General features: G+C 39.6%; 1 protein-coding gene, 2 long non-coding RNA genes and 1 other non-coding gene across 8 annotated transcripts; 2 read left to right on the top strand and 2 right to left on the bottom strand.

Annotated features, from left to right (window-relative positions):
* Positions 1-19739: 19739 nt before the first annotated feature.
* On the top strand, positions 19740-24572 carry LOC104147172 (uncharacterized). Its single transcript, XR_011139588.1, has 3 exons — positions 19740-19987; positions 21206-21510; positions 22952-24572. It is a non-coding gene; the product is annotated as an uncharacterized lncRNA (long non-coding RNA).
* On the bottom strand, positions 22845-35488 carry LOC104147171 (uncharacterized). Its single transcript, XR_694860.2, has 4 exons — positions 35401-35488; positions 33602-33682; positions 29208-29402; positions 22845-23798 (listed from the first exon to the last, which is right to left on the bottom strand). It is a non-coding gene; the product is annotated as an uncharacterized lncRNA (long non-coding RNA).
* Positions 35489-35954: 466 nt separating this feature from the next.
* Positions 35955-37650, bottom strand: LOC104147173 (uncharacterized). Of its 2 annotated transcripts, none has more exons than XR_011139586.1 (2): positions 37480-37650; positions 35955-36552 (listed from the first exon to the last, which is right to left on the bottom strand). It is a non-coding gene; the product is annotated as an uncharacterized protein (transcript). The 2 variants fall into 2 exon arrangements; XR_011139587.1 differs by lacking the exon at positions 37480-37650 and adding an exon at positions 37298-37468.
* On the top strand, positions 37591-104087 carry WAC (WW domain containing adaptor with coiled-coil). Of its 4 annotated transcripts, none has more exons than XM_068934483.1 (14): positions 37591-37791; positions 38601-38637; positions 40070-40265; positions 66702-66808; positions 67632-67747; positions 68155-68267; positions 69843-70151; positions 80408-80653; positions 82926-83048; positions 84065-84213; positions 88777-88895; positions 96268-96454; positions 99665-99792; positions 102619-104087. In XM_068934483.1, the coding sequence occupies exons 1-14, from the start codon at positions 37775-37777 to the stop codon at positions 102686-102688; spliced, it is 1917 nt and encodes a 638-aa protein (XP_068790584.1). In that variant the 5' UTR covers positions 37591-37774; the 3' UTR covers positions 102689-104087. The 4 variants fall into 4 exon arrangements, with proteins under 4 accessions (XP_068790584.1, XP_068790582.1, XP_068790583.1 ...); XM_068934481.1 differs by lacking the exon at positions 37591-37791 and adding an exon at positions 37834-38431; XM_068934482.1 differs by lacking the exon at positions 37591-37791 and adding an exon at positions 38030-38431 and having other exon boundaries at positions 96271-96454.
* The last annotated feature ends 17809 nt before the right edge of the window (positions 104088-121896 follow it).

The raw sequence follows: 121896 nt of genomic DNA, 5'->3' as shown, positions 1-121896 counted from the left end.
TGAATAAATATTAAAACATGTTGAACATTGTCTTTACTTGTTTCAGATTGATTTCCTAAGGAAACAGGGCTTATGATGTCTTAATGTCCATGAATAATATGTTTATGAGACTCCCTTTTCAATGTTTTTTTTTAATCACCAATAGGATAATTTTAACTTTCTTCTGATGTTATATTTAAAATATCTCAAATTACATCACTTTTCTGAGTCCTCTGTCCTTCAACTCGTTTACTTTTTGCTGTCTGTAGAGTTCTTAGTATTCTTCTATGAGACCAGCTTGCCAATCTAGTGTATGAGTATTTCTTTTCAAGATCCAACTATTGCAAAAGTATGTATGTCATGCAGACAACCGTATTCAGATCTGACCCTTTCATTCCTCTAGAGGCTTAATGAGCTTGCCATGGATGTTTTTGCTGTGCATAATGTACTTTGAATATTCATACAAACAATTTTGATTAATACTGAACTCAGCTTTTTCCCTTCACCAAATAGCTCTTTTTCTTCTTCCTGTCTTACAGTTTGCCTTATTGCAAACCTCTTTGATATCTCTTCTACCATTCATGGCACCAACTTCTCACTTATGAAGTAGCAACTAAATGAAGTTGATTATGCCAAAATACAACAATTTGCTCTCATACCTATTTCAAGTTTGAATTCTACCTATTAAATTGACTTTTCAAATTCTATTTCACTTTTTCACTTTGAATTCTTTCCTGGATGTCTTCCTCATGATCTTCCTTCCAAGGCATACCAAATAAATTGTTCCATAGTTTGTACATTCTTTCATCCAATTTCATGATACTGATGTGTAGATAAACTTGTCCACTCATCAAGTTACAGTCTAATTTGCTGAACTTTGAAATATGTCTGTTGATGCCTCTCTATCCAGAACTTCAGAAGTTCTGCTGCAGCCTTGTCTGACCTGAAGCTTTCCTGTTCTGAACTGTTAATTATATTAATTATTAACACTACTTCAGGTTTTAATGGTGGCAGTTCTCGTCTGTCCTAACCGTATCATGTAATAGTTTCTCATACAATTCCTCACTGTATGGTCAGTGTCTGGCCGTCCCTTGTTTTTCATATCAGAGCCTCACACGTTAATGATTTATTAATTCTATTTTGCTGTTAAAACACTTTCGTCGATGGTATCCAGAGATCAAACATCTCCTCAGAGTTTTGCTGCCACCTCCTGACCCCTGGCAAAAGATACCTACTGGGATCTTTTATATGTTCTTTAATACTGCTTAACGAAACCTTCTGCCTCCACCATTGGACACTACTGGATCAAAGTCAAACATATTCTTTATGCTTCTTAGTATTGATATTGTATTTTAATATAATGCATAGAGTGGAGAAAAACACATACATTGAAACTAAGAGAATCAAAAATGAGTGGTAGCATTTCCAAACAAAGGTGTACTTATGTGTTAAATGCTCATAATTTTCTTTCAAGAAAACTTGAGAATTTATGGAGGAGTTGTGAAATAATTAAAAACATGATGAATGTGAAGTTTAGGATGTATCATCCCTAATTAGGCTTCCACGTTGTTTTGCTGAACTCCTGGGAGGGTGAGCTGTTTGCTGCACAAGACAGTTAAAATGTCACTGCTTTCTTTATCTTTCCTGGCAGTTCCCGAAAACTATTATTATTAATGAATTAGGATGTGGCTGCAAGCCAAGACTGTGCTGTTTCATGAGCGTGATCCTGCATGTACATTTTGTTCTGCTCTCAGGATAAGGAGAACTCTGATTTTCAGACATCAGCTTCCAAGGCTGGGGAGTTTGATCCATCAGACACATGTAGGTTTTTGAATGGCAGATGGAAAAAGTATGAAGGGGAATAAAATTTGGTTGGATAAGTGGCTATCTTCTCATTTTAATTTGCTCTCTGTTTGCCTGATCTCATTTCCTGAAGTTTTCTCCCCTAAACTCTGTCCAATCCCCCCTTGCAGCCTGGAGGCAGAGTGCAGAATACCTGTGCAAACCTGAGCAAAGGCAGTGAGCAGAACCCACTGCTCCTTTCCCTTTGGGCAGTGACTAACTATAGAATAGAAAACAGATCTCCCTTTGGTATTATCTTAAATTACGATCATAGACAGCTGACAATACTGAAAGTAACCTTTAGGGAATGCATTATAAAACAGGCAGCTGTTCAGGTACAGGCATGCCACCAAGATAACAAGGAAAATACAACTGTAATCTCACAAAAGCACATCACTTAATAAAGAAGAGGGAGCCAAGTACATTTTTTCACACACTGGGACACAATTACGGCATGTTATCAGACTAAAACATCTCCAATAAATCAGTGATATTATGCTAACAGGAAAATGGAATAACTGATGTTGATGCTAAGTGCCCCTAGCAAACAGCCTGTTCCGGAGGAAGGAGGTTTGCTTTGGAGCTAACACAGCTCTCCGGGTTCGCAAGTGTTGCTATGTATGTGGCTGCGAATTGGGCAGTATCAGCAGGAAGATGGTAATCCAGAACAGGCAAAAGTTCATCAGCTCTTTGAATGTCTCTGTAAGTTACAGTAGCCAAAAGGCCTGAGATGCGCCAGGTTTGTGCATTTGGTGAATAGTGAGAGGTTAAAATTGATCTGTAGGCTGAAAAATGAGCACCTATTACGGGAAAGGTGCTCTTTATCGATCCAGCTGTTTTCAGTCATTATTAAGCATTCAAATTGCTAAATTTTCCTAATGTTTGCCAGGGCTATCTGACAAAGACTGAGAACCATGTAACGCTCCAGGTATCAGAAAAGACATCAGAAATTAATACCAACTCTCTTGCAAGATCTACACTTCTCTACAATTTTCCTCCAAAGTCTACACTTACCTCTTACACCTATCAAGGTGGAGTCAAGCCTACCCTTAAAATGAGGATTGTACCCAGCTGTGTGGCACTTAGTCTGTACCAAAGGGCCACTACAGCACAAGCTGTAGAGCTGCTGGATGTGTGCCAGATGCCTTAGCACAGGTTCCTGTGCTCATTCTTTGGATCCAGATGACTTGAGCATGGCAAGTGCCTTGCAGGTAGTTGTGTGATAGTCTCAGTTTTAACTCTCCCTAAGTACAAACAGAGAGGCTTTGAAAGCTCAAGCTGCAGCAGAGCTAACATCTCGGAAGAAGCAGATTACGGATGTGTTTTGCATAAATCTGGCAAAGCTGTTCTTCCCTCCCTTGTGAAGAAGATATAGCATCTCAGACTTCCTCCACTGTGCTTGAGCACAAGCTCCAACCTGTGAGAGGTGATTTAGATGGAATTGGACTGGGTGCCACTGAAAATCAGCAGAAACGGGGGCTGTAAACCTAACCAGAACTGGTGAATGGCATATCCCTTCCCCGTCCTCACACTCCTTTCATACCAGCTCTTCAGAGGGATGAAGTAGTCAAGTCCTCCTTTTACAACTGGGGGATTAGTACCGTCTCAACATTACAGAGAGAAGGGCAAGGGGCTGCAAAGCAGAGCTGTAATTTTATCTGTGAGTGGTGATCTTCCCAAGTCAGCGATTTTACCACTCTGTTCTGTTTACCGCTGAGTTCTTCCGTCTAGACTGGGTTCTTCAGTTCTATTTTCAGTTAGCTCATCTGGGGTGAATTGCAAGCAGGCTGGCTGAGCTTTGCTGCCAGCCGCAACGAGCCAGCCAATCTGGTGCAAAATCTCGTTATCAATCTTTTATTTTCAACTCAGTTAAACTCCAGTACTTTTCAAGTCTGGCAAAAGTGCTATTTTGTCTTTATAGAAGAACAGTCTCTTCTGCCTGGAGAGCACCTTTATCCCCATTTCACTCTTTTTTTTCTTTCTTCTTTCTTTTTTTTTTTTTTTTTTGCATGCACATATAAGGGAGGGGAGTGGGAAGAAGGAACAGCCTCCCTAAGAGACAAACATCCATTTCTCTTCGTAAGCTGGAAACTCATTTAAATCTGCTTGCTGGGAATGAGCCCTTCAGCCAATTCCCAACACATGCACAAGGTAGGGTGAGCAGCTCTGCTGAGTTTTTAAAGGGCCCATACAGCCTGTTTCGCAGGGTTTGACATTTCCCATGCAAGACCCAGGCTTCAGCTGCCTATGCCGAGCTACACTGATTCAGACTGGAATAGTCTGTACAGATTGTCTGCGTCATGCGGGTGTTTTCCTTGTTCATAGCAAATATCAACCAAAGCATTCAGTCATTTCTGAGATTAACGTCAAGGAAAAATATATTGTTTTTCAACAGGAAAAATTCGAACTTCTCTGTGGAAAATTTTTGCTTTGAAATTGAGCAAGGAAGCTTTGGTCAGATGCCTTTTACTGCTCCAAAGAGAATCTACTCTCATTTGGCCAAATTTTAGGATTTTTTTAAATCACAGTTTACACAAACCCTTGCTACTGCTAAGGGTTAAGAATGTCCCAGGGCAAGACTATGCCTCTCACAGTTACAGGCCTGTTGTTTGTGCATCGTCCCCACAGTTCAAATAAGGTTCCCCATTCCCTCACAGCTCCTAGACTGTGCGCACACTGTCCTTACAAAGCGGCTACACATGCTGCAGTCCAGGATTACATGATGGAGACAGAATTTCCCAATAATGGTTGTTTCCAGCTGCTACAAGCTGAGGGGAGCCAAGCAAAGAACTGAGAGCGGGGACACTTTCCTGCACTCTCAGTGACCTCTCCGCTGGCATCTAGGCGATGCGAAGGACGAAGCTCTCTGATTCAGAGGCAGACAGAACGAGAGCCAAATCTAAGGCATTGCTGTGAAGGAGCAGAGGAATACACTGGAAATCAGAGTCTGTGGGATGACAACTGGGACTGGCAGAGAAGGCAGAGATTCAGGATTGACAGGGCAAGAATACTTTTGAAGTCAGCAAAGGAGACAGTGAACGACAGACTGAAGAATCAGAACAAAGACACTACGGCTGTACACTAAATGGATGGTAGAAGTGAACGTAGGAAGGAGGAAACAAATTGCCCAAGAAGCTGGGGTACAAGTGAAGAAGCTGGGGTACAAGCGAAGAAACTGATAAAGAAGGTGCGGTAAGAGGGAAGACATACTGAGAAGCAGTCCCAGGCAAGAGAGACTGGCACTGAAACCAGCGGAGGTAGGTAGCACTGGCAACTGTATGGAGTGACCAGAATTAGATGGGAGATGGCCAGGCAAAAGAGGCAGGAAGGAGCTCAAAGTCCCTGGGTGAAAACACTGAGAATGTAGGTTAGACTAGGAGTTCAAACAGGGAGGTTGTTTTCAATGAAGGTCAGTGAACAAAACAAGTGAGGCAACAGGTTCGACATAACAGAAGTAGCTAAATGGTCATCTTCTTAATGTCAAAGGCCTCTAAGCATTCACTTTGAGAGGACAAGAGGGAGTGCAGGACAAGAGCAACCATGGGGCCTGAACACAGACCCACCACAAGCACACAAGGCTGGCTGCTGCGGCACCGCCAGGCACGATCAGCCTTGGTCTGGGGGCTGTGTCCCACCGGCTCGACTGCCTCTCACAGTGACGTGGGAGCCCACAGTGGGAAGGTCTGCTGATGCCGGAGATCCTGGAAGTGCCATTCTCTCTGTCCTGGAGAGTTGATGAAGTCACCAGCTATGCGTGCATCTTTTCTAGGGTCCTTTTGCGCTCTCGCTTACTGCTCTGTTTGCCACAACTTGGTGGTCAGGCTGCTGGCTGCATGCTGATGCCTGATATCAGCAGGTGGAGTGGTTTTGGCTATCACCGATAGCTATATGGCTTTTATTGATTTTAATCTAACGATAATAATAATCGTAGCAAGATGAAAATGGTGAAATCTGCTGTGGATGAAATCTGTCATGGGCCACAGCACTCGTCAAATGAGTCGCAAATGACTATTATACTTAGCACTGGCTTCTTTGGTAAGCTTTTGTGCTTATTTTGGACATAGTTCCTGATCTTCCTCCTCTGACCAACGAGCATGACCATCACATGCTCCTCTGTGACTGCTCAAGCTAGGCTGATCCTCTTACCCTGGATTGTGTTTGACGAAAACTCCAGCTGTCTCCAGATTTTCTGTGTGCAGAACCATGTTAACCCATAAAGTCTAGGGCATAGCTCAGACTAATCTTCATTTCTTTCTGTAGAGACAAGCTAGTCACGTCACTGTTTGGGTTCCCACCAGTCTTTCAGTAGTTACTGGCGTTTAAGATCAACCAGATACCATCAGCATTTAGGAATCACCTTTATATGGTGCTTGGTAGACCGCTAACAAGTATATTCAATAAGGCTGGTGCTAGCTCAGAGCATTATGGCAGTCATTCTGGATGCTTTCAGGGTGAGTTTGTGTCTCACAGCTCCATGGAAACATTTATCTCAGAGTAACAGCTCAGTTGCCCTAGATACCACTTGAGGAAGGATGACTGAGGTCTTGACCAGTGGACCAGTATGGCACATAGTGCCATAGGTTACCCTGAGGTGAAGTCAGCTGCAGTCTTCTTTTTCTCTTCCATTTTCAACATAGGGAATGTAATTGCATTGATATTCCACTCTGACAGGTAATCTGTCAGAATATCACTCACAAGTCCTACCAGGGCACACCAGGGATGGTGCCTGTCCTTCTGCTTGGAGAGCCAGCTCGAGGGATGTGTAACTGCAGCTCAGGAGAGCACTAGGCAGTACTTGTTGAAGTGGCACCTTTGCCTGCCCTCATTAGCTGTTGCCTTATTCTGGGAGTCCAGCTCTGCGGTATGAAACAGGGCATGAAGATGGACAGTCAGTGCTAATGTTTCTTTTTCTGCTTTCTGTAGCAATTACAGTGATATATTGTCAAACCTGCATATAAAGCAGTTTAAAAAGTTTAAACGTTTTTTTAAAAGTTTTTTAGAAGTAAAAAAAAAAGTTTAAAAGCTTAAAAGTTTTAAAATATTCACTAATTTCAGTCTGTGATGTTTAGGATCTGTTTTTTCTTGGTAGTATCTGAGGTTAAATATCACTTTATATGTTTAAAGAACAGTTCCTGCATATCTCAGTTGCAGCTCTCTAAGTGTCTCTGCAACGCAAATCCTAGATTATCAAGTCAGGCACCCAGAATGAGGGATATTAAATTACAGACTAATACAATAAGAGTTGCAGGAACTCTCAGGCAGAGGCAGGGCAGACTCCCGTTCTCCAGGGACACCCTTTTGCTGTCTTAATTGTAAAACAATCCTGTTTCTTCATGCAGTCGCCTGTGTCATTCACTATTCATTTTCCAGTTTCAGTAGCAAGAGGAGCAAGGATCTGGCAGACAACAGATTGTTTTCATTCAGAAATTGATTCATACCCGCAGCAGGACTGAAAAACTAACATGCAATTTTGTAAGGAAAAACTATGTTAAAAGGTAAAAACAGAATTGTCTTTAGCTTTCCCAAGTGTTAATGATTGATTGTGTAACATTAATATTATTCCTTGAATATATACATATATATCTTTTTCTGAATACAAATACATATACATGCTCTACCTGTGTGTCAGTTCATGTTTTATTCTTCCCAGTGGCTGTTGAGACTAAATTACAGTAGATAGGAAAAAGAAAAACATTGTGCTAATTTGGACTAGCCTATGCAGGCAGCTGGAACCTATGGGCATCACCACTTCCATTTAGAGTGAGGAAGTCTGGCAGAAAGAGCTAAGGGACCTTTTTGCAGAGAAACTACTAGAAACAGCTGTGTTGGGATAAGCATAAGACTTTGCTTATGCTGTTTAACAAGAAGGGTTATGGTCACCTTATATAAGGCTTCTGCAGCAGTAAAATATGATTTGTTTTATAAAAAATGATTTAAAGGTAGACTTCAACTAAGTCAACTAGATTTTTCTTCAACTAGATAACTCATGTGTAATTCTGGAAATGCCAAACCTGATGTTGTAGCAAATAACGTGATGGTTGCAGTTAATGAACAAGATCAGAGAGAGAGAAGGTAGAACTGTCTTGTTCCAGGTTGTTTCCTCTGTGCATTTAACAGCACTTTGCATACAGTCAGTGTCATGGTTTGCAGATCGCCTTTGCTATATTCTGTTCAAGGTAGCATCTCTGTGAGCTCCTACTTTCTGCATTCATCTGTTGGGAGCGCAAATCCACTCTCCGTTCTGGGGCACTTGCCAGACATGCAGCATCAGAACTGTAACTGAATAATTATCAAGTAGACAAATAAAATTCAAAAACACTAGGGGAAAACTTGTGGACCAAGTATGCTGCTTACTAAACCTGTTTCTCCTTCTAGGCATCAACAAACTGATGAAAAAAATTTCTTCTCTAAAAATGAAAAACAAAACCAGTCTCTGTCTGCTATGTAATGTTTTTTCCTTCAGAATCAGCTTGGCAGAATCCCTTTAATGTGCAACACTGTGAACTTAAAAGAAATCTCATTATCAGCCTTCCTAGCCTTAAGCACTTCATCAAGTATTCCATGACTGCTAGCTTGCAGATGCTGCAGTTAAGGTGTTGGGTGGTAAGGTTTTGTCTGTGTTCCCTTAAGGCCTTTTCTTGTTTTCATAAATGACTATAAATATCTTACCCCTGAGAGAGGACATGAAAGTAATCACATAGATGTTAATTAGAGTCCTTTTTTTTTTTCAAAAACTGGAGTCACAAAGCATAACTTTTAATTACCCATTTTTGTCTTGGGAATAATAATTTCTTCTTCAGACGTATATCAGCATGATCAGAAATATGTGTAATTTCTTTTCCTGAATTCTTGATTTCCCTTGGCCAACTTTTAATAAATAAGGAAACATTTACGCCTGAATCAAAGAGCTATGCACCCTTGAGTAAAAGTTACAGTTCCTCTGTTATGGGTCTAAGCACTATACATCTATCACATATTGTTCACAGAGATCCTCAAGACAGAGATCAAAAACTTAGAGATAGAGTTAAGTTCATTTCAGTTCATTTTTAAACTTCTAAATTAAAGATAGGTAACTTAACCTCAGAGCGGTCATAGCCAATTGAGGCGGATGAGTAACTCTTTCTTTTTATCTCTCCCCTCCATTCCAAAGTGCAACAAAAGCTATATCACTTAATTTAAACTGCATCCAGATGATATAATGCTCATTTCTTATAGTCAGAGATTAAGGAGTAGACTGAGACATTTTTGCAAAATCCAAGAAACTAGCTTTAGACTGACAAGTGTGGCTATTTTGAGTAGGCGACTTTCATCAAAGCAGAAGCTAATAATAATACATTGATGCTACAAACAGCTACAAATTCCTTAAATATACGGTTTTTGGATAGAGGATCCGTCGCAGCCAGGATTCACCGGTTGCATTACTTTGGGTTTCAGACCTACCTTCTATCTGTTTCGTTCCAGTCACCATGGAGAAAATTCTCGCTGAGCACAGCAAAACTTGTAAGGGTGGCGCTCCACAGCTGCAGAGTCTCCGTTGTGTTGAAGCCTTTGAAATAACTGTGTGGAGGAGCAGGATTTTAGAGACTTCTGAAGGTATCCTGAAGACTGACGTGCTTGGGTTAAGCAAATTCCATTTTTCAGTACATCCAAAATATTATAAGATTTTCTAGTGTCTCATTTCCTTTCTTTTTCCCTTCATTCCAGTTTCTCTTCTTTTTGTTGTGTTCCTAAAGAGTCAAGGCTTATATGTCTGTCTATCCTTCCATTAATTCTGGGATTTGTTAGCCAGTTTCAGTCAGAGTTGACAAATGTCTCAAAGATAAGTTTCAGGTTTGTGTTTGTGCAAGCAGAAGGCTTTCACCAAAAGAAAGAAACCAAAATTGGTGACCTCACACCAAAAGGCTGCAGGAGCTCAACTGCTGCCAGATATCAGGGAATCAATTCAGAGAACCGATATCTGTGAACACGCAAACCCCAAGAAAAGCTTCCCTCAGAACTTTGCATGGATAGAAACTCGTTGGGATGGGGAGTCATGATGCAGATCCTTGGTACAGATAGTTGTGATACGGCCGTTTCTTTGTCCAGTATAAAGGCAAGGATGGATCAGTAATGATATATGTTCCTCGCCTTTCCTTTCCATCCTGTGCTATCCCAAGCACACCCCTGAATTTCATTCCTTCCTCCAAGTTACCTTCCACAAATTTATGGAACCTCATTTGAATTTAGTGTATTTGCCATCTAAACCAGCAACTCAACTACCTCATGCCTCCTAAACTGGAAAAAAACTGTCCTGTGGTCCTATGCTATAGCCATGTCTCTTTCACACTTACTCTCATTACCTTTTCCAGCCCATATTCTTATCAGGAATACATTAATCTGAATTAGTGGCATACCCACCCTATGACCATAAGTTGGCTAATGTTCTTACCTTAAATTTACTTTTTACTATTCCCCATAAATATTCTAGAATTGCTTGCTTTCCTAAGATTTACATCTTTATAGAAATATAACTCTACATTACGACGAGTAGCTTTTGGGCTCCTTAAGGTACAATGTTTTCGATGTCATAAATCCTGAAAGAAGAATATTCACAGCAATATTGCAGTGTTAGAAATTACTATTAAAAATTCCAGACTGCCACAGACTGCCACAGATTATGGATTAGTCTGAAGAAAGAACTGCATCCTGGCAGCGTAGTCTTGGTGAATGCTATAAAAGTTATACAGTTTTAAGCTGCTTTAGCGATCACAGAATAAACTGCTGGGTTCAGAGGGAGATCTGGTAGTCGTTCATTGCACGTAATATTTGCTGCATTTCTCCTTGTTTTCTAATTTTGCAAATTATGTAGATCAGATCCAGAATTCTGCAAATGTTTTGATTAATATCTGGATGATTGTGGAATTCCTGACTAACCTGTCATGTATGTCTGTCTTTGGGAAAGGCCAGCCATATAAAGGTGTCTCTGTGAGTTTTTGGATTTTCAAGGCATTAAGCAACAATATCTCCTACCTGTGAAGAAAGAGCAAGAACACTGGTAGTGGCCATATTTAGATACAAAGTCCTATTTTTCTTCAAGATAAGAGACAATCAATCATGTACATTTCCCAACTCTTCTTATTTTTTATATGGCTATACCGTGAAAGTCCCATGGCTGAAAATGAGCTTGAACTGCACATTCTGCCACTTTCAGAACTGTGTAAGCCTGAGGGCGCTGTCAGTGGCCACTTAAATTTTATCCCTCAGCAAGCCAAACTGCTATCTTATCTTGCAGCATGCATGTCAGTCACTGAGTCCGGTACAGCGGCCACAGACCCGCAGATCCAGTTCTCCCGGGAGAGGTCTCTCTTGCCCTATCCCAGGCTTACACCAGCCCTGCTATTTTACCATCTTTGGCTTCTTGTCTTAGCCTTCTTCGCTGGACCCATGCACCCTGCCCAGACAGCTCTAAGTTCCCCTTCTGAGCTGCTACCCAGTCTTTTCCACCATCACTCTTGGTCCCAATACTCTACCCCGTCCGTCTCTCACTTCTGTATCCCTAGCTACTTGTTGGCTTTGTCCAGTCTGTTCTAGCTTCTCCTGTGGTCTTTCTCACATTCTTTGTTTCCCACTTTCCCTTGTAAGTCAGCCTCCACGGACCACGCTTCCACTGGTATCCAAGACTGCTTTCCTCTCAAGGTCACTATTCCATCTCACTGTACCTCTAACTGGCTCTGTTCTTTGGTCTCTAGCTTTCTGTCAGATCTGTCGGACAAAGTTACAGGCGTCCCTCTAACACTCTAGTCCCCAGTCCTTGTCCCTTGTCCAGTATGTGTACTTATCCATCATCTGATCTCATCTTCTGTCCATCCAGTGGCACGTAGTCCCCCAGTCCCCCAGTTTCCTTCCATGACTCTTAGTCCTTGCCCCTTTATCTCTAATTTCTTCTGTTCTCTCACCTCTCCTAGCATGTCCCTGTCCCAGATGACTAGTTCTTCTGTATTGCCTGTGATCAGCAACAGGGTCTAAAGGAGCAGAGGAGAAACTAGCTGAAGAAAAACATCTTGGTCAGCCCCAGACAAGGGCAGAGTCACTAAAGCCAAGATTGAAATACAAATATTTGAAATACGAAGCTCTGAAGCTCTATCAAGTGCAGATAGATCTTTCTCCAGCCTGTAATTCAGACAGATTGGGGTGGGTTGTCAGAGTGGCTAAAGCAGTCTTCCTGCCACATTTCAAGCTGTACCTCCAATGTGCTTTCTAAAGAAAAGTTTGCCATTTTTTTTATATGATGGAAACAGTGTATTTTTTCTTATTACTTGTTGAAGCAGCAAAACCATTTTGGCTGAAGTTTTCATATACACACAGCCTGAGGCAGATTCTTGACACATGCACCCACACATGCACCCCCATATGTCACACGTATCCAGCCCTAGGCAGACACCTGCCATGGAAAATGTTATTGCTGGTGGTTCAAGTTGGATAATGTCATAAGCAATGGAAAATGGGGTCTAACAGTGGGAATTATCAGGCAGCATTTAACAGGTGAATTTTCCCAGTACCACCCCAAATTAAGTCTCCGCTGAAAAGCTTTTAAAAGATTCAACAAACTTATTTGTCCTTTGCAGCAATTTTCCTTTTGAAAACCTTGTCATGCACTTGTTCATATAAAATAATGATTTGCGGAAGCAGAGGAAGTTAAAATCCCACCCATCCTTTTCTCTCCTGGCTTATTTATTTTCCATGTGAGATTAATGAGTTTCCTGCAACAGGGCTAGATCCGCTCACACATTGTGCCGATAAGTTAATATTTATTTCCTTTTCGAAAGGCTAGCAGACACCTTTGCGTTCCCTGCTTTTTAAAAGCAGTGATCAGCGTACAATATGTCAAATGACGCTAGAATCACACACCTCCAGTTATAAAATGCTACTTTTACATTGTTAAGCCACTTGGTAAAGCAGGCTGAACTGTACTGTTGAGTGCCAACATGGAAGTTTAATTAATTTGGATAAATTTATTTTACCAGCAGATACTTTGGAAAGAAGGTATATGCTTCTGTAAAGGATTTTCTTCAGCTTAGGGCCTGTCTCCTGTCAGGCTTGACTATATTACGTTTCTTGACCAAACTGCTCCCACAAGAGCCTGCATTTCTGTGCGCACTGAAACTGATGAAGCCTGGCTTCCTACGGATTTCTGTCCCGCATTCCCCTAACACTCCCAGTTCCTTCCTGCGTCCCAATGCCATCCAGCCTGTCTGGCTCTCCCATCCCTCAGGCAGCCCGGGGGTGTCCCCGGTTTTGGAGGATGGGGGCACATGGCTCCTGGCGAAGCCACCTCCCAAGCAGGCATCGGGACGAGCAGCGATTGCTTTGCCCTCTGTGCAGGGCAAGAGCTCAGTCTCTCTCCTTTATTCAGCTGCTAAGTTTCGCAAAACTTTTTGCAACTTCCTACTTGTTAGCCTTGCTCTGAAACTTGCCAGTAAGTTAAAAAATTACCCATGGTAGGAGAGGAGAAGTGACAGACAGACAGTGGGAATATAAACACCACATTTCCTAGGGAAACCACATTAAAAAGGAGCTCCTTATTGCCAGGGCATTGTGTGAAAGAATTATATCTGAGAAATGCTGCCTGTGACTTGGTTCAAGAGTCTGCGTAGATGGGTATTTACAGTTATTTAACCTCTCCTTCCAGTGTCAGCCTCAATGCATCAGTAATGCACCAGCTTCTTTCCGTCTCTCTCTGGTCAAGTCCCCCTTAATGACCTAGAGAAAAATCCTTTCTTCTGAATATTTCTTCTGATTATATTATTTCAAAATTTCTGTTTTAAAAAGTAAACTGGAAAAGCAGGGTGAAAAAAGTTACAGCTGCCTAAGGCCCCTGATTTCCAGATTCCCTTCTCTTACAAGAGGGACCCTGGAGTAATCCTGCTGCAGCCGGGGGAGCCGTGCCAGTGTAAATGCGAGAAGCACTGTCCAGCCATGTGTGCAAATTCCATCAGAGATTTACGCACCTTTGGAAACCACAGAGCTGAAAATTCATTCCCTTTTCACTCATCTGCCAAGATCGAAGTTCAGTAATTCTTACTTTTACCATAATAAATAATGAAATAGCTAAAACAGGGCAGGGAAGGCTTTGATTAGGCATTTGATATCAAGCACAAGAAAAACACTGAATTTTGTGCTCAGGAACTGGCAACTAAGAGAAGTAGGAATGTCCTGGTTCAAACATATCTGTATTTAAAAAAAAACGGAAAAAGCTTATTTCCTATGCATTTACAGGTAACACAATAACACCTGCACTTCAGTAAGGGAGCTGTCACAGATACAGCTTTCATTATCTACCATCACTGCCACAGATCACTTTTCATCACTGCCACAGATAAAGAACAAATAAGGCTTTGACACAGCTCTAAAGCAACATTTCCCTTATCCAGTACCCCAGATTCGGTTAGAATGAATTTTTCAAGACATGTGCTAACTGCAATTGAGAATTTCAGAGCAAATAACAGGCTGGATGTGTTATGACTGCATTACCTACATCCCTTGTATTTTAGAAGTGTGTGTTTTGAACAGTATGACTAGGGAATGATGCATTAATGAGCCTCATAGAGAGAATTTTCAAAGGGTTGCCGGGATCTCAGCTCTTCTACTCCCTTGTGAGCAACGGGAATTATAGCAGCAGCACTTTGCACCTCTCTGCAGCACTCTTCTCCTCCCCCAGAAACAACAGGCAGGAAGAAGTTACAAAAGAAGGTCAGCTAATTTCCCACTTGTGATTTTAAAAGAAAATAAAACACAGATGATTGCAGAAGTTCAGAGAGAGGACTGCAAAGTCTTTCTGTGTGCGCTGAGGGCCCCAGGAGGGGCACAGTCTGACAGACCTGAGAGCTTCATGAAGTCAGCCTCTGTCTAAAAAAGATTAAAGTCCATTAGTGCCCTCCTTTTCTCTTTTCAAACTCATCAGTAGCACGTGATTGAGGATTAATGGAGCAGCTCAGGAATGCTGCTACAAGAAAAGTACAGGCTGCTACAGCATTTCTCATTACAAAATAAGTATATTTTTACCTAGGAAGACACCATCCAAATTCTGGAGGTTCGTCAGTGACACATGAGGGAGGTTATAGACATTCTCCCATAATAAGCCAGTTTGACTATTCATCCTACCCTTGCTTGCAGTCTTGTTTGAAATAAATTCTCAGGCATTTTATTTTTAAGATTTGAGAGCTGCAAATGAAAACCAGCTTGATCTAGAAACTCTGCTTTTTGATATAAAATTTGTCCTCAGCCAATGCTGAGGCCTTTCAGTAGCCTGAAATTTTTGGTTTAACAGTTCTCAAAACTGAGATCTCATGGACTTTACACACTGAAGTGCTGCAGTAATAGAACTGCAGAGCCTACAAGGAACAAAAGGGGGACATGGTCAGTAAAAAATGAACTCCTTAGATCAGCTGTTTGTGAACTTTGCAGTAAAAAGATGGTTTAGACTCTACATCCTCTTTTCTGAAGAGTTTCTAAATTCTTCATATAATACCGGTCAATCTTTTCTAATTTTTCTTTAAACAGGGCGCTTGCTTTGTGTACTATCGGACAAGCCCACAGCTGGTCGCCAAAGGCTGCAGAGATAATATCGTATATATTTTAATGGGACTAGGCCCCATACCTCTTTTCCTTTGAGATTACACTCCCAGCTAAGTGCCTAACTTCTGGACTACAGCTTCAGGCTGCATTATATTTCTTCTCCTTCTAGCCTTGGACTTGCAGTGACCTGGCTTTGAAAACAGAGATGGACATTGTTTCCTTCCACATCATGTTGTAGCCTACTGACTTACTTTCATGGGAACCACTGATATAAACCCTTTCAGGTGAGAAGGGAATTTAAGTGGTCTCCTCTTTCCTGAGCAAGAGCCTGACCTGATGGGCTGTTACGTGAAGGGAAGATGCACCTTGATGTGCTTTGAAATGGAAGTGGCCACTGCTCCTGCTACCTTAGATGGGAAGAAGACACAGGGCCACTCTGTTCAGCAAGGTGGCTGCACCTCTGGGCAAGCGTGGCAGTAGAAATTTAGATACAGATGGTGTTTGGGCATCTACAAACTCAGGTACATAAACAGGGCTTTTCTGTGATTGTTTTCCTGGGCTGAGGCATCACAAGTTCTCCCAAGATTTGTTTCAGGCATGTAGAGCTTTTTGTTGGACCTCTCCCACCGCAGTTGTATTGCACTCCAAATAGGGAGCCTGATGGTCCTCTCTGCCACCACAGGCAAAAATGAGTAGTTCTAGCCTCAACCACGACAGGTCCTGCCTCTGTTATCCCCTAAGGTGTGCAGAAGCTAGAGCTGGACACCCTGCGTGGCATGTCCACTTTAGTTTTGATGATAGTGGTGCAGGTAGCAGCTCCTATCACCAAACTAACTGACCCAAAGAGAACTAAATATTCATTTCCTCTGGAACAGTCTCTCCAGAGGAAATGGAGATGTTCACAGGGAACAAGGGCCAAGAAGGCCCCTTTGCCCCTGAAAAGATGCACCTGAAAGACCCTTGTGGGAGTGGAAAGTAATTGCAAAGACAACAGCCCCACTTCTGCGTGGGGTTCCTGGCAGCAGAAATGTCCCCGGGCCCTCTGAGTGCTGACCTTGGATTCTTATGCCTTTGTGTCCCCTTACAGGCAAGAAGGAAAAGGAATTTTCAAATGAGAATTTATGAAATTTCACCTCCTATCTAGATCTGTGGCAAAGTTTACCAGGTTTCATGCAAGGAAATAGCACATTGGCAGACCTTATCTTATAGTCAGTAGGCAAAAGTATTCATAAAGGTATATAATGAAATTATTATGGTGTGGAGACTGACAGGTTTATAGCTGGAAAACATTTGCAAGCAAGAGCTAAAGGAGGACTTGAGCTTGAAACATGAAGTTGATTTGGCATTCCCTGTGCCCTCAGGTCTCCATAGAATTGTTCTGTATTTGCAATCATAGTTTCAGCCCACAAGAATAAAAAAGAAAAAAGGAAAGCTAAGGTGGAAACTATGCAAGTGGAAAGGACATTATCTTTGTACAGACGTGGCCATGAAAACAGAAAAACATAACATTTCCTCTTCCTTTCAGTTGTTGCTACTTCAGAGATGCTTCTTTCAACTGCAGAGGTACAACACTATTAAAGAGATTTGAAATTTGGTAATTGCCACTATCCCTTGAAGATCGTTTCCTCTAGTTTCACAGTTAAGAAATAAATTAAAGACTCTTATTTGCCATGAGCTAACATTAGTCACGAGCTGACATTTGTCATAAACGGTCTGGAGCACCATAAAAAGTGGTTCCAGCTACACACTGAGCTACAGGAATCTTTGTGATCAGCCAGGGAAGAAGAGCAGTCCTGGCAGGTTATTGAAACCAGTATCTGGTGAGTTTTTTTACCCCTTCCCTTCCTTGATGAGGTGCAGAGTATCATACCATGACCTGCTCTGGGAAGAAAAGTCCCATTGTTGTTTCCCTAATGGCTATGCTCATCATCAAAACATTGTCAGAAGCCGGCCACATCCTCAAAACAAACTCCTAATTTGTGAAAGAGAAAACGAAACACGAGCGGAATTTACCCTTTTGAAAAGAAAATAGGAGTTTACACAAAGTAGGAGGTAACTGGGGCTTGGCTAATAATACATGGCCCTTATGCAGGTTCCTATAAAATAATGTATTTTGCTTCTGGTGCAATGTACATTTGCAGCGTAAACACACCACTGAACAAAATGTGCTGGGCAACTTTGCCAATGGGGAATCTGGTTTTCATGCTTAGAGAGAAGAGAGAAACAAAGAAAGAAAGAAAGAAACAAACGAACACCTCTTTCTCTTTCCTAGCTGCTGTAATATTTTTTTCCTGGGAAAAAATACTTAGGGAACCAAGAGAAAATGAGCTATGCAAATGCTATGGGCAAATGCTGGCCACTTCCACTTCCTCTTTGAACTCCTGTTGCTATTTTGCCTAACTGCTGCTTTTATTTCCTCATGACAGCTTCTGATGGCGCACGTGCTTACCTTAACTAGAAGGTAAATATCAGAAATGAAACTGCCTATCTCAAGGTTCACTTCTATACCAAAAGTGTTTCAGATTTATTCTGAGATGAGACACAGTGAGATCTGACCCCACAAGAGATGAGGTCCCATGACAAGGATGCATTTGGTCCCATGACAGAGGAGAAGTTAAGGGACTGTGCTACTGCTGGGAAGTCTGCAAACTACCCAGGCTGTCTGAACAGGGGCCCCACGACATAGCACAGTCCTTTCCCCAGAGCCGGGCACTCCATTACTCCATCCACCAGATATTGTTGTCAGAGTGTCCAGTTAAGTGTATTTCTTAATGTGGTGAGTATGGGGTTTACCTCTTGAGGGATCTGCCCCTGCCTTCACTGGCTGTAAGTTGTAGGTTATGTTCTTACAACCATTCTTACACCAGTGGTTTCCTGCATCAGAGAAAGAAAGGGAAGATGCTGTTGGTCTGATGGACCAGCTCTACTGGTACACTGTTCTCTCTCCTACCCATCCGGCTTACTGCATTGCATCCTTTGACTTGCCATTAGTTGCCATTAGTAAGGACTTGAGGTGGTGCCACACAGCTCTCTAAGGATGTCAGAGAACATGTCACTGAGGATGATGGCAAGCTAGCTGGGTTGTTTGTTTTATTTCTTTAAAGGCAGAGATAACAAATTCCTCTGTGGACAGAACAAGAATAGACAAAACAGAACAGGTGGAAAAATTTCAAATGCAAGAAAGTTCTAGGCCTGTACAAAAAGACCATCCTTTGAGCAATACACACAAGATACTGAAGACAGGTTGCCTGCAGATATAAAGACCTGGATTGAATCCTAAATCAGTCAGCTAGGGGAGCAAAAGGGTAACTGACCTAACCAAGGAGCAGCTGGTTAAAAGATTGCCTAAACATGCAGGTAGGCATCCATCAGACGTTCCCAGGAATTAGGGACTGAATTCATTAACCCACTTCCTGGTCCTTCAGGATCAGGGTCTTGAGCCAAATGGCACATGCAGTAGTACAGGCACTGAGCTGCAAATGCTGAATATTTAAAATGTGTTTGCCCTAATCCCAGCAGCAGCAAGGAAGGTATCGAATCTGAGAGGCCAGAGAAATCTCAGGCTGCAAAGGAACCTGCAGAGCATCTGAGGAGGCACTGCAGGCTCTGTTAGTGGGGAGTGCTTTGTGCAGAGTCATGATATCTGCCTGCAAGGTTGCCATTTGCTTGTTATACACCTTGTTAAATCAAGTGTGTAATGCAGGAGAGCATAACTTGGTCCACTGTGAGCAAGAATTTCACTTTTTAGTTTGAGACCTTTCTGAAAATGGACTACTTCTAGTTGTTTATTTTCCTCTGAGTTCCTTCCCAGGCTTATTTGCAGTTTCTGATAGGCAAGCAGTGACAGTCACAGCTCTGCCATAAGAATATTTCTCTTACTTCTTAACAGGTGGTCACAGGCATGTTAACATCTAAACGTCATCTTATATGTGTTTTTACGTTGTAATAGATCTAAATAAAAGAGCAGTGATTTTTATTTTGCAGCACTCAGTTTTAATGAGGGACGCGTCACAATTACAGATATACAGCACACGCTGTCGTAGCACGTTTTTAAGAACGAAAGCAAATGAAACAGGACTTCCTCCTCTCTCTCCCCCCCCCCCCCCCGGCACCTGAATGCATAATTACAATAGCTCCGTATGGGTGGGGATAGTTTCATGATTTTTTTTTTTGGTGACAGCAGCGTGTGCCGAACGGCTCTCTGGAGGCACCAGCGCTGCCCTTCGGCGGCAGAGGGAACGCGCCTGGGAGCCGCTCTGCCCGCCGCCGCGGGGCCGCGGCGCTGGGCGGCGCTGGGCAGCGCGGGGCTGGGCGGCGCTGGGCAGCGCGGGGCTGGGCGGCGCTGGGCAGCGCGGGGCTGGGCGGCGCGGCGCGGCGCGGCCCGCCAGCACCGCCCGCAGGCAGCGCAGCGCCGCGGCGGCCCGCTGCCCCCGCCCCGGTGTCCTGCGCGCTTTGCTGCTGCCTCCGTGCGTTTAATCCACAAGATTAACGCGACTGGCGGGAGCGGCTGCGAAGGGCGCAAGAGCCCCCGGTTCTTTGCAAGAAGGGCCTAGATAAGGACAGAAGGACAGGCCTCGACGGACAAAGCGTAGTCTTGCCACCGTCAACTGGGGTTAGTTATGTCACGTCATGAATGCACATTTTTTTCCTACCAAAATGTATTGAAAGTTCATTTACTGAAAGATTTTCCTTGCAGAGCACATAACTTCATGGTTTCTGTTACAAATGTACATTTTTTTAATTAAACGCTGGAGGCAGCAGAAACATAGCAAGTGACAAAATAAGATGCTTAATATCCTTGCTTGATTGCAGATAAGCTATAAATCAGATTGCCTCTCGTTAGTGAAGCAGAAACGGTGGGGATAAGTGAGCGCCTGAATATAACAAAACAGCTAAAATTGCTGCTTTCTCTAGAGCAAATGTAGCCTTTTGGGAGAGTGCAAGAAATCCCATCTGTGTTTCTGAAACTCTGAAGTTAATTTATAGCAGGCATCTCTGTATTTACTGTAAAGGGACATTTCTGTGTTGCAAAACAACATGTTGCAATGATGAAAAATAATCTAAATCCTCTCATCCAATTAAATCCAAGAGGTTTTCTACCTGCAAAAGTTCTGTTTAAGGTTTTCTTTTGCATCAGGCTTCAAACCTGACTCTGCTTTTTAAAGTGAGTTTCATTACACATATTAACAGCTGTTCACACAGGAAGCTGAGACAGGAAGCTAGGAAGTTTTGACTTTTATAACAAAAGTATATGTGTATGTAATATGTGTAGGTATATGTAATTTATAATTCTTTGCAGTTCATGTTAAATGTGAGGTGGACTCAAACTGGAATCAAAATTGGAACATGATTCTGAGATGATGAAAATGAATATATGATTTGATACAGAATATCTGATGGGAAGCCAGGGGAACACAATACTTGAGTTCAGTTTACAGCAGCTAAGCATCCCTGCTTCAAATTATGACTGGAACCAGGCCAGAAAACACAGACGAAAATGTGGATGCGAATTTCCCCAAAGTTCAGTGTGCAGTTTGGGTCCATCACAAAGATAAGTTGGGAACTAGATTTGAGTCTAAACTTTTTTGAAGTGTAGAAAGTCTCCAGTCAAATGTTACTCTGTAAAAATGTGAAAAGGCAGGCAGCACAGGCAAGGCTGAGGCATTGTGATGCTGTTGTTTTACATTTGACTGTAAAGAAGTAATATGTCTGTTTTTTCTTGTAATACTTGGCCTTTTAATTGACTGAGAGCTTCTCCTGACATCAAATGCTCTGCTGGTATCGAAAATCCCCTTGAAGAGCTGTTACCTCCTTTTGCCCTCAAACGCAGACAACAACTGTGTTATGAGAATGCAGAAAACGTGGAGTCATTCAGGCAACTGAGGACGCGAAAACAAAGCAGCGAGGCAGGGCCGGCGCAGAGGAACCACAAAGCAGGGCACTGTCGCTGCTCAAGAGTTCAGGGCGGAAAAATGTTTCGGGAATGCGTATGCGATTAACCCGCCTGTGCTCACTGTTGGCCGGCGCTGATCGATAACGCTGCAGCAGAGGCTCCCAGTGACGGCAAGCAAAACAAAACATGCATTCACGGGAGCAGCGCCATTCGAGAGCACGCACTTCCCAGTTAAAATGAAGGTCAGTCATAAATTACAGCTCTGATTCCCTCGAGATTTCACTCGCTTGCTCTGTTTTGGCAGTTTAAGACTCCTTTGATATTTGAGCGAGGCCTTTCCCTTAGCACATCTGATCTTGATTACAGTTTATGGCACTGGTAATTCTTTACCTCCCTAAGGCAGCAGTTTTGAGAAGAGAGAGGCAAGCTTAGCAAGTACTGTATGGCTCTTCAAGAGCGAGGCACATTGTACAGTATTTTAACCATTTCTCCATTTTATAACCATGTCTCTTCCACCTTGATCAGCCTTGCACACAGCAGCACTAATACTGAGCTCCTCCTGCAGCAGCACCCCATGTCCATCAGTGAAATCACTGTGTCTGGAAGCAGAAAAAAATCAGGTCGTGTATTTTGGTATCTAAACACCGAGTTCTGAACAAGCCAAACATAAAGCCGTGGCTTGGGTAGGTAATTTTAGATGCTTTCTGTTTCCTGGTGAACACAGAGTAATGAGGTATCAGTAACTAGCAGAGTTTTCCTTCTGGCGGCACAGCGTCCCATCTAGGCCTCGGAGGTCACAGTCACCACTTCTGTCCCACTTTACAAAACGAGCGTTCTTGCTCGACTTCTGGGATGCAACTTTCTAAAAAGAGGGTACATTTCCAAATGAATCAACTTTGTGCCAGTCAGAAGCGCCAACATGCTAATCCAAGAATACACCGAGGCTTTGCGCAAGGCCATGGGATGGGTGAAACTGGGCCTTGTACTGCTTTCCCATATATGCAAAAGACAGAGGCAAACGCGTTACCCAGCCAAGAGTACACTGTTGGCAGCATTTCGTACAGTGTGAAGGCGGCAGAAAAAGTTGGATACTGATATGCTTTTGTGACATTTTAAGGCTATGGGTGGTGTGAAGCATTTTGTTACAGAGTTAATTATCATTGCCATAAGATTCTTCACGTCAATTTATAGCATATACTTCATTCCTTTATTTCTTTCACTTCTCTGGTTGGGTTACACAGTGAGTTTCTCAGCTTTGTTGGTGCCTTTCAGAGAGTTTGCCGGAGCTTTTACAATGTAGAGGGCTACTGAATATGAATACTTTTGAAACTCTGGCATGGTTAGTCTGCCATGAACAAAAAGTATTCATTATCGAATTGGGGGGAGGTTACTTACAAAATGGTTCAATTGCCTTTCAGGCACTACAGATGCCATCCCGTTATCAAAGATGTGATGGGTACGACTCTTTTTGTAAAGGTGACGATAAACATCACAGTGGGCAGTGTAGGCAGCTGAGAACTTTTGAAAGGTTAGCGCTTTGATTCTGGTGCCTAGCAGAAAGACAACAGACAGAATTGCCAGTAATCTTATATTAAGAGTTTGCTTGTCTAAAACATTTTTAAAAGTATAAAAGCATTTTTAAATATGTTTACATGTATTTTAAATGTATCTTCTGGAGTGCAGTAGAACTTCCCCAATACACACTGTATTTTGCCATGAAGACACGAAGGAAAAGAACAATGAATAAACTCATAACATTTTCCCGGAAAGAAGGAAATTTCAGTAACTCCTCATATATAATTTTTTCTAAAAGCAATGCAAAACCTGCATGGTGCAGGAGAGGAACAAAGCAGTACCAGCTCTCACTAGGCCAGTGACACACTGAACCTGCTCAAGGAGCATTTTATAAGCAAAAACTCAACCCTAGGAAACGCTGAGAGAGATCCAAGAGGGAATTTTTCTCTTTGCTTCACTATTATTACTTTTAGACCTTCAGTATTACCTTGGAACGAACAACTTGTGGGGAACACCACATGAAGAGAGAAGTGGTTTATTCCTGTAATGCTTCCATACGTTTTCACGGTGCTCCTGAGAAGCAAAGATGAATAGTGACTGGTGCGAGGCTCTCCGGCCTGCGCGGCTAGCCGGGAGCGGGGAGGCCCAGCTCGCTCCGCGCGGCCGCAGCCGGGGCCGCTGCCCAGGCTCCAGTGGCAAATGCTGCACAGGGTGAGCGCTCCTTCGGCTTTCTCTCGTAAATCAGCCTCATTTTTCTAATGGAGAGAGCTGTGTCCTTCTGCTTCAAGTCATCCTGGTTTACAGAGACAAGGAAGTAAATCAGAAAGAACAATGCCGGCTTCCCCTGCGCCACAGACAAAGGGGCAGCAAACAATAGGCCGGATTCTGCTCTCTGCTACGGCTCCAGGAGGAAAGCAGGATGGCGCGGCACAGGGCAGCCTTACTTGGCACAAGGCACAGTTACTCCAGATCAGAAAGTGACAAAGCTGGAATCAGAGTCTGGTCTAAGCAGCATCTGCTGAAGTAAAAAGCAAGATGAAATACAGGGTAAAGTCACATTACGTTCAAGATTCTACAGGAATGTTGCTAAAGACAGAAAAAGATGGGGATAAAAGACTTTGCAACGCCCGTTTAAGCAACTAATGGTTTATATGCCCTTTAAATGCAATCCTGACCTGAGCTGTGACAGTAGGTTCAAGTCCTAGTTTTATGCCTCTGGATTATTTTTAGAGTGAGAAGACAGATAGATTTTTGTTTCTCAGTTAAAACTCCTAAAAACTTGGCCCTGAAAATGATGCATTCTAGTTCCTTCTCTTCTTCAGTATTAGTTGCAGTCTTTTTGCAGCCATGAACACTAGAAACTTGTTCTTCTGTTATGAAAATTACAGTTTTCATTTACGACATGAATCCGGGAACTAAGGCTTTAAGCAAACCATGAAATACCATGAGACTTACTATGAAATTGTAAGAGCCAGCTACGTGCAGCCCTATGCATTGTTTTGTGTATTTTCATCATATTCCCTCCTATGATCCCCTCTCTGTGATGACTGAAATGAATCATCCACGTCTAGATCTCATGTTTTGATGCCTGCAAACCTCCTTGCCATTGTTTGTGCCAAATTAAAAACAGCTGTCAAGAATAATTCTGGAATGGCATAAAAAATTATCTGTATTTTGCTGATGAGGATTTTATGTTATTGTGATAATGTATTCTTTGTGTTCGGTACTAAATTTATATGTTTTTCAGTTAAAAGAAATTAAAAAGCAAGACAATTTTGGCAGTTCTTGTGACATCCTCCTCTCAGGAAAATTCTTCTCCCTCTCTCCAGATGTTCTCAGAAACTTCTCCGTTCTTTTCCAACATCAGTTTTACACAGATCTCTTTATCCAGTATATTTAATTCTATCTTTACTCTCCAGTAAAGCTCCAGTTTGAGAAGCTATTCCATTTCTAAATCTTCTCTTCAGTCTCCAGATAAGCGTTGCGATCACCTTTTTGGCCTTTTGGACTCTGAAGGAAGCTCCCTACATATTCAAGAAACCTTCTCTTCAGTCGTCTTCCCATATTTCACCACATTGGGAGATCACCTAGACCCCCCCCCCCTTGACACCCAAAGGGGCCCTGCCTCTTTCTCTCAGTGCTCCCATGCTCCGTCCCCAGCCGAGCTCTCTGCCGGCAGGAGCAGGAACACATCCGGCTCCTGGGCACGCACTCCCTGGGAGCTGGGGGCCCATCCCGAGGCATCCCGCAGGGGCTGCCAGCGTCCACCAGCCCAGGAGCCCCAGAGCACCTCCAGACCAGACCGTGCTCCTCCACTGCTGGGTCACAGCAGGGCTGCGCTGGAAGGAGCTGCCCTGCCACAGCTGAGTGACCCACTGCTGCTGCAGGAAGGGCGTAATGGTGCCAGAGGTGCCAAGAGAGTCACGTAAAGAGAAGGAATTGTGCACTACTGCATTTATAACCATGGGTTACAAGGGTGCCTTTTTTAAAGCCATCATAACAGCGCTTTTTTGGCTGACGCATAATGCGGGGTGGAATTTGCAGCAAGATATCGAGTATGAGCAGCATTCAAAAAAGCATGCAGTAGGCCAAACACAAAGTGTTAGACTAAGTTATCTTAAAAAATCTAGAATTATTTTATTTGCCTTTTATTTTTGAGCCTTGTAGGTTTACGTCTTTTTGTTTTCTACTTTCCCTTTACAAAGAACCGAAATATAACTTTAAGGGGGTGGAGCAGCAAAGACAATATCTTGATTTCAGGAGCTGGGCCTTTCAGAAATGCGCGAACAATCTTGCAACCTATAGTAAAGTCCAGAGAGTTGGAGAACAGCGCACGAGACTCACTAGTTTTCAGTGAGCCTTGCGGTATAAGAGTCACACTTGGGCATTTATTAAATTCTTAATATTACCTTAAAAATCATCATTCCAGAATGTTAAAATTAATTTTGTTAACTTCTTTGCTCCATAGATGTTTCACTACTGCTACCATGCAGGAAACAGCACTAGAACCAGGTGTTACAGATGCAGAAATTCAGCAGTTTGCAGTTCAGTAACGCTGCACAACTATTTTATTCTCTGTTGTTGTCAGGGGTTTTGCTCGTGTTGATGACACTATTTTAACTACAAATTAATGTGCGAGCTCCTGATGTAATAGAATCAAAGAGCATAGGTAGCATCAAATCAAATAGCTTAAGCAGCATATTGGATAGATTCACACACATATATATTTACTTTTATTTACACTTCATCCAAAGCAGAAACATAGAAGACACTGCCAAGTCCTTCTGACTGCCTTGGAGAAGGTTGGTTTTTTTACAGCATGTCTAGTCTTCATTTATTTAAATCTTAAAGCTGCTCTCTACCAACATCCACCAGATGGCAGCTTGCGCCACGATCTGTGCGGAAAGTCCGGCTCATCCCTAAGAAGTGGGAAGGAGGCGTCTGGGGAACGGAGGCCGAGCTGCGCTCTGCAAGCACTTTACTTAGCATCTCTCCTGACGCGTGAATTCAGAACGTAGCTAAAAACTTGCAGGAACGGGAGAAAAGCGTTTCTAAAAGCACAAAGGTAACAATGCATTCGTGGCCCGAGACCTCTAGACTGCCACAGACCTCCCTTTTCAACAGTAAAACTATTGCAAAGTTAACAAGCAGCCACCTCCTGCCTTATTTGGATTCAACTGTTTTTTCTTAAAGGTTTTCTTTCAGGTTTTGGGCCAAAGCAAGGGCACATGCAGCCCTGATGATAGGAAAGAGCACAGGGCGACCGGAGTTTTGGGGGACGCAGGAGCAAGGCTGCTTCAACCAGGAACGCTCCACATCCAGTGTTCCACTAGCCAAAATAAAAGATATTTGAGAACCCTGTAAAACATTTGGCAGTGTGTTTCCCACCAAATAATCAAATGCATAAGTTATTCAAAATAAAAGCTTTCATGCAAGGCAATAAGGGAAGATATTGGATTTAAGTCCACAGAAGTAAATCCACACCTCATTGTGTTCGGTAGGCGTTGACTTCACCAACATCTGAAACTATAAAATATATACATTGGCAACATATGAGTTAAAAGGGCCATCTTAATGTCTGAGAACCAAGCTTTGTTCTAGCTACACCAGTGTAATAAGGCACAGTCTTTTACTAAGCCTGTGAGAAAACAGATACAGATAAATTTCATAGCTATATCAGTACACTTCATTATCAAGCTCTTCTGAAGTAAGAACTGTGTTTTAAAATAAAGATATCTAAGGCAGAATTCTTGTTTAGGACAGGCAATATTTACAATCAAGAAACTGCACACAGGAGTGCAGCTACTGGCAAAATAATTGGTCCAAAATGACAAGAAAACACAGCATTTTGTTGCTTCCCCTTCACCTTTAATGGCTGCTGGCTTTTAAAATTTGCATGATGAAATTAGCCTTCTGAAGGCAAAAAAATAGAGCTCCCATGCGGCAGCTTTGCCTGCTTCCCATGTGGAATTGTTTTTTCTTGGGGCAGATTATTCCATATATTACTATTCATACCTTTAAAGGTAAAGAGAATTCTTTCCCTGCTCAGTCCCATGATGATAAAGGAAGGAGGGAATAAAAAAAAAAAAGTATATTTTAAAAGCATTCCCTCCCTTGCTGCTTTTACAAGAAAGCCTGCTCAATTCAGATCAAGGCAGGTAGTTTTGTCCTTTTGTGTTTTCTCTCCTGTTTGATGGAGGTGAGTACCAGACACTGCCCTGCCCCATATTCTTTCCCTACAATATCAGAAATCTGCCTCTCCCTTGTCAGAGTCCAAATGATGCATGCTAATAAAAGAAAATAGAATTCTCTCTGCTTTGGGGGAGGCAGGTTGTCACCAAGATCTTGCTATCAGTTAATAAAAATAAACCCATACGCGATCAGCAGGATTTTAGCTAGTTTGAGAAAAACTGAGCAACTGTCCTCTTTCAAAAACTGTTTGCATTTGCTCAACATAGACAGTGCAAAAATTAATTGTTCCTTAAAATGTTATAAAATTCTATGCAGAAAGTGTTGGTACCCAGAGATTTCACAGCGTGCCAACATTTAATTGCCTCTCTTTCCCCTCTGCTGATGAAGGCATCTGCAGTGCTTACCTCTAGGGCACCTTACTGGGTAATACCTTTGTAAAACAGAGCAGGATTACAAAGAAAACTGCAGAACACATATGATGCCTTAATGTAACTTTTTGTAAGTAACCTTGCTGCGAATATACTCCTGCCCTCTCTTAGTATGCATTGATTATTTTGCAATACAGGTCATACTCAGAGCTTTGAAGATCTGCATAGCTGACCTACAATGGCTTCCTCAATGAGATCACTGATCTGCAAGCTCCAGCATTATACCCTTTATCCTCTTTTAAAATTCAAGTTATAGTCTTTTCCGAGACCAGGTACAGTCATTTCTGAAACAAATTCAAGTCATTCTGATACTATCGCTATACTAGTGATACTATTTAAATCACAGCATCGCATACAGACCTTATTTATTTGCAGAAAACTGCAGACAACCACTGAATTTGCTGAGATAAGGATTTTCTCATTGACAGAGGGAACTTCTATTTTTTTTAATCTTCACAGTAGATCAGGGAGATGAAAAGTAACAGTCTATCAGTCTTTACTGTACAGCTAGATGACCTTCACCTGCCATTAATAAAAGTGGAAGCAAGGTGAACAATGAGATACGTCCGTGTCTCTAACCTAAAATCTAGTCTTTTTAGGATGTGTTCTTCATAGCATGCAACTCCTCTCAGACCAAACGTCCATTCCTTCCTCTACCATCGGACATTCTTCTGTTGAACCATAACTTTTTGTGGCACTATCAAACTGAGTGAACTCTGTTTATCTTTGCTTGCAAAGTCTTCCAAGTGTGCCAGAATAAGCCTGGACAGTACGAAGATACTGGAAATTATCTCTGACCCACCAAGTGGCAGAAGAGTAGCTTACTGGTCAGCAGCTTAAGATAACTGAAAACATCGTAAGCAAGGGGCTAGGAAACGAGATTACTGCAGGAAGAAGTAGTAAGATAACACTTAGCAAAAGCTACTGCAGCAGGAAGAGGCCAACAGTGGTATAAATGCAAGTTTAAATAGTAGCAAGGGTGCGTCAGGGATACTGAAAGGCAGAAGGTGCACAGTCTAACACAAGTTCTTAATGACCCACTTGTTAAAGCTGTCCTTTCTAATGGCAAACAGTATTGAAACACTAGATAGTTTTCTACCAAGAACAATCTACACTTCTAAATTAATATAATTTTTATTTTTTTATTATCGTGATATGCACCTTATATTTATGCGCACATTATATTTATACACACAGATATAAATATATAAATAAATACTGCAGTCAGGTGTCACCTGTTCTGTATAAAACTTCTCCCTATAGAAGAGCTCCACCTACCTATCTCACTCCAGTTCTCCACTTACCGTGCTGTTTGAATACCATTAGCCCAAAGCAGGAGCCATGCAGTCTGTTGCTGTGGTATACGGTCAGATATGGACCAAAATCCAGATCATCAACTGTATTTAAACACCAAAGAGCCTTGATGTCTAGAAATCCTTTTGAGGATCTTGGTGCAAGTACCTGGTGGTCTTTATTTGCAGGAAAGTCTCTGTGTATAACTGACAGTTTAAAAAAAAAAAAAAACCCACAACTGTTACAATAACATAGACCAATAAGAAATCTGATAAAAGTGAGACAAACAACCTGGTCTTTGAAGACAAGTTATCTGAACAAGGTTCGACTTTTGGAAGGTAATTAATCCAACACTATCACTAAAAGAGCTTTCCGCTTTTGTGACCCATCTCCTATAGGACACAGCCAGTTCCCAAACACCTGTGAGTACAGGCTTGGAGAAAGCAGCTCTGGAAAGTGCTGGTAGCTGTTCCAGGTACTGTGCAAGGAGGGGAGAAACGAGTAATACTGTAAGTACCATCACGATGCTGCATGAAATGTGTTTAATAGCAAAAAATGTGCATCTACTCAGTTATTTCTATCCCTTCCCCCAACACACAGGTTGAGAATGCCTAATCCATGACAAATGCCAAATGAGACATGAAGTCCTGGGAAGCAGTCCAGTCAGAGCCCTGAGCTGAAGTTGAGAAAACAAAGCCTGCATTCCCAGATCTGCCCCTGATTTTGGGTAGACTGCTACCGAGCGGCACAGTCTATCAAAGGGATAAAGATAATAACATTCTCTGTAAGGTACTTTGTTGATTGGAAACACTATTTTTGTTTATTTATTCATATGCTTGGTATTTTTAAAGAATTTTTAAAATAAAAAAAAAGAATGGCATAAAACCAAATTTTTTTTCATTTAAACTGCTGCCCTAGAGGTAGCTTCTTCCTGACATTCCGAAGAAAACCTGTACGTTCACATGAGGGATGTGAACGTGTATGCAGAGTGCCAAAGCAAAATGCCATGGGAGGACTCAATGGAATATATCATTTAAACAAATGCAAAAGTAGATTAATGACAGCATTATAATGCATTTTTTCCAAATCACACAAGCAACACTTGTTGCAACTCATTTGAACTAACAAGTGGATTCATGAAACTTCCAACAGGACTGAAGAATTAGACACAGCATCCTCCCCGACCGCTAACATGAAGTATCCATTCCTTTTATGCTAGCCAACAGCTCTTGCTGAAGGACTAATATTTAATAAAAAGTACCTTGCGTTCGTCAACAGCACCAAGTAATCCCACTTATTATTGCAGGAAAAACAGCACAAATCTCTATTTAACAGAATCTATTAACAACCAACTGCATAAAGAGGCATCCAAAGAATTCCTCCTACTTTTTTGTTTTTAAACATCTTACTCTTAGATTATGATTCAACTCTTGAATACTAACTACATAAAAAAGGCATCATGGGAGTCTTTAATTACTGCATTGATTTTCAGCTCAGGTGGTCTCCAGACAGACACATGTAGCTTGTCCCCCCCCGATGACCTTTTCAAAATTACTATAATATGATAAGGTTTTTTTGTCCTCTTTCAAAATCATATTTTTGTAAGATTAAACTACAACACCTAGCTACTTTTCACAAAAATCCCATAAGCTAGAGCTATGAATGACCAAATAATATATAGTTCCCTCTTCTGCAAGTCTGAACCTCTCCATCTTGTTATATTAATAGCCAACTTGCAAGTAAGTCGTGCCACCTGCACACATCTGGATTTTAGTAAAGCTAGATATTGAATGAAACTATCTCAAAAAAAAAAAAATTGAGAAAGACAACAACCAAGGATCACCCTGAGGCAACCAAAATTAAAGTCAGATGTATAAAGCAGTGAGGGGCAAAGAATAAAATAGCCCATTTGCAGATTAAAAAAAAAAAAAAACAGGTAGATCAATCACCTGAGAAGGAGCCACAGTGCCTGACCCCTACCTGCACAATCATCAGCAATTACTGACAAAGCAATTGGAACACAGACTGAACCAATGGCTAATTTGTCCTTCCCCTAGTAAGGAGGAGGAAAAATCTACATCTGTACTTAAATACACACACATATTTAAGCTAAATGAACTCGTTGATTTTAGGAAAACTTAAATAATCATCTAATAAAAAAACATCAAAGCAATCAAAGTTAAAGCATTTATTAATACATCCTCTTCGCTCATTAATGAAAAATGAAATAAAATCCCGGTTTTTCTCTGCTCCCCTGAGAGAAAAAGAAACCCTTATTAAAAGAAAAAAAACAACCTCACCTGCCCAAAAACTGTTGCATCTGCCTCAGACATAAAAACCCATTAGTCCAGGATGTACTCCAAGCTAAGAATAACCTCAGCAATTTGCACAAGCCCTATCTTCTAACTCAAATTTTTTCCTAACAAGTAAAACCTTCTAACGAGTATTAGATATCTGATAAGAGGGTCTTCTGAACTGGACTCATCCACATGAGGAATTAAATGTGGATAGTTGATCCTTTTACTATCAGCTTTTTGAATGTTTTTGCTCCAGAATAAGTGTGTCTTGTCCCAACTCAGCTTAATCCACTTAATTCATCTGGAATAAAACACACTTATACTACAGCAACAGCTAGGTGGAACGGACGTATTTAATTCTGGAACTGTAATCTAAGACCCAGTCATCTGGATTTAGATTACATGATGCTTCATCATTTGAATGGCCAACCCTTTTGGTGTCTGAAATTGTACCTAGTCTGAGGGAACAAGTCTCTTGCATTTGCCAAGTTCACAGCCAAAAACCTGACATTCTTGTCTAAATTCCTCCAAGGTTTAATATGACATACATGCTGAATGCATCCAATACACCGACAGTATTTTGGGTTCTTTACAAAACACAGTTGTTTACTGATTCCTTTTCTGCAGAGAGCTGCTGGGGTAAGTAAACAATGATAACATGCCCTGTGTGAACTTGGCAGCGCGCGTACCTGGCAAACAGTTGACTCCTGTCTTTTTTTCTCACTTTATGAGGATTCAAAGTTGCAACTCTCTCCTCACAAAACGCTGCTCCATTTGGGTCCTGTGCTATTCTAGACAGAGTGCTCTGCATCCCCTCCTGTTGGAACTGACCACAACATAGCTGAGAAACTGGCAAGTTTTTGGGGTCAGAAGAAGTTCAGAAAGAAACCAAAAAGTAGGTTGCCTCAGTAGCTTGTTAGTGTAATTAAAGGACAGGGGAGAGTCCTCGCTTCTGGTCAACCTCAGATGATTTCCAAAATTTGGTTGGGCAGCAGAAGCTGTGGGCAGAGGCTCAACAAGCGCACTTGAAGCCAAACCTGAAATTAAGAGGAGGCCCACCGTGATTCTTATCACACACCCTTGTGATCTGCTCTTCCCACACAAGAGCTCCAAATCCATGTTCTCTCCTGATTCTCCACCCCACAAATTAGGACCTATCACAGGCCATCCACCTCTGTCACTGTATATGCATGAGCAGAAGCTGCAAGTGGAGGTACCTGAACTAACTAGCAAGCACCTCTGCAGAAAGTTATGGATTGTGACTACTTGTATGCAGGAATTTACCCAGTGGTTCACATAACCACCTCCACACAGAAAAATCACTTTCAACATACCACTCAAGAGCAGGGTTTTTTTTGTATCCACCATGTAACTCCATCATACAGAACAAACTTAAGTTTACTTGGCAGGAGTCAGCACTCAAGTATTTTGAAAAGCCGGTTGATCACTCGAGTTACATGCCCTATGTACATATTTGTTTGATATTGTCAGTCGGAAACTAGGTGCAAGTGCCACAATGTTATTTCAGGAAATGAGTCTGGTGCTCTGGATGCATCTCACTGGGGCTTTGAATCAAATGCAGATGCTTTGCAAACCAGTACGAGTTTCTAAAAAATGTGTCTCCTCAAATTCTGAATAAGCTAGAAGACACTTAGCACTTTGGTAACCTGAACTTGTCATTATGGCTTCTAGCTTGCAAATGCTCAAGTAATTTATTGGATCTAATCCTCAGTTATGTACAAAAAACAATATAGAAGATCTAGCCGGGAATAAATGAGATGCTTAAATTTATAACCTGTCTTACTTCAGATAAACTTTCCTTTGCAGGCCAGCCCTACAGAGTCACAGTAAGCTCCAGTTTATCACTTCTGCTCTAGCAATGTCTGTGTATTCATTTTTTTTTTTCTAAATATTCTATTCTAAACAAACTGAAGCTGTTCAAGAAAAGCTATTTATGTGAGGAGGTATATTACTTGAAAAAAATTACAGAAAGCTATGCATTAAAAAAGGCTTACCACTTGAATAATGATACAATAAATTCATTTGTGCCAATGCAGAATATTATGGCAAGAACTATTTTTGAGTAACAACTCGGTAGACGCACTTACCTCATGAGTGCCACACTCAGGAGTTATTCTACAAATAGCAAGCCGTAGAGATATACTGTGTATTGCTCTCCGTTTGTGAATCTGAGTTTAAATAGAAATTTTACAGACTGTGATTACTGCATGGAATTTTGACACCAGCTTTCTATTTGAAACCTGGGAAGCCCAGTGTGCTTAGATGACTAGACAGTCATTTTCCCTTGTTTTTGTAACTTAGAAAAGATGAAATATCTGAAGTCATTTAGTTTCGACATTGTAATAGCTTGATTTAGAGGCAATAAAGGTTGTAAAGTAGACTTCAACTTAAAAGGCTTAACACCACTTTAACTACCTAAACAGAGCAAGAGGATGCCCTATTCATACTATATGATTATTCTAAAACAAACCTGTAACTATTGTCTAATAGAGATGGACAATACAAGAATAAAACTGTATTGTGAACTCCCTATAACCGAAGTTTCCATGATACAAGTTCTTTTTCAGTAAGACAATTTTAAGCTCCCTTTCAGATAAGATGAAACAGCTTACACATTCAACTGTAAAACAAAAAGTCCTTGCTATTTAGATAGTATGTTTTCCTAAGACTTCCTATTTTGATGGTAGTTATGACTATAATCAGACTGAGTAAGGAGAAAATACCTCAATACATCCAGTCAAATCACCTTTTTTGCTATGAAAGAACAACATTTTTGCTTTTGTTTTTACTTCAATGCGAGTCATTGAAGACACTGAAGTAAAATTTGTTTTTATCTCAATATCGTGAATACAGCAGTGTTGCAACAATAGCAGTAACCCTGGCTTCACCTAATTTTATCACTTCAGCATTACTGAAGGTAAGGCAGGGGAAATGTTATACAGGTAAGTTGTTGATTAGCCCAGTCTCGCTCATCCCTCATGTTAAGTTTATTCAAAAGTTATAGCACGGCAATCAGAAGAACATAACATTTGCTTCACATAATTGGCGAAGAGCTATTACTGTCAGAAACTATTCATATACACATACCCTTTGCACTTGCACTTGAGAGATGCACAAGTTTGTTAAGATTAGATTTGCCCTTCTTTAAATTTAGTGACTAGCTATGGAATAAAGATTTAGGACTAGTAGTCAAATTTTTAAGTTAGTTTTGCTTAAAAACAAAGTTACTGCTGTAGTACCTGAACGAATAGGGCAAAATATATGCACATATACACACCAACACACAGAGAGGTTAAGTGCTAGAAATAGAAAACAAGATTAAATTGGGATTTCTGCCATGCTGTTACCTCCTCCCCAATCTCTAAATGAGATTTTATTTTAACCACACCTGTAAGAACACCTGACAGCTGCAGAACCCGTTCTAATCTCATTTTCTACTTTAGTTTGTATTTATTTCTCTCCATTTCGTGTTACTATTCTTGACAACCTTACTATAAACTTTTAGTATATCAGGACAGTGCTAAAGTGCACTAGAAATAAGGTTTCTAGCAGTTCTAGTATTGGCTTTTAGCTCTAATTATCTTCTTCGGCTTTATATTTAACACAATATTTTGATTAAATTCTACTATTTGTAAGATCATCTAGAGCTATTGAAATATTCATAGTCATCTTTTGATCATCTGTAAGTGGGTTAATTGGTCCCAGCTTACACAGTATAGATGCCTGCAGCACTGTACCCTGGAAGTAGAAAGCATGCACTTATGCCAAAACCAGTTTTTCACCATGACACAATTCTCTTCTAAAGAGGGTTCTGAATATACTTTCAGAAGATGAATTAATCTATATACAGTCTTATATCCTAAGATGTCCTGTGTTACTTTCTCACCTTACTGCTCCATTATTCCAGCTAATAGGAGTTGATTGTAAAGAGGGGCTTGCCTCTGTGCATGTGCCAAATGGAGAACACGCTCCTAAAGGAAGGAGATAAATAGTTTGTTTCTATTTGGCTCCTAACAGTTCAAAATAAATAGCAATACTTGTGCAGGGAAAACAAGTAGTATCTGATCTACACAGATCCACTAGTTTTACAGTGAGTTTCTTTCTAAACAGGTAAGTAAGGAAAAGAAGGACAAAAGGATGGGGTAAGATTCCACAACGGAGCAATATGCATGGCTTTGGGTAAAAGAACTAAGGGGAAGAAGGAAAAAAAAAAAAAAAAAAAAGCATTCTCTCCAGGTTTAAAGTATTATTCAACCAAACAGAAATTCAATGGTAACCAAAGTCTGATTAGTAAAAGTGTTTTCCTGCCATCTTCAGAAGAGCTGTGAGAACAGCTCACACCAAAACTGACAGCCTGACAGCCTCACACCTGCCTCAGCTACCTATTTGCAGTATAGTTTGTAGTGATTTAAGTAACTACATAGGGTTTTTTTTAAAGCAAAACAAAAACTTTATTTCATCTAGGCTCTACAGAATTTCTGATATATTAAAAAAAACAAGAAAAACATATAGAAAAGTTGGAAGAGAGCCCCTTTCCGCTTATACTGTTGTCGGAGGCTTCTGTGGCTAACCACATTTCTCACCTAGTGGAATTTCAGAACTATGGAGTCCAAACATTTGACAGTTTCAGGTTACATGGCTTTTCAGTTCTGGCGAACTCTTTAAGCTTCCCACTTCCTTCTTCAGGACATTAAGTAAAGTTCTAGAACTATCCAAAATCTTCATGTAAGCAGCTTCAGTTTCAGCAAGAATTTTGTCAAGCTCGTTCCGTGAGGCTACCTTTTGGGCTAGGTTTTCACATACGCACTCCAGTTTCTCACTCAGGACTTGGATTTCATGCTGGAGTTTATTTTTTTCTTCTTCCGCTTGCTGGATTTGTTTGTTCAGCTCTTCTTTTTGCATACATAAGTCTTCAATGCATTTCACTAGCTCATTATTGTAACCCTGCAGAGCAGCTCCCTGCTGAGTCATCCTCCACAGCTCTCCCTGAGCTCTACCACTGGTCCCTGAAGTCTCCTCTCAGCAACAGCCTTCTGCACTGTAATTAAAAAAAACAGAAACAAAAATTGTGTAGCAGAGTTGTCATCAATCCTACACTAGCATAGACGTAGCCATAAGGAAAAACGCTCTGTTTTAAGCTTAATATACCAGTTCTGAGGTGTCCCACGTTTCTTCCCTTCCCAAGAAGGGGAGCAGGGCAAAATTGAGGGTCCACAAATTTACCTTCACTGCAAATTGATCCTTCACTCCGTGATGGCAACGCTCTACTGTGGATAACAAGCTACATTTACTGTATTTAAATAAGGTCTTAATACCGTTCTGAATATATGATGCTTTGTACCTCAAACGTTGGGTGTTTGGTCAGAAATTGCCGGGTGACCCTTTCCCGGGAGAGGGGGCTCAGCAGTGACCACCGGCCCCCTCCAGAAGCCTCTGTGAGAGGGCACCGTCTCCTCAAGCCCAGCACGAGGCATCCGCTTCGCCCCAACTACCTAGGGGCTGCCCGGAGCAAACCCCTCTGGCGCCGCTGGGGCCTCTGGGGCGCCCGGATGGTGATTTTATACCTCTGCCGAAACGCAGAGGCTCCGCTCGCTGCCGGGAGGCGGCCAGGCACCCCCCCCGCGGCGGCGACGGCCTCGCCGCGCTCCCCCGGGGGCCGGGAGCGAGGCCCCGTCCCCGCGTGTCGCACAAAACCGGCTCCGCCACGGCAGCCGGGCCGCGCGGGAGGCGCCCCGACCCGCGCCGCCATCGCCTCCCCAGGGACATTTTAACATCCTCTTTACCGCCGAGCGCTTCCTCGCAGAAGGCGAAACGTACACAAAATGGCTCCTGACTATACATCAAATCCCTGGGCGGAAGGGGAGGAGGGGGGAGGTAAGAGGAGACCTTCCCTTTCCTATCTCGTAGCCGGGCGTTGCCCCCTCCCCCGCGCCGGTTCTCTCGCAATTCCCCCTATTGCCCCCACCTGCCTGGCGTTCCCGCCCCGTCGGTTGCCACCGAGGAGGCCGGCTGCCCTGCGGGGGCCCGGCTCCCTCGCAGCCCGGCCCGCCCGCCTCTCCCAGGGGCACGGCCCGCCGGACGGCGCGGGCTCCGCTCCCCGCCGCCAACCAGCCGGCCGCGCCCCGCCAACGGCTGCTCGGCCGGCCGCTGCGAGCGGGGGCAGGGCGGCGGCGGCCGCGCGGGTCACGGAAATACCCGAGCATTTCCGAAAGCGGCGTCACCCTGACGGGAGCGTGAAAACCTCTCTACGGAAATAACCGATGTTTTCCGAAGACAGGTAGCGTTGGCGAGAGAAGGACGAGGCGGGCCGGCCGGCGGCAAGGGGGAGGGGAGAGAGTTACGGAAGGAGCCGATGTTTGCCGAAGGGGGAGACTGAAGGGCGTTGGGCTCGGCGAAGGCAGCCGATGTTTCCCGAAGGCAGAGTCGCCCGAGAGCAAAGGGGACAGAGGGGACGGCGCGCGTCGGAAAGAGCCGAAAAGAGCCGACGTTAACCGAGCGCGGCGTCGCCCGAGTTTCCCGGATGTAGTTGGAGGAGCGGCGGCGGCGGCGGCGGCGGGCGCAGCGGGGGGAGGAGGCGGCGGCAGCGGCGGCAGCAACGGCGGCGGCGGCGGAGTCCGTGCTCCCGGAGTGTCTCAGCGCGCGCGGGGCCGAGTTGCTGGCGTCTCCCCTTTCGCCGTGTGCGGAGGAGATGGGCCCGTGAGCGCTGCTCCCAGCCGAGCCGCCTGAGCCGCCCCCTCCCTCCCTTCCCCCCTCCCTGCCCCCGGTCGGCGGCGAGGCGGAGCGCTGCCTCCCCCTCCTCCCCCCTCGGCGCCTGTGGCCCGGCCGCGGCCGTCCCCTCCTGGTCCCCTCACACTCACACACACAGGCCGGGCATTGATGGTAATGTATGCGAGGAAACAGCAGAGACTCAGTGATGGGTAAATCCCTTCCTCCTCCTCCTCCCCCGGCCCCTTGCCCCGCGGGGTCTCCCCCTCCCCTCCGCCATGTTTGGGCCCCCTTCCCTGGCGGCCGGTAACGGTTGTTCGCTAACGTCTCTCTCTCTGTCTCTCTCTCTCTCTCTCTCTCTTTCTCTCGCTTTCTCTTTAGCTGTCACGACCGCAGGGGGGACTCGCAGCCCTACCAGGTACCTAAAGCGCCGGCCGCTAGGCCCAGGAGGAGGAGCAGGGGAGGGGAAGGGAGGGGGCAGCTACTCCAGCGTAGGCTTCGGCCGCCGCCGCAGGCCGCGGTGCAACAGCCTCCTCGGCCCCGTCCCTCAGCGCCTCTTCGGGCCCGGGGGAGCCGGGGGAGGCGGCGGCGGCTGCGTGCGCAGAGGACGGGGCTGCGGCTCCCGTCTGGGGCCTGTGGGGCCTGGGCGAGGAGGAGAGGCCTAGTACAGCCCGTGTACGGCCTGGGCCTAGGAGTCGGGGAGGGCTGGCTAGGAGGGGCGGGAGAGCGAGTCGGGGTCACTTGCAGTAAGTGGAGATCCAGGGGGAGGTGAGTGTTTTCCTTTTAAAAACAAAAGGCATCTTGTTCTTCCCCCGCCCCCCTCCCCAAGTCCTCTCTTCTCCCCAAAACTGCTGCTGTGGATTGTAACCTGAGCAGGGCATGATTTTAGACGCTGAATAACGGGGGTTGCCAGTAAGGCCTAATTTCTGCAGTTGCCAGCTGCTAGCTATGGTCAGAAACCACTATCAAATCCTTGAACTGCTGAGACGAGCCTTAATTTCTGTAAGGGATGCTACGTTCCTCTGCTTTGCCTACTGAGAAATTTAGTTCTGAGGGTGTGAATCTGGGGAATGCTTGCATATTGTGGTATTGCTCTCCTTAGGGCAAATAACTGAGCTGTTGTTTTATTACACTTCTGTGTATTTGTATCACTGAAATGTAACCTGACAGTCGAAGGCAGCTGTCAGTGACAGTTCACGTAAATGTAAACAGTTGCCACTCAGAAGTTCACGCTGCAAAATCACGCAGGTCAAAGACGTGCAGAATGTGTCATTTTTGGTAAATATTTCCAAATTAACTTTCATATTCCATGTTGTGGGTCCCCAGAATTCTAGGTTTGTTGTTACTTCTGTTACGGAGATGCTTGTACTGAAGTAAAGCTTGCAGAAGTTCCAGGTAGAGGTGAAGTTAAGTTGCCTCAGTTGCAAGATGGAGGACGTATATTCAAAGTTTACACTGATTCAATATAACTTTTTGCTCATCGTTTTAATGCTAACTAGAGATTTCTGCTTCTTCCACAAATGTCAGAAATGCTGTGGCCCATTTGCTGCTGAAAGTATGTAGTCTGCCAGTGAAAAGATAAATAAGTTAGATTTATCTTAACAGCAAATGTGATACTGGATATCATAGTGGGAGAAAATGGTTTGAATTCTAATGACAGAACTTGTTGCTTTCATGTAGGTAATTAAAACCAGAAAGGCTAATGATGATTATTGAAATGGGAAATGAAAATTAATTAACTTTAAAATGTATTCTGGAAAGAGAATTTAAAATTTAAAAATATCACTTTAAGATCTCTTCTGTAACTTTAAGTCGAATATAAATGCCTATTCTCTTGTTGTGTGTTACAGGCTCTTAAATACTCATCCAAGGGTCACCCCAGTGGTGGTGATCACCGTCATGACAAGATGCGAGACACCACAGATCCTTCACCACCAAATAAAATGTTGCGGCGATCTGATAGCCCTGAAAACAAATACGGTGACAACACAGGGCACGCTAAAGCAAAAAGTGTGCATACTCACAGAGTTAGAGAGAGGGATGGTGGTGAGTTATCTTTAATTAACCTTTATTTAAGCGATTGCTAATTTCTCAGAAATATTACAAATTAGCAGTTATCACTGACATGAGGAGAGCTGTATACTCAGTGGTGTGCCTGATGCTTGGAAGACTACACTGAAACCAAAATGGCAGTTCCTTTGGAAATAATCATTTAATTTTCTTATTTTTACAGGTGTGGTAGTTTTTGTTAAGGCCACAAAGATTAAATAAACTTATCTTTTTTTTTTTTTTTTTTTTAACTGGTATGTCTGAGTTAGGTTTAATTTAGATATGCTGCTGCAATATTCAGTAATATAAAATAGTATTCTAGGTTTACCACTGACAAATGTTTGCTATTTTAAAAACTATATTCTAGTGCTATTATTTTTAATAATTCTGTGTATTGTAATGATATACTGTGTAGTTGAGCACTTTATAGACTAAACTCCACAAAAATGGAAACAAGCTGCTGCTTTTTCTAGCTGCTGTGTAGAACTTAACAATCAGAAAATAACAATCCAAGTTAGCGCTTACTGGAGTCTTTCTCGGCAGGAGCTTGGAAGGGAAATGTTCACAGTTAAGTCAGCTAGCTTGTTGTATTTTTACAGGATATTATAGATAGTATTAATATGCCCAGTGATTTCTTAACTGATGTTAGAACAGGAAAGGGTAGGGTTTTCTTTTTAATTAAAAATGGTAACGGTTCCTGTTTAAAAAAATCCTAAATACTGACTGAATTTTGAAACCTGTTTTAAATTTTCTAAGTACTGTATTTTGTCTTTGTATGGGGTCAAGTAGAGAATTTAAAGATGGAGCTTTAAATAAGAGCTTCCTTGATGTTCTGTGTAAAGTTAACAACTTGTGATGTAAAGATACGTTTGTTACTGCATTATTGTTATTTGTAATAATAGATAGTTAAAGTAAAATACAGAAAACATTTTAAAGTACCTTTTAGGAAATGCTAGCTCCACACCACAAAAATTTGTGGCATTCAAGTGTATTTGTAGTTCCTACTTGTTTTTCCTTCTTTAAATTAATACAGAAATATCTGTAGATCACTAATAACGCGATGCTATTGTGTAAAAGGATGCTAAAAGCATGCATCTTGGGTTAGTACACTGTTTTTTCTTATATTTGATCATACTTGAAAGTGTAGTAATATCAGATTTAAATACACGGTCAAGGCCAGTAGGCTGTTGTTCTGTGCTGCTTCTCAAGACATATATCATAATTTCATATTTTTGTGCTCTCTTTTCTTTCCTGTTCACTTGTCCAAAGATACTAATCCTGCATACTCTTGTCATTGTGCTTAGTTTTGCTACAATTAGTAATTCCTTTGATTTCAGTGGAGCTGCGGTTAGTGGAGCTATGCATATATGAAAACATCTGGAGGATAAGGAGAATGTTTATGTTTTTGACTATTGAAATTCTTTTCAAGATAGGAAAGCTGTTCTGAAGTTATCACTGAGTCCAGCTGTATTTAATAACTGGTGAATGTCCTGATGTATGGATGTGTACAGTAGTGATGGAAGTAAATAAGTGAATTAGTCATAGCTTTGTAAGTGGAAGGAACACTATTCTACTATTACTTCTACTTTCCCAGGCTTTTAGCCCAGTGGAGAATTTACTTTATTCTGATCTGAAAGCGGTCATATGTGCATTTTATTTTAGTACGGTGAGAGAAGAAAGTAGTCCTACACAGTGAGTTTGAGGGAAACTACTAACTTAAATAAGTGAACATCTGCACTGTGTAATGGAATGAAGAAGTACTTTTTTTTTGTATTGTTAATAAAATAGGTTTGGCCCCAATTTACTCTGAATAACCAAAGTTGCGTTAAATCCTGTATATTGCATACAGGAAACCAAAGCTGAGCTGATTGGAGCAGGAACATGTCAGCTTTGTGTTTCAAAGTAGTTATGTGCAAGTTTCAGCTCATTGCATCTTATTTTCTATATCTTGACAAGATTTACTGAGTCTTTCTGTTAGTATGAATTGAAGGTAGGTGTTAGAAAAAAGTTGGTATGCTGTGGGTATTACGAACACTTATATATTGGTAACAGCCAAAGAACATAATTTTACTGTGTCCTCTGTCTACTTGAATTTCACTGGAGTACTGTTTATTGCTACAGAATTCCCATAGTTTTACAAATAAGGACGTGCAGGGAATAGAGGTAATTTTACATTTTTCATTTCATGGCCCCCCAAAAAAGCTAATTTTGTTTAAATGAATAGATACATACCACACACACATCGTTGTGAAAAGTCTTCATTAAAGTCCTAATAGTAATTGGCTTTGATGCTACTGTAGTTTTCCTTTTTTTTTTTTTTTTTTTTTAACTACTTGAGTGATCTGTTGTTCTGCATTGTCTTAATTCTGGGAAAAAAGTTGTTTTTTTTAATTGCTTTGCATTTCACTATTATAAAATTAGTGGTGCTTGATTTGAAACTACTGCAAAGGAACTGTTGCTTTCCTATGATTTAGCTGAACTTAAAACAAATGCTATTGAAAAATCTCCAGTGTTATTCCTCCCGCCCCCAATTCCCTTAAAGCCCCAAAGAAACAACCTCATTTTCTCTCATCCCTCAGAAAACAAAAAAATCCCCAATATATGGAGTCTTACTGCTGAACGTGAAGTTAAATTAGCCTGATCGTCTCCCTTTCAAGTCAGTGTTTAAAAAGTCAGTCCTGTTTTTCTCTTTCTGATTTTTACTCCTAATTGAAATGGAAGATTTCACTGGTGTAGCATACTGGTGCTTGGGATTAATCTAGTCATGACTGGTTCCATTTTTTGCAGTAAAGACAAAATGGGGTAAATGTCATTTGAAGGTTTATATAAATGTGTATAAAATGTAATACCTGTAGTTATATTGGTTTAAAATGAGTAACTTGGAAGTGATAGAGCCTCCTACTGTGAATACTTTTACTTCCTGTGCAAAGGTATTTGTCGTTATAGCTTATTTCTGGAATACTCATGTCAGAATCTTTTGTGCTTATAGAACTGCATCCAGGGTAGGAAGTTTTACTGCTTTCAATTAAGTTTTTAAAGTGTGTGTGATACAGTGCAAACAAAGCATTTGTCAAAGTTGCTTACTACATAATTTCTCTGGAAAACATGTGAAGAAGATACTTTCTCTGGGGAGACTTCCAAATTTACTTTGGGCTAAACAGTAGAGTACTTTTAAGTTTTTGTAACGTTCTGGTTTCCGAAGAGTACCGTACATCAAACATATCAAAGTGCTGAAATAATTTTGTACTTGCATTTGGGTCCCTGTGCGCTGTGTCTCAATCTGCAAGAGTTTAAAACATAATGACTAGCTACCCCCCTCAGTGTGTCTGTTACTTGTAGGTCAGTTCCTATAGGCAAATGTGGAGTTTGAAGAGATTCGGGGTCTTATGAGACCAACTGAAGTGTGAAGTTCCGTAACAGTTACAAATAGGGACTTGGACCTACCATTGTTTACAGAGAAGAGAACTTCGAAGGGCCTTGTAGATGTGTAGGAGTATTTCCATTAAAGAAAAAGGAAAAGTACAAAGATTTAGCATTATTGTGCCTGAGGATGAACAGACTGAGAGGGTAGATGATTCTAGTAGCTCTCTGCAAAGGAATGAGTGAGATGATGTTGGTGTAAAAGAATGATAGACAGGAAAGAGGAGTCAAGGAAGTCAAATAGGGTATCTTTGGGAATGTTGTGAGGGAGGTATTAATGTTATTTGGCAGCAAAACTTGCAAGGTACAGCCTGTTGTTTAAAAAAAAGGAGTATATGGGGCGGGGGCGGAAAGGCTGTCTGTTGCTGCTTATGTGTATGGGGCAGAGTGACCAAGAGATAATAGAAAAGAGGGGGGGGGGAAAAAGGAGCTCAGTGAAAAGAGTTTGGAGTTCAGTATTGCCACATGTACTCAGTTATTTGTTATTGTGAAGAAGATACTGAGTATTTTGCTACGTTTATGCTTAAGAGACTTTGAAAATGTGTATTTGCATCATGTCATGATCTTAATGAATTTTTTAAAATAACAATTGGGAAGCATTAATATACACAGCATGAAATTTTGAGCTGGATTGTAGGCTATGCATGCTATTTTCTGGAAATTTGGTTATATTTTGGAATCTAAATATCATGAGTTATAATCAAACTTCAATGAATGTAAATTTCTTCTTCATATATGTGTTTCTTTTTTCCTTTTTTTTTTTTAAATTGGCAATTACGAATGCTGTCAATAACCACTCTGCCATTCGTGATACAGTTCTAACATTCAAAATCCTACTGCCCCATCGAATCCTGAATGGAGCATTTTACATCATGCATTTCCAGGCTTACCGAATTGCTTCTGTGCTGGAACGTTGGCTTGCTTTGTTTCCAGTGGTTCCTGGAAGAGTTCAGAATCCGCATTTTAAAAAGCACACAGAACAGCTGGAAAGAAGCAGGCAGCTTTGCTTTCCTGTCCTGGAGACCCTCATAGTAGAGAAGGACAAGAAGCTAATTGCTGGTTAAATTTGTGTGATCATTGACCAGCAGTCAGAAGTAAACAGGTCACTAGGGCAGGTACAAGAGAATTGAAGCTGTCTGGCAGCGTGCATAGGAAAGAGGAAATTACAGGGCAGGTGATAAAAAGGAAGCCTGAGAATAGTTAAAGCGTAGTGAGGGGTTGAGGATGCTAGCCACTTGACCATCATTACGTGCTGTAATTATTAAAGTAATTATTTGTAACTATGAAAACAGTTTCTTCACCTTCACTGTGCTGTCAAAGCTAAGAAGATAGACGTCTGTGATCACCAATGAGAGAGTATATTGTCCAGGAAACATGCTTTGAAAGAAATTTTTTTTCTCAACATCCAAATATTTTTTTAAAAAAAACACTCTCCTAGCTCTTTGAATATTGGTGGTTTAAAAGTAAATGATGGATGGCTCTGAAGGAGATGGTTTTTTTCTTTTTTTTGGCAGAAAAATACGGTTGCTTCCAGGAGCAGTCAACTCTGAAAAGCTTTTCTGTGGATTAAAAAAAAACAAAAAAAAAATTGGAAAGAGAGGATTTCTGTGGATATCTAAGTTTAAATAAAAGCTTTCTTTGAAGTCATTACTTGTACTACTACATTCAGTTTTAGGGGAGAGGTTAATTTTAACAAGAGTTTACTTTAAGTGTTTAGGAGCTGTAGATAGAACATAACTTAAAATTTGTTCTGTACCTTTGGCAACGCTTCTGAGGTTAGTTTTTGGTGGATCAGTTGTATTGCCATTCATATTTATACTCTGCTGTGAGGTTCTCTAATAGAAAAATATTGGAAGGTATATACTCATAAAATCAGAGTAAAGAATATAAGCTGTATATATACTCTTTTTTTTTAGTTTTGAATTTAATAATCAGAATGTTAATATTCAAATTTGCTTTTGAAATGTAGTTGGGAAGCTGTGCTTATAAAAACACAGGATGGAAGTTAGTTTTTTTTTTTAATGTTACTTGTATTATGAAAGAATTGTGATAGTAATATGACGATATTAAATGCTGATTCTTTAAGAAATGCATTTATGGGTGTGGGAGGGTGTGTGTGTGTTGGTGAGGTCCTCTCTCTTTCCTTTAACCCTGGTATCTGATCTAGGTGGGGAGAGCAGAGAAAATTTATGAATGGGAGACTATCCAGAGTGGAAGCTGCAGTGCATGACAACAAGTTACGCTGTTCTTTCTTAGCCTACTGCTGTAACCGGTTCCTAAAATCCATTGACGTTAGGATTTTGATATAGAGAACTTCTGGGATTTCATTGCTGTTCTGCTTTATGGCTTATTGCTAGTATATGAGCTGATCTATTTACAGATCTCTATTTTAAGGTTGCCTTTTGTAGTGGATCTCTTTAAAGGAACATGTATCTTTGAATGTTGAAAAAAATGCATAAACTTAGTTCTTGGATTGTAAGTGTAATATGTTTAGATAATTTCAGTAGCTAGATCTGGTAGGCTTTTCTATGTAAGCTTAGTTTACATTTTGGAAAAGGGAAAAATACTGGCTATGAACAAGGTTTGTCCAATTTACTTTCTTTTAGTACATAAAAAGTATTCCCTTGTGATTAGTTTAGTTAGCATCATGCTTTCTTAATGTGTGCTTCCAGCCTTTGAGTTTGCAGAAATGGATTATACAGGCTATTGCCTGAGCTTTTAAACATGTATTTTTAGGTTGCTCTTCTGAAAATTAAAAGAAGCAATGAGTACTGGTGATTTCTGAAGAGCTGCCTGATGCTGTACCATAGTTAAGATACCAATTCTGAAGTTAGATAATTTTTTTTTTTTCTCCACTCCGGAATTAATGTGTGCTGTCTAAGGGGCCCTGATTAAAATTAGTTCTTTAACTGCCATTTGGGAGATGGTTGTTTTCTATGAAGAGATATGTTGTTTATTGCCATTTATGTTTTCCCCTGCTGTTTTTTTCCACTCTGTAGGAAGTATTGAGTTAATCAGTTATTAAAATTGTGCAGACCTGTGAGAAAAAGCTCTATCTCTTTGTTTTTGACAGATGTTGGGGTTAAGAGAGAAGTTGATTTATTTAAGTGCTATTTGCCCACTACAAGGCATCTTCTAGTTCGATATACTGTAATAGCTTTGTTGTGGAAAACAGTAATTACCGGTACTCAACTTCTAGCGTTAACTACGTTAGTTTATTAAGTCAAACTTTTATACAAGTTTTGTAGGCTGTTTCAGGCGGGAAAACCTTCACATTTAAAGTAGAGAGAAATTGTTTCTTACATACCTCTTTAGTGAGGAAAAAAGTGTATGGATGTTGAATGGATGTGGATGGACGGATGTGTGTGGACGTTCTCAGCGCTATTACTTTTAAAAAACTGCTTTACCAGCAATTGGTTGTAATGTAAAAATAAATACTTTCTGGACTTAAATGTAACATTTGAAGAGAGAGAAGTGTTTTTTTTGTGTTGAGCAAGACTGATACCCTATTAGTGTTTTCTCTTGAATCACGAAGGGTCATAAAACTTTGTTGTACTTGACTACATAAAGTGTTCTCTGGTGTAACTTCAGTATTACAAGATTCTCTTTCCTCTCTGGAAGACCTGTAGTAGACTGTCTAGCTTTTTACGATAAAACTACCTTACAAGAAGCATCTAGGTTGACTAGGTGTTCCTGTTTATCAACAAAGTTTTCTTTTTGAAAGTACTAATGATACAGAGAATTCTTGCCTATGTTTTGGCATGAACCTGTGTTTCTTCAGTATTTGTCACTATGGAAAAAATACTAAACAGAACAGTTGTGGCTTGCCAAATTTTTGCTAAGTATTTTATCTCTTTTCTGAAATCTGAGCTTTCTGAAGTTGTATTGTTGTTGTTATTATTACCTGAAGCACAGGTAATAATATTAGGATTATGATATATACTATACTTCATTAGATTTTTTTTTTTGTTTGAATTTATTTCTTCAGAGAAGAGTATTTTGAAATTCATCCATCTGTAGTAAGTGGAAAATCTGCATTAATGAATACATAAGTTATATTGCATCAATTGCGACAAAGTGCAAGCTTCTAAAATAAATTGCTAATTCTGTAAATTTTGTAAACTTTTAAAATCATTCATAGGCATCTCTTGAATCTGAAATCCATTTAAACTCTTCTGCTGCTGCAGAAAGTTTTTCTCAGAACTTCAACAGGGAACAAAAATTCTGAAGAGCAGAACTGAAATTCACCAAAATTTGCTCATCGGTTTTAAAAAAAAAAAAAAAAAAAGTACAGAATTTCTCTGTAGCTAGTAGAAAGACGCGTGTCTCATGAGAAATGCTGTTGAGGGAAGATCACCTGCAAATGAGAGCTTGGTGGATAAGATACTGGTAACCCCCCAGGGTCTTGCAACAGGCTAGCAGCTCTGAAAGAGGAAAATAAGATACACTTTTGCATTCACCCCTTTCCTCTTGGAAAGCAGTTAATTTTTCTTCCTACGTGCAAGCTGGTGAGGTTGAGATGCATGTTTAAAGGCACAAATTACAGTTGCCTGCTGACTTGAGACTAATACAAAAAGTATCCTTGAATTCTGCTCCAACAGTCTAATGTCCAGTTGGAAAGGCGGTCTTCTAAATTGCTCAAAAGGAACCTAGATTTTTGAGCAGATGGCTGACAGCAAATCTCGCTATTCATTCTTTCTTTTTATCAGATGGTTTAAGAGATGTCTGGTGAGCCTTTGAGGCCTTGATTTGTGATTCCAAGTGTGCAGGAATGTTATATTGTGTTTGCAATGAATGGGAAATGAGATACCTAAACACCTTTGTTGGTTAGGCCCACTATTTCTTGGGGGTAGCCTGTCTTCCTTACTGTGACTGTTGTAATGAGAAGAATTGCAGAGGAAATGTGTATAATGGTGAAATGTTGTAATTTTTCAGCACCACTTTTAAAACATACCTACTTTTGCTTCTACAGCAAAGAGGATAAAACATTAATTCCTGGTTTTGTTACGTTTTGCAATGTCACTGAAAAATTACTTTATAACAAGGGCAAAGCACTCTGACATAGGAGCAGTTAAGTTTCCAGAGCTAAAAAGTTTTCAGAGTCTGAGGTGCAGCAGAGGTCTTCTGGAGGTCTTTTTTTCTGTCTCACTGTTGATATAAATTTCCTATTGCATATCAACCAACTTCTGTGACCTGCTATCTCAAGTATATATGAAGTTGGTAATTATTATCCACTGAATGGAATGTTTTGAGATCTTTAAATACAGAACGTTATTTACACTGTATGTTGCGTGGATCAAATGCTGGTAAATGATAAATTCTGAAATTTGTCATTATCAGGGGAATGTATTTTTTTAGCGTGCATCGATGTGTTCTTGGAACGAAGTAGTAACCTTCTATGAGAAAGAAATCTTAGACTCATTCATAAATTATCGTTGATTTAAAGTTGTGGCAAATAATAAAAACTATTCAATAGTACAGCGTTACTTAAGTTACACAAAAGCAAAAATACTGATTTCTGTACAGGTGCATGTGAAAGTACAAGGAGGAGATTACAGGAAGGAGTATAAGACTTTAGAGGAAGGAGAAACTGTGCACAACAATGACTCTTAAAACAGACATGAAATTCCTGATGCACTATTCAGAGCATAAAATCTGAGTGTAGTGTTAGCCAGAAAGAATATACGACCAGAGGAATATCAAAAAGGACTAGATAGAGATTACCTCTTAGGATGAATATTACAGCTGCTGGAATAAAGTCTCTGGTTTGATTCTTACCGTTCAGAAGGGATGTAAAGCTGGAGATTTCCAGAGAAGAGGCAAGAAAATGACTACAGTTGAAACTTGTGCCTTAGGAAGAGAGACTTGAAGAACTCTCTGTAGAGTTGGAAAGAAAACATTAGGGGTTATTTGATTAATAATACCAGGGAAAATAAATTGCATAGGTAAGAGTTCTTGAAAGGTGCAGCAACATCCAGTGGCTGGAAGCTGAACATAAACATTCAGGAAATAGGAATTTGGCACAATTTTTAATGTTGTTAGTAACAATTGGAGTAATTTATTATGATTATTTTTCCAGGACTGGAAATTTTAAAACTGGATGACTTAACAAAAAACAATTGTCTAAGGTGATTTGTTTCGTTCAGAAGGTTGAACTAATTGATAAAACATCCATTGATAATACAGTAATGTGACTATTTCTAATTTAGATGTTTGAGATTAGTGATCTGTTCAAATTGAAAGGGATTTAGAATTGTTAATTATCTTTAATGGCGCTCCTGTGGTGTGTTTTTTTGGGGGCACAAATATGGGAAATAGGATATAAATACAGAATTTTCTTTATGTATTTTTTTTTAATTTTTTCAGTCTTAGCTCGCAGTATATGAAAGATTATGATCCTGTAAATGCGTTTGGTATTGCATTGTGGAATTTTTAGTCTCTGAGAATATGTTCTTTTGAGCACTGTTTTGGGGTCAGGTAAAACTTTACCAGATCTGTCAGCAGCAGAATTAAGTATTTACAGCTGCCTGTTGAATTGATATAGTTTTTGTGCCCTTTATCAGTGCGTACTTGCTTTTTAGGAGCAGCTGTCCTAAAAACATTGATAGCATTGATGATAATCTAGAGATCTGATCTCTGGTAAGATCTTGCTGGGTAAATTGATTAGCATTTATCTGCACTTCAGTGCAATTTATACAAGATTTAGTACGTAAAATGTTATTTCTTCAAAGATGGTTTCACACTTCAGTGAATGTACAGTTCTAGTTTGTTTCATGAATGGGTATATTTACCGGATTTGGTTTTCGTTTGAGTTAGGTATAACTGTACAGCTTCACCTAGCTGCATGTGACAACATATGTAAAGTTCTTTTTAAATTACTTGTTTTTTGTGCCAGAAGAACTTGTTACGGAAAGATTGTCATCCTTTTTAAAGAAAGATTCATAACGTCCTTCCCCTTCTCGTTCTCCCCAACCTCCTAGTATACGTCCCCCCCCCAGCATACGTTTGATTTCAAAGTTTGGTAATATTTAATCTGGAGGGTGATTGATAGGTTCTGTAGATAAGCACTCTTTATGTGGAATAGAGAAGTGTGCTACTCCTTAAACTCGTCACGTAGAGATTATGCTTTTGCAGGATTAACTAAAGTGAATTTAGTGAATAATTGGAGTTAAAAATTTTCTCTTAAAAGTATGAGGTTATATTTACAAGCTCGTTTTAGGTTTATCTAATTCTGGTGTTTCCATTTCCAGTTCCCTTGTTTGAAATACAGCTAGGCTTTTACTTTGTCAAGTTTAAGTGTGCCGAGAATTAAAACAGATTGTAATTTTTATTGAATTGCAATACAAAAGTTTCAGTCGCTACAAATGGTTATTATGTCTTGCAGAACTTCTTGAAGATGCTTGGTTTAGGCAGAAAAGAACTTGTAACTTTCATTAAATGAAACTTTCCTTTAAACAGTCATCTTTCTTTGCCAGGACAGCTTTCAGAATGTGTAAGATGACAAACTGAAAGTATATGATCAGGTATCCTAATGAAACTGTTGTTGTCCCCCCCCCCCCCCCCAGTCTCTAGATGATTTCTGCTGAATTACATACCTGGATATTTTTCCTGTTATTTATTGTTACCATAAAGGAAACAGAAAAACTGATTGGATGTAGGAAGAGTGCTTGATAGTGACAGCTGGTTCCTTACTGTCCATTTTTCTCTGATTCCTGTCCTTAGCTTTAGCTTTGGCTGTGAGTCTGAGAAACAGATCTGGGCTTAGAAACTAAGATGGATACAGGATGAAATGAGAAGCAGGATAACTAGGTTACTCCTGTTTATTTTAAGATTTAAATAAAACTGATTTAAATAAGCCAATATTGAACTGAAATAGTTCACATATCTTTTTTGCAATAACTTTGTGAGTATTTTAAACAATAGAAAAATTGGTCACAACTGAACTAGTACAGCTTATTGTGGAGAAAATACAAAGGCTTTTTTAAGAAATGTGCAGTAAAGTTGTATTTTCTTAGTTTTGTAAAAAAAAAAAAAAAAGAAAAAAGAAAAAAGACAACAGCTGGATATTATGTAAATATACAAAATGATAGAATATTTTGACCTTTCATTAGAAAAATTTTGCTGTTTTTGATCAGTTTGTACCTTCTGTGGTTTTAGGAGATGGTGATTGAAGGCTTATGATTTTGTGACTTAGGAACTTCCTACTGTAAAATGAATATCACAGGATCACAGAATGGTTTAGGTTGGAAGGGACCTCTGGAGATCATCTAGCCCAACCTCCCTGCTTAAGCAGGGTCCTCTAGAGCATAATTCCCAGGATCAGTATATTTTTTGTTGTTGGTCTGATTCATTTGACAACCTGAAATTCCTTCTTAATATTTTGGTCAATAGAGAGCAGAGATAGCTGCCCGAGGTGTAAACAGAAGCTGGCTCCTCTGTGTCTCCTCATGGGCAGGTGCTTAAAGCCCCATATGTTGTCAAGGTTACGCGGAAAGAGTAGAATTTGGAGGCACATCTTCTACCTAATCGTTGTATTTTTTAATCCCAAATACTAGAAACTCACTCTTCATTGTTTTAAAAAGAAAAAAGTTTGGCATTACTGGAGTACAGTAGCATCCTGAGTTTACTACGTTACCTACTTAGAATTGTACCAAGAGGAGTGTACTTCAAAACTAACGTTGTCATTATGCCATACAGTTATTCTATCTGAGAAGCAGCCAGCCGGAGAAAAGGTTATGAAAAGGAAAACTATTATGAACGTGCTAGTTTTTCTGCAGAAACAGAACACAAACAGCTAATACATAAAAATGTTTGTTTAAGAGAATGCTATTTAGTAAAAATTCAAACCATTTCTGACCGACTCTTAGTGAGATGAGAGCTTTACATGTATTCTGTAACTAGACTTAAAGATTTGTGAAAATTTAAATGATTTTGCTTTTGAGAGTAGTGCTCTTAAATCTACTTATTCAAGGAATCTTGAGGATCAGTCTTTTTTAAAGGAAAATATAATTTAAAAAAATCCATAATAATGGTCATGTTAATATTAGACTATATTGGATTCAAACTGAGCTGTTGTGATGAATTGCCAGCGTTGGAGCTTTTTTGCAGAAAATTCCTCAGCATAGTTAAACTTTTCAAAAAATTCCTCGTTTCTGCCTTGAAGCCTGTTACACCTGTAGGGGTTACTGTAGGGGTTTCAGTATCACTAGTACGAGTAAAACAACAAAAGTTGTTTTTTTTTTTTAAGAAACATTTTATATTTCTATGATATATTTAGGAAAATACAAGGCATGTCAAGCTTTCTAAAAATATTTCAAGAAGCTCTGTTTACAGCTCAATCCCAGTTATACAGATTAGTTGTGGAATCTCCCATGGTTTCCTAAATATCTTAAATACCACTTGGTTTTATATCCTCTGCACCATCAGTCTTTCCCACTGTTTTTCTCTCCATAGAAAGGTAGATTTGTTACTGAGTTTGTCAGAGTAACAGAATTATAAAATATTCATATCTAACAGTAGTGAAAACAAGGAAGGGAAATCTGTGATCTGTCCTGCTCATCTCTTTTACTGTTGTGTTTCAAATACACTATTTGCTCACAGATGTGAAGAAACAAAAATACTTTTATGAAGGAAAATAATTATAAATAATGTATGTCTGTGCCTCAACTCTTCTGTACAAATTAGATGATGCCGCTTTACCTATTTTTTTCCTATGTGTTTTCTTTTTCATATACTTATATTCTGGATTATGGTGTGTTTTCACATGTCAGGTGTCACCCTTGAAAGGCATCAGCAGGAGTTCAGATATCTTTTGGTTAAGTAGTATGTTGCTCGTTCAGGCACCTGGAGGTGACAGGTTAACGCAGACCTCATTTTCAGATCCTTTCACTTCTTTGGAAAGAATGCTGTTTACACTTTGTTTAATATGAAAAATAGTACTGTGCTATTCAAATTCAAGTGGCGTAAAATTCACTTTTTTTTTTACTAGCAAAACACTGTTCTAATGATTGCGGCGTATTCTGCCCAGTCCTTATAGAAGTGTTTGCTTAGCTAAAGAAATAAAATGAGACAACTAGAATGACAACTGAAATATTTTCAGTTGGTAAATGTTACTTTAGCTTTTATGGAGAGGTTTGTTTTCCTCTATTAAGAAACATCTGGGAGCTGCTGGTTGAATTTTAAGTATATACTTAAGAATTATTTAATGTGAAGAGAGGACAATTGCCATTCAGCGTGCTTTAGATATTTGGAAGCACGATTGCACAATACCGTTGTTAAGCCATACTAACCATTCAGCTTGGCACTAAGGTTGTAAATCTGTAGTATTAAAATTCTAACACTATTTATATTAATTTTTAGATGGGTGATTTTTAAGCTAGCATTTCTTGTTCCTGGAGAAGTAAGACTTCATCTTTTTAGTTAAAAGTTTGAAAGGACATGAAACTGCTGATTGTAATAATCAGCAAGTGCTTTTCAGATGTGATAAGTTTTTGTGGGTTTTTTTTTTTTTTCTTTCCATCAGCGTTTGTGCACCAACTTGTTAAATGTTTTTTCTCCTTACTGTTTTGGTCTCTCGCTGGTTTGAAAAGTGTGTGTCATATTTGTTTTCTGCTCAGTCTTATTGGTATTCATAGGTTGTGTCCCCCCACCCTTAAATCCTCTAAAGGAGGAATGCTTTTAATTGGATCACCCCAGTTGGCATTGAATCTTCCATCAGCCCCATCACCGCCCTGCTCTCCACGAGTGAAGGCATGAACCAGTGACAGTGGTTGTTTTTTTTTTTTTTTTTTTAAACGAGTTACCAGGATTATGGTGATATTGCCTGAGATAGGATGGTGCCTGGTTCTAGTGCTTTAAGACTTCCGTGAGAGAACTTGAATCTGTTAAGTACTAGATTACAAGATGATGCTCAGGGAGGGACTGTTCACTTGTATTTCATGGTTTGTTCTGTAACTGCACTGGATTTAAGATAATATCATTATTAGTTCTTGGTAAGAATTTTGGCTGCGAGCTTAACAGTTCTCTTATTTACATGTCATAATAATTTTCTGTATGAGCTACTTGAGGACAGAAGAGCCTCTCTTGTGCGCTCTCTCATACTGTACCGGAAATATAAATATTTTCTGAACTACAACCAGGAGGGAAAAAATGGCTTTGCTTTATTCTCAGCTACCTCTAGTTTCTTTTTTAGAGGGATGTACCACTGAATAAAAATGTGATAATAAGTGACACAAGATTAAACAGATTTCTGAATTTACTACCATCAGTAATGCTGTAATGGGGGAGTTGTTTTTTATTTAGCACATTGAGATCTGGGGTCATGAGCCAGAGAGTTGGGAATAGGACTCTGCATTGCTGCACTTCCTTGTACCTTTTCATACTTTCTGTAGGTAAAATTGCTTAAGCTGATTATAAGTTGATTGTTTTTAAGTAAGGTGTCTTGGACATGTTAAGTGGCATTGAGGAAGTTGCTGGCACTTTTCTTCGTTTCCTGTTCTGAATCTAAAGGGAGAAAATAGCAAACGTGTAGATGTGAGGAATGTGGTACCGACCTGTAATTCTTAAGTTTCTTTAAATTCAGCCTGTAGGTTGTGAGAATACTTGAGTTTGTTTAGAAGCATCTACTTTAGAAAGCTTTTTGAGTTTTGTAAGTGTTCTTACCAGAAAAGTTGAGAAGCCAGTTGAAGATGATCCTGCTTCAGTAGAAAAAAATTCTCTCAAATGATATTAATTGCATCTGCTCAAAAGTAAACAGTGTCAAATGTAAGCATTTTTATAGGTGGTCATAAAATTATTTATCCAATCTGTTGCCTGTTTTTGTTCTAATGGTTGAGATGTGTCAAAAATCCTGCCAATATACTGTTCTTCTGTAAAGAAGAAAGCTAGTAGAGGTTTCTGAAGGGAGAGAAAGAAAGACTTCTGTGACTGCTTTGCATATTAAAATAGAAGTGTTTTTAGTGTTTTCAAAACTGAATACCATGGTTTATTTAAAAAAAAAAAAAAAAAAAAGGTGCTGATCTGATGTGGCTTCCAATAAACATTTATGCAACTCCTAAATTTTAACATTTTTGGTTAATGTTACATATGTTATATTTCCCACTTTTCTGGTAGTCTCGGATAGTTCAATGACAGGAGATCCCGATGCGGTAACTTTGCTACGGTATATTTCAAATTGTAAGTGATACATAGTGGTTTGCATTAACACTTAAAAGAATCTTCATAAATGCCATTTAGAGTCTTCAATATGTAGTGTAGATTTTTTAGTTTTATATACAGCTGGGTCGAGATTTTAATTTACCCTGATATGTAAAGCTGATAAACTTCTATAATTGATCCTGCTTTGCAAAAGTGAGAGTACTTCCCTTTTTGCTACAAAGCTTTCTGCCTCTTTACTAGATGTTAGTTGGCTCTTGCTTTTTCTAGAGTCTCAGTGGCTAAAACTGTTTATTCTTTCTCTGTAATTATTGTGTGAAATTCGTGTTGCAGAGAATCTCCTGATAGATTTCATTTATGAAAAAAAAACTGTAGTAATTTTAAAACGAACATTTCTGTTCTGCTGGAATCCACAACTTTGCTGCTGGGAGATTGATTTTTCCAAAGAAAAATTTGTAGTAGTGATGAACAGGACCTTTTTTTTTTTTTTTTTTTTGGTCCAGCTTCTGTATGAACTGTATGCCCGAGGCATTTGTAAGCATGCTGGGTTGTAGTCAGGTTGCCTTTAAAGTGGGCAGAGAAAAGGGGGGGGGGGGTCCTTGAATGGATAGACACAGATACTTACTATTATATGATAGCAGTATGCCATATCCATAACTGCTGTCCCATGGCAATGGGATATCTATTGCATGGTGATAATACCACATAGGAAGTAAGAAGTGTGGAGAGAGGTTGTGAATAGAGACCAGAAGGTTTTATAAAAATTCATCCAGCTTGACCCTTGCCCTTCCCCCATGTTTAGGGGGTTGCTGAGGGTATCGGAAAGCATACTGCATGCTATCTGAACACTTCTGATGGGCCAGAAGATTCTCATCTTTTTCTTATAAAGGCATCTTCAAACGATTTGATGTGAAAGTTCTCTACAAATCAAGCAAATGATTACATTTTTATATGCGTATACATACATGTCTCTTTGTTTATATGGATTCACCCACCTGCGTTTTTGACGTTTCATTTGCTTGCGATCCATTGGATCACAGTCTGAGCCTGGGCAGCACCATCTGTAGAAGCATAGTACCTGCATGGCCCTGTATAATTAGATTTCTCACTTCTAAAAAGGAGTTGAACCTTTATGCAATGCAGATTTAATTCTGAGTTGCTGGATAGCCCTTTTATGTATCTTGGTGAAGTTTTTGTTACCTAACGAGGTATTTATCTTAAATCTATTAACTCTGAGTTGGTCCAAGAGAAAGATCTTTGAAATGTTTGTAACCTGTTTGTGAGCAGACTGGGGGATCTGTTATCTGCTGTACTCTGAATTTAGCGATATGAATGAGCCTAATTTAAAACAAGGAAAAATACTGTCCTCTTTGGAAAATGGGAATTGGAGACATTCACGTTTTCTAGCTATTGCTCTTTTCTTTGCTTGTTCTTGTTCTTTATTCCTGTTCCGTTGCTCTGAACTCTGTTTGTGGATAGCCTCTTAATTGTTGTAAAATGGTGTTTAGAAAACTATCTGCATTTGTTGATCTTCTTTTTCTCCACCCTGAGATGCAGAGGGAATCCCTGTGTTTTTGTAAAGCATCTTAATGAACTCCATTCTACTTGTAAAATAACATGTAGTACAAGAGAAAAAAAGTAGCAAAAATACTGTGCAGTGAGACAGTTTGTCTCCTGGCTCGTGTTTAGCTGTAGTAGTGCTGTGACTTTTCCCCTTTTCTGATATCGATTAATACTTTTCTGGAGTGCGGGAGAAATGCATATTTCTTCCCTTGGTCTTTTTCCAAGAATATAACTTGGGAAATTGAGGGATGGATCTTTCGGGAGCTCACTGGATTCAGTGGACTTTGTTCAGTGAACATGATCATTTTCTAAGTTGTATGTGAGTTGGAAAGTGACTTTTCTGGGTTGCTTGGGGTTGGGCGGGGGAGGAAGGAGGAATGAAAACCAAAAAAGATTTACATAACCATTTTACTGTAGCTAAAACAAGGAAAGGAGCAGATTAGGAGGAGATGGTTGGGCAAAGATAGGCTTATCGTTGTGATATTTATATCTGTTTGGCCAGTGATGACAACCCAAGCTGTTGTGTCCATACAGACCAAAGTACAATCTTAGGAAAATAAAGTCTGCTTGTTAACTACTGGAGTAGAAAATCACTGAACTGCTACATGAGAACTCAGAATGGAGCTCTGAATTTAAGTTGAGCCTTTTGGTTATTGCCTATTGTTTTCTTTTTTGATGGATAGGTAAGTGGTTCTCTTCCTGGAACAGTTTGTACTGTTTACCCCCAAAAAACCCTTCATTTTGTGAAGTAAAATTAGACTGATCTCATTCGAAATAAAAATGTAAGCAGAGGGTAGCAGACTTGTTAAATTACGCAATATGTCAGATAAAAACTTTAGCTAATCTTTTTCATTTTAGTAATCAGTAGTATCTGGGAGTTTGTGGAGTGTTTTGTTAGCAAAATAACGCAAGCCTTTGGCTTAATTGGTTTACTGCTTCTGCCCTTCACTTCTTGAGGTGTCATTTTCATACTACTATTTTTAAAAGTTGGTACTATTATTAACCTTGTTTTCTGAAGAAAACTACATTCTTAAAGTATCCTCTGCATCCTTTGTCCCACTCCATTTACATACAACTCCTGGTCTGCTTATACCAAGGTCTGTGACTAATTTCCCTGAAATTTTGTGCAAAAGGTAACTGGTGGAAAAAGATGAGACCGAGTTCTTTCACTGCTGTGAAAGTTGTCCTGTGAGCCAAAATTACAGAACAGCACAGCATCTGCTGTCCTGGATAGGAGAGGTGGTAGGAAAGAAACTGAGGCTTTGTAAGTTCTTTTACTCAAAGAATTACTTGTTGACTAGTATAAAACAGATTTATTTTGAGGAGGCATAATGAGTATGAGATTGGGCAGTACAGGGACCAGGCAATTTTTTTCTCTTTGCTTTGGCAGAGCGCTGTGCATTCAACTCTAGTATGTTATGAAATTCTGGAAGATGTTACTGCACAGTTGGTATATTCTCTGAGGCCTTTGCTCTGCTAGAAAAATGGCAAGTTTGTACGATTGCAGTTGCCTGTGGAAGGCAGCCATATTTTATTTCAATACAGCAGGCCACGTATGAACGCACTGAAGTCAAAACTGTTTTTTGTTATAGTACTTCTGCATGTGGCAAATAGAAACGGCTGTGATAGGCTGTTCAGTTACTGTTAAGACTTTGGGTATTGTGTTCTCATTGTTCTGCTACTTTTCTTCCCATGTGCAGAAATTAAGAAAGTGTTCTGCACAAATATTTGTGTTAAAATAAAAAAAAAAAAGTCCGCTGAAATACATTTTAGACATTTTAATGCTTACCTGGATAAGGCTCTATCATTTTCATTGTTTAAACAAGTATTAGTTATCCCTGTAAAATGTTACTACCATGAACTATTTGCTGATAAATTTTCTCTGTTAACAGATAAATAGCGTCTCTGAGTTGGGTAGTATTTGTTCTGTTGAGGAAGTTCAAGTTCTGTTACTGTCTTGAGTTTGACGAACTTGATCGTATGTTAGCGAAGAAAGGGAAGTCACAGAATACTCCTTATGGAGTATAAGGAGAATGGACTTCCTTGCTTCTTTACTGCCCCATGTTTCTTTTCCTATGCTGTTTTCTGCAGCAGAGAATAGAAGTTTATGCTAGAGCCTCTCCTGTTACCTCTGAAGGGAGTTATGGGAAGGACTTATTTCCAGTTCCATTTGCAGCACTGATTATTGCTAGGGAGCACTTTTTGTGCTTCCTGCCCAGCTGGTGAGCATTTTGTAAACTTCCCTTTGTATAATCTGCATTGATACTTTTTATTAAGGACAGAAGAAAAATTAAATTATTAGCTAGTTATTTGTCTGACCAAAAAGGGAGCATAACATGCATTGTATGTGTTGATGGACTGTATAAAGTTAACTCTGATGTGTAGCTAGTGAAAGTTAAATAACTGAAGTAGTAGTTATAGCTACTGTAACATTACTGTTTGTTCTTGGCTAAAATCTTGGGTGTGAGTGGAGGCATACATCTTGCTTCACTATCTAATTTCTTAATAAAAGTGTGTTCGAAAAGGAGAAAAATAGGATTTTCCTACTGTTGGCTGAACTGGATTATAGATTATCTTTTGAAGATAACTTCAGTGTGTCGTGGTGTTCCTATTTGTGCATTTCAGTTGTATATTTTATGTTTTAGGATACTGCATAATGTTCTGAGCTAAAATGAGTTTTAATTAAGCTAAGACACCTGGATGCCAGAGGAAAGTGTTGAATGAGTGGTGGTACGTTGGACTTCTTTTAAGCAGTCAGAGGACTTGGTGTAGCTGGACACAAATGGTTGCTGTAGTTGCTAGTATAGGTGTTTAGCGTTTGGAAAGGAGAGATGTTCATCTTTTACTTGAAAGATGGGAGGAAGGAAGGAAAATAAACAGTTGCTTTTGTTTTAGAAGTCTGCTCTTTAACCTGCTGGGAATCTCAGCTTTTCCTAATTTCATGGAGTTGAACTGATGTTCCACTGGTAGTGGAAACCTCAGTTAAATGTGGAAATTACTGAAAAAGACTTTCTGAATGTAATATTCTTACTTCACCTTCTGTAATGTCTGTTTTCCAAGTCCAGAGTAGTTTTGAAGTTTCATTGCTGTTCAGACTTGTTAAAGTGAATCTTGGCATGACAGAAGCTCAGATCAGTAGTAGGCATTAAGTCACAGTCTGTTGTTTGGAATTGGTTTCCAGAACTGTGCTTTTTTTTTTTTTTTTTTTTTTTACTTCCTTCTGATTGTCACACACTAGTGAAGATGATGTGATTTTTCCTTTGAAAGTTACTTGAAAGTAGTTATAATGACTTAACAGTAACCGTGATCTATACTGAAAGATTCATCGTTCATAACTGGATATAGTGTTAGTGAGGGCTTGCTGACACAGTTGCATCCCTAGTTTTATATGGTAAAACTAAAGCACTGATGCCATTCTTGTCCGTTTTCAGTTTGGAATAGCTCTTTCCAGATGTAACTGCTTTCAAAATAATGACTAAGCTGAGAAAAGTCATTGCCATGAGGAGTTCTAACTACATTGGGAGAGTTAAAACAATACAAATTGCTCTGTGGTGCATCAAAGATGTTTATTTAAAATTGTTAAATTGTAAGCTATGCTAATGCTCATTTTAAATAACAGAAATCTTTTTATCCCGCTTTGTTGAAGAAGGTGGGACTAGCAAGGAGAGTGACTGCAAGAGGAATGGGTGGGAAGTGCTCTTACTAAGGGAACATCTCTAAGGGTAGTAGAGTGGTGTCCGGCTTGTTTCTGGGACATGAAGTAATTTCATTGATCCTATCTTTGGGACTGTTTTTATGATCTGCTTCTCAGGCTTGCAGCTGAGAGAGACAGAGCTGATTGCAACAGTCGCAACCACCTTCAAGTGACTCTGGGTTAGGTACTGCTAATTCTGAAAGTTAGCATACAGTTAAGGGGAAATACCCTCCTTTGCAGAGGTTTACCTCCACTTGTGGACTACTCTCCACGTGTCCTTTTAACTCGGTGATTTTTTTTTTTGAAGATCCTGAACAGCTTTCCCTGGCAATCTGAGCTCTTAAGGTTTGCTGGGCCAGGTTGTTGGAATTCAAGGTGACTTTTGTATAGGTATGTATTTCCCTTCCCTTCCCCCTTCCTGGAGGCTTCAGGGTTTTAGTATGTGGGAATTTTGATAATACTGATGTTATTGTTTACATGCCATCTCTGAGCAATTAATAGTTTTAGGCACTTCCTACAAAACAGTTGTTTTCTAAAGTGTCATCTGCTTCAGTCTTGGAAGCTTCCCACAGCAAACATCATTTTGGCAGCCTCTTCTTGCTCGTTCTCTTGAAGTTCTGGTACTTATCCAAATGTAAAGGAGTATTATCCGTAAAATAAAATGGAGGAGGGAGAGAGGAAATCTGTGCCTACACACCATCAGATAACGTATTTATGGGTGTCCCTCCTAAAAGCCTGAAATGAAAAGCTTGACATTTGTGGCAGCCCGAGCCAGTCCGTATTGCTGCAGCAGCTGTGATCATTGTAGAGCAGGAGCACTGATGCAGTGCAAGCCCAAGTGGGAGCAGCCGAGGAGTTCTGCCAAAAGGGCTGCAGCTCAGCACAGAGAAGGCCCAGTGGCCTTCCCTCCTGGTGGGGAAACTGCTACACAATAGGCGTTTCTGCTATCGGGGCCAGCTGTAGGTGGATGTGACTGCTGCAGTCCCTCAGATATAGGCTCAGAGGTGCTTTGTGACCCAGTACTGTGGCTGGGAACCAGACCGTGAAGGAACAGTGTGAAATGGTGGGGGGATACTGAGCTTTTAGACCGCTTGGAGGCCGAAAGTCTGGTCAGTGAGTTTGAGGGATGTGTGTAGGGGTTGGGTAGAATCAGCACTGGAGGATTTTATTATTTTAATGAATAGTTTGTTGGCTCCTGTTCGTGTTTGACAAACGCACGTTAGACTAGATTCAGTTTGGCTGTATATTTAGACCACTACAGTATTTAAAATCACCAACCACATCTTCCTTATGCTGAACAAGAAGTGTAGTATAACTGCAACCATATTCGCGGATTGCAATGAGTTAACTATGTTGGTGTTTTCTTACGTGTTAAAGTGACTAATACCGAACCTTTTCAAAAAGCCATCTGGTAAGTTTTCATCTTGTTTACCCCTTAAAAAGGCAGATAATTTTACCTCACAGTACAAATGAACAAATATGTCTGTGGAAGTCCTAAGCAATCCATAAAAATCCAAGGAAATTTGGTAATTATGGATTTTTTTTGTTTTTATGAAGGTTTTGGGAAGGGTCTGGTAAATAGACTATTAGCAGAACGATTACTATGAAAATATTTAACAGCTACCTCATTCTGTAATCAGTATCTGAAAAAAAACAAGACTCAATTACTGTGGCTGTTTGAGGAATACAATCTTGTAATTATAATTTATGCATGCATTTCAGGGTATGTGACTTGGGTATGTGTGTATGTAAGTCTAAATTCTGGAGTTTTCTAACTGCGTAACGTGTAAGGCCACACTATAAGGCATTCACTATCAGCTCAATTATTTGCTGTTATTCACATGCATACCAAGCGTGTACGTTTTGAGTGTTGCTTCGACAAGCTGAAGTTAACCCCTGTGATAACTTTGAGCCTACCTGGCTTTTAGCACAGAAGACACTATTAGCGTAGGCCTAATTGTCTTGCTTTTCGGAGGCTGTATTTGTGGTCAAGGCTTCTGCTTTTTCCTTTCTCCTTTTCTTTTCTTTACTCTCAATTTTTGAGGTGAATGACATATAGATGTTAGCCAGAATCTTATAGGAAAAGTTTCAGAGCTACTGCCAGAGCTACTGTCAATAAGTCATGCATGTGCAAATCGGATTTTATCCCTTGTAAGGTACTAAACATATTAGTGTATGTCTTTGTTTATATAATCGATTGCTTTTTCTAAGCTGTATGCAAGTGGGGGAAAAATAAAATTTGAATTAGTAATTTTGTCGACACTTGCATGATCACAAGTTTTTGAAGATAAAAGTTGTGTTATAACCTCTCCCATGCTGCATCGTGGCATGGTTTTCATCTAATCATCTTCTGTATGTGTGGCTTTCAGAAGACTTGTAAAAATTATTTTAGTGGCTTGATTCATTCCCCATCTATGACATATCGGTGGACTGCTGTACCTTGTTATAGATGCTCATAAGATCGAGTCTTTTCTACTTGCAAAGGTCCTGTGACTTTCTATTTAGATTGCTACACAGCATGTGCAGCTAGTAGTTCATAAAGTAGTGTCTATGGGTCCTCAATAGGTAGAGAAAAAATAAAGGCAGAGTCAGTGCTGACGTATTTGGAATATTTTCTATTTTCTTGGAACACAGTCTATGAAACTGGTTTTTTTTAGTTTGACGTGATTTTATATGAACATTTAAAACCTGAGAAGAGGAAAGCAGATAATGAAGAATGAAAAAATTGAAGGGTTTTTTCTGTTTTGCTTAAAATTTCTCAAGGAGTAGAAAGCCTTTAAAATGAGATTGCATCTCTGTCATCCATCTGTCTACCCTTTGCACATGTGTAGGATGGGCATTATGCAGACTAATATTGAATCCTCAGAAGCAAACCTTTGTCTTTCATTTTTGAAGTACAGGGACAAACATTACTAGATGATATTGGCCAGTTCTGGATGCTTCATGCAATGACAAGCATATGTTGTCCTCTTGGTCTCTCAGTGGTTTAAAAAGCTTATTGATATAATAATACTGCGAGTTTAAGTGAAGTTGAGATTTTGGTCTTTCTGTTTTCTGACATGTACTTCAATGTGTTTGCATTTCATAGTAGTGTTGGTGCATGAGCAAGCTTTAAATTCGACACCTTCTGTTCTGTTTTACAGAACTTGTGGTCAGCACTCAAACTTGGATTTGGGGTGCTAAATGAGGAGGTTAGGTATCCTGGGCTGCAGTTTTTGGAGAATACAGATGAAATGATATACCTGAGTGAGAATGTGGACAGTTGCAGTTTTCTCCTGACTCTCCAGTAGATTTAGTCTTCAGGAGAACCTTTGGGCATCCTATTTAATTTTGGGTGAAGCAGAAAAAGGCAGAAAAGAAAGCAAAACTTCAAAGAAATTTACCAGAGATTTTAAATTTCAAATCTAGGTGATTAACACCTTGTTTGTTTTTTTTTTTTTCCCAGAGCTCTAATTTCCATTTACAAAAGGAAAAAAGTCAAATTTGGGAGCATTGTCCTATTCAGAAGTTAACGCCCATCTCTTTCGGCAGTCTCTTACGGCTGGTTGTAAGGAATCCTGTTTTAATTTGAAAAGAGATGGACCTTTTTATGATGCATTGTTTTGCTTAACATGCAACCTCTAGAAGTTCATGTGGGAGCAAAACTGTCTTAAATTCAGCTGTTTAAGGAATGTATTATCTCTCAGGTAATCGCCTCTCTACTTAAAGTAGCGAAGATAAAGTATTTACTCAGAATTATATTTTAAATGCTCTTTTCCCTTCAAAAATTGAAAGCCTTGTCTTTGTTTACCTAATCTCGTGATCAGTCTGTTTTCATCTCCTACAGTTCTTCTCATTTTATTTTGGGTTCTCTTTTGAACCTGCTGCCTAAACTCTTGGCATTTTTATCTTCGTGATGAGGCTGAGCTGATCTCTTTCCCTCCACTTTTTTATATATTTGTCTGTTACTTCTTTTTCTGCTCGCTTAGGTGTTTCTTCCGGAAAAACCAGTCTGCTTTTCTGCTAACTGGTAATACTACTAGTTAAGTTCTAATGGTAGTGTTCACTTCATTGAGAATGCTGCTTAATAGGTGATAGTAAATGCTATTCTTATAAAATAATTCTTAGAAAGTTACATTTCCATGATGGTTTTTAACTAACTTAAGTTAGTTGTGTTGTAATCCAGCTGTTATCTTTGTGCCTGCTGTGTGTGTCAAATTCTGCTGTGACTCAGTTTCGTGAACTATACCTGTGGAAAAAAACTAACTCTGCTTTTCTGTTACTTTAGCATGTGGAGGATGATACAGTCAAACACAAGCTATTCATGTTTACTTTTAAACATCCTCTAAACATACCCCGTGCTGCCTATTTCCTATATATTCCTATATGTTATTGAGAATGACTTCCACCATTGCTCTATGACTTGCTTGTGCTGGTGACTTTTTTTTGTGAATGATAGGAAGCACAGGGAGGAGATGAACTTAAACTTACAGGAATTCCTTTATTCGTGGAAGGTAACTTTGCTGTTTTACCTATGAAAAACTTAACAGCATCAGCTTTCCTGAATGCTAAATACATTGGTCAGTGTAACCTCTCTGTGTTTCTGTGCTTCTTTCTGTCTACCTGTTGCTGTTGTCTCTACTTGAATTGTAACCTTGAGGCAGGAGCTATTTTCTGTGTGGCTTTGTAGGAGGGTTTTTTTGGTTTGATTGTTTTATTTTGTTGGTGGGCTAGTTTATCTAGGAATTAGTACTGTTCAGGTGTAATTTGTGACTTGAGCTTAGCTACAAAGGTAAATGTAAGAAGTGTTGGGAATTATCTCCCTTCTCTTTCCCCAGCTGTTCTTTTGTGTTTAAGTGTTTTTAAGGTGAGGAAGAAAAACAGGTTATCTCAAGAAGCAGTTTTTAAGGAAGTCAGAAGCATGCGATAGTCTGGGAAATGCTGTTTTTAGTGTTCTGAATGCAGGTACCTATACTGCAGAGCCTGAGCTGCAAGAAAACGATCTGTATGCTTAATCTACATGCCTAAACAGAACTAGTTTACCAGTTATAAATATTGTCGAAAGGGTTAAGGAAAAAGGCCATTGGTGTGGTGAAGTCAACACCTAACCCTGTGCATCAAACTGCGTGGGCTGGTGATAAACCCATTTGAACTTTCTGACTTAGTGCTGAGGAGAAGATGTTTCTCAATTTCTAAATTAACGTTTTAGAACTCCTCCAACCCTCAAGAAAAGAAAGGGTAAGCATTTTGTTTGTAGATAAATGAGATTTGAGAGTAAGCCCTTCCATGAGTGAGAATAATGAAGGGACGTATTGCATTATTACAACTAGAAAGGCAAAGTAGGCTTTACCCTGCATGCAATGTAGATATTTGTGTTGGCTTCCTAAAATTCATCTACTTCTGAACTATGTTGTGCCCAGACTGTAAACTATCAACGTGTAGGTAAGTGAATGTTGTTACTAAGTTGCTAAGTCATTTGTGATGCAGAAATCTACTTTAGAAAGGGTGTCTGAACATGTAAGTTGCTTAGGAAATAAGGTGTCGCGCTCCTACATCCTTACAATGCAGATACCTGTTTTCATACAAATGAAAGTATGGTGAACAAGGTTTCTTTTTTCCTTTAGGGACCAGTTACTCTCCACAAGAAAATTCACATAACCACAGTGCTCTTCATAGTTCAAATTCACATTCTTCTAATCCCAGCAATAATCCAAGCAAGACTTCTGATGCAGTGAGTGTTTTTTATTAGTTTTCGTCCCTACCTCACCCCATTCAGACATGCTGTATTTTCATGATTTTTGTCAAAAATGAGAGAATGTAAATTTCCTCCTTTACTGAATTTTCCAACATCAATTTTTATTGCATAAACACCCTGTATGCCCAAACTGCAGTTGTTATATCTTGTGAGGCTATTTTAAGATTATTATTAGAGATTTCAGGAACTTGTCTTTGAATTTAAGATACTAGATTATTTAAATAAAAGTAGGTATGGAGAGAAATATTTTCCACAAGCGTTGGTAAAATGATACTGTTGTGTAGATTTACTTATTCAAGATGTGCTGTACCTCATGAATTTTGGTCACTTTACTCCCTAAATTTTAGTAGTTAGAGTGGTGTTTGTTAATGATTGCACTGGAAACAGAATAGATACTTTCCCTAAATATAGAAAAATTGTTAGCATAGAAAAATTTGGATATTTACATACTGATATTTTGAGGAAGTGTAAGCTGCAGAAATTTGAAGTTTAGCAATACTGATATTACTGCATCCTACTAAACATGCTGTTAGATGGTTTTTTGTTTATTTGTTTGGGGTTTTTTTTGTTTTTGTTTTTTTCCAGAGTTGGTAGGACTAAAATAGAAGAATCTGTCTTATAGAATGCAGTGGAGATGTAGTGGTGCGCATCTTTGAAGTATGAGAGATAGAATAGGCATTTAGAAGTGATTAGGGTGCATGTGAGGATACCATGCAACTTTAAAAATGTTGGAAGCTTTTAGACTTGTATATTAAGACTCTCAAGTAGTCTTTAATCCAACACTGTTCGTATTTTAAAGGCTTACGACTCTGCGGATGACTGGTCTGAACACATCAGCTCTTCAGGCAAGAAGTACTACTACAACTGCCGAACAGAAGTTTCACAATGGGAAAAACCAAAAGAGTGGCTGGAAAGGTATATGTTTGTGTCTGTGTGTGTGTCTGTTTTCAGTGCACAAGGAAAAAGTTTACTATTCAAAGAGCAGCTGAGCCAACCTAATAGATTACTGCATGGTCCAAGTCTGTCACCACCCTTACATGACCTCTAGCACCTATTTTATTCCTAATTCAATTTGATCTGCTAATCCGGAAGGAAAAAAAAAAAAAAACTGTGGTTTGCTGCTAGGTTAGTGAGCTGAACTGATTTATTGAGGAGCTGGACAAGCACAGGCACTGGAGTAAGGGAAATCATGGGTAGAGTGCCTCCCCAGTCTGTAGCAGCAAGCTACTAGAATGGCTTAATTCATTGCATGTAACTTAACCCCTGGAGAGTATTACTGGATGACTTAAGTTCTTACTTAACTTGTGTTTTCTTTTCTTCAGAGAGCAGAGACAAAAAGAAGCAAGCAAAATGTCAGTTAACAGTTTCCCAAAAGATAGGGATTACAGAAGAGAGGTGATGCAGGCGACAGCTGCCAGTGGGTTTGCCAGTGGAAGTATGTGGTTTTTTTGCAGTAATATATTCTTGCTTTGTTTGTATTATTCTGTTTTCTTTTCCAAACTAAAAAAGATTCCTTTTTCCTAGCTGTCTTTCTCCCTCTTTTTTTAATATAAAAAGACCAAAACTAATAGCACAGACAGCTCTCCTGAATGTTGATCCTTAAAATAACGTTGAGCCGTTATTAGTATTACACTTGCTTAATGCTTTTCACGATACTGCTTCTTTTTTTCAACTTTTACTGGCTAACTTGTTGATCTTTTTAAGTTACTGAAAGAAACTTGCAGCTTTTCATGTATTTGGAATGTCTTGATCCTTATAAGACCTACCTGTGTAATATTCTGAGCATGAAAACAGACATGCAAAAGTCTCTTCTAAAACTTTGATTTCACATCTGAAAATAATAATCAGCTAACTTAATAGGTTTTGTCATCAGCGTTTTCAGTGTCTTGCACATATTTTTAAACGACATTTTTACCATGTCAACACTGTTAAGCAAAGCCTTTCCCAGCCTCCAAATTGTTGTTGTATGGAATTTTATTGTGTTCCCCTCCCCTCCCCCCAAATTCCTAGTTTTAATCTTTGTCAAATGGAAACAGCTGTACTGCAAGTTTCCTTCTGTGTGCTGATGTAGTTTGAGTGACTTTGGGATGGTTTAAAAGTTGAAGCAAAGGTGTCTGCTTCTTACCCCTACCCCCCCCTCCCTTTTTTTTTTTCTCTCCTACCTGTGGTCTTGACAAGGCAGAGACTTAAAAAATAGACTTAACTTTCATTACCAAAAAACTCCCCAAAATAAAAAAAAGAAAAGAAAAGAAAAGAAAAGCACCATTTCAATATGTGGAGGACAGAAACTCTTTTCTTTTCTTGAAGATGCTTACGCCACAAAGCATACAAAAATTGCTTGTTGCAGTAACTGTTTGTTTTGTGGCAGGTGAAAATCTAGGAAGCAAGAAGAAAAGTATAGATATGCTTGATATATTCCCAGGGTAGCATATTTTTAAAGTCCATTGACATGTGACAAGCAGAGATTAGCTACTCATTTCATATATGATCTTGAATTAATTCAACTGTTCAACTGAAAGTAAATTCTTTGCAGTAGTACTCAAGTGACTTGAAGTAGGTTTCTTTGAAGGCAAGAATTTGAAATTATTAAATTCTACTTGTTTGGGATTTTTAATGCATAAAAGGAAAATGACACGAATTATCTATTCACACTAAATACAGGATGGAAATAATAGATTTTGATTTAGATTTTTTTAGGAGACTTCAAAAGTTAACTTTGACTGTAACACTCATTATAAGGCAGCCTTTCATCAAAACACAGTGCTTAACTGGAACTCTAAGTCAAGCAAAGGTCAGAGAAAATGCATTTTTGTCAGTGAGTAAACTTAAATTTTCCCTTTTTTATTGCTGATCTGCTTGAGGATTTTTTTTTTCCCTTTTTTAATCTTAAATTCATTCCACTCTTACTGATGTGCCACTGAATTAACCGTAGTCACTGCAGTTTTAAACAAGCTTCTAATTTAATCTTTTTTTCCTCATTGCAACGTTACTTGGGGAATCCTGAAAAAAGTGGAAGACAAGCATTCCAGTGACGCCAGTAGTATGCTCCCACAGAATATTTTATCTCAAACAAGCAGGCACAATGATAGAGACTACAGACTGCCAAGAGCAGAGACTCACAGTAGTTCTACTCCAGTACAGCATCCCATCAAACCAGTGGTTCATCCAACTGCTACCCCAAGCACTGTTCCTCCTAGTCCATTTTCTCTACAATCTGATCACCAGCCAAAGAAATCCTTTGATGCTAATGGAGCATCTACTTTATCAAAACTGCCTACGTCCACATCTTCCATCCCTTCACAGAAAACAGAGAGAAAAGGTATGTCTGATGAAACTTCTTACAGTATTTAAGATGATGGATTGCATTTGAGTCGCTGGTTCAAATATATTATTTCTAGAATTTAAACATGTTTCCCCTGTTGATTGTGCTTAGAACCTCCTTTTGTTATGATATATTGTTGGTTCCCTTTTACTGTATTTCACACAACTTCAAATTGACACTACAGTATATACTGTTTACTGGCTTACCCTGCAGATTGTCGTTTCAAATGATCTTTTAGTAAAAAGTATCTTAATTTGTTTTCTCTTCATGTTTTTTGGATCTTTGCCATTATTTGAGATCTTAACATAGCTATTGTTTCACTGTTTGAAAGTCGCTTTGGACCAGTATGTTTTACCAGTTGCTGTTACTATTTGTAATGCTAGTGTCAAAGTAGTCAATAAATACAACTGTCGTTCTTATAGAAAGGAACAAAGTTTTTTACAGGTCTGTAATAGCTGCTCGTCTGTTTTGATCTGTGTCCTATGATATGCAGGATCTTCAGTTCTAAAGTTGCTGAAAGTTTGTATTTCTTTATGATACCTACTGCAGGCATTTAGAGACGCCAAGCAAAGATCAGAACCTTATTGTGCTGGGCACTCTTTGTGACCCTTCAAAAGCCTCCATATTTAATTGGATTGAATTAATTATTAGGGAAGAAGAGCTGAAGATGAATGTGAGATTGGAGATATGTGCTCTTACTGATAGTGAGATAGTTTGGTATTTTAACGGTTCATAGAGAGTAACATTGTGTAAGGAAATATTTTCGGGTATTTGGGAGGAAAAAAATAACTTTGGATAAACATATCTGTCATTGATTTAGAATATTACTTAACTAGTGTGACATTAAATTATTTTTTGAAAGATGCTGTGTTGCTCTGTTGGTGTTTAAAAGTCTTTCTAGTTAAGGAAGAATAGCACTCCTAGAAGGAATACCAAATAACTTGTATCTGACATTAGTCTTTTTATTCTGCACGTGCTCTTCTTCCTTCCAGTTTTGGGGGGGTGGTGGGGGGGGAGCAGGTAGGTGTTGTTTTTTTAAATTAATTCTAACTTTTATTGCAGAGAGATAAGTGCACCTGGCCAGCCCCAAAAAAACCCCAAACAGTACTCTACATTGGTAAATACTGCAGCGTAAGAAAACTATGTAGAGAATTTTTGTATGTTTTTCTTGATGCTTTATACAACTTTCATATAAAATAGTAGATACATGTTTACTATAAACTACAAAGGACTGGAAGATTTTTGAAAAGTCCTTTTCTGTTTAGCAAAGCGAAAAAAAATAAGATGCACCAGTTTAAGCGTGGCTCTTGTACAGAGCACTGTAAAGTTACCTGCTTCTGTTTTTAGCCTCTGTGCTTTGAGTGCAGTTGATGCACTGTTTTAAAGGTGACTGCGCAGAACATTCCTGTCAAATGTTCTCTCCTTTAGGCTATCTCCTGTATTTTTAGAACAATGTTTAAAATATGCTTAAACTCCTTATTACTCAATTCCGGCATGTATTTGGAGTGTGACTGGACTTTCAAATTGGACATTCTTTCCCTGCTTTGTTGCACACCTCTTTTTGAGTTGTTTCCAGTAAAATTAAGTAACTAAATCTTACTGCAGTCAAAGGAATTTGCCCTCACGACAACTGCTGCAGATGTTTGCAGAGAATTCTAGTATTTCTTACGTATGTGATATTCCTTTGAAAACTGAGCATGGGTATGAGTAGTGAAGAGTAACTTGTAGGGCAGTCGTGACACCATAGATCTTCCTTTAGAGTCTGTATCCCCCTGGATGCTTCCATGTTAATAATCGCTTAATTTCTGTATTGCTGTGTAGTTGGGTTTTTTACGTTTATATGGGTGAAATGGATAGATTTTGTAATACTGATGTCTTGTTGTTGTAATTCAGTGTTTCGTGACACTTCATTGTGAGCAAATATAACACTTCCTGAGCTTCAGACAGGGTGGGTCAGCGTTTTAAAGTTAATGCATGTACTTGAAGAAGAATAGGAAATTTAAATAAGATGAATATTAGGCTTGGAATACTCACAGTTGCAGAAACCACAAGTTTTGAAGTGTTGCTTTAATTACCTCTCTTCTTACAGTAACAGAAAAATTCAGTGCAGCTTCTATTATGATCAAAGATCTTTCAAAAGATGTGTGCAGTAGTCTTGCCTTTTTGTTTTTTTAATGTTAGACTTCCATTTGATGAGAAATTTGACCAGAATAATTTTTGTTGCAATGTATACTTAAAAGAAGGGAGGAAGGGAGAATATTCTGCCAGCAGTGCTTTTGCTTTGGGAGGTTTTTGCATGGATTTCTCCTGGTACTCGTTCTCCCAGAGGTGACTGTGAACTCGTAGTACTATAGGTATGCGGTTTTTACAATGTTTGTTCTTATTTGTTATACCAAATGCAAAAAAAAATTGTCCTGAGACATTTAGTTTATAGTCTTTTAAAAAAAATCTTTGTAGAGTCAGCAAATAGATTGAGGTTAATTTTTATGCTAGTAGAGCAAACGGTGTTTGATCTTGTGCAGTTTGCTTGCCATGCCGTTCCTCTATCTCTCCCCCTCCCCCTTTAAAAGAAAAAAAAAAAAAGTAGTAGAGTTGTTTTTTAGCATTGTTTATAAAAGTAGCTTGGTCCAAAAGATTGAATAATACGTACAGTAGTTCTTGCTTAAATGAATTTTTGCTTATTGTCAGTGTGTTGCTGGTCAGTTTATGCCAGCATATATATTCTACTGTTTTAATAGTTGTGTTCGTAGTGTGTATTTTTAATGCAGTATTCGCAATGAAAAACAAACAGAAAAAGACAAAAACAACACCTTTTTTTCAGCTCAGTCTCTTTTGCTGCAGGGGTATGTTGTAGTCCCACAAGGAGATTGAATAAAATCCCTGTCTGAACTATAGCTCAGCTGTTAGCAGTAGTCCTCTGCCCTCTCCATGGCTGGCAGTAGTGGAGAGTTCCTGGGGAACTATTTGACCTCTACCCTTTGATTTGAATGTTCCAGTCAGAATCTGCTGCTTCTGTTTGTGCTCACTGTGAGTGCTTTATGCAGGTAAAGTGTGGGGTTGCTTTTCCTACTTTTTGGCTGCTTTGTCTGTAGGGCACGTCACATATTTTTCTATTTCTAATTCAGTTATTGAATGAAATGTTACCATACTGTCGCTATCTTAACAGTGTCTCTGTCTGTAGGATACTTCTTCTCGCATCCTTCCTCCCAGTGCCATCAGGCAGCAGTCCCGTTTCTAGTCACAGCGATGCGTTCTGAAAATTTTCTGTCAAAATTTAGCAAGTTGGCCAGCGCACTTTTGTCAAGGTTGTGATGTTGATGCTGACAGATCAAAGAGGTTGGTCAGTGGCAGCTGAGCTTCTTCCTCATCCTTTTCACCCCTATAGTTTTCTTTCTTTTAATACTTTCTAGTCTTTAGCAGTCAGTTATTAACATTATTCTGGGTATCATTGCATCTTCTTTGTTGGCCTGGTTTTGCAGTTTTAAGTATATTACTCAATTCATGTAGTGGTTAGAAAAAATTACGCTAGAGAGACTGTTAGAGGTTTCTTCCGGTATTTCAGATGTGCTTGCTGAGCATTGCTGTTGCATTTGTTTCAGCAACTGTACAGAGATAAAATAAGAAACTTCAGTTCTGAGATTGCAGTAGTTTGACTTGTTCCAACATGAGAAAAATACAGACTTTTTCTATTTTAGAGAGTTGGAGCACATTTGAAAACTCAGTTGTCATTGTTGCTATAGTTGCATTTGGCCAGATGTGTTTATAAAATGCATTGTTTTTAAATGTATTTATTATTTAGCTATGACTTAATGACCTTTGTAGAAGTGACCTGTGTAAAAAAGCTAAATGTGGCTGTCACTGCTCAGAGAGCTAAGTGATGAACGTGCAGTGGTGTATGCACTTACAAGATACTTTAGCACAGATGGATATAATTCTTAATCATTAGCAGTAATTAGCTGTTTTAGGTAACAGTTGTTTAATCATCATAGCAGAGAGCGAGGATTGTGAGGAAATAAGGCATTGGCCTTTTGGAAATTTTGTAATGCCATTTTTTTCCCCCTCTGAGAGCACAGTATGAGAGCACATGTGCATGGCTGTTGCTAGCAGAGCAGTGATACAACCCAAGTTCACAATAAAGTGAATGGGTAATAATGCAGTGATGAATTTAGAGGGCTTTGAATGTATTGTTTTTAATGGTGTAAAAATTACATCAGTTGTAGAAGCTGTTGGAATAATTGAGGGATCACATTGGTAACTTGTAATTTATCCAGTCAACATCAAGTGGGCAGTTTCCATGTCATTAAAAAAAACTGTTAAATTTTTTTTTTTTTTAAGTCCTGTGTTCATATTCATAACTGATGTATATGTAGCCTACTTTGTATATAGACAGCCTACAGCTGTCTTACAAAGGTGCTTGTGGTATAGGGAGTACTAGTGTGTAGGTTGTCAGAAGGAAGCCTATAAAGGAAGTCATTGAACAAAAAATTCCGCCCCCCCCCCCCCATTTCTCTCACTCACACACCTGAATAAATCAACACACAGGGAACGAGCAAGTACTAGGAACAGATACTGAAAGGGCTCCAGCCGACTTGTGGCCATAGATAGCACGGGCTCGCAGAAGTGCAGAGGTGTTCTTGTTAATAGCCATCTACTGAGACAGAGTAGCTCAATGTCCGAAAAAACGAAGTCTTCTGAACTGGTGTGCTAAACCTAACGTGAGTAACTTTATCTTAGCTTTAATGTACTAGGCTGAAAACTGCATTTCAGAAAGAGATTTGCTGTTGGATTGGATGTTTGCTTAGGAGCCAAGGTGTCTTGTTATGAGGGGCAGAGTTGGTGATAGCGAGATTCAGTGATGCAGTTTTAATATACTGCCTCAAACCTGGAGAACCTAAGCTTTAGCCTTCTTGTATCTGGATTATAATTGAAGGACATCATGGCTCAAAATGACCTGTGATACTTTTTCTGAAAGGATTGCTTGGTCCTTTTATTTAAAAAAATCACACTGATTGGGAATGTTCAATGTAATGTTTCAACTCTGACTTAAAATGATGTTTCAGGAGCAAGAAGAAGCCTCCAATTTACTTCAGTTCAGATATCCACTTAAGAAAATTGCAGCAAAGATATATCTTTGTCATATGGGCTCTTGTCATTGTGAACACTGCCTTATAACTTGGACTTCTCACCTTTTTGTCTTTAAAAAAAAAAAAAAAAAGATTGCAGGTCACACTCTAGCAGAATAGATTAGAAACAACAAAGTCTTTTCTTGATCATTGTGCTCTTCAGAAATGATTTTTGTTATAACAAGATTTTTTTTTTCTGTTCCATTTTAATGTAAAAAAATTGAATGGCTCTTCACATTACTTCAAGTTAATCTCCACATTTAATTTTTTTTGTTTGGCATCTGATTACTTTGTTTTTCTCCTTATTTTCAGATGGCTTTAATTCTTGCTAGTTTTTTCATATAATTAAATGTGATGAGCCAGAAATTTATTTTCTGTTTTGTCATTAAAACACATATAGGCTGCTTCTAATAAGCTTGCTCTATGATTGTTAGAATGCATACTGTTTATTTCGTGTTGTCACAACAAAAGTGAATGCGTTTTTTTTTTTTTTAAGAAGTTTTCTTGAAAGTGCCAGAAACTGCAACGTTAATGTGCTTTTAGTTCATCAGGAAATAATTTGTGCAAAGCCATTTTTTGGAACAGTAATCTGAGAGGAAAAGCTGAAACATAAATTTTAATTAATGAAACTTTCAGCAGTTGAAAGGATCACAATGGACTACATTCTGCTCTTAGTTTTAATTCTTATTTTTATTAATTAGAGTTTTCCTTGGGACTTTCAGGTTAATAGCTGAAATTATGTGAGGTTAAGAAGTCTTTTGATAGTGATTGTGTCGAAATTGGTATTGACAATGAAAAGACTGAAGAATTGCCGTGTCCAGTAACAGGCAACTTTTAATTTTTGCCTGCAACACAGTGGTTTTTTTCTTTCTTCCTTCTTTTGGAATAGCTTTTGTGTTACCCACAGATCAAATTTCCTTTTTTTATTTGTAAAATTTTAGTTATAGGTTCAGAATTAATAGTTGATGTGTTAATGGTTAAAAATTAGATTTATGAGTGGCTGACATTTATTAAAAAGCCTATTTGCAATAGTAATGTAGATCGCTTGTTTATGAACATGAAATTATATTGGCACAAGGGTAGACATCAGTGGATCAGAGCTGCCAAACTGAAAGACTTAAATTTGTAAAGAAGCTGAACTTTTCTGAATATCGTCTGTTCGTTTCAGATGCTTCATATTGGTTGAGGGTTCAAATGCCTTTAAGAATGATGTGATTAATGTAAATGTCTAACATTTCTTTATTTTTAGTTCTAAAAAACGTTTTAGGAACTTGCAAATAGCGTTTAAATATTGAAAAGCAAACTTGACTGTGGCAAAACATGCAGCGAAACAGTCCTGCAACTTCATGCAGATCAGTGAAGGGGGATCGGGGAGGAATAAGAGAGGGAGCGAGGAGGTTTCTGCTTCTAGTTGTAGAAGTTTCGGGGGAAATGCACACAGCAGTGATATCTGAGAATTCACGTGGGACAGATCGTTCTTCAGGAGGAGTTTTGAGTGCTTGTGTTAACTTTGGCAGTGAAAATTGAAAGTTTTGTATGACATCGTAAGTGCAATCATTTTGAAACCTTTTTAAACCTTTTGTAATGCATATTACACAAAAATGGATGTGTAAATATTTAGAGGCTTTGTATGTTGGGATTATTTCTTGGAGTTATTTCTATGTCTGGAAGCCAGGGAATAAGATAGTTCAGTTTAAATTAAGGTCATTAAAAACATGGCTTAATTAATTAATTGTGCTAAGATTGTATGGAAATAATTTGAATTCCTTCCATATTTTGTTAGCATGTTTCAAATTTCATCACAAAGGAATTTATCTTCATAGAAAATATCCATTCAGATTGCTTTAGTATAAACCAGAACTGTTTGCACTTCCATAGAATTATTTTTCAAAATTTTGATTTGGCAAGAACACTTTTTTGCTCTTTATTTAACTATGACTAACCTAATTTGTGAAAAACAGCAGGGCTCTAACAATTGTACTCTGCATCTTATACGATGTTAAGTAACATAGAATTATTAATATACTGTTCATGTGTAAATAGTCCTGATCATAGTGATGTACTCTTTCACTGAGTTTACATGGTTCGTCTTAAAATATTAACCATCTCAAAAGATGGAAATGTTAGAGTTTTTCCCACACTTCTCTAGCTGTTTAATTTGTGATTGTATTTAAAATATATTTTTCACAAGTATATTTTAACACATACTTATGACTGTAATATTGTAGACATTTTAATATGACAGCATTTTCCATTTTGTCCAAAATAATTGATTGGATTGTTCTGTATTGGTGTAATTCAGTTTGCATCTTTGTAATGGGAAAGTTCAGCCAAACCAAAGTACTTTTACAAACCTACTGGAGTTCAGCTTCTTTTTTGCCTGACAGTTTTTTGAGTGCTTTTTTTCAAGAAATAAACGAATACCTGAAACTAATCTTAAGGTTTGTTTTTGCTGCATTGTTAGTTGAAGTTTGCCTTTGATTGAGTTTCTTACTGCATACAAAACTGCAACATGGGTCAGAAATACTGTAAGCTGTTTGGTATGCTCGTGTCGTTTGAAGCTCAGGTATTGCTTATGTGAATTAATAACGGAGTAGTGAGTGGCTTCCTTAATTAGAGCAGTTAATTCCTCCTTTGTAACATTGGTCACAGGAACGTGGTCTCATTTGGGCTGAGCTAACTCCAATTGCATAGGTCAACCTAATGGTGAAGACAAGTCTAACTACATTAAATATTTCTTGAGATTGATCCTAGTTTCTGCCTTTTTTTGATTAATTCAGATACCTTTTTTTTAAAGGCTCTCAAAACTGTAGGGTAGGAGAGTTTAAAGTACTAATATGCCCTGTTGTGCTTAATCGGCTTGCTTTTGTCTACAAATGTATCTTGTTTTCCTTATGTGCACTTTGACAGAGCCGGTTTCAATTTAAAGTTTACATGTTTTTGCTTGCTATGGTAAGATTGTTGTTACTTGGTATGTCTTCACTTGCAGTTGTTCTAGTAAGTCTACGTTGAATACTGTAACATCGTAATATTTTGTACATAATACCTTTATGACAGAGACTTGTACTGATAACTTTACTTTTTTAGAGGGAGAGCTAATACATAATCATCTTCTTTTTTTCCCCCTCTTCCATCTTTGTAACACTTCCTGTCCCGTTATGTTATTTGAAGTTTTGAGTTCTTCATGTGAAAGCTTCTGGCCAAACAGCCGGCTCAAATACAGTGAAAAGAGAACCCCTTATCCTGAGGAGCTTATACCTGGATAAAGCTACCCCTTTTTTAGAAGTCTATGTACCTTGGCTGTTGCATCCTCACAAGAAGTGAAGTTTTGGTGGTTCTGCAATTTTTTTTTTGTGTTTTAGACTTTTCAGCTGCTTGACTGGAAAAGTTATTTTGGAGTATTTGTGACCTGTCATGAACTATTTCTACTCTAACAGCTTAGAAACAGAAGTCCCTTCTACTTCATACAACTTTCTAGATGTGTAGTTTGGCAGAAAAAATTATAAAGCCCTCCGTGCCCCTCTCCAAAAAATGCAAAACCTATCCAGTGACTAAGAGGATGGTAATTACATGACAATAATTACATGTCGTTTCTTTTAGCTTTGAGATTTCTAATCTGGAATTCTTTTTGATTCACATATTGATAGTCACTTTTTTTTTAAGCGTGATCTTCTAAATCAGTATCAAGCTGAAGAGTTGCAGTTAAGGCTGTCAGAAAACAGCGTTTAGAAAATCTTTGTGACACTTTGTTCTTATCTGGTAAAACAAAACAAGACCTTTTCATTTTTCCTCTTTATTGAAATAGTCAACCTCTTCCTACCTTCATCATCTTGCCCAAGAAAAAAAAACTTCAGAGTGAAAGAGATTCCAAGCCAGTTATTTAGTTTTCGTTTGGATTCTTACGTAAGATGGTGAAGATCCAGGTTTTCTGCCCAAGTTGTGAAGATGAAAATCTAGGTCTCCAATATTATGGGCAAGCATTCCGGGTGAAATCTTGGATCCCTGTCCATCTCTTTGCTCTTCATCCAACCTGTTTGGCATGATAGAGGCATTAGTCGTGACCTGAATTCTTGGATTATTAGTTTATTTTCCCCTGATGGATTTAATGGGCATAGGTGAAAAGGAAGCTAAAACTGAAATATAGGGGCCCAGGCCTTTTAAATAGGGATATGGAGAGTGTTTGAAATGACTGATGGTATAACAAAAAAAGAGATTAAGTGGAAATCCTTTCAATGCAGGAGTTTCTCACAGTGCTGGTGCTGGAATGAAGGAGAAACATTCGTATTAAGTGAAAGTCAAATTTAAAATTAATTAAAGAATGCACATTAATTGGAACAAATTGCCATACAGTATGATTGAATTTAATTACTAAACACTTACCTGGATAATAACCATTGTTGTTTGCTAAAGTGAGATTAATAAAGTAGAAGATACAAGTTTTGATGCTTCGTGAAAAGCTGACAAGTTTGAAATTGCAGGCAGATATATTTTTAACTGTTTTTCCCCCTCTGCTATGGGAATATTAACAGCTCTCTTTTCATATGTAGTACAGCTCATTATCCTATCTCTTAATACCGAGCAATGTTGCTAGATTGTAGTTTCTTGTAGTCTGGTCTCAGAATAAATGAAATATGGCTTATGCCCTCCCCTCAATGTTGACGTATTATCCTCTCTGTTTGTAAAGCCCGTGAGCTTCACAAGTTGTTTGTTCATCAAGTGTTTTTCAAAGGCGTGTTAGAATTACGTATAAAAATATAGAATGTGAATGTATGCACAGTAGATGAAAAGACGAGAAATTTTGGCTCGGTTTTGTCCTATAAGTTAGCAGTATATCAAGGAAAAAAGTCCTATTTTTAACACTGTCAGCTTTCAGTCTTATTTCTTGAAGTAAAAAGATTGTTTTTTGTGTGCTCCTAGTAAACATAGTAGCCTAATAGACTCCAGTAGTCTAAGTGGCACTAACTGTCACATACCCTCAGTTTTTGTTATATTAGTGTTTATATATGACTTTTTTGTAACGATGGTTAAGAAGTTGATCATCTGGATTTAATATGGATGTTTTACTAGTGAGGAGAGTTGTGAGGTGGTATTGGGGGAAAAAATGTAAATTATTATCTGTCTTCTGTTTAGAGTCTACATCTCTGGACAAGTCTGTATCCCATTCTTGCACAACTCCTTCCACATCTTCTGCTTCTGGACTGAATCCCACTTCTGCTCCTGCTTCATCTGCTCCCACAGTCCCTGTCTCACCTGTCCCTCAGTCACCAATTCCTCCATTGCTTCAGGACCCAAATCTGCTTCGACAACTGCTGCCTGCTCTGCAAGCCACATTGCAGCTTAATAATTCTAGCGTAGATATATCCAAAATCAATGAAGGTAAGGATACTTTTAAAGTTCACGTAACCTTTTATTTGTGCAGGTCGATGTGTTGCAGGATATTAAGCTGTAGTTAATGTCAAGCCTTACTTTAAAAAAAGAATAAATACATGAATATATAGATGAAATGAGGATGTTTTTTGTTTGTTTTTGTTTTCGGGGTTTTTTTTGGCCATTAAACCTGTTTAAATTAGCCAAATAACATATAAGGTTATTTAGCTAATAAGTACTGACGTACATGAACAGTACTGATTGCAGTGAGATTGGGGACTTAATTACCACGTCAGCATTAGGCTATTGCACAAGATTTAGTTAGAGCTTTTTGCTGTTTTGTTTCACGTGATGTTGTCTTCTGTAGTTTGTGTTACTCTTTGTGTTTCCAAATACTGAAACTTTTAGCGGTTCTTAAATATTGTTGCCTGTCAGCTTTTTTCTTTAACGGAACACATATTGGCCTCTCTGAATAAAGTTGGGAGATATTAACAATGCCTGTTACTTTCTGAGAGTTGTTGATAGTTTATGTGTACACAGAGTGTCTTAAAACTTTAAAATAATCTTATATGCTATTATTGAAGATTAGGCTGGGGAACATAGAGGAAAACTTTTGATCTCCAGGAATGTTTGAGTTCAGTGCTCCAAGGCAAAACCAGTCACTGTTGGAGGATTTAAGCCTCATTAAAAATAGTGTATCCGTAAATGTGCCGGCAAGTTAACTTTTCTGTGTGTGAGATCTGTTTGTGTATCGCTCAGCTATTTTGTTGCGTAGGCCTAGTTTATTAGAAGAAAATTTAGAACTAGCTATAGTGCTTGCCCTTCAAGAACAGGTAGAGTTGATGTATTTTGAATGTTTTATTTAAGGTGGCGTCTGCACGTGAGAGTTTACTGAACGAGAAAGTGTTGTGAAATTTTTTTGGACTTCTGCACTGATCACCCATGTAAATGACTTTTTAAATGACTTTTTAATTGACTTTATGGGAAGTGCAAAACCATGAAAGTCCAAACACTAAATCATTACTTAAAATTTAGGACTAATCCTATATTAGGATTATTTATGAGGAAAAGCTGTCAGTTGAATTTCTGTTTAATCAACAAATGCTATGACTTCATTCAATACTAATAGTTAAATAGGATATCTTTTTCCCTATGCTAGGAGAAGCTCTGAAAACTGCATTGCACCAGGCTGGCCTAAAAAACAGGAGTGTCTTGATTGTTTGTGATGGAAAGCAACATATCCAGTCCCAACTGTATTTCACTAGAACGTTGCAAGGCTTAGGCTCCCAGTCTCTTTCTTTTGCCATAACCCAGCAACAGCTGTGTCCCACTGTTGAAACAAAATTGTTTAGTATTGTTTTGAGAGCATGAGCAAGTGCTTAGGCAGCAAGTGCACAAGGGCACAGTGACTTTACTTTGCACAGCAAGGTTGCGCTCACTTTGTGCATGATGTAGAGTTAGTCTGCGTTTGTGCTAGCAGCTCAATTTTTTTCAGACTTGAGCATGTTCAGTAAAGTATTCCACAAAGTCTGTAGACCTCTTCAGTAAAAGTGTTCAGATTCTGTGTCCCATCACCTCGTACCATAAAATGCTTCTCTTGTGTAGCGCAGTTTAAAAACACCTGGTTGAAAATGATCATTTTTTTCTTTCTGTTACAGAAAAGTGAAGGTTTTTGTGTATGTGCCCCACCCCCCAAATCAGAGCATCTTGATTTTTAACTTTAACTTAAAAGATCTTTTTCCTTTTCCTTGCACAGGAACACTTTTTTTTCCCACGATAGATATTTCGGAGTATTACCATTTTTTTTCAACTGGGAACCTTTTTTTCAGTAGTTGAAGTGGTAATATTATTTTCTTGAAATATACTGGTAATGTAAAGAACACACAAACGGAAACAACGATACACAAAAAAAAAACACCACCACACAGTTTCTTCTGCTAGTACAGTAACAAATTGAACAAATGCTCTCTTTGCGTTCAGTTGTTATTGATCAATCATTGATCCATAAGATCAAGCTGAAGAGCTAAAATTTTTTTTATGTGAGGATTTTTTTGATGTATGCCTAGAAGATAAACTGCTAAATAAATTGCTTGGGTTGAAGTGCCAAGCATTCATGAGTTGAATTTCAGTCACTGAAAAATAGTTGTTAGCCCTGTGATCAATTGCGGATGTGGAAAATCAAAAGGAAAAAGCGACTTAAATGTGTTTTGCTTAGCCAGTTTAAACAGTTTAAACTGATGCTCAGGAATTACTGCTAAAATTTGATGTTTGTTTTTTTTAGTTCTTACAGCAGCTGTGACACAAGCCTCTCTGCAGTCTATACTCCATAAAATTCTCACTGCTGGACCATCTGCTTTCAATATTACTTCCCTAATTTCTCAAGCTGCACAACTGTCTACACAAGGTAATTAAAGTCGTATTTTCGCTTACATAAAGTTGTTAGGTTTTATTTTATGAAGGCTAATACAATTGAAACTTATAGAAACTGTCTCTTACTACCCTATTTTTAGTGTAGAATTCCTTATGTAGTATAGAGGATGTTGAACTTTTTTTCCTCCCCTGCCCCCCCCCCCCCCCCCCCACCCGGCAAAGGTAGGATAAAAATTTTTCTTTGGGGAGCAGGAAACTGATAAGCGACTAAATAAATGTGATTCTCTGCGCTCTCGCTTTTGGAGGATTTTCTTTGTATAGTAACTAATGCTATATGAGTAACGTCAAATGTGTACAAGACCCTAAATTTATTCTGAACCTTTAATTAGACTTATCTAATGTTTAATATAATACACAACTCTTCCTTGGTAGTGCACACTTTTTCACCTTCCAGACATGATATTTCTTCAGGTACCTTTGGTAGATTCTAGTTTGTAACTTAATCAATCCAGTAACTGGAACCAAAACCATAAATGCAGTCATATTGTTGTGTAGAGGAGGGGTATTACGCTAATACTAGTTTTTAACTGGTAATTAAAACAGTGGAAGTGTTTTTGAAAGTCAGATGACTAAAACGGAATGAGCACGTTTCTAAATTCAATTTTCCATACATTGGCATTTAAATTTCGAGCTGAATACTCTAAAACAGGAATCGCAAATGAGAAGAGTTTAACCTCCTTATGTATAAGAAAAGCATTGCACAAGATCCTTGCGCCCCCCTCCTCCCCACACTGAGACACCAAAAGTTTTCCTCCTGGCCCATGCTTTGGAACACTCCCAGAGTTATAGAAGTTTGGATGTTTGGGGAAAATACAGCTCTTGGGGTGGGATTGTTGTTGAGCATTTGATCATACCGGTGTTCCCCCCCCCTCCCCTTTTCAAACTGAATCTGTTCGTATATTGTTTAGTACAGCATACTGTGAGTACCAGAAAGAAAATCTAATTCACATCAGATGGTTTTATGAAAGCGATATCTTTTTGTCTTTACAGCTCAGCCATCTAATCAGTCTCCAATGTCTTTAACATCTGATGCCTCATCACCAAGATCATACGTATCTCCAAGAATAAGCACGCCTCAGACTAACACCGTTCCACTTAAACCTTTGATTACTACACCACCAGTATCATCACAGCAGAAGGTTAGCTTATTTTGATTTATGGCATGTTGTAGTCAGAAACCATTAATGGTAATATTAGATATTACTGCTGCATATCCACTTACTAGTATTTATATATACTATGATGAAGTGTACATTCTTTCCTCAGATCTTTGATGCTTGTCATGATAGAACTGATGTTCTGTATTCTTTGTAGGTTGAATAGTAAGTTAATTCATTTTAAAAATATATTCTTGTATTTTTATTTTTGCTTGTTAAAATATAGTAGTGCTTCAAAAACCATTCGGAATTTTTCTCACTTCTGTAGTTCCTACCAGTTGTCTTTCACCTTGATTCTGGTTTTAGAGCAGAAGTTTTTAAAAGGTGACCTTTGCAGCTTTGTATTGGTTTGTTGGAGAAGGCTGAAATGAAGAAAACAACCAGAAGCAACTGCAGTTTTTTGCAGTAGAACTCCAGCATGGAATTCTAGAACCCTTACTTTTCTTTTCTTGAAGAAAAGCTTGTGCTTGCTTCAGAAGGTACCTCATGAGATAGTAACATCTGGAGACATTACTCAGAGATCAGTATTTTAGTACACTTAAATGGTAACAAAAACTTGCTTGAAAGGCAATGGCTGATGTGTTTTTTCTGGACTTTGCCAATAAAAGATTGTTAGAATGGGAGAGAGATTGATGAGGAAGCATACTTTTCCTTGATTTCAAATCTGGTTTAGAAATGCTCTTGGTTTTTACAAGGTCAGTAATGTCATGATCTCCCCATCTCCCCCCCTGCATTCATAGTTTTTTAATTGGGTCAGTGACAAAGAAACATTAATTGAAACTAACTAGTAAGCTCTTCAGGGTCTTTTTAAGGGTGGATGGACCTGCTGAAGAAAACACAAAGCTGCCCCTTGTCTTCCTGCTTTTTGTGACCCTTCTAGTGCGTCACTGTTTAGAGGGAAAAACGTCTTTTGCAGAATCTGAGCTCAGAATCCTGTATCCTACAAGAGGCTATGCTGAGGAACAATTTTTTTTTTTTTTTAAAGAATTTCTTCCTTTTTCTTTCCTTGCAATTCATATTACAGATCAAGGATGAGGAGAGATAGTGGGTTAAAAGACCTATTATGAAGGAGGAATTTGTTACTAAAGGAAACTAAGCTACGGTTATTTCTGTCATCTGCCAAGTAACCTTTCATGTTCGAGATTAACTTTGTAATGAGAGGTAACGCTCCAGGGCATAGACTTATTTCTCTTAAGAAAGATTTAAAAGAAACGAAACCAAAAATCCATCAGTTTATACAGGATTGTATTAGCTGTGAATAATGGAAAAAAGTTAAGGAGGAGTTGGACCCTTCCTAGAAGTTTGCCGATTTCATAAAATAAGTTGTCCTTTTCACTGTACAGATCTTTCTTTTAAGAGCGAGAGCCTCAGATTTTAACCCAGTCTATCAATTTGTTGCTCAGTACTTGTATTTTTTGCCAGCTTCTTGGCAAAGAAATGAAAGATATTCTCCCTTTGCAAGGGAAAAATAGCTTCCTCTGCAGTTGGGCAGTTGCTTCTTTAGCGTAAGAGGTGTTACCGTAGACTTTGGGGTGAGAAAGAACACTTACATACGTGGCTCTGTGATTGCCTGTACTTAGTGACTTGGTATGCAGAATTTCTTATCTGGTATTTTCAAAGTGGGATATTGTACATTTATTTATATGCTTTTAATAGTTCTTTTGAAACTGATGATGTTTCTATTCTTATGGGCATGCTGTGACACGCTTTTTGAAATTACTGCGTTTTAATCCACCTTTCTTTCAAAGATAGCATCTTAATGAAGTGAGATTGCATGCCTGGTTTATTTTTGAAGCACATGTAATGTGATTGCAATCAAAGTGTTAGATTTGAGATACTTCTTATAAGCTATAAGCTCTGTATTTCAGAACACCGCCATTCCGTCTTGATAGACTGTTTTGCATTGTATACAAGGGCAAGTTCCCCCCCCCCGCCACGCGCCGTGGGACATCATAGCTTTTATGGTTATGATGTCTCACTGTAGGAGTAGCTTGCTGTTCTCTAGCTGACTTAAGCAGCCTCACAGATCAGCTAAACAGAAATAGTAGCAATGCTTGCCAGCAGGAGCTTTTTTAGTTTGTGTTCCTCAAATCTGGTGCTAACAGCAGAGCTGTTAAAAATAAATACATGAATAAAATCAGTTATTTGTCTGTTATTCCTAGGAGTAGCAAAGGTTCAATAGCAGCTTCTTTTCCAATTCAGTGAAGAAAGGCCTGTTTTGATAAGTTTCTTCTATTGATATAATTCAGTTCTTAAGAAGATATCAAGATGAAAACTTAAGTGGTTATAGCTCCAGTGTGAGCATGTCTGTTTTAATGCTTGTTTAGGTATGCCTGTCAATCAGGTAACCTTATCCACTTCTGCCAGTTTGGGGTAAATTATGCATAATCAAGTAGTGCTGTGCCAGGACACAGTTTGTTTTAGAACCTAGGCTAGTTGGCTCAGGGTGCTTGTGTGCAGACAAAGCTGAGCTGCCACCATGCAAGCAGAGCCCGGGGCCTGGTGCACACTTGCTCAGGCTGGCTGGCTCCAGAAACGGTGCCGTGTCATTCACACAGTAGGGCTTATTGCTTGGGACGTCATGAGCATGCCTGTATTGCTTTGAAACTCAAGCTGCTCTGTCTGTCTGGAGGTATACTACATGCACATGGCAGCTCAGGTTGTCACAGGCTCAAGGATCTTCTGCACCACATTTTGCTGTTTATCTGTGCCTCTGTTGTAAGGATAGAAACTGTTCTGAATTTTTTGCAGGAAAAAACAAAATATGAAGGGCAAGGTAGCATATGTTACAAAGACTTGTCAAGCTCTTGAGAATATTGCTCATGAAGGGCTGCTTCGAAATAGTCTCACTCTTTTCTATTCCAGACACCTTTGATTACTTATTGTCTTTGAAACACTTGCGAAATCTGGAGTAGTTAAGAGTTTGTGTAGCTCCTGATACGGTATTTATTTGATCTCACAAATTCCAGTTTTTTTAAACCAACCAAGGAGCTATTAGTTTTCCAGTTCAGACCTGTGCGGTGATGGTGTTCTATCTGGCGGTCCTTCCTTTTGAAATCGTTGCTTCTATTAGAACAAGCTCAATAGTTGTTGTTACCTCTGCTCATAGGGTGAGTGAAGTTCAGGCTGCGACACCAAAGGTCTTATCTTACATTTCGTAAAGATACTTTGATAGTTTTTTTTACATGTCTGATTTATGGATTGCTAATATTTTATCTGCCCAAACAGTGTAATTCTGCTGACTCCAGCACATTGAATGCTTTTATAGTTTCGTCTTTCCAGAACCAAGACATTTTCATGTGCTATTCAAACTTTTTTTTTTTTTTTTTTTTTTTTACTTTTGAGGGTGGTTTTAAAAGGTGGACTATTTTTCTGCTAAACGTAGTAAGTGCATTTGAGACTACGTTAAGATTTCCTATATATTTAAATAAAGTAACTCATATGCCTTGAGTTTGCTTTAGCAGAGATTGATTTGGTGTGTGTGGCTTGTTTCACAGGAGTCCTTTCCTGAAACAGTAATTTGTGGAAATTCTGATAACTGCTAGTTACTAATCTACACCAGCTTGATGTGAGCAAATGCCGGACAGGCTGCCTAATTACTTCTGTCTGTATGGATCCCTAGAACCTGGTTTTCCTCCTTCCTCCTTAAAATTTTTAGCTTGGTGGAGTTTTTTCTGTGGGGAATAGCATTTGGAGCTGCTTCCTCTTTTCCCTTTCTTTAAAAGGGACAGGGACATACAAAATACGGAAAAAAAAAAATTTGAACTCTAGTGTGACTTACGGAACTTCAACAGACTTTAGGGTATTTCCGTCCTGTTGTAGTTGGTTTTCCATCCTGTTGTAGTTCAGGAATTCATAGGATTTAAAAAAAAAAAAAGGGGGGGGGGGAGGAGACAAAACAGTGCCTTGGTCCTGGTGTCTTGATTTCTTAAACACAAGTGTTCAGGAATGTAAAGCAAATAAGTTGAGCTATTAGTAATTTTTTTTAATGTTCATTGGTTTAAAATGGACAGAACAATTTAAAAGGGAGGATGAATGTGTTTTTGAATTTTCTCTGCCTCTGATAGAGATGTTGTAATTATGACCTAAATCATTTGTTTCGTAAAAACACAGAAAACATAAGATTTGCATTTCTGCTCTTGACACCATAATGATGTATTTTCAAGTAGAAAACTTAAGTGAAAAATTTGGCCAGGATAATGAACATCTCTTCTGAAGCTGAAAACAGGCTTGGTACTGAGATGGAGCAAATGGGCAGAATTGAATTTTTACCTGATAAACTTGCAAAATTTTGAAATGTCGGATGGATCTAGATTAAAAAAAAAAAAAAAACCTAATATAAAGTTGTTACAACTGTGGAGCTAGAGATAAAAACAAATTAATCCTACTTCTCTCGTGAAGACTATTAAAATTCTTTTTAATTTAAGTAAGACTTGGGACCAAAAAAATCCACTGGTCTTTTACTTTGTAATTTCCATATTTTCTTGTGATCCTTGTACTTGGTGTTACTGTGGAGGCAATCTAATGGAGTTTTGAACTTTTCAGGTTACTACTCCAGGTGTTAAACAAGGACCAGCTTCACAGTCAGCACCTCAGCAGCCAGTAATAGCTGACAAGCAGCCAGGTCATGAACCTGCCTCTCCTCGAAGTCTTCAGCGCTCAAGGTATATTGAAATACTTGCCTGTGCTGTCTTCTGTTTTCACTCTGTATAACTGAATAAGCTGAATAACAATTCCAGAGCTAATACGGTAGATTCTCCGTTTTAGGATTTGTATGCACTAGTGGTGGTCTATTCACAGAAGCAGAATTGAATTCATGTTTCTGCCCTGTCATTCTGGAGTTAATGAAACAAGTGGTTCCCATTATTCTGAAAAAGTTGATTTCTGAGTTTGGCATTTTTGTTTGTTTCTGTGCGGTTATAGGATTAAATGCTTTCACTGTATGTGACAAGCTTAGAGTTAGATGTTTGTGGTTTCTTGCTGCAGTCCAAATTTGATTCTTGAATTAGTAAGTAAGAGTTTCTGTCTGCCATGTGATTATGCTGCCTTAATGGAAAACATTAAAACAGTAAGTAAGTGTCACAGATGCTTTTCCTTGGCCAGATGTTTCTGTCCACATTACAGCCTGTTCAGATGTTGCACGATATGAACATTTAGCCTTTGATTTGCAAGGCATATTTAGAATCTGTATCTTGTCTGACATTTTTCTTTTGGGGAAACAGGCTTTTCCTTGTGTAGGTTGCTGCAGATGTTATCATCTTAGATGCCATCTAAGCTAGTCTTTCTGTGATGGAGTCGTGGTCTGGAACCTTGACAGGAGAAGGGACCCTTACTAGTAGATTTTCTTGAAAAAGTGCACCATCATTGTGGGTTCCCGAAAGTCTACAAGTAGTTGTGCTTTCTAAAAACTAGTTTTTACAATGGTTGAATAAGTTGTGGGATATGATATAAAAAAAGAAAAATCCGTTTTCTTGTTAGCAGCCTTGAGCTTCATGGTGGAGCTTTTCCAGATCATAAAATCATACATTTTCCAATCATATCCTTTATTTGTGCTTTTGGTACCAATAAAGGGGACCTCTTTGATTTTTATCTCATTGATATGCTAGCTTATTGTAGCGTTCTTTTCAAATAAATATTTCAAATAAAATTTTATTTTTGATTGGCAGCCCCATCCAGTGAATGACTGCATTGGAGACTCAAAATTGTGATATTGATCAGTTTGTGAGAGTACAAACAAGCAAGGGAGAAGTTTTGCGGTCTTTAGTTTTGGCTATCTTGCACGTACTTGATACTCATCTTTGGCAGATATCTAACCTAGAGTTCCGTCTCCTTTATGGTTAGGGTCCCCTCTACATTGTTAGTCCATCGGCCTCAGTCTCTAGTAATTATGGATGGTGGTATTTAAATCTTTCTGAATAGTAGTATCAAAAGTTGATTCTTAGTGACCAGCTAAACTTTTTAATAAGGAGCAGTGAGGCTTTGGGGCCTGTGAATGAGAAACGTTCCCTTTTGTCCTTTGCTGGTCCACTTTCCCCCACAGGAAATCTTGTTCAGGAAGGTAGTGATGTGTCTTTGGGACCCTACATTGTGCCTTGGAGTCTTCTTGAAGTGATGCCGGTGGTCATTTTGCCTACTATTGCATACCCCCAACTTTTTGGGTTACAGGATCTGCTACCCTGGCATAACCCTTATGCCGCACCCAGTTCTCTTCAGGGATCTACTGACCCTCTACAAAGCGTTGCTTCACTTAGTGTCAGCTCTTTCATGGAGAGGATAAACTGAGTTTGTCCTAGCAACCACGCAGGTGAAGCAGAGGGGCCATGCAGGTAGCACCCCCTCATATTTGAGGAGGAGACGGGGGAGACGGTGTGCAAGTAGAGGAGCATGTGCAGCTTAGTATCAGATATTGTGGCAATTTCCTTGCCTAAAAGATTTGGTGTTGCTTCGTATGCTATATCTCTCAAGTTGTTATGCGCTTGTGACAGTGATGTATCATGCACCACCAGTCTTTAGTTCTTTAGGAGGTATCTCATTTGTAAAAATACAAACTTAAGAAACAGGTGATTTGGGAAAACATGAATGACTGATATTTTCTTCTGTTCAGTGAGGGGGAGTTGAAAGAAAATGGACCAGTTCAGACTTAGATTTACTCATCCTCAAAAGACATATCATGCCTAGGCAGTATTTTTGAATTGATACAGAACAGATTGATTACTTTCTTCTGCAAAGAAATAAATGGGACTGGGGACTGCTCCTGGGACTAACTCCCTTTTATCTGGGAATGAACAACAGCTTAACAACATGAATTGTGGACAGGTAGTCCAAAAAGAGGTTCTATGAATTAAAATTTCATTTTTTTCTACATAGTGCCAGTTTGGATATGGATTCGTTGTGCAGAAGTTGGTCGCAATTGCATTTGCTTTGCTTTGCTTCCCTTCCCTTATTATCAAAAGTTTTAAGCAAATTGAGTTAAAATTATTTTTGTCTGCTCTGGGAGCACTGTCTAAGAAACGTGTGATTAAATATTGATAACTTTACAGTTTTGAACATCTCTGTGGTGTAAAGAGCCTTCTGTAAGATGTGTCCTGAATTATGGACGTTTTAATAATGGAGCTGAGTGAGTGTCTCCATAATTAAGAGTTTTGCCAGGTGTCCTTACTAGTTTCCCTTTATTTCCTTAAAGGATGGGGAATATTTTTCCTTTATCTCTAGAAAGTGCAAACTTGCTAGGGAACGTACGATTTTGCAGTTTGAGGTAACGTGTTTCAGAAGCATCCTTTTTTTCGTGTTCTTGTGTGGCCACGTTTGCCTTTGTGAAATCATTTTGTTACCTGTGGTGCAGACTAACTCATTTAGCAGTTAAAAAGGGTAAAGGTATTTGGCTTTACTGAAGCATTTAGAAATATAACAGCAATCTGGACTTCCTCTGTCATTACTGTATCAGCAGCTCCCCCTGCTGCTAACATAGCAGTGCTAGGGAATTTTATAACAGTATGTTCTATTCATAATTAAGGTACAACTTTATTTTTGAGAAATCCACAGGTTTTAGTTATTTCGCTGGAACATTTGTGATGTGTTGAATAGATGTCTACTGATTAGGTAGCTAAGTAAAAGGGAAGCCTTGGTGCCCTTGCAGCAAAGGCATAAGCAATGAAAATAAAGCTCAATCCTACTTAGTTAATAAATGTATCCTTTCTCTACCGCATCAGTCTGATGATGCTCTATGAGTTCATAAAATAATCTAGATTGGAAGGGATGTCCAGATGCCATCCAGTGCAAGCCCCTACTCAGTGGAACCGGCAAGATTGGTTTGCTGATGGCATTACCCAGTTGATTTTTGAATATCTCCAAGGACGGGGTTTTCACAGCCTCCCTGGGCATCTTCTTTCAATGTCTGACTATCCTTATGGTAAAAAGATTTTTCCTTATGTCTAATTAGAATTTTCCTTGTTGCAATTTGTGTCTCTGCCTCTTGTCCCTATCGCTGTGCACCTCTGAGAAGAGTCTGGCTCTATCTTCTCTGCAGTCTCCTGTTAGGTAGTTGAAGACGGCAAGAAAAGCCGTCTCCAGCCCCCTTCCTCCGGGCTTTTCTTCTCCAAACTGAACCAACTTGTTTCTTTCAGCTTCTCCCGATATGCCATGTGCTTCAGCCCCCTCATCATCTTTGTGGTCCTCTACTGGACTCCTCCAGTATGGCACTGTCTTTCCTGGCAGTTTTGGGCTCCCAAGTACAGAATGCTCCAGGTGCCATCTTGCAAGTGCTGAAAAGAGGGGAGGAATTGCTTTCTTCAAGCTGCTGACCTCACTCTTGTTAATGTAGCTCAGTATGTGGCCCTTGCCATAGGTATGGATACACTGCTGATTTGCATTTAACTTGTCCACCAAGATCCTCAGATCTTTCTCTGCAAAGCTGCTTTCCATCTGCATTTATATCCAGCACAGAGCCTGTACTGTTTTATGGCGTTATTCCATCCCTGGTGCAGGACTTTGAATTTGCTCTTGCTGAACTTGGCTTCTGTTAGCACATTCCTCCAGCTTGTTGAAGTCTCTCTGAATAACAGGCTACCCTACATCATATTGAGTGTTTCCCCTAATTAGGTGCCATCTGCAAACTTGCTGAAGGAGTACTCTGTGCCATCATCTAGGTCATTTGCATGAACTTCAAAGAGTATTGGCCCGAGTATTGATCAGTGAAGGACGCCACTACTCACTGGCTGTTGCTTGGACTTTGTACTGCTGACTGCAACCCTTTGAGCTTAGCTGTGCAGTCAGTTTTCCACCCACCTTACTGGTAAACTATGGACAAGATAAGCGGACTGTTAAGCCATAAACAAATGTTATGGGACATGATGTCAGAAGCCTTGCTGAAGTCAAGCTAAACAACATCACTTCTTTCCCCGTGTCCACTGAGCCAGCCATCTCATTGGAGAGGACAGGTTGGCCAGGCATAACTTGCCCTTGGTAAATCCGTGCTGGCTTTTTAAAATTACCTTTTTGTGTTTTATGTGCCTTCAAAGAGCTTCCACGATGATTCGCTCTGTAATTTCCCCGGGGACTGAGGTTAGGTCAGCTGGCCTGTAGTTCCCAGATCCTCTTTATTACCTTCCTGAAGATGGGTATAACATTTGTCTTTTTCCCCTGATCTGGAATCTCCCCCAGTCACCGTGATCCTTCAAAGACAATAGACAGTGGCTCACAGTGACATTGGCCAGGTCCCTCATTACCCTTCAGTGCATACCATCTGGTTGCATGCATTTGTTTATAACCAGTTGGCTTGAGTGCTCGCTAACTCTTTTTTCCTCTGCTGTAGGTAATACTTTACTCTTATTCACTTTGCTAACACACTGCAGGGTGTGGGAGGTCTGAGGGCACACCATACCCTTAAAAAAACAAAGGCCAAAAAAAGTTACTGAGCATCTTGGCCTTCTTCATGTGCTTTCTTTTGCTGCTGCTATACAGCACTTGTTGCCCTTCGTTCTTCTCTACTTCAGACTCCAATTTCAAAATCTAAATTTTTTTTTCTTTTTACCCAATCAACTGAACATTTTTACAGCTAAGTGTTTGCACTTCTAAGTATCAGTAAGTGGCTAAGCAGATTAATGAGGGAATTTCTTAATTAAGAAAGCATTCTTTGATTTTTCTGTTTATTTTTGGTTACGCCATGTATTCCCTTTTGCAACTTTTGCTACTCAGAATCAAAGGAAACTTATGCATAAAATTTTAAGAAAGCCGCCCACCAAAGTCTTCCAGTGTAAGACTTTTTATATTCTAAACTTTAAAAACAAATTCGGAAGTATTGAAAGGAATGAGGTTAAATGAAGTAAGTTCTGTAGTGGGACATAATACTTTGATGCTACGGAGCAATGTACTATACCTAATTTGTTGGCTGTTTGCTTGGAAAACCGCTTCGCTTCTCTGCAGTGCGAGTGATCAGAATAAATGGCTGGGTACTGGACTGTAACGGTTGTGCACGGGTGTTGTGTTAGCCCTCAAGGGGGTAGATTAGGTGAAGAATTAAGGTAGTTTCTCTCAGGTTTGTTTTTTTCATTATGTTACTTTCAGGCAAGTAGTAAGTAAGATTTAAGAAGCAGACTGAAATTATGGCCTGTGTTGAAAGCTGCTGCCAACATACGGGGGAGAATGACTGTGAACATAAGCATCTTACTAGCATGGCTCTGTGCTTACATAATTAGTACCACTCTTTCTCAGTATAGGTAATGCCTAAAGAAAATGGTAGTTGTGAGGTACTGTCAGCATTATTATACTAGTGATGCTGCTATAGTTTTGCTCCTGCTGAGGACTGCTGCTTCCTTTGTCTTCCCTCACAAAGGAGGAGAGGCCAGAGGCAGGCTGTTCTCTTCCTGACCTGTCCTTGTCCATATCCCCGTGCTGTAACCAGCGTTGTTCCTGCCTCTTCCTAGCAAAATACAAGAACGGAGCTGCTCTGTATGTGAGTGGAGGGGATGGGAGTGTTTGAAAGAACGTTGTAAAGGGAAGTGGGAGAAGAGAGAACTTGTTTTTGCAAGGGATGGTGTTAAGTAGAAGAATGTGTAGCTGCAGTTCTGTTGGTTGTATGGGGCGTGGTTGGTACGAGAATGCGGTGGTCATCTTCGCCCTGATACCTGGGCTTCTGGACACATGGCAAGTAAATTTAGGTATCAGTGATTTTAATCTATTTTTGGGAAACTTGCAGCTTGTTGGGCGTAGAGTTAGGTGTTCAGTTTGTGTGCCACAGCTCTGAGCAGGTGATACAGATGAAGGAGGTGACTTCTTTCTCTGGAGGACTTACAGTCCAAGCATAAGATGAAGGATGATGACTTGCAAATTTGAGGTACAAGAATCCTTGTTAGATTAGTCAGTCTTACCAGCCTGCCAAAAATTTAGCTAACCAGTATATACTTTTTTAGTCACTGTAGCAGGAGTAGGCTCTTATGAAGAGAGAAGATTTCTTAAGAAGGAACTTGGTGTGCCACTCCCACACATCAGGAGCATCATGAGATGGAGAATAAAAATGTCTTGTAAAGACATTCATTTTGGAGTGAGTGGAGTGAGAGGTATGCAGTGAGAGCTAATGTTGTCAAAGCAATTGCCAAAATACTTTTGTAGATAATAGAATCTTGAGTCCTGTGGATGTCAAAAGACTGTTTTGCCAAAATCAGGATGAGAATTTTTTTAGTAACAAGAAGTAGAGTTTTTGACCAAGAATTGTAGTTGCATAGTAGAATTGGAAAAGCTGTGTATATGACTATTGTTCAATAAATGTAAATGTTGCTTTTACTTGGATATGGAGACCTGAAAGAGGACAGTCAAAGGCTTTGTCCAGGGTACAAGTTTCTGGTTTGGTTTAAAATACAGAGCGATCACCTTAACGTATCTTCTGTTGCCACAACTTTTGTGCTTCTGTGAACAAACTCTTCAGCAACAGATTGATTTGCAACTAGAAAAATGGCAGCATGAGTATGTTCCAGTAAACCGGTCAGGTTGGTAACTACAGATGATGTACTATTGCTCCTTATGATGCTTCTGTTATCCTAAAAGTAAGGATGTATAGTATCAACAAAGTCACTTAGGAATTTATGTTTTGACTTTAATAAAACTTCTCAAAGCTTATCTCAGGAGGGAGCGATGGCTCTTTTCCTTGATGATTATTGTGACACTTCTAGTTATTTTGTTGAATAATATTGGACACGTGAGTATTGAAAATTTTAGAAAATTTGCAGCTATTTGCAAACATATATGGAGGGAGAATATGCATGTATATATTCTCTATCCAACACTAAAATGTAGCCACAGCTTACATATTGCTTACACAGCTATTAGAGTTAAAACACTGTCATACTGTAGCCCTCAAAACAGTTCCAGTACGTCTAGGTTTGCTGAAAGGTGGCTTAGGATTAATTTACCAGAAATACCCACTTTCGTTTAAATGTTTTATGTAGTTTGTGGCTGGAAGCAGTGAATTCCAAGTGTTTGTTTCTCTGCTGGTTTACGTATGTTTTCAGATCCTCACTTTTTTTTTTAAATTTCTTCTTCTAGTAGTCAAAGAAGCCCATCACCAGGTCCAAATCATACCTCCAGCACTAGTGCATCAAATTCAACATCTGCACCGCAGAATACATCTGTACGACCCACTTGTTCGCTAACGCCTACACTAGCAGCACACTTCAATGAAAATCTTATAAAGCATGTTCAAGGCTGGCCTGCAGATCATGCAGAAAAGCAAGTGAGTACACTTGTGCATTGTTCCCAGTGAGTGCATTAAATGTGTAGCTTAAAGTCTGCTTTTGTTACCTGGGTTGCTTTTTCTAGAAATTAAAAGTATCTTAAAACAAAAAACCAAAAAAGCTTACTTGGCCTTAGCCAGAAAGGGTGAGAGGTAATTAGTGTTAGAAAATACGAGGGAGGGATGTTTAAGCCAGACCTGCGGATTTTACATGAGATTATTGTTTAGCAATTGAGTGTTTTCAGTCTCATTTAACGTACCAGTGCTTTTGAAATTCTCTGATGGAAGAACAGTTATTATCATTACTGTTTTCTCTTACTGCCTGCATTCTGTTGAAGTTTACAAAGAACGTAAATTTCGGCAGATTTTTTTTTAACTTATATAATAATTATGTTTTTGTTATCTGGAAAACGTCGTGAATTGGGTGGTCTGCTTGAGACCAATCCACAGTTTGAGTCCCTGGATTTTTAGCTCAGCTCTACAGTGAAAAAGGAACTCTGCCTTCTTGTTGTACCCAGCTGTTAAGATGATGTAGGTTACAGGCTGGGTCAGACTGAGGGCTCTGACTGTAAAAACAGCCCAGATTTGTAGAGGGAAATCCAGTACAAATGCCATCCTTATTTTATAGCTAGCTAAGTGAAACATACTGTGCTGTGATAATCAGGGAAATTGGATGCATGTCAGCTGCTTGGAACATACTACTCAAAGGAGCATGTGGGTCACTAAGTCCAGTTCACATCCTTTCTGTCCCAGGCAACTTTGTCATACAGTCAGTCTGTGTTAGATAGTAATCTTTCTTAGCCCAGCTCGCTTCGGTCTTTTGAAGAGTGGTGGTGTACTTGCTGAAGCCTACATTGGTGGCTTTTAGCAAGTAGCTTGTAGGGTGACTCTTAAAAGTGCAATCTGGACTGATTCTCTATGTGGACTCTGTTTTTTTTTTTTTTTTTGGTTTTGTTTTCTCGATTTAATTTTTTATTCAGTTCTAAGGCACATCGATCTGTACTGAGCCAAACCATAAAAAGCCATTACTGTGGAATATCTGCAAACTATAAGAAAAAGATGCAGCACAGCCACTTCTCTCTATGGCCTTGGCCCAATGCTTGGAGACTTATAACTGATAGTATTGTTTTCACTGCCTTCTGAATTGAGATATGAACTCTATAAATATATATTGTCTGTATTAGCTGAAGCTTATGATTCTTCTCCGATATCAGTAGTAGATCAAAGAAAAGCAGCTAATGCTAGGCTGTTGTGTACTCAATTGGATTCTACCTTTGTGCCAACATATGCTGTATTGTCTTATTTGCCGTTTTGGATGGTTTCACTTCAGATGATAATGTTTACAGGTCAGTTTTGAATAGTCACACTTAAGGGACTTAGGACAGCGATAATGGATGTAAAAAAAAAAAAAAAAAAAAAAAAAGTGAAGGAAGGTAAAGTCCAATACAGAGTGAAGAAGGTAGGTTGGGTTGAAGCAGAGAGGCTGAACTGTGCAGTACCTTTGTTTCTTTGGCTTTCTAACCAGACGCTTAGCTTAAATTCAAATTGAAGCATACAAACACATGCCAGAGGAAGCTTTAAAAAAAAAAAAAAATTAGGTGAGCCAGAGCAGGAATGTATTATAACAGTCAGACTTCACAAAATGTATTGCGTAGTAATTAGTAGTTAAAACAATTCTTGAACCACTAGCAATTACCTCAGAGAACTCAGGGAGGAGGGGAAATGGATGATGTGGAAACTTGGAAAATAATCTAGTTATGTGGTTGACTGGAAAATAATCAGCATAACTATCTAGCTTTAAGAAGTAGGAGAAAGGATATTTTAAATACTCTGAACTCAGTAACTATAGGGTGCTACAAATATTGAACAACATCTCAGTAGAAAAAACGATGAAATTACCTATTTACAAAAACCTGAAAAGAAAACCCTCGTAGTGGACAGTCAGCACAGACCATTTAGAAACAGACTTTTTTTCTGGTAAAGTAGTAGGTGTCAGTTGTACAGGAAGGTGGTGTATGTTATATTGTGATTTACAGCAAGGCTGTTAACATCTTTTAACAAGGTTCTTTTATGCAGAAAGAGTTTTAAGGCCTTCTAAGTGAAATTACTTTCATGTACGTAGCTCCTTACTTTTGGCCAAAATACTTAAAGTACTTTTGCTATCGGTATCAAGGCTTTGGAGAGGTATGGAGAGGACCTGTGAAATGGTGTCCTACTGGGACAAGGCTCCTCTTAATTTTTTTTCCATTATTTATCTAGTTTGTTGCATTGGTTACTTGTGGATGTCAACAATCTCTAGAAAAGAAGATTTAACGGAAGGAACTAGAACGCAAGATGCCTTTTAGAACTGGAGAAATGCCCAAGGCAGACAAAGACCTGTGTTAAAGACTCTTGCTCTTGGGAAGGAAAAATCAAGTGTGCAAGAACTTAAGCAGAGAATAACATTACTAAACAGTAATAGTGCAAGGAAGGACTGCTTCGAACCATCTTTTTTCAGTGTTTTACTTGCAGAAAGGCGGCTTTCTGTATTCGAGCGGAATACATAGGACCACAGAGTAATTATACTCGTCTTGGTGCTGTTAAGAAGTTAGCTGGAGTCTTGTATCCGGTTTGGTGGCAAGACTTGAAGAAATATACAAATTGGGGATAGGTCATTGCCTTCTAAATTCGTACTTCTGCTAATCCCCGCTTGACCAAGTGGACATATTGAAATAATGGAGCTTGTCTAGAAGAGAGAACAGCTGATCAGGTTTATGAACTTTTTTCTGTATGAATTAGGTGGAGGGATGTCATTCAATTATTTATGTCACTAAGGCTTAATTTACAAGAGAAATTTAACTTAGCTGTTGGAAAACATGGATGGAGTCTGTTAAGTCCTGGAACAAATACCTAAGCAGGTGATAGGGCAACAAGTTTCCTGTCTTCAGGATGATTGGGTAAACCTCTGTCAGGATCAAGGAAATCTAAACCATCCCTTCCTCAGCCTGGGCCTGGACTGGATGATTTTCTGGCATCCATTGCTGTCTGCCTCTGTGCTTCTAAAGGAGACTTTTTTTTAGAGGATTTAATGCATTTGTGATTTAATATTCCCTTTTAAAGTTAGAACGCTTTGCTCTTTCAAGACACACTCATCCAACAATTCTCTAGCTATAGCCAACTATTTAGAAATGCACGATTCAAAATTCTACCTTTTAAATTTAACTATTGCAGGCATCAAGATTACGTGAGGAAGCCCATAACATGGGAAGTGTTCATATGTCCGAAATTTGTACTGAATTAAAGAATTTAAGATCTTTAGTTCGAGTATGTGAAATTCAAGCAACTTTGCGTGAGCAAAGGTGAGTGTGTGCTCTGTGTTTATTTTCAAAATGATAGTTCTCAAGGTGGTATTACACTTCCCATTCTGTTATTGTTCTGCATGAAGTTTATTTACTGATGACTTAAATGCAAGTATGCTAATGCTTACCAGGTATGAAAGCTACCTTCCCTGTGTACATTTTACCTGTTTCCCACACAGATACTTCTTGACAGTCTGCAGTGAATAGAACCAGGTATGCAACGTGCGTATGTATTTTCACTTACACGGATAGAAAAGAAGTATCTTTCCAGATACATTAGCACGTTAGGAAAAACCGATCAACTCACAGTAGTGTAGAATATCTAAAGTATGTGTCCATACATGATACGTAGATCAACATAGGTACACATCCACACAGTTCGTGCTGGTCTTAAATACCGTGATTTGTATGAGGACCGTTTATTACATCGAAAGCCAGAACAAAGTTTGAAGAGTTCTTATTGATATCACAAGCTAAGAAAAAAACGCGCGTTTGTTATTTAGGTAGAAAACATCTGAGAAGGTCTTGGGTTTCTTCGGTGAGATGATGATTATGGCAAAGTACACTTCTGCTTTTTACAAGGGTGTCTTGTTTATTGCTTCAGCAGTACGCAGCCACGTTGTTAAAGACTGTTGTAATCAAGATTGAAAAGCTCAAGTCTTACATGATGAAACTTTTCACCAGTACCTTGATGCTGAGTCTACTTTCATATTCAGTTTCCTATTTGAATGCTTTCATCTTGCCTATTAAGTCATGCTATGGTTTGTTTCATACAGTGATTCTCATTTACTATCTTAAGCTGTTTAAATAGAGCTGTACACTATTTAAACAGTTGCTAATTGTATCCCAGAAGCTGTTGCTTTTTGGCAGTTGGTAAAGACCATCCTTGTAGTCAGAAGCAGGCTGTAAAATACTTCTGAATGTTTTGTGATAAAGGATCTAACGTGTCAGCTCTCTCCAAAATTTTGTTCCGTAACTTAATTACATAAATTACAGGATATAATGTACTGCTTAGTTTCCTACATATGAAATAAAACCTACTAAGGATTAATTTCAGTCTCTGAAGGCATATTTGATCTGCAGTAACATGTCAAGTGTCATTGTTCAGCTAGCTAAATAGCGCTTTGTTTCTCATACGTTGTGTATCTTTAAGCTGTCAATGAGTAAGGATTGTTATGGCTTTGAATCTGTGATAACGTGTATCATATGTTTTTGCTGCCATCCCAAAGACATGGAATATGTGGCATAGTCAACGAGCTGGGATGGGGGGGAAGGAACTTTTGCAAATAGTGGGATTATCAAAGCCAGTGAACTTAAATGATGATATATTTCTGTACTCTTCATGGAAGAGAACTATTTCAATTTGTTCTAAGAAGCAACCTTATATCTGGGCAAAGCAAGTGTACTACTTGAACCCTTATTGACAGTATGTGAAATGGCACTCTTCATTTACTGATGTGTTTCATGCACTCATATGATTTGATTTTGTTATGTTTTTGAATGTGTCTGTTCAGAGCACTTTTCACCTACTTCTCAATAGAATGTTCTTTTTTTTTTTGACTGAACTCTTTTTAAAAAGTGTTACAAAAAATCTGCTGACATGCATGCTCTCTCTGAATCTATTAAAATTACTTTTGACTTGCAGAATATTTTGTGTAGTGTTTCAACTTTTCCTTAGCATTTCCTTAATTCATTCACGTGCTTGCATTACAGTTCGGCATCATGAAAAGTTGCTACAAAGTTATCATTAAACGTTTTTGGAAACAGTAAATAAATCAGATGTTCATTAATTGCAATAGTTGTTTATATCAGATCAGTAGAATAAGGAAAAATTTACAAGGGAAAGCTAGCAGTACAGTTTATTTCTAAGTGAGCTGTTGTGACAACTTCTTTTCTGTTAGATGTCTGTTTCATCTTTTATTCAAATACTTTAAGATTGGAGTTTACTGTAACTAGAGACCATTTATAAAATAAGTTTTTTATCGCACGAATCACAGAACCAAATACCAGGGAAAAGTGGAAAAGTGTTAGGCCTGGAAGAAAACTCAGTGGTTCCGAATTTTTTGAATAAATTACATATTGAATGTATTTATGGCTCTGTGTATTGCTGAACTAAACTAAAATACCTTGGGGCAGGTTATGGAGAGTCTTGATAATTGCTCTAGGGAAGCAAGAGCAGCATGTGTAGCTCTTCTGCCTGCACAGTCATCCAGAGCTACTGGAGTATAAAATACTCCAGAAAATGGGGAGGAAATGAATAGAAGGATGGGAAGATGATGGCTTGTGCTTCTGGCGGTAATCTGTCTCCAAGAACAGGCACATTAAGATAGGTTTGTTTTCATGGTCTTATCTTCTGTACATGTGCTGAACTGCTCAGGATGCTGGGATTGGGGAAAGAGGAGCAATATATTTGGTAAAAGCTTGAGTGCTTTGGGTTATTGCACACTTTGCTGGAGAAAACTGACACAGGCATAATGCCTTTTTTTAGAACATTCAGCTTCTCAACATATTCTTCCAGTGTGTCTCACTGCTACTTGAATCTAAATTCAAGCAGGCTTGAACAAAATTGTGTATCCGTCATAATGAAATGCAGCAACTCGATTTTCTAAAACAGAAATTCAGATATACAGGTCTGTGCCCCTGCATGCATTGTACATAGGTGACTTAACAGATTAGGAGTTCGCTTAAAAGTATTTGAAGTTTATTAATAGAACTGAGGAGCGTGGCATCTTTCACTGGTATTGTAAAGATACTTATGTAGAAATTTAATTTAGTATCTGTATGTAATAGAACTGTTTATACTAACTTCATTATTTTCTCTTGCAGGATACTATTTTTGAGACAACAAATTAAAGAACTTGAAAAGCTAAAGAATCAGAATTCCTTCATGGTGTGAAAAGTTGTGAACAATTGCACATGGTTTTGAGTACAGGAACTGTTAAACTGATGCCCAGTCTTAACACTTTTGAGCTGCATTTGAGTAGACTTTGGACCGTTGAGCTGGGCAAAAAAAAAAAAAAAAAAGATGACATGGGGAAGGGGACAGGAGGGAGTCAAATTCAGGGGAAAGATACAAGAATGATTTGTAAAACCCTTGAAATGTAGATTTCTTGTAGATGTATTCTTCACGTTGTAAATATGTTTTGTAGAGTGAAGCCATGGGAAGCCATGTGTATCAGAGCTTAGACATCCAAAACTAATCAATGCTGAGGTGGCTAAATACCTAGCCTTTTACATGTAAACCTGTCTGCAAAATTAGCTTTCTTTTTTTAGTTAATTTATCATTCAGAAATCTTGCATTTCCTAAAATTCAATGCAAGCGCCAGGCGATCTGTGTCTAAGGCTGCAACAATTTGGGTAATGTACAAAATATCATGAAACAACTGTTTCCACACTTGCACCGAATCAAGAGCAGTGCTTCTCCATTTCTGTTTTACAGAGAAATGTTTTTCATTTTTCCGTGTTCCATTTCCCCGTGAAATCTGAAATCTAATTTTATCAGTTTTTTTAATGCTTCTAATTTTCTCTTTTCTTAAGGCACTGTTGCTATGGCACTTTTTCTATAATCTTTTCATTCCTGTGTACAGTAGCTTAAAATTGCAGTGATTGAGCATAACCCACTTGTTTGTATAAATTATTGAAACGTATTTCCATTTGCACCCTGTAAGAATGGACTTATAGTACTGCTGGGCATGTGTGCTGAAAGTACATTACTTGCTCAAATATAAGGAAATAGCCCAATGAAAACATGTTAACATGGTTGTGGGAGGGGAAAGAGGAAAAAAAAAAAAAGCTAGTCAGATGTGAATTGTATCTGTTGTAATAAACATGTTAAAACAAAGAAACACTGGTTTTCATTTCCTTTGGTCAACACATTAAAATTTGGTCTGTTTGGGGACTCTTTTATTAGAACTGTTCTTGTTGAACATTTTTGTACTTAAATAATTCCTCAAGGGAGGTTTTGTTTAAAACTTGTAAACAGGAAATTGTGTATAAAATATTTAATGGAATATAAAATTCAACAAGGATGATTTAAGACACCTCCCCAACAGTTGTCATATGTTAATTCCTGGTTTACCTGTCTTGCTATTATGACATTTCATTTCGAAGGATGTTTGTGTTGTAGCTAACTGTTTAAGTCTGGTGCTGACTGCTGTTCTTAACCATCACAAAACGCTGAATTTGTGTAATTGGAGCAACCCACTGTTTGAAAATGGTGGAAAAGCTCAGCTTTGTATATTGTTTCCTAAAGTATATTAAAAATAAAAAAGAAACTATTGCTACTACAAAATAAACTTGGCTTTTTCTTTGCTTAAAAACAACAAAAAATAGTGATGGCACTGCTAGTTCAGTATTTGCAGAGGGTGTATACATTACAATGCTTCGATTAAGTGAAATTGTTTTGTTAGGTGATGGATTAAAAAATGAACTAAATGGTAAAGGTCTTGACATGTGACGCTACATGTTTTGTTCCTACAAAGTACTGTCTTTCAGCACCAGAAATACTACTTGATTTCCCCTCCCCCTTTTTTTTTTTTTTCCTTGCTTTATGTTGAGTGGGTTCAGACTGATTTTTAAAACCAGCTTTTTAATCAGTGGAAGTTGAACGTTGTTTCCTAAAAAGACATAGCAAATGGACTAAGCTGAAATACCTGAACTGAGGAGGTGAGGGGAGAGAGAGGCAGGCAGAAAATGGAAATGTGTGTTTTTAGCTAGAGGAGAATGGAAAAAACCCCCTGCATTTTCTGAAATGCTTTAAAACACAGTACAACAGTTAACAACCCTTAACTGTAAGAGCAGGCATTTCTGTTTACACTTGAAGTTTGGCCTCTTTCATCTTTGGCTTACTTTGCAATTCTTCCTGTAGTTTTGTCTCGGCAATAACGGCAGTAGAATAGAGACAAGGCTTTCTGACAAAATTATTTCCTTTGGCCCATCCCTGACTGAAGCTAGGTGCTTTGTGTTGGGAGAAATTGATCCAGGTTTTTACCTTTCTGCTATAGCAGTGTACGTGTGTTCTGTGTGCTGTTGAATCACAGTCTTCAGCAGTGGATTGAAGTATAAAAAGGAAAATTTTAGTGTCGGCTTGCTCTTGAATCTTGGAAGTATCTCTAAAATGCACACCTAAATGGTTTTGATTACAAATAGTGCCATTGTTCGTGTTTGCGATGCTGAGATGATGGCTGCTTTGCTTCTGACTTTGACTTCATGGTGTTTTAACTACGACTAGAAATCAGGACAGATGAATTTGTCATTGTTGCCCTCTTCTTAATCTCTGGTGTGTGGTGGTGTGTTTCATATCATGCAAATGTTTGGTTTTGTTCGGAAGCCTGGAATAGAATGACTTTGAATGAATTTTAACCTAGGTTGTTTCTGCCTCTTTAGACACTCAGGGCAAAGTGACACAAGACTTTCTGAGAATTAATATGCTGGGCCTATTCTCCATGAACTTACTTTGTTCCTTTTTAATTCAAATATCAGGCTCTGTAACGTCCTGTATCAGTGAGCTTCACATGTTAATTTTGTATTGTTTGAAAATTATTTTGGATTTATTTTTTTTTTTTAAATCTCTGACTTGACTGAAGGTTCACATATGCTTACTTGCTGCCTGTTGAGCTTATCGTTCATGGTTTTATAGAACAGTCTCTTTTCCAGGCTGTTTTGTTGATCGTCATGTGAAAACTTCTCAGATCGTTCTTCTCACCCCATCTGTAGCTTAGTCAATGTGCTGTGATTTTTTGACACAGTTCGCACGATAGGATTTCATAATATATGAATAGGCGCAGGTAACTTGGGAGTTGCAGGGAGTAACAAGTATTAACTTACTACTTTAACCTGTTAAAAATACATGCATAGGTATATGTGTGTGTGTATATAATAGTATATATTATACATTATATATAATACCTCATATATATATAAAAACACACTCTTCAGTTATGTCCTTCCTGAAGAGTACAATGTACAGTGAAGAGTACTTTGTCAGCATTAAATAGCATATTCAAAGCTTGTTGGCTTCTGTATTTGATTATCATGCAACAACTTTCTTTTCCCCCTCCACACCCTTCAAAGGCCTACAACAGTTGTCAGTTCAGGAACACCAGCTTGCCAAGCTGAAGCTTTCAGTAGCATCGGACGAGTTGCCCAAAAGGATTGCAGGCACTGCTTTGCAGTGCACACCCGCTAAATGGCAATGACTGGGTTAATGGGCCTCCAAAATGAGTTCACTAACATACAGCGCAATTTTCACCTTGCTGTGTGATCTGGAGACTCTCTTGAGTGACATGCAGCAACCGGTCTTCTGTGTATTACTTGAGGGGGAAAAGCAGGCTTTTTCTGCTTCCTACCAAATATCTGTCTGGAACTGGAGAACAAAGAACTGAGCAGATTCGTAAGACCCTTTACTAGATTTCCAACTCTCCATTTATTAGCTGTCCTGAAACTGATGCTATCCTTTCAAATATAGTTTACATTTTTTTTAGTGAAGGGAGCTTTTTTTGAATCATTCTAAGCCCACAAGTCAAATCATATGAACTTCTTGTGGAGCAAAATTTGTTTTCTTGCTAGGTAGGCGTTCAGAAAGTGTTTAATGGTGGTGTGGGATGTGTTCTTTGTGTTAATTCCCTTGGTATGGTTGGTCAAGGAATACTGTTGTGGAACTGATAAAAGAATAATTAAATATGTAATATGTTGCTCTTGGTTTTTGTGTTGCACAATTGCTAAACTGCTATTTATTATAATAAAGACTTAAGAATTACTTCAAGGGACAGGCTCAGTCATACTGCAAGTAGTGCTACTGGGATAATGTTTTATCATCTGTAGTGGTATACGCAAGAAACTCCAGTAGAAGAGGGACTTAATAAAAACGACTTAACTGAGCCAGGGGCTCCCGTGATAGGTGCAACTGCACCATCTATTTGTCATTACTGTTCAGGCCTTCTGGTATCTTTGAAGATCTGCACATTTTTCTCAATGACCTTGACTTTCAGATGCCAAGGTCAGTTGCGCCTTTTCCTGCTTAGATGGTATTCGTCTTCAGCAATGTAGTGTCCTTTGCTTTTCAGACTTGATTTATGAATTGTATGTCTTTTAGTAGGTGAGTCTTCTGTTTTGGTGGACACCAGTGTTCCCATCACTGTTGCAGTTGAAACAAATTCAAAGTGGGTGTGGTTCATTTGCCTGACCTTCAAATTGAGAGCAAAGAGAGAGAAAGCATTCCCATTCATTTTTTAGAAGGATTTTGAGGTATGCCTGGAGTCTCATTGCAGGAGTTTCCCCACAGATACTTTCTGGGAGTGTGTGCCAGCTTAGGTAAGTCTGTGGGTCAAAAGAGAACATATCTTATTGTCTCCTTTGTTTCATTCCAGTGTCACCTTGCCTGTAATGATACTTGCAGGGACTTACTGGAGCAGAGTTATTTATTGCTGGGGGTTTGGCCACAGTGGCCAGCATCGCGCATTGGACTGAATGAAAGGAGTGATGTCCCCTAACATTGTCACTGTGTTTTGAGGTTACTCATGAGTCAGCTGTACGTAAGGGACGCTTGCTTACTTTAACCCTAAGTTAATATTTGATTGTTGTATATGTATATTTAAATCTCAAGCCCATTCTTGGAGGGAGGAGCTGCAAGTTTTTGTGGATACTTCATTCCTATAGTGGTCTCTAGGATAATTTTATGTCCTCACGAAAACACTGACAGATTTTGGCAGGAGGTTTTCACTCCACTCTTGATACAGCCTCAGTCCTACAGCCCCTCAGACACTTTAAAAGATAGCTTGATTGTTCTCAGCAAAAGAAAGTAAAACACCCTTTGTGCTGGGAACTCTTCTGTAATTTGGATTGGGTTGCTTTAGAGCGAGTCAACACAAGAATTTTCAGGATACTAGTGTATGAAAAATTCATGAGAGAGCGCTAAGTTTGTACAGGCTAACTTGCTCTCCTTTTATCAACAGCAGGGTGCTCATACACTGTACCTATTTTATTTATTGTTACTGTGTTTTCTTTTTTTTTTCCATCAGTTCATCTTACAGGTTGCTATTTCCAAGAAGGGCTCTTTGTTGTGTTGGAGAAGGAATTACTACTTGCCAAGTGCTATTCTGTTTCCTTCCGTGATCGGATGGAACAGTGAACCCTTAACCTGAATTCACCGTCCTTGGACATCTCAGTTTCTCACCTCTGGGAAAACTTGCCTTTGGTGCCAACAGGACCCATACTAGCTCATATACAGACATACGAAGATTATGAGGCAATTCCAGATGTTTTAAGAACAGTGGCTTCACTTTTGAATGTTTCCTGCAGGGAAATATTCTGAGCCGAGGAACCATCTCATTGGTATTAACACTGTTTTAGCTACTGACTTCTCTACTGATAAATAATATGTTTTTTAGAATCTGAAGATGTAGGAAGAATTTGTTTCTGAGCTTAGCCTAACCTTTCTTCTTTGGTAGTTATCTTTTGCAGTTACAGTAATCAGCCAAAAGCTTTCATTTGCGGCTGATCTACATATAGATTGACTTCTTTGCAAAGAAAACCTGTTGGCTGTGATGCAGTTTTGAGTTCCAGTTACATAGCACACTTGTCAGATGGATCAGTATGTTCCTTTATCCTTTGTCTTTTTGGCCTCATACAACAGTTGTTGAAAGGTTGAGTCTTTTTGGCGGTAGGCACTAGCTCTGTTTTCCGAGCCTCCTTGGCTGTCTCTGATGTTGCTACTATGTTAATTCAGCAGGAATTGTTCCTGGAAGACACTCCTCGCTACAGATTCCTGGGTTTCCCAAGCAAGGATTTTGGTGGAAGATCACATCTCAAGGAAAGGACTGACTTAGATTTTGTACCAATTAGGGCTCTAGCTGGCTAAGGACCTGAAAGTCATGAAGAACTTTTGTCCTCCCTAATAAAGCCACTAACCTATCTGTTCTAGCACTTTCTAAGGGATGAAATGTCAAGTTTTGTCTCCCAAGTGGAACTAGTAACGTCCTGGAAGGTCTTGTCAGAGTATCCCGGTAAGACCCTGTCTGGGTTTTTTGGTCCATATGGCTGCTTGTACTGCATGGTTTCATATACCAGGCTTCGCAGACCAGGTTTATAGATAGGGTTTGAGCAGTGTTGTCTTTCTGGCGCTTATGTGGTGCATGCGACAGTATTTGTCCCATATCACCTTTTTGCCACCTTCTATTAGTCACAGATGCCAGGGAACATGTGCAAAGGGGTGCACTTCACTTCCATGTCCAGGACGGTGCTCATAAATGAGTTCCTTCTTGGCTTCGGACCCCACTGCACTAGTTTGGAAATTCAGGGGATTTGGGCACAGTGAGCAAAATCTGCACGTTAAAATGCTGAAACTCAGACTGGCTTCTTATGCCTGTCTTCCCTTTCTACTATACGTTACAAGACTTCATCCAATTAATTATGGCTAATACTCTCACTATGATCTGTAATATAAAGTCCCATAGAGTTGATTTTCTTTTATCTCTCTTCCCCTCCAAGTTTCTAAAGCTGACGCTATTGACATGTCACCTTTCAGAGCTCTGAATAGCCTGAACAACTTTCTTCTTTTGCCTGGCCAGCCAGATTTGCTCTCAAGATCTTACGTGCTGCTTCGTCCAAAAACCTGTGGTTGGCTCTTTCATCAGTATAATCGGGATGCTGTCGGAGTTTGACTGAAATTGCTGCTCTTCTGCTAGAGGCATGTTTTTTAGCAGCAGAAAGCTTGTATACTGGGAAGAGTTATTTGGCAAAGTGACAGAAGTGCGTGGCAGATGGTGCTCCCGAATGTGCCTGCCTGGGCTGCTCGGTGGAACCAGGGGCTCTGCTGTCTGCTCATCTATCCAGGCTCGTTTAGCTGCTGCTCTGCATCCTCAGAGTAAAAGCTTTTTCTTTCTTCCCACGTTTTGAAAGGTTTAATAGAATTTTTTCTTCTTGTCAGGGATTTAGTTCCACAATATGACTTCATTCTTTTTTAAATGGGAAAGCTATTAAACCGCTTACAACATGTTCCTTTCTTCACTTGCTAAATAAAACAGCCTTTCTGCTCACAATAACATTTGTCAGGAGAAGGCTGGGTAACTGATCCTCTTGATACTGTTCTTTTTAGGTTAAAAATTCTCAGAGCTCATTTCTTACCTGGGGTGATATCAGAATTTCAGTTAATTAAAAAAACTAATTTGCTGTGTATTTTGTTCTAACTTCTGCTGGTGTGTGTCCACCGGAACAATTAGACTCTGTGTGTGTATGTATGCATATGTATGTACATATGTGTGTATGTGTGTGTTTGTGGAATGTATGTATACGTATCATGCATAAGCTGACATGAGAAGATCCTTAAGAAGGACTGCTCTTGTTTGCTGCATAGACCGTTTCATCAGAGCAATTATTTGCTGAGGGTGAGGGTTCACAGTATGGGAGAGCTCATCTAACACATCTGCTTCCCTGCAACGCAGGGCAGACCCGTGCTTTTTCCTCCCTTAGTCCTGATTCTGTGTTTCTGCCGATTCCCTTTCGCCAGCTCTGAAGCGGTTCAAGGAGCAAAGCTCTAGCAGAAAACACTGGTAAATGTGTGTTGAGTTCACAAGCTGAGAGGCTTCACCAAGGGGCCAGGCAAGGGCAGAGGGGAAAGGGGAGGTCACAGTAACTTTTAGCAGCAGTAGGCCGTTTTGTCAGCTCATTTGTTGTGCAGCCTCGTACTTTGTGAACTACTTGTTTAGTTGAGGTAGGACTTGCACTTCATGTATATGATCAGAGTGCCCGCTGAGCGTGCTCTTGCTGAAATTTCATGGGATGCTGCTGCACCTGGGATTGCAGTCCTTCAGCCTTTGTTCCTCTCCAAAAGAGAGGGCTCCAAAGCCCTCCTTTAATGAGGTAAAGCTTGTAATAGCCACAGAGTGAATGTATGTACAGGCAGGCACTCAAATGACAGCGTAGTTTCTCTTAAAACTCACAGATGTGTGTGCAGGGAGAAGGGCTCAAGGCATGGAGGATGAAAACTAACAATTGTTAGTTTGAGTCTAACTGTGCCTGTGAGTCAATGGTGTGAAAGCATGTACAGGCAACGTATTTTGACCAGTTGTGCTAAGTAAATCTCTATAATATTGAAAGTTCATTATATGCTATGCTCCATAGATAGGATTGGCTTAAAGCTGCAGTAGGTATAATGTGGACGTGGTTTTCTGAAGCTTGAATGCATGTTGCTCTCATCTGAAGAAAGTATAAAAATTACATTAAATATTTAGCTGTATTGGGTAGTTAGGTAGAGATTAAGCTCTCAACTAAAAGTAATAAATCTGAGTAAAACGTTTAACAGGTAGGTAGGGCAATTTTGTCGCAATAAAAAAAAAGAGTAATTGATCAATAAATCAATACACTATTAATAAAGATGTTTGAAAGACTCTTTGGTTGTGACTTATTTTAATATAATTGTTTCTGCTGAAGTTCCTCTCTTGGGGTAGATGAAAATTTCACTTTTGGCTATATCAGTGTTTGTTTATCGTATAACTGAACAAAATCCTCATCTAACCCTATTGCTGTATCAACTGTTACATGAATTTTCAGCTAAGCATGAGTAAAGGCGGAATTATTTACAAAGCTGCCAATAATAGATCAAAAGCAAAACACATCCCAAAACAAACAGTGTGTTTTAATAGGTTTAGGATATGAATGGAGGAGTGCCTTAAAGGAGAATAAATTCATGCCTGTGGAGAGGGCACCAAGAAACATGGTCTCCAGCATTGAACCTACACTGATTTTTTTGGAAGCCACTGGCCCAATGATCCTCCCTTGTAATCTACGTTTTCCTAAAGTTGTTTAGATGGATTTGCCTCGTGCTTATAGCTTTTTAAAAGTCATTGTCAAAGAAAAAAATCGCAAACGAAAGTCCTGACTGGTATCACGTAGAATATATCTTTATATATAGACCCCTCTCCTCATATGTTTGATCCTGTCCCCAAACTTTGGGTGCTAGTTCTTCCTCACTGATTAAAAACATACCTGCCTCTTCATAATTTACTTCTTGATGCAAAATGTTGGTTAAAATTCTGTTTCCTTTCCCATTAATTCACAGTCTTGTTAAGAACTGTTCTTGTGTTACACGTGCGCTCGAGAAGCTTAGGTGACCTTTGCCATGCTAGACCTCACCACAACTACTGACTTCTAGGTATAAAACTTCTGTACCTGCACCACACAATATTGCCCCTTTAAAGAACATGGGGATGGGTGGGAGAAGTTCCTTTAGTCGCAGCTCGAAAGAGCAACTAGGTTTGAAGCTCTATTTTTTTTTTTTTCCTGCTGATGCACATCTCAAACCCCGAGTGTCTTTTGCACAGGCCGTGTTGTGCTGGTTTAATATTGCTGCCATTGTTTCATGTTACTGTGGTAAGTTTGTCCTTGATGTAGATATATATCTTTACATATAGAAAAATTAAGAGATGCTTCCTTGTGAGTGCGTAAGCTATAGATTTGCCTTACAAGGAGGGTACTAAAAGCAGTAGCACCTGTGGCTTTTTCTGCTTGTTTTTCATTGCAGGCCCCAACTTTTTATCTGAAGAAAGATTTTTTTTTTTAAGTGATTCTCTACATGTGCATTTACATGTAACGTGCATCTGCTGGATCACTCAAGCCCCATACTTTTTAAAGCCTTTAGCATTACTTCTGTGGTCATGCTTCCATCCTTCTCTGCTCACAAATGCAAGCCCCAAAAGCAATTCAGTCTGCTGAATACAAAGGCTAGGGGCCTTTTTATATGCTCATTTGCTTGGTGATTTCAAAACATTTACCTGCTCCTTTCTCAGAAGCCCTTGCTCTAGGATGCAGTGTCACGAAAAGGCTTCATTTCCTCAACAGCAGCCAGAGTTTTCCCACTGTGCCATTTCTCCTACGCCCTGCGTGCTGGGGTGGTTGTTGAGGGCCACTAAAAGATGGTCTGAGGGAGAAGAGATCTCACAGCTGCCCCAAGGCTCTGTCCTGTCCTGTCCTGTCCTGTCCTGTCAACTGCTCCTGTTAAACTACTGCTGAGCCACTGTTCTCACCCTGATGGTTTCTTTAGATACCGAACCTCTCTCAAGAAGAAGAATTGACTCAGCTATCCTTATCTGCCATCTGAGCAGTTTGGAGCGTTTCCTGCAATCCTTAGTAGTTCTGTGAAATTTTGCAGATTCCCCTCAGGGAAACTTGTGAACAAGCACGTGTCCTCGCTGTTGATCTGGGATCAGCCTGCCAGATTGGATCTCTCTAACAATTTTCAAGCCAGCTCAGGTACTTTGGCAGACTTTGCCTGGTGTGGCTACGCTGAGACACAGACTCTGTCTCTGCATGTGCTTTCTCTCTCCCGTTAGTCAATCTGTCTCATTTCTGTTCAAGCTGAAGCTCTGTTTGATGCCTGCTTAGGGGAGAACACGGTATCAGAGCTGAGTCTGTGCTGCCCCTATTTCAGCCAAGGCAGATTTGCACGAATCCTAGTAAAAAGCCTCTGTTCTTCTCCAGCTGCAACTTCTTTTACTGAACTGAAGTTTTTTCCTTCTTCAGTACCTTAGGAAGCTCAAGAGGCAGGAACCTCTCTGGCATCCACAAGGGCTCCAGCCAATATTATTCCACTAAAGAATCGGTGCAAGAGAGCTACTGAAACGAGATTTCAAAAAAGAAAAGTAGGATTTCAGTATTCATCTGAATTCTGTTGAACACTGCTTTTACAGCCTAGCTCCTAGATCTAATTTTGGCGATGCCAGGTGAGACTCCTGGTCTACTGGAACCTGGGTTGCTTTTGACAGAGCTGATATGCCTGTACTTTGGGCTCTGATACCCAGCTTAGAGTCATCCTTGGTATCAGCCTCTAAATCTCTATATTTTTCTCCTGGTTAACACACACGCCTTTCTCTCTTCACTGTAAATACAGTTGAATTTGTTTAATTCTCCAGTGCCTACTTTCAATACCGATATATCCTTGACTGATACACGATTAAATGCTGTTTATACGTTAAGTGTAGATTTCTGACTGGCCTTTACCTGAAATGGCAGCAATTGTTCCAAGCTACTGAGGATTATAAGCATAGTTCCTAATGGTTTGTTGAGCAGAAGACAACATTTTGATAGCTGGCTCACAGAAGTTTGCCATGTGCTTTTGCTTTCACATGCCCGATCTACACAGCACTGGTAAAATGTGGGGGCGATCTGAGTTTCACAGAAACCTATCTTGTGCAGAGAAGACTACGACAACGAACATCACCACTGAATCGTACTCGCTAAAGAACTTTGTTTCATTCATACTACAGACCTATTATAACATTTTGTATTTTGAAAACTGATTTCCGTTACCATGCATTGATACAAACAGTTCTTACTATTTTTAGGTAATCCAAGCCTCATTTCACAAGAATAATTTTAGCTCACATTCAGTATGGCCAATCATGGGCACTAGATTTTGGAGGCTCTGGTATGAAAACATCAAGATGTAGAGAGGCTTAAACCTACTTCAGGCTTTTGTGCAGCCGTAGATAGATTTACACGAGGATTCCCTAAAGGAAACCTGCTATTAACCTTTTCAAAATAGCTGTTTAAAAATCTCTTATTTTTTACTGACGTTCTGCTCTTTCCATATCGTCTGTGTTTAAGTCAGGTGCGACTGGATGATCACAAGACTTTCCACAAGGGGAAATTTGTTACTCACATTTTTCAGCAATTGCTTCCTTGACAAGTAGAAACATTAATATAATCCTGTATCTTGAGTTTCTTCATAATATGGGTTATGAGATTTTTCTCTTTAGACTAGAAAGGTTTCATTCACTCATACAGTGTTATTCAAGAGGGAGAATTTCTACCTGGGAATCTAAAATAGTTGTGATGTATTTTTGTAATGCCTTGATGCTTTTTGTATTTGTCAAGTAAAGTATATACGTGAATGAGAAAACACCTTAATAAGCCTTATATCCTAAAACTTTATCCTACAATCAGAAAAAGCCATGTGAATCTATCACTTCCTTGAGGAGAAAAAAAAAAAAAAGTAAAAAATGAAATCAGATATACCTATTCATTGTGTTAAATATTTAAATTCCATACAGAGTTGAAGTTTCCAGGGAAGCTGGATTGAATTTCAAGATAATACCATCTTTTCCATTTTGTGGACTTCCCTGGGATGTGACAGGACTTGAGGATTATGGAAAATAATTTTAACCGGATCTGCCTTTCAATATTAATCTAAAACTCAGAGGTAATTAGTGCATTTTAATATAAGCAGAAGTAGGCTGCAACAGCTTTAAAAATAACTTCTTTAAACCAACTGAGAAACAAATCTGCTAATTTCATCCATTCTGAATCATCCAGGCCGTTTTAGTTTGAATATTATTTGTTCCTCTTTAGTATCTGAGGCTTGCTTTTCTTTCCACCCCCACTGCTAAGTCTCTCTAGTTCCTTACTATCCCCTACTGTCGTGAATCTTCATCTTTTGCTACGGAGTGCGCGCTGCTTTCAGATCATGCCAAAGCCTGTGCCAAAAGTATCTTACTATGATATTTCAACCATGCAATTTCTCTCCTTCCAGGTAGGCCTTTATCAAACTGTAGGGTGACAATCTTTTTGCCTAGGTTTTGACTGTGGTGATCTCATCCTCCTCTGCCTAATTTTGTTTCCCTACCACCTCCTTTGGTCAGTGTCTCACAGAAACCAATTGTACTGCCATCTGCAGTGCAACTCTGTGTGAGAACATCGCTCCGTCCTATGGTTAAATCTCTTCTTCAGCACTGGTGGACAGCGTATATATCAGGCTTTAAGAATAGTTTGTTCTCTCCTTAGTGACTGACAGCCTTTAAACTGTGAGCTCTTATAGACAAAAACCATTCTTTGGCGTTCTGTATCCGAAACATTTTGGGCAGCACCAGAAATATTCCTTGTTAGAAACCAGGCTCAATCTCTGGTTTTGCATGCATTAGGATACACTATTAAACTTCCGTCACCCGTCACCTCTGCTGGTTTGTTGCTGGACACAGGCATAAGGAAAAAGAGTAATCTCTTGAGTTAATTGGGCTTATTGATCAAGCGTTCATGTCACAAACACTAGTATCCCACTTTTGCCTCACGTGAGGGTAAGCTTTATGCTGCCTTTTGCAGACAGTGTGAGTTTTCTCTGTCTGCGCTACAGACCAAAGCAGTTGAAGCTTTTCAGCAAGGCTCATTGCCTTGGCTCCATGCTGGTGTATGCATGTGGCGTTCCTCAGCTTGGGGTGTGAGCAGAGAAAGGCTGCATCTGCCAGCAATATGTGGTATACACATACCCTCAACTGAGAAGGAAGATAAGTCCTTCCAGAGTTTTTCCCCTGCTATTCTGGAGACCTCAGTCCACCTCTGCCATGCTAGGGGACAGCTGCTCACTTGTGCCGGTGGTCCCGGTTAACTGGTAGAGGCTATTCCCGTCTCGCCTAGGATCCAGATCTGTTTGTGTCCAGCATGGAGACTTGGTGGGCAGGCAGTGTCATGATCTTTGAGATGATCTTTGGATTCCAGTATGGCTTCATTACCTGCCTCACAGTCTGGGCTTATGCAGTCTCTGGCCTTCCACTAATAATTCTTGGTAGTGTCATTTGTTTTCCCTTGTACTATTTCTACTGTCTTTTATCAGCCAAAAAGTGCATGACACTCTGTCTTCATGCTAAGTACTCCCTGGAGCTCCAGTTGCCAACCTCATGTGCCTAGTTTGTGCATTTGCCATGTAGCATTAGAGATTTCTCAGTGTTCCTATCCTCATCGCACAGTGCCTTCCAGATGGTGGCGATGCCAGATCACAGCTATCCTGACATGACCAGCAGAGGCTGGGCCCATCCTCCATGATCCTATCACTCATTTGTGAACTGTTAACAACATGTAGAGTTTTAGAAGTATCCTGTTCCTCACACTGTTTTTCCTCAAAAGGTTGTTGCTATCACGCTCTCAGATCAGAAGTGTACCTTGCTACTGCTGCATCCATTTTGTTTTCAATGGAGAAATGAATGTTCTTGCAGAAGCATTAGGCTATTTTATACCAGTAACTTTTATCTTCTCCAGCTACCTGAAGCTTGCTTTCCTTACAAGCTGTAATGATGGGAGGTTCCAGACGACATTTTTGGGAGGGAGGCAGAAGCCAGGCTCAGCTGATGTCGCTGTTGGTCAGTGTGAAACAAGATGAACATCCACCACCTCTTGGCCTTTGCTAACCTGTGCCAGGACCTGGGAAATAAAACATAATATGGTTCTTTAACAGTATCCTGTGCTGTGTAGCAGTCTTTTATAACAGCACCTATATTTGGAAAGTATCCCATGCCCTTGTCTCCATGCCCTCTAGATATTTGAGGTTGGCCGCAACCCTTTACTGTTAATTAGCTCCCTGTAGCTAGAGCAGCTAGTGGAGTGTAGAGGTGCTAAACAGCAGCAGCTGGCAGTGCAAAGGGGAAAGTTCACTGGAAGTTTAAAAGTTGATGGGGAAAATGGGGCTGGTCTCTAGAGGGGAAGATGCCATTCCCAGGGTCACCTGGGCTGTGTGGCAAGTCATCACTCGTTATTGCATGAAATGAGTGACTAAAAGTGTTAGAAAGATCTGGGTATACCCCTGTATGGGAAGAAGCAGGCACTGCTCTGCTGCAAATCCAGGCTACATTTTAGATGGATGGAAAGCAGTAAGTCCTGAGGATGGTCTGAGAAGTACTGCCAGATCCCTGAGCATCTTATTGTTTGGGGAAAATAGAAGGTGGGGGGTGGAGAACTGCTGAAATGCCTGGCTCTACGGCTGCTGCTCCTGGGCCTGTGCAGAAGCAGGACGAGCAGAGAGCGGTGGCAAGGGCCGCTAGATGTCAGTGGTTTGTTAGGGATTTGGTGAAGCTTCCTGCAGCCAGCCCAGGCATGCTCCACAGGGAAGGGCAGGTGGCTGTCCACACGCCCCGCTCTTCCTCTCCCCTATCCCATCTCACCCTACCTCTTCTCCTCTTCCCAGGCTCTCTTCTCCACCCAGCAGCAGAGATCTTCACATTCATCTCTCCCACACGTTGTTCTAAGTGTTGCTCTATTTCTTTCCGCAGTAGCCTGAACGGCTGGAGCGATGCCAGGCACTGCTAATGATTTTGGGTGAAGAAGCTGCGCTCTCCAGGCAGCGTAGCTGCTCCCTCGGTGTGTTCAGCTGCCAGCTGGGTCCTACTCCCAGCTGCCTCGTGGACCTTAGTTGCAAGCACATCCCCTCCCTGCTACTGGCTCTGCTCTGCACAGGTGCTTAGGGAGCAGTAAACAGGCCCAGGTGGAAAGCTGGATTCAAGAGCCTGGATTCTCTCTTTTCCTGTCTCTTTTCCTTCCTCCCTTTGCTCTCCTAACATTTGCAGCTCCTGTGGTGGCTCCCAGCTGTGGCATGGGCTGACGTGCAGTGGCAGGACTCCCCTATGCCGTGGATAGTTTCTCAAGCTCTAGGTCCCTCCTTGCCCTGCTGCATTCTCCCCTTTCCCTTTCCCTTTCCCTTTCCCTTTGACCCAGAAGCACAGTGCTGCAGGTGTAGAAAAAAGCCTTGCTGAAGAGTGTCCAAGCCTTTGAAGAGAAATTCTGCTGCTCTTTTGGGGTGGCAGCTGCTTGACCCACGCTGGAGAAATAGCTCAGGTTGTTTTGGCTGTGTAAGCGTAGCTACCTGTGCATGTGCAGCAGCTCTGGAGGTCCTGTGGCTCCAGCAGCAGACAGGCTTTGACAGCTTTCCTCTGACGCTGGGAGACGGACAAGGCTCCACGAGCCCATGTGCATGACAGGGAGCTGCTCCTGCCATGCTGTCCAAGCAGGACACTGCGTGGAGGGGTGCAGCTGTGGCTGAGGGAGAGTGCACAGGGTCGGCATGCAAGGCTCCTGGGGGCTTACGGGTGCTGGGTGTCTAGTCAGGGCCAGGTTTTATCCTTTCTGGCACTTGTTCTCCAAAGGGGTGGAAGAAGGAACTGTGCTGCCCCTAACAACCTTGTTCTTTCTGCGGTGGGTACCCTCATGCAGTTAACGTGTTAAGGTAAAGAGCACCTGTGCTCTGCTTTTAGACATCATAGGGCCTTGTTTTCTGGACGACTGTGGTGTTTACCCTTTTCTTACCCACCCCTAAATCCTATTTCCCTGGCAATTTCCCTGAAGAGATCGTGCAGAGGCCCATTTTGTGGCCAATTGCTTGAGCCATATGCAAACCCTACCAGCTCCCTTCACAAAAGCTCCATGTACCTCCAGTGCCACGAACGGTCTCTCATAACCAAAATCCTAGGGAACCCAGCCTGTTTCCTGACCAAACTTTAAGTAAGACTTAAGACTGGGTCCTAAGGAAAAGTAAAAGACTGAACACGTTTCATGAATTTTGTGCCACGTGTGTGCTTCTTACTGTTGTTATCTGAGCTGCCGCTATACCATTTCTGCAAAAATATCCTTTTGAGAATGTGGATTCCTAAAGGGAGCTAATTTAAAAAAAAAAAAAAATTGTCAGTACTTTGTGTGTTCGACTACTGCAGGTGTATCTATTTTAGAATTTTCTCTTTGTAAATGGGTTTGCAGCAGAGACTTCTGCCTGCCAATGGTGTTCTGCAATTCTGGTCTCACATTTCCTACTCACCATACTCTAAGTCTACCCTTCAGAGACCCTGGCCTCATCTACCATAAAATAGTGGCAAGCAAAAGCCTTTTAGGAAGAAGGAGGACTTTGGATGCTCCTGAATTATGCTGGAACAGATGCCTGAACTTAAAGCCTATGCTTGAATTGCTTTTGTAAGTTTGTGCTCTTTTTTTTTTTTTTTCCTTTGATTCCCTCTTTTTGTGGCTGAAAGAAATAGAGTTGTACTGTGAAATATAATAGAAACATAATAACGTACGCTTTGCTAAAGCAATTACAACCTGCGTAGCTGGATTCTTTTTTTCTTGCCACTGTTAATTGACAGGGGTTGATTATACCATTTTTGTAATGACTGTTGACTTTATCAGGGTCGTTCTGGTGATGTTGCTTGGCCCTCTGTTTGGTCTGTCCGGATGCTTTTTCTTTCAGGAACTTGATAGTTTGGGGACGCAATTGGGAAATTCCTGGGGAAAACATTGTTTTCATTTTGGTTGTTTTTATTCTAAGTGTTGACACATTCCGTCCCACCAAATCTCTGATTAAATGAGGAGGCTTTTGACCCTAGAGATGACAAATAAATATACTTGGTTTGCCAAACTAGAAATGGAGTGCCTTGTGACGAGAAAATGGTGATGAATTTTCTCTGCTTCCTCTGCTCTTGCTCCCTTTCTCTGTATCTGTCCTGCTTCCTTACTTTCTTGCATGGCAGAGCAGGTTTATTCCCTTGGTCTGTGGCCTTCTTCCTCAGTTCTGCACGTTCCACTGTGCCTGGGTTTGCATACCCAATCCCTATACTCCAGTGAGGACTCCTTGATTACTATGCAGTTTTAACTTTTTCCTATACCTTGAGCTGTTGTTGGAACTTACAATGCTCTCTTTTCATTCCAGGGTCTTGACTGCCTCCAACATCAATCCCACAGAAGGGAAAGCATCAGCTTATTTCTTACAAACCACTGAATAAAGACAGCGTTAGCCCAATATTTTTCTGCTAGTGGAAACCAAATCTGAGCAATTTAGAAATGGCAAGATCATTTAGTGCCACTCCTTTCAGGCACCCTCCAGTAACACACCCTTCTTCTCTATTTTCTCTCTTATGGTGGGAGTAAGGCAGAAAAAACCCACAAGGTGTAGTGCTTTCCCTTCGAAAACCCAAGAGGATCAGGTAAAAGGACAGGAAACGGTCGACCGGGGACTGTCCGGCCCTCCTTCGGATGAAATGCAGCTTGACTTCCAGCTGACCTTCAAGCTTTTACAAGCTCAAAGAGAGAGAGTTACAGAATTGTTAACAGCTATTTTATTACACTTACAGATTGTGCGAGTTGCGTTTTATTGGAACGCAGCACTTGGCAGTTTTTGCATTTGGCTGTAACGTGAAGTTTAAGGGCTGTGGTTACTCTGACATGTTAACCCCCTGGTTCCAGGATTTCCCTCTGTGTTAAACTAATGCAAGCATTTGGGTAGAGCTGCAACCTGTTTCATTAGAGAGGTGCCATGGTGAAAAATTGTGATGTGAAGCTGGTAGTTTCTGAGCAAGAGAGAAAATACCATGGTGTTGAGGGGATCTAGGCACAGAGGAATACGTTTTCATCAAAAAGTGCTATACGTTAATGCCATAGCCTATTGCTCAGCTTCAAGGTGAGGTGATACTGTTTGGGACCTTGCGGGGTCAGGCATCAAAGCTAATTTCTTCTAAATGTTTTTTGAATGAAAGCTCTACTCAGAGCAACTCTACCTTAGAAAGAAAACCTCTTCTTCCCTTTTCTTCTGTAGGCTTAATTTTGCAATCAGCCTGATCTATTTCATTTTTTTTAATTGATGATGCACTGATAACGTACACAATAATGCCTTAAATCGTGGTAAAACGCCCTTGCCAAAGGCATTCAGTAGAGTAACGTATGAACTGTTAGTGGCAGAATGTGGAAGTGCTCAGCCTTTGCAAGGGTGAGGCCATGGGTCCTGCTCATACTTGCTGAAGATGATTTTTAAGTGCAATGTTAGTGAGAAATGGAAACTGCAGGCCGAGTGACTCCCAGTAAAATTATTTTCATGAAGTGCTTTGATTCATGGAGGAGAGCAGTTATGTGAGGATTCCTTGTTTTTTTTTTTTTTTTTAAGAAAGGTTAATTCATGCTTTCGAAAGTGTTTTTTGTTAACATCAACCCTAGGTAGAACGAGGGATCATCCCCTTGGACCTTGCCAAGACAGCTCTCTTCTCTTGGATGTTGTTCTTCACGTTTAGTGCTGCTTGTTGTTTTCTGACATCAACTCTCTTCTATGTTTCCATCTAAATGTCTTAAAGTCCCTCATTTATTGCAGGCCTGCATACATTTATTTTCTTTCAGGCCTTAGCAATCTGGGAGGTACACAATTCAGAAGAGAGGATGGGAGTGCTACGCTGTAATTGCCTACTCTCTTTGCGCTGTTCACTGATTTTGTGTCTGTCTGTCCTCACAAAGAAAGAGGCCCTGGCAGCTCCCACAAGAGATGGGATGTGGTAGCCTGTTTTGCTAGTCCAAATGTGTATTGGAGGGAAAGTGAAATCTGTT

This window comes from Struthio camelus, chromosome 2, assembly GCF_040807025.1.
Source record: "Struthio camelus isolate bStrCam1 chromosome 2, bStrCam1.hap1, whole genome shotgun sequence".
NCBI lineage: Eukaryota > Metazoa > Chordata > Aves > Struthioniformes > Struthionidae > Struthio > Struthio camelus.
The sequence above is the reverse complement of the archived record's forward strand: the minus strand, read 5'-3'. Positions and strand labels throughout refer to the sequence as shown.

What these genes read in the sequence shown, in the direction of transcription:
- WAC (XM_068934481.1), top strand. Translation starts at nt 38,391, where the DNA reads ATGGTAATGTATGCGAGGAAACAGCAGAGACTCAGTGATGG. An exon ending in CCAAAAGAGTGGCTGGAAAG is followed by an intron (nt 67,748 to 68,154) that starts GTATATGTTTGT and finishes TCTTTTCTTCAG; the next exon opens with AGAGCAGAGACAAAAAGAAG. An exon ending in CAGTATCATCACAGCAGAAG is followed by an intron (nt 84,214 to 88,776) that starts GTTAGCTTATTT and finishes TGAACTTTTCAG; the next exon opens with GTTACTACTCCAGGTGTTAA.